The 112,651-nt window shown below is 42.3% G+C and overlaps 1 protein-coding gene across 1 annotated transcript; it reads left to right on the top strand.

Moving 5' to 3' along the window:
• The first annotated feature begins 46,551 nt into the window (after positions 1-46,551).
• LOC135551793 (calcitonin gene-related peptide type 1 receptor-like) lies at positions 46,552-106,013 on the top strand. Its single transcript, XM_064983019.1, has 14 exons — positions 46,552-46,935; positions 47,408-47,515; positions 62,067-62,170; positions 62,916-63,426; positions 64,650-64,760; positions 65,052-65,164; positions 73,066-73,157; positions 84,711-84,837; positions 90,416-90,569; positions 96,199-96,259; positions 96,406-96,472; positions 96,830-97,048; positions 98,285-98,326; positions 102,814-106,013. Exons 1-14 carry the CDS (start codon positions 46,749-46,751, stop codon positions 103,036-103,038), a joined length of 2,121 nt encoding a protein of 706 aa, XP_064839091.1. The 5' UTR covers positions 46,552-46,748; the 3' UTR covers positions 103,039-106,013.
• Positions 106,014-112,651: the final 6,638 nt, after the last annotated feature.

Raw genomic sequence — 112,651 nt, 5'->3', positions numbered from 1 at the left:
TTCATGTGATTTGAATGTTCAAAGGATGTAATCAAAAGGTTTTATAATTTAATCTGAATGCCTATGAAAAAAGTGAAACTCTCCTAAATTACATGGTCTGCATTCACTGAACACTGAGTTTGATGATTAATCTTTTATTTCAAATAATATGTGCTTATTCAGAGACTTTTGTATTATGATTGGCAGAAGCATATTACTTTAGTCTGTAGGTAGAATATTCCTTCTCCCTCTATAGATACAGTCAAGCTGCACACGTGCCTGAGTTGTATTCTATCAAAGTAAAAAAAAATAATAATACAAAAAATGACTCCAACAAATCCCCTGAACACAGACACACCAAAACATTTCTTTAACCTAATGCATTTTCCGAAACATTTCCATCTCAGCTCGTACCGTCTTCTGTGCACTCCACTTTATATCAGAAAGGAAGTTCAGCCATTCTCAGCAGACAGACTTGGCAGGTAAACACCTTGGAACTATTGGATTAGTGCATCTTAATAAAGTGATATTCCATACTGACTTTGTGGAAGGAGGCCGCTGTATAGCGCTCCACATCCTGAGAGCTGAACTTAGAACCCCCCCAATAAGCAAGGTGTATGCAGGTGAGAGGTGTGGAACCATCCTTCTGTGATTACCTCTGTAAATCAAACACAGGGTTATTCTGCCTCTGTAGCCAAGCTCAGAGGAATGGTCACAAAATGCTGGCCTGACATCATGGAAGAATGCCTCCAGCCTATGGGCATATACAGATGTAGGATCTTCTCCACCTGATGGGATGGAATTATTTTGATCTACAGAGTTCTTTGAAAAGGTTCTTGAAAGAAAGTTTAATTTCTTATATGACAGTGACATGCGATGTGCGACACAGTACTTACCTGGCTGTGAGTAGACCTGTGACTTTGTGCCATTTCAGAATCAAATACCTGTAAATTCAACACAATCAACAGTTATTTGTCATTACAAATGCAAAATTGCACCGATTTAACTATTCACATCAACCACATCAAAAGTTGTTTGAGTTGGGGAACTCTCCAGATATTGCCATAAGGATCCTCTCTGTGGAGATGTGATACCCATGACATTATCTACCGCCTGCTGTCATTACGTGCCTCTATTTTCACCCCTAGAGTCTGAAATGTAGCATCGCCTCATGAAACAGGTGTCTGACTGGCTCCCTTTCCTCTCTACCTGGCTCAAACAATGGAAATGATGGGCTTAAGCTGGCTGAAGATCTCTTCCCTGCTTGTGAAGGGCACTGGCCTCTCAGTGGCACTCTCATATCTTTTAGAACATGGAAACCAGTGGGCGGGTTTGGCTTTCTAAGAGGATGCTGTCTGATGAGGGGTCTAGTGAGGACAGCTTTGCTCTGTGTTTCACGCTGGGTCTAACCTTTATCCAGGAGCAATTGCCCTTTTAAAAACACCAACTCTCCCTGGACTCTAATAGCCAGATGAACTATATCTCCCTGTTCTCTAATTGGGGTAGTAGGTAGCCTAGTGGTTATAGCATTGGATTAGTAACCAAAAGGTTGCAAGATCAAATCCCCAAGCTGACAAGGTAAAAATGTGTCATTCTGCCCCTGAACAAGGCAGTTAACCCACTGTTCCTAGGCCGTCATTGAAAATAAGAACTTGTTCTTAACTGACTTGCCTTGTTAAATAAAGGTTAAATAAATAAAGAATAATAGTCAGACAAACCATATCTCCCTGGTCTTTAATGGCCAGAAAAACTATATCTCACTGGTCTCTAATGGTGAGACAAACCATATCTCCCTGGTCTTTAATGGCCAGAAAAACCATATCTCACTGGTCTCTAGTGGCCAGAAAAACTATATCTCCCTGGTCTCTAGTGGCCAGACAAACCATATCTCCCTGGTCTCTAGTGGCCAGACAAACCATATCTCACTGGTCTCTAGTGGCCAGACAAACCATATCTCCCTGGTCTCTAGTGGCCAGACAAACTATATCTCCCTGGTCTCTAGTGGCCAGACAAACCGTATCTCACTGGTCTCTAATGGCCAGACAAACCATATCTCCCTGGTCTCTAATGGCCAGACAAACCATATCTCCCTGGTCTCTAATGGCCAGACAAACCATATCTCACTGGTCTCTAATGGCCAGACAAACTATATCTCCCTGGTCTCTAATGTCCAGACAAACCTGGCCTTTAATAGTCAGATGAACTATATCTCCCTGGTCTCTGATAGTCAGATGAACTATATCTCACTTGTCTATGATAGTCAGATGAACTATATCTCACTGGTCTCTAATGGTCAGATGAACTAGTCTTGTCTTATCTTGATTATTGTCGTGTGATAGAGTGCTGCGGGGAACAGAGCGGCACGTCTTGCTCTTCGTTGTAATCAGAAGGCTGATATAAATACTATGCATTCCAGTCTCTTGGCTAAGAGTTGAGGAGAGACTGACTGCATCACTTCTTCTTTTTAGAAGAAACATAAATGTTTTGTAAATTCCAAATTGTTTTCATTGTCAACTTACACACAGCTCTGACCAACAAACTTACCCCACCAGACATGCCCCCACAGGTCTTTTCACAGTCCCCAAATCCAGAACAAAGTCAAGAAAGAGTACAGTATTATATAGAGCCATTATTGCATGGAACTCCCTTCCATTTCATGTTGCTCAAATGAACAGTAAACCTGAGAAGCTGGTGAGAAAGCACCCTAGTAGTATGGAATAGCCGCGGGAAGAAGGGGTGCTGAAGGTGATGCAGCAACCCCTGAAAAATCAGAATTACTGTAAAGGCTTCTAGGAGTAGTGGGTGGAGGAGTCAGGCGCAGAGAGCAGGGTAGTTCAAAACGTGGATCTTTATTCCAGGAACAGAGTAACGGTCACGCCACACATGAGGGCGCATAAAATACCAAGTCCAACAACCAGGACGAAAATGTCCGGAAAAACGGAATCCACAATAATCCACACACAACATGAACAGAAAAACAAGCCCGCACAAAAGCCGGCGGGCCTACCGGGTTTAAATAGCCCAAAACAAAACCCAAACCAGAAACAAGAAACTAATCAGACAAAACTAACTGAAACAGAAAAGGGGATTGGTGGCAGCTAATAGGCCGGTGACGATAACCGCCGAGCGCCGCCCGAACAGGAAGAGGCACCATCTTCGGCAGGATTTGTGACAGTACCCCCCCCCCCCTTCAGACTGTACCACTCCCAGTCCACGAGGTACTGCAGGCCCCTCACCCGGCGTCTCGAGTCCAGAATAGCTCGTACCGTGTAAGACGGGGACCTCTCGATATCCAGAGGGGGTGGAGGGACCTCCGGCACCTCACGTTCTTGTAGGGGACCAGCTACCACCGGCCTGAGGAGAGACACATGAAACGAGGGGTTAATGCGATAGTAAGAGGGGAGCTGTAATCTATAACACACCTCGTTTATCCTCCTCAGGACTTTAAAGGGCCCCACACACTGCGGCCCCAGCTTCCGGCAGGGCAGACAGAGAGGCAGGTTTCAGGTCGAGAGCCAGACCCTGTCCCTTGGTGTGCGAACACAGGGGCCTCACTGCGGTGACAGTCAGCACTCTTCTTCTGCCGTCCACCGGACTGCTTTGAGAGTGTCCTGGACTGCCCTCCAGGTCTCCCTAGAGCACTGCACCCACTCCTCCACCGAAGGAGATTCGGTCTGACTCTGATGCCACGGATCCAGGACCGGCTGGTAGCCCAGCACGCATTGGAATGGCGACATGTTTGTGGAGGAGAGACGGAGTGAGTTCTGGGCCAACTCCGCCCATGGGACGTACCTCGCCTATTCTCCTGTTCGGTCCTGGCAATACGACCGCAGAAACCTACCCACTTCCTAGTTCACTCTCTCCACCTGCCCATTACTCTCGGGGTGATAACCAGAGGTCAACCTGACCGAGACCCCCAGATGTTCCATAAACGCCCTCCAAACTCAGGACGTGAACTGGGGACCTCGATCAGATACGATGTCCTCCGGCACCCCGTAGCGCCAGAAGACGTGGGTAAATTGAGCCTCCGCAGTCTGTAGGGCCGTAGGGAGACCAGGCAATGAGAGGAGACGGCAGGACTTAGAGAACCGATCCACAACAACCAGAATGGTAGTGTTCCCCTGAGACGGGGGAAGATCAGTAAGAACGTCCACCGACAGATGAGACCAGGGCCGTTGTGGAACCGGGAGGGGCTGTAGTTTCCCTCTAGGCAGGTGCCTAGGAGCCTTACTCTGGGCTCACACCGAACAGGAGGAGACATAGAGCCTCACGTCCTTGGCTAAGGTGGGCCACCAGTATTTCCCCCTAAGACCCCGCACTGTCCTCACAAGCCCCGGATGACCTGAAGAGGGTAGTGTGTGAGCCCACCGAATCAATTGATCACGGACACCAAGCGGCACCTATCCGAGACCGGAAGGACACTGTGAAGGCGCAGGTTCTTACCGCAACGCCCGCTCGTGGTCCGCGTCCACCTCCCATACCACCGGTGCCACCAGCCTAGAAGCTGGACGGATGGGAGTAGGATCGATGGACCGGTCCTCAGTGTCATAGAGACGGGACAGCGCCTTAGTGTTGAGGAAACCTGGTCTATAAGAGATCGTGAATCTGAATCTGGTAAATAACATGGCCCACCTAGCTTGACAAGGATTCAGTCTCCACTATTACCTCCACTATGAACGCTAACAAGGGGTCCGGATGAGCCAACACGGGCGCGTTAGTAAACAGCGCCTTCAACCGGTTGAAAGCTCCGTCCACCTCGGCCTACCACTGTAAACGCACCGGCTCCCCCTTCAGCAGTGAGGTAATAGGAGCTGCCACTTGGCCAAAACCCAGGATAAACCTCCGGTAGTAATTGGCAAACACTAAAAACCGCTGCACCTCCTTTAGCATGGTCGGAGTCGGCCAATTACGCACGGCGTTAACACGGTCACACTCCATCACCACCCCCGAGGTGGAAATGCGATAACCCAGGAAGGAAACGGCTCGTTTGGAGAACACACATTTCTCAGCCTTGACGTATAGGTCATGCTCCAGCAGTCGCCCAAGTACCTTACGCACCAGGGAGACATGTGCGGCGCGTGTGGTGGAATAGATCAGGATGTCATCAATGTACACCACCACACCCTGCCCGTGCAGGTCCCTGAGAATCTCATCTACAAAGGATTGAAAGACGGCTGGAGCATTCTTTAACCCACACGGCATGACAAGGCCCGATGTGGTACTAAACACGGTTTCCACTCGTCTTCATTCCGAATACGCACCAGATTATACGTGCTCCTGAGGTCCAGTTTTGTGAAAAAACGCGTTCCGTGGAATGATTCCACCGCTGTAGCGATGGGAGGTAGTGGATAACTAAACCCCACTGTGATCGAATTGAGACCTCGATAATCAATGCATGAACGCAGTCCTCCCTCCTTTTTTTTCACAAAAAAGAAACTTGAGGAGACGGGTGACATGGAGGGCCGAATGTACCCCTGTCTCAGAGATTCCGTGACATATGTCTCCATAGCCAACGTCTCCTCCTGTGACAATGGGTACACGTGACTCCTGGGAAGTGCAGCGTTCTCCTGGAGGTTTATCACGCAATTCCCCCATCGATGGGGTGGTACTTTGGTCGCCTTTTTTTTAACATAAAGTGATAGCCAAATCGGCATATTCTGAGGGAATGCGCACAGTGGAAACCTGGTCTGGACTCTCCACCGACGTGGCACCAATAGAAACTCCTATACACCTACCTGAACACTCCTCTGACCAACCCTGAAGAGCCCCCTGTCTCCAGGAAATGAGGGGATTGTGAATAGCCAGCCAGGGAATCACCAACACCACTGGAAACGCAGGTGACTCGATAAGGAAGAAACTGATCCGCTCCCTATGATCCCCCTGCGTTACCATGTCCAGAGGAACCTTGGCCTCCCTGACCAGCCCTGACCCTAATGGTTGGCTATCTAAGGAGTGCACGGGGAAGGGTGGGTCTATCGGCACCAACAGAATCCCCAACCTACGGGCGAGTCCGCGATCCATAAAACTCCTGCGCCTGAATCGACTAGTGCCTTATGCTGGAGAGAGGGGAAAAACGCAGGGGAAAAATTAATAAAAACATGTGACCAACAGGGAGCTCTGGGTGAGTTTGGTGCTTACTCACCTGGGGTGGCCGTTAAGTGGTCCGCCGGCCATCTCGACTCCCAGACGGTCTCTTCCAGCACCGGTCTGAAGTGTGTGTTATCTCCGCCTGCAGTAGGTGCGTTGTCTGTGGAGGTATGCACTCACTAATGTAGGTTGCTCTGTATAAGAGCATCTACTGAAAAGGAATGAATAGACCAGTTCAGTTTTCATATAGAAATAAATTGCATTTGCAAAGTATTTGAAGAAACTGGCACACACATAGTGCACTACATACCTCCATGGCTCTGGTCAAATGAAGGGCACTATGTAGGGAACAGATTGCCATTTCAAGCGCATCCCAGAACATGATTTTCTTTACCGTGTTAAATGAACATTGTGGCATCACTAATGAGCAGTGTGTATTAAAATAATCACTGGGAGATGATGTGCGCTAGTTAAGGTTAATCTAATGATCTCTCAAAGACGTGAACCAACACTCCTCACATGCAGCAGAAAGGGCAAAGTTATTTTCAAAGTTGAAAGAAAAAACATCCATGAAAGATTGTTTGCCCACCCCGTTCTCCCAAGTGGATTAACTGTCTGAGCGTTTTGAAAGTATTGCTGTTGTTTGAGATTTAGAGATGAATCTTAGAGATGACAAGACAATCATGCATTTCAGTTTAAAAAATAAGTCATAAATATGCAGCTTCACACCCCCATAGCCCCCTCTGTGTGAAGAAAAAGAAGAAGAAAAGAAGAAAAGAGGATGAAGGAATTTTTTTTAAAGTTTTTTTGTACAAGAAAAAGAAGAACAAGAAAGATGGTGATGATGATGATGATTCCCAGGACAAAGAAAATCCTGAAGATGACTATAAAGATTATGTTTGTTTATGCAGCCCCTCCTTTTTGCCTTTTGCCATAGGTAGGAGGACCATTAATTAAGAATGCTGCTTGTGCTTTGTGCCTTGAAAATCACAAATGCTTCACCTCACTGAAAAAACATAGAATTGTATACTGAACAAGAATATAAACGCAACATGTAAAGTGTTGGTCCGGTGTTTCATGAAGTGAAATAAAAGGTCCCAGAAATGTTCCATATGAACATTCTCTCATTTTTTTGTGCACAAATGTGTTTATATCCCTGTTCGTTAGCATTTCTCCTTTGCCAAGATAATCCATCCACCTGACAGTTGTGGCATATCAAAAAGCTGATTAAACATCATGATCATTACACAGGTGTACCTTATGCTGGGGACAATAAAAGCCCACTTTAAAATATGCACACAACACAATGCCACAGATGTCTCAAGTTTTGAGGGAGCATGAAATTGGCATGCTAACTACAGGAATGTCCACCAGAGTGAATGCCAGATAATTGAATGTCAATTTCTCTACCATAAGCCGCCTCCAACGTCGTTTTAGATTGTCTGGGCCTGGCTCCCTAGTGGGTAGGATTGGCTCCAAAGTGGGTGTGCCTATGCACTGTTTAGTTACGAGAACCAAGCTATCATAAGTGCTTTATATAGGCCTATTATGCATTTTGTAGAAACAAATAGAATATTCTATAATTGTGGTACAACAAAGGTCAACTATTCTACGCCACCGGAGGAGGAGTGGGTTGCGTCGTCTGTGGCGACGCAACCCCTGCCTAGTTATGTGGAATCTATACATTTGGGCCTAATTAATTTATTTCATTTCACTGATTTCCTCATATGAACTGTAACTCAATAAAATTGTTGAAATTGTTGCATGTAGCGTTTATATTTTTGTTCAGTATAGAATAAAAATATTAATAATTAGTTCAACATTTTCTCAAGGAATCAATAGCCAATCAAAATGTTTTATAAGATAGCCTACCATATCTACTGAGGAGGAAGATGATAGCAACAGCAATAATCAACTGGTGGGAATCTTCATTTCCATTGGGTTACACGTTTATTACCTGGATTGTCCTTTTCAAGACTCGTTCCCAGATCAGAGCGCCAGTGAGAAGACGGAGCACAGTGAGATGCTCGCACCTCGTCATGCAGTGTGTTTAACAGAGTGCTGAAACCTACCGGGCAGTGACAATCCTAGGAGAAGCTCCGCCACATGCACCGTCTGCGAAACGGGAAGCGGCAGTTAGATGCACTTGGACTACCGGTTGGTGAACTGTCACAGAGTTAACGGCTACAGACGAGGCATTATCACAGCGAAAGCGTTAACCACGCGCCAGCCATAAAAAGTAGCCTTCATGACTGCAGTTCATTAAACAATGGCAATTGTCGCACTCGATTGATTTTATTATTATTATTATTATTATTATTATTATATCGAGTGGACAAATCTCCGTTTGAAAAAATATTGTAGATTGACATTTCGTTAAATAGGATCACGGACAATGGAAGACAGTTTCAGAACAAGCTTTTCGTCTACATAGGCTGCAACATCGGGCTCTTCTGAAATACTTCACTATTGGACCCCGATTACTGAATTTCAATCTTTCAACCAAACTTCACCAAGGTAATAGCTTTCAATTAACTTACTGCATTTATTTAATCACTTTTGGATTCGTATTCTTATTTGTCTGTCACTATCTCTCACTCCAGTAATAAATTAACATAGCCCGCTAATCAAGAGTTATTGATGATAGTTCAATTTTGCAATTTTTACATAAATAAATTGCCCCCTTGTTTTCAGTTGCGCAGCTTGTGCTGAGAGGATGGCAGTGACCCATCATTAACTCTGTGTATAATGTTGGGTGATATTTGGCAAGAATAAGATCATGGGAATAAAATATGTTATAAACACCAAAGAAACACAATGGGAAATATTTTATGATTTAGCCGTGACTATAAACGGGCATAGTGTAAGTGTATTTCAGAATCATATAGTCAATGGATGGCATATTTGCTTGACCATATCACGCAACCGGTCTCACACAATTTAACATGGTTTATAGGGCTGTGGCATGATTTATTTAATATAACAATAACACAAAACAAATAAAATGCTGTGGAATGTAAAATGCATCGAGTTTTAACATGTGTCATACCTTCAAAACCCATCCCTGCCAAATAGACTAATGCTGTTGACACATATTCTGGATTTTTCTTTGAGCATGATATGCTGATGTAGGACACTTTCTCAAAGCTTATGTACAAAACATTGCTTAGCCTACAATTTCCCCTTCCCATACTGTATATCCACAGTTCCTCTCAGTGGTTTGGGCAGATTTAAGGTTTCATCAGTTCTGTGTCCTAGCAGTGCCATTTAGAGGAACACAAGATTTTACAAGACAATTCAAGTTGAGCATTAATATTATTAATGTGCCTAATGCAGCACCACTTTTCCCTCATGAAGAGTGTGTGAATGAGATGTGGTAATTGTGTCTGGGGAGACAGTGGCTGTTATCAACGACAGAATGCTGGACCAAAAGATAAACATAGTGGACTACCAAGCTCTTGTGTAAATCAGAGTGTGGTATAGTCTTAATTGTACCATACTGTGTCCACTCTGACAACTTGATGTGGACTTCTTATGATGGGACTAAATCTACTGATAACTCAGTTGCACATGTCTGGTTGCTCTTTCTATCTGTGAGATTGGGGAGTAATACACATACTGTAATAATACAATACTGTGTGATCATTGATGAGTGGAGAGGCAGATATGCCCAAAGGACAGGACAGCAGATAGAAGAGAGTCTGGAGAGCAAGGAAGCAGATACAATTCAAATGAAAGTTAAACCTTGGTGCTGTCATGTCCCTGGGATGTGCCCTGGGAAAATGCCACATACACACGCGCACGTGCATGCGCGCACACACACACACTATCCCCCCTGCAGCCATTTCCATTCTTCTATATTGCTTTTAGAATCCCAAACTGTAGCTTTAAATGAATTGTGATTGAAATGTGTTAGTTGTTGTGTGGACATTTTGTCCTTGGGCCTTTTGTGTACTGTAGCTTTTGTGTAAGACATGCTTTCATGCAACTTCATCTTGAAGTGGTTTTCTAAAATATGTTTTCTCTTTTATCGACAGTAAAACATTTTACTGCGGGCTATGTCAAGACATTATCCAGCCAGAATGTGTTGAGTTTTCTTCCATTATAAAATACACAGTAGTGCATGAAGCTAGTGTGAGAGAATACAGCTCCCTTTTGGATACTTTTTCACACTGATGTGTGGATGCAGCTGCTCCCACAAACAATTAAGTCCCCATAACATATTAATGAAATGTATAGACACCGGGGGACCCTGAAGCATGCTTGGAGGACAACGCATAGAGCTAACGATGGCAGGATGTAAATATTACCTTACAAGTATAATTGTTGCAATATGTGTGCTGTCAGTTTGAAATTAGTGCATATCACTCATGTTCTTGAAGCAACATGATCAGCTGTCTTTGAACTACCGAAGACATTTTTAAGCTGCTGGAACACAAAGAGGAGCTGTTCTCTCTGAATCTATTTTGAATAGTGTTGGGTGGTGTGCCAGTTCTCCCCCCTCTAAGCTGTTAACCATTTCCAGTGATTGAGCCCTGCTGTGTCTACCTAACGTTCAGTCCTATATACTACACTCCGGGATCAACTTTCCCTTAGGTATGCCCCTAGGATCAGCTTCCCCTCCCTCATTCCTAAAAAAATGCTGAACTGACCCAAGATCAGTATCCCCCTGCTCTCCTATACACACTTACCTATACTATACTGAACACCCGTCTGCATCAGTAGGTGGAGCTGATGTACAGTATAGTTGTGTGAGAGTGCTTCGATCACACTTGATCCTATGCAGAGTGTATGAGAGTAGATGTAGAGATATAGGCTGATTCTATTATGAGAGTAGAGATATAGGCTCTGATTGTATTACGAGAGTAGAGATATAGGCTGATTCTATTGTGAGACTAGAGATATAGGCTCTGATTGTATTACGAGAGTAGAGATATAGGCTTTGATTGTATTACGAGAGTAGAGATATAGGCTCTGATTGTATTACGAGAGTAGAGATATAGGCTGATTCTATTATGAGAGTTGAGATATTAGCTCTGAAACAGATGTTATGTAGTCCAATGAGGGAGTGGCATCTGTCTTTGGAAAGATTTGTATGCATTATTGTGATTTTACTTTGTGGCAGTTGATATTTGTGTAAGGTGTACAATTAATAAAAATATAAATGTCAGTAATGAGTTTGTTTTCATCATGAAAAGACCATGGACAACCTCAGAACCCAGCCAAGCCATTCTTCTCAAAATGCCATTTCTCCCAACAGTCCTACTTGGAGGCAATTTGCTTTTACAGCTATTTTCCTACTGTTGTTTCATTATTGATACAATGCACCCTAATGTATCTGCCATGACTACTCCCACTCCCCCACTCTGGGGCTTGACATTTACTAACAACCAGTCCTGGCAACCCATCACTACGTACACCTGGCAACCCCCATTACGCACTCCTGGCAACCCTCATTACGCACACCTGGCAACCCTCATTACGCACATATGGCAACCATCATTACGCACATCTGGCAACCCTCATTACGTACACCTGGCAACCCTCATTACTCACACCTAGCAACCATCATTACGCACACCTGGACTTAATCATTACCCTGATTACTCATCCTTTATCTACTCCCTAGCATCACTCTTCAGGCAGTATTGGTTCTGTGTTCATGTCCAGACACGTGCTTGTTTTGTATCGCTCTACGTTTGTTATTATTAATCTCGTCACATGCTTCCTGACTCTCAGCATCATCGTTACGGTGTCCAATCTAAAATGGTTATGATCAGTGAGCAGAAGACGTGTAGATGAACGGAGATTACTCCTTCATATAAATTAACTAAGCCATACATATGCTTGTGGTTAAATTTATTTTTTATTTTTTTACATTTTATCTTCATTTGGGCCTTTGTGGAAATCTTTCTCTCTCGTTTATTAGGGATCGTCTCCCCTGCCCTTTCTAGACTATTACTTCCTCTCTATGTCAATGTCATATCTCCCTTGATAGCTTTCTCGTTCTCTCCTGAGTAAAGGGCTCTAACTCTGACCATATTTATCTGACATTGTTTGTGGATAGAGAGAAGGAAGAGGAGAGGGTTTCTGTTAATGGAACTGTTCATCTGGAGAGAGCAGAGGGGATATTTAATGGCAGTGGTTCTCCCAACAACATTGGTTTTACTTTTGGATTTGAGTTAGTTAATGCACCATACTATTGGTATGTAGATTTCACTTAGAAATGTGAGGATTCAATTCAGCAAATCAGGAGACCGCTGGAATACTGTTGAACCATGCATTGTTTCTCAGCCAGCCATGTTGTTACTCCTATGGCTATCTTACATTTTAGCCAGATTATAGGTTCAGATATGATCACTCTTTGATGATCACTGACATTCAGTAGCATTTGGCATTTTTTGTATTTAATTAGGATCCCCATTTATTTGTATTTTTTTAATTTAACCTTTATTTAACTAGACAAGTCAGTTACGAACAATTCTTATTTACAATGATGGCCTACTCTGTTCAAACCCCGACGACCCTGGGCCAATTGTGCGCCGGCCTATGGGACTCCTAATCACGACCAGATGTGATACAGCCCATTAGCTGTTGCATAAGCAGAGTCTACTCTTCCTGGGGTCCACATGAAACAGGACATAATATAGAACAATAATAGACAAGACCACTCAAGGACAGAACTACAACAATTTAAAAAAAGGCACATGTAGCCTACATATCAATACATACACACAAACTATCTAGGTCAAATAGGGGAGAGGCGTTGTGCTGTGAGGTGTTGCTTCCTGTTTTTTTAAACCGGGTTTCTGTTTTTTTGAGCAATATGAGAAGAAACAGAGTTCCATGCAATAATGGCTCTATATAATACTGTACTCTTTATTGATTTTGTTCTAGATTTGGGGACTATGAAAATACCCCTGGAGGCATGTCTGGTTGAGTAAGTGTGTGTGTCAGAGCTGTGTGTAAGTTGATAATGCAAACAATTTGGGATTTTCAAAACATTTATGTTTCTTATTAAAAGAAGTGATGCAGTCAGTCTCTCCTCAACTCTTAGCCAAGAGAGACTGGCAGCATAGTATTTATATCAGCCCTCTGATTACAATGAAGAGCAAGACGTGAGGCCTGACTGGTGCAGATGTTTCACACAGGGTAGAAGTCTGTCTGCAGATTGTTTGAGATCGTGGTCATGGGGATTTAAACCGTAGATACAATCTTGGTTAATGAGCAGATGCTCTATGTGTCATACATCTACACATATCATAAGGATTGGATGAAAAGGGCACAATGGAACAGCTTCTGCTAAAAACTGAGGAAAACACTGACAGCATTGAATGCTTAGTTTTCATTCCAGCCGGAAGAACCACAGACTTTGCCTAGCTAGCAAAAGGGCTTCACCCCTGTTTTACAGTCAAAATATCACACAAGCCTCTATCAGAGAGACTGGAATAACTGTCTGGTTGAAAATTATCATTCATACAGCTGTCATTTTCTTACGGACATTCCTTAACCATTGTGAGACATTTATCATTTTGACTGATTTATGCTTCCACTTCTCAAGGTTCTCGGTCAAGACAGTGTCTCAATGGGAATGAATTGTTCTACTCCTGATTGATTGTGTTTGGCCTGGCGACCTATATTTAACTGTAACTTTGGTACAAGCAGCCTGTTATGCTTAATTGTCATAAGGTACGCCAGGAACAATCAACCCCTCATTGGTTTGTTTTTCTTCTAGTGATTATGAACCCTGGGGCCTGTCTGGGTGACTTCAAAGGAAGTATGCATCCTAAAATGGCACCTTATTCTGGCAGGGTAGCCTAGTGGTTAGAGTGTTGGACTAGTAATTGCAAGGTTGCAAGTTCAAACCCCCGATCTGACAAGGTACAAATCTGTTGTTCTGCCCCTGAACAGGCAGTTAACCCACTGTTCCCAGGCCGTCATTGAAAATAAGAATCTGCTCTTAACTGACTTGCCTATTTAAATAAAATATTGTGTACTAATTTTGACAAAGACCGATTGGGTTCTGGTCAAAAGTAGTGCACTATATATGGAATAGGCTGCCATTTGGGAAGCAGCCGAAAAGGGTCGATGTTCTCCTCTGTTTGACCTTCGCAATCTCCTGAGAAGGTTACAAAACAAAGTGGATACAGGAGAATAGTACGGAATTTTTGAGAAATGTTGTCAAATTTACAAAAATATAATTAAAACATTAAATATACTTGCACAATTGTATTCTTATCTAGGCTAATGTTACGTGAACACTGTTTACACCGTGTAATTGTCTCCACACATTTTTTTTTTATAATACCAATTTCCCCTTCTGAGGGAGGGGGCTTAGGGTTATACTCTATACTTGATACATGTATTGGTTTTAAATTGGTTAAAAACAATTGATTACATAATGCTATTGATTTCTACATTGCTGCGCTAACATGCATAAACTCAGCCTTAGATAACGATCTGTTGGGAGCTACTAATCACGGTCAGTGGCGCACAGGCCCCCGGCTACCGTTAAAAACAAGCTTGTCAGAGCAGTATAACGGCTTGGCTTGAGTTCTCAGTCCCTGAACCAGAGCATGCTCCTCAGTGAACTATTTAACTAGAGACCGAGGACTCATGATGAAATAACTAGTGTCCTGCAGCCAATTGGCCATGTCTGAAATCTGTCTTGCCTACTACTTACTAAAACTACGTACTGTGTACTAATCGTACTACATACTATTTAGAACGTACTGTTTTGTACAAATGTATGCAGTAAGCAACAAATATCAACATACTACTCCCCCATACTGAGAATGTGTCATCTGAGGCATAATTGTGTTTATTCCCGCCATTCGTTAATTTCAGTAAAGCGTGTCACCTCATGCGATTATCAGCTATTGTCAAATACAAGTGGGTCTCGAAAGACAATTATTTTCTTCAATAGTATGCAGCAGATTCTACTCGATGAAAAGGCCAGTTAGTATGATATCCAGGCATTTAAAGCATACTAAGTTTTCAAAATTTCACATACTATAAAACGCTATATTTTCGCATACCCTAAATGCCTACTCTTTTGAACGCAAGTAAGTGTATTTGGGACATGGCCACTCCCCTTTCTGAAACGACCCCAGTACACTCTCTTTCTTTCTTTCCGTCTCACCTACACTGCATCTCAGCAACTTGATTTGTTCCTTTTTCGTTTCACAAAATGTTGGTCTGTTTGGTTCACATCACACATTTTTATATTTAAAACTCCAGTAATGCTATCTCATTAGCTACCAAAACTGTATCATTAAAGTTCTGCTGAAACGTTGAAAACTCTTTCAAAATGTCTGCCATGTCAGAGAGATAAAACCTTTGATTAAAATTAACTAGTTTACTCATGATGTTGATAGATAATGATACATCGGCTGCCTCTGCCTGTGTTTGACTTTCACTGCCAGGTTGGATGATGAGTGAGAGAAGAAAACCTTAGAAAAGCACATCACTCTGTCTTCGAGATGGAAAGGGAGGAAGGGAAAGAAGGGATTCTTGGGAAAGATATTTTCTTCTGGTGATAACTAAAAGCACACACTAAAAAGAATGTGAGCAAGTTTTTCTGGACTTAAAAAAAGGAGTTTATCAAGATTCATGAGTTATGAACCACAGATGGATTATCATATATAGAAAGGATTATTCTAAGCCACCTAGGTGTCAACATACAGGGTTCTGGGTTCTACTGGCTTCTTCTCTTTGTTCTTCTATCAGTTATTTTATAGATCTTGACATGTTTTCATTTATTTGGATCTGTTGTACTACACGGTACTTTTGAAAGGTTTTGGAATCTGTATGGGTAGCTGGACAGGTATGACTGACAATAGTGAAGGTGAACAGGTGGTCACAGGTCAGGTGACAGATAGAAATGGAGGAGACTGAGGCAGGAATTCCTTTAACCACAAAGTCATATATTTACTGGGTAGTTTGTCTGTGCATAACAAAGGAAACAGAATATCATGTATTAAATCAAGTCGGACTGCAGAGTGAAGGAAAAGCAGCCAACAAGTGCTCAGCATATGTGGGAACTCCTTTAAGACTGTTGGAAAAGCATTCCAGGTGAAGCTGGTTGACAGAATGCCAAGAGTGTGCAAATATGTCATCAAGGCAAAGGGTGGCTATTTGAAGAATCTCAAATATAAAATATTTTGATTTGTCGAAATATTTTTGGGTTACTACATGATTCCATATGTGTTATTTCATAGGTTGATGTCTTCACTATTATTCTACAATGTAGAAAATAGTTGTTTTTTTAAATCAAGAAAAACCATTGAATGAGTGGGTGTTCTAAAACTTTTGACTGGTATGTACATGTAATTTAGTTAAATTTGAACAATATATCAATCGGATAATTGGCCTGTGATGATTTGTAGGGCCGTGATCATTGTCCATTGACATAACACAGTAGGTTTGAAGCGTGCCCTCCAAGGCGAACTTCGCGGTAATAATTTATGGCCTGCTCTCCCGATAGCAACAGATGGTTCAGATGATTCAGTGGATTTACGTTGATTCGTGGACGCACAGAATGTCTGGATTAGACGGAGTTGGGGAAGAGAATTTAGCGAGGTCGGGCGCTGGCGATTTTCTCCTTTTAATGAGTTGAGATCTGTCGGACATTTCCACCTGACCTAAGTAAAGCGCCCTCGCCCGGCTGCACAAGTGGTCATGAATTAAACGGCGATTCCACCAACTACATGTGCCTTTTCTACAACTTTATCACAGGCAGTGAAATAATTTAAAATAATTGGGAGTACGCTGTTTGCCATAATAGATGGAATGGCCATAGTCCACTTTTTCATTAATCAGTTGTTATATGCCGTACTTTATATCAAAGACAGTCAAATCATTTGAAATAATTGGGATTACACTGCTTTTGATTTGCCATGGATTTTTTAAAAACAAATAGTTTTTTCTAAATCACAAAAACTAATTCTAAAGTAATAGATTGCACATTCCCTAAGAACTCCAGGCAGAAACTCTAGAGCAGTTTATTAAATATTATTGTCAGCATATAAAACTTGGCCAACTCAAAACAAATGTGAGGACCGGCCTCAACGTGTCTGTGATCTATGAAGAGTACAAAACTCGGGTCAAGTCTAGATTTACATTTTTCACTTGTGGCATGCTCACCCCAGATGCCTAGTTACATACTCAGGAACAGGGAAGTGCTTTCATGTGGTTATCAACATTTTCCTGGACCATCCGTCTAACAGTATATTTTAGAAAATGGAAGAATTAAAGGAGAACGTTTATTTACGATGTCTTAAAACGATAAGTGCTATTTTTACCAAGACAGTTGCAGAGTTGCATTATTACTATCTGAAATAAAGAAATACAAATGGGAGAGATAAAAAAAATGCACAGGTCTGATTATGAATACTTAAGAGCTTCTGGCTGAAAAGGACGCATTGCCTTCTCTTCTAATCATTACAACACAACGGATGGCCATTCTTCATCATTTGTTTGTCCACTGAAACTTCCCAAAAATGCTAAATAGTCCCAATTTGTTCTCATATACAGTATCATCAGAAACAAAAATGCTTTAAGACTGAATCAAATGAATAGCACCACAAAGGCACATCCTAAATGTAATGATTTCACAAACTTAGTTAAATCTGTGCAAAGTATCTCACATTAGACAGATCTGGGAAATTAGCTTACAATATCCACTGCAGATTGCTTTGCTACCCATAAAAAGCATTAGGCCATACCCCATTGTGTGATTAGTAAATAGTGGGGTAATTTAGACTTTACTTAGCTGTACAGACTCTTCCCTTCCTGCTCTCTAAATGGTTGCTATGAGGCCAGTTGTGGTAATGCTATCAGGTGGAGAGAGGGAGAGGGAGAGAGAGAAAGGGGGCAGAGGGAAGGAGAGAGGGGGGGGGGGCAGAGAGAGAAACAGACAGAGACAGAGAGAGAAAGAGACATAATATGCCATTTGAAATGTCTTTATTCTTTTGTAACTTTACTGTTCATTTTTTATTGTTTATTTCACTTTAGTTTATTATCTGTTTCCCATGCCAATAAAGACATTTTAATTGAATTGAAAGAGAGAGAGAGAGAGAGAGAGAGAGAGAGAGAGAGAGAGAGAGAGAGAGAGAGAGAGAGAGAGAGAGAGAAACCGAGAGAGAAACAGAGAGAGAAACAGAGAGAGAAACAGAGAGAGAAACAGAGAGAGAAACAGAGAGCGAAACAGAGAGAGAAACAGAGAGAGAAACAGAGAGAGAAACAGAGAGAGAGAGTGTAGTGGACTGGACTGAATGGCTCACTGCACATTTAAAGAAAATACCTAAGCCAGGCATTGATAGGAGAAGAGCTTCTGGTGAGATAAACCTTTGAGCCCACTGACTGTTCACATAGATTAACCACAACAGAGAAAATCATAAAAATACATCCCTTTAAAGATCATTAGTGTTTCCTTTTAACACTCGTTTGATAATGAAATAGGTTAAGACAGAATAGTGAGAGTAGACAGAAGTTAGGGTGGTTCCAGAAGTTAATCACCAGAGGTGGTTATTTTCCTAATTAGGGCTAGGCATGCAGTATTTCAAGAAAGAGAATTTTAAATGACCAAAGTGATGTTAATTACCTTTCATGTAAAGTCCCAGTGCTCATGGCTTAATTACAATCACATTTAATTATTAAAATACACCGGTATTTAACAATGTCTTGACTTACCCCCTACATTAAAGTTTTTTAACTTTCAAACTCACACCAGTGCCTGGATTTGTATTTTTTAATGCCACTTAGCACCCATTTGTGGTTATAATTTTTCCTTTTGCTTTTAAATGATGATTCCCCTCCAAGAGCACCCTCTCTCTTCTCTGTATCACACCAAAACATGTGCAAGCCATTTTTTATAAACGGAATACAATTCTGTTGATTGAATATTCCACGGCAACAACAACCTTTCTCATTGTGATGCGTTACTGTGAATGAGAACATGGTTCAGATGCCAGGATTAATCAGATTTCAGGTAAATAACCCTTGGGGATGTGCCAGAAGATGTTTCCCCCATGTAGTTCCTCTTACTTCATCAGTAGGGGTCGACATGACAGACTGCACTGCAGGGAATACAGCCACTAGCACCATAGAAATAAAATAGACACTCGAGTTGTGTTTCACAATCAAGTCAATGTGGATGCAGTGAAATTGCCATGGTCTGAGGGACATTTTTCCGTTCTAGTTATTATATTTCTATGGCTGGCACCATATTTTTCTTAATGATGGAATTAGATCCATTCAGGCACAATAAAACTGTGAAGAATGTCCTGCTGGTGCTGTTCATTCATGATTTGGGAAATATTTCAACGAGGCCATGTTCCAGGACTGGGAATGCCGTGTGACCGACGAATCTGCTATAGAAACTGGATCCTTTGTATTCTCAGCTAACAAAAACATTCCAAGAATCCTTATACGGCATACAGATCAGATGACTGGGGATTCCTTTAAATAATGTGGTGTTGACTGTTGACACAACATGTGATTGAACATGTGGCAGTTAGGTTCAATGTTTTATTTTATGGATGTGATTAATGATGAGGATTAGTTGGCAAGGGAGAGGGTTCCAGTGCTTCTATCGTGACTCTGTCCCAACGGTGCCAATTTAGTTGAACTGTCTGTGTTGCCTAACAATAAGCAGAGCTACAGAACCAGAACCTCCTAGAGGCAGGCTACATTAACCCTTGTGTGGGGTTCATGTTTTTGTTATTCACCCATGTTCGCGGGCCTGATGGACCCACAACATTATTGGGTTTCTAAAACAATATAGCCATAACAATTTACATAAAAATACTTAATTCTTAGATGTTGACTTATATCAATTACAAGCAATATAGACAGCATACATGGTGAATATTTGACATTTACCTCTGCTAGATCACATTCATCAATAAAAGCACTATTAATTTTTTTTTTTAATAAAATGTGATTTTTGTAAACAAAAATCAATTATAATCAAGGCATGGGTGGAATAAATCATGTTTATCTTGAATAAATATAAATTAAAAGGTATTCTTCACTATTGATGTTTATTGTTTTGAACTGAACAATTTGGAAAGACAAATTTTACATGCAGTATTTTATGGAAATGATAAATGAGCCCCATTGAACACAAATGAAGGCCGGTCTACACACCACATGACGGACAGAGTTTTACTGTGTGTGTTGCAAATGTATTTCTTACACTTGATGCATGTGTACTGTGTCTTCCTGTCCTCCTTGGGTCCACACACATCGCAGGGCTTCTTCTTGTTGCTACCGGCTGCAATCTAGAATGATGAAAACACTTAGTTTAGGAAATGTACTAACATCTTACTCACATATATAATTACAGCAGGCCAAGTTAGGAGAGTCAGACACACACGCAACAAAATCACTCACACTTACTTCCGGTATTGGAGTTGTTGGTTCTGGGGTCGGGCGGATGGGGCACCAGCATCCTCCTAACGATGGCTGCAGAAGCTGTGGTCCTTGGGATACGTTGCCTCCTCTGGATTTGAGGCCTTGCTCAGCTCCTCGAGAAAGAGCCATCTCCTCTGGAGTTCCCCTCTGTTCCAATCTGGGTTCAACGCCACCCAGGTGACAAACGTGTTGTACATTGGTTCTTCTCAGGGGCTCCTCCATCTGGCTTGCCCATATACACTCGCAAGTAACGTTGGGCCCAGGGTTATAAAACAGGGGTATGCTGTCCACCCACTTGTCCCACACTGACCTGATTGCAGCTACAGTAGCTAGTCTCTCTGCCACCGAGCTGGTCTGGTGTCTCGGTTATCAAAGCAGATAATCCTGGAAATAATGTGGAAGACATTGTTGCACGGAAAAGTTATCTGCCAGTTTCTGCATCCCACAGGTATTCGGTGGAATCCCCATTGGATCTGAAAACAACAGCAAGGATAAGAACCCCAAAGTATGCATATAAATGGGTTTGGTCCATCTCCTTCCATCTCTCTCCAAAAACACGTCTTCCCTTCAAATGAATGCAGTCCAGAATGATGTTCTGGATGGTGTTTGTGATGAACAGTTCAAAAGAAGACTTTATGTCCTGAACATGAGTAACATGAGTAACCACCATCCTCGTCAGCCCTGGTTGCATCCTCATCACATTGGCAGCCATGCAGGGTGGCTCATTCCTTGGGCAAGAAGACCATTACATTTCCAAATGTTTTGACATCCATATTTCTCCTCCTGCAGGCTGCTGATGAGCTGGTTGCTGACAGGCTGGTCCTGGGACTGGCTGCTGACAGGCTGGTCCTGGGGCTGGTTGCTGACGGGCTGGTCCTGGGGCTGGTTGCTGACGGGCTGGTCCTGGGGCTGGTTGCTGACAGGCTGGTCCTGGGGCTGGTTGCTGACGGGCTGGTCCTGGGACTGGCTGCTGACAGGCTGGTCCTGGGGCTGGTTGCTGACGGGCTGGTCCTGGGGCTGTTTGCTGACGGGCTGGTCCTGGGACTGGTTGCTGACGGGCTGGTCCTGGGGCTGGTTGCTGACGGGCTGGTCCTGGGGCTGGTTGCTGACAGGCTGGTCCTGGGACTGGCTGCTGACAGGCTGGTCCTGGGGCTGGTTGCTGACAGGCTGGTCCTGGGACTGGCTGCTGACGGGCTGGTCCTGGGGCTGGTTGCTGACAGGCTGGTCCTGGGACTGGTTGCTGACAGGCTGGTCCTGGGGCTGGTTGCTGACGGGCTGGTCCTGGGGCTGTTTGCTGACGGGCTGGTCCTGGGACTGGCTGCTGACAGGCTGGTCCTGGGGCTGGTTGCTGACAGGCTGGTCCTGGGACTGGCTGCTGACGGGCTGGTCCTGGGGCTGGCTGAGGGTCAAACTCATCCTCTTCTTCCAACTCACTGTCCGAATTGAAAGAGACATGATCCCCATATTCTGAAAATTCTTCATCTTCCAAAGTGGAAGACGTTCCTTCCACACTAGCTTCTCTCTCTGCAAAAAATATTTCTAAGGCCCTATGACCAGAGATCATTTTTGCCATACTGATTGATTATGGTAAGGAGCCACACCTGCAAAGCTTTTTTTATTTGTTGTCCCTCCCCCAATTTGCACCTGGCTGGGGTAGAGTATGGGAAAATACTGAATTTTTTACAATGTATCGGATCTATCAAATAATGTATTGTAATAACATTGTGCAGGTTTCCGTAAAACATTGTGTAGTTCCACACACTACAAAGGGTAAAGAGTGCAAGAAAAGCGGGAGACAGGCAGAAAGCCAGGGAGACAGACAGGTTATTAGTGCTGTGTTGAAACAGCAGGCCTAGGGAGGAGGAAGATGGAGATTAAGGAACACAGCAGACCTTTTTGTTTCATTTTTACTTGTTTTCACCTATACACACACACGTTTATTACCCTCGGGTCCAGTGTGAATTAAATGAAAATGTGTTCTTTTACATGTTCTTCACATCATTATTTTCTTTCAGTAAACATTGAAAATGGGTCCCACAGACCCAAACAAGGGTTAACAGTTTGGGACCATTTTCTCCCCAATTTTCAGTCTGATCGCTGCAACTCCCCAACAAGCTCGGGAGAGATGGAGTCATGTGTCCTCTGAAACATGACCTGCCTAACCACACTCCTTAACACCCGCCAGCTTAATCCGGAAGCGTTGGAGGAAACACTGTTCAACTGGAAACCAGGGTCAGCTCACAAGCAACTGGCCCGCCACAAGGAGTCGCTAGAGTTTGATGAGCCACGTAAAGCCTCCACTAACCCAGTTATTTTAATAGTTTTGATACATTTTCAGTGATATTCTCATTTTTAGTGCAATTTACTGTAATACTTTAAAATCTGCTAACAAAGCTATGATTTTTGCCATAAAAAAATTACACACAAAAAAAGTTAATATAAATGGTTTAATTTAGCTTTACATCTTTAAATTATTTTGCTAAATCAAAAAATGGTAGTAAAAAGAAAAGGAGATGGTCGACATCAGAATCACAGCTGAACTGTAGCTCCCTGCAATAGTAGCATCCTATACACCTTTCATGTCGCTGTCATTTCTGAAGGAAACTGGGTGTTGGTGTAACAGATGTGAAACGGCTAGCTTAGTTAGCGGTGGTACGCGCAAAATAGCGTTTCAATCGGTGACGTCACTTGCTCTGAGACCTTGAAGTAGTTCCCCTTGCTCTGCAAGGGCCGTGGCTTTTTTAGAGCGATTGGTAACAATGCTTTGTGCGTGACTGTTGTTGATGTATGCAGAGGGTCCCTAGTTCGCGCCCGGTATGGGCGAGGGGACAGTCTAAAGTTATACTGTTACATTAGGAATACGTTTATCACACTGAGTTAAGAATCCCTTCTCTGGCTGTCCCTGAAAATAATCAAAGCTGGAACAATCGTACAAAAATACTGTTGAAAAATAAATGGAAAGAGAAAAAGAGAGACATCTATAGAAAGAGTGAGAGAAAGAAAGACATAGACATCGATATGACGGTCAGGGAACCAACAAAACAATGAGATGATCACAATGAGATGATCACCTACACATTCATCTGTATTCCCTGCAACCCAACAGCTGCCTTTCGCTTCTTCGTCCATACCTAATTTCTGACTGCCATAATGTTCTAAGGTTCTTGTAGGGTGGCAGGTAGCCTTGTGGTGAGAGCGTTGGACTAGTAAATGAAAGGTTGCAGGATCGAATCCCTGAGCTGACAAGGTAGAAATCTCTCTTTCTGCCCCCTAACAAGGCAGTTAACCCACTGTTCCTAGGCTAGCATTGGAAATCAAAATGTGTCCTTAACTGGCTTGCCTAGTTAAATAATGGTATATATATTGCTGAGGCTGTTGGGTTTGTGAGGCATGATCACTCATTTGCATAACAAATCATCTTTGAATGTCTTCTGTTTTTTCTTTGTGATATTTATAATGTATGTGTTAAATATATTTGCATGGTATGGGACTTGAACAATTGTAGTTTTTTTATCGTACACAAACAATATTATGTGGGGTTAATCTTGTTTTCAGAGAGAAAAACTAATTGTTCTTTGTTACAGGAAATGCATTATTAAATCAACTTTTTTTCTCAGATGGAAGGCATGGGGGGGAAAGAAGGCCATAACAGTATTCCTCTTCCCCATTAAGGTTAGTCAGTGTGTAGCTTATCCCTTGGCTGCATTGTATCATGGAAGACTGATATCCCCCTGGAGTCCCCATTGACTTCACTGGGCTCTATGTCTGGGATGTGCTTTTCCTCTGTCTGCTTCTCTGCTCTCACAGAGCTTGTGTCCCAAATGGCACCCTATTCCCTATATAGTGCATTACTTGGTCAAAAGGAGTGCACTATCAAGGAAATAGGGTGCCATTTTGGATGTAAGCAGAGCTATTTCTGGCAGTTTATAGCCTCCTACCAGCTCTGATTTATCGGACTAATGTTGGTTCCATTCACCAAGCGCTGCACTTCCCAAAGCTCTTAGAAGCTCCCTTTGTGCACCTATAATTCTCCTAGAGTATATCTGTGCTCATTCTCTTTGATCTTTTGAACCTCTAGCACCAAAGAACCTCCCTAGATTGAGTTTTAGGATTTGAATAGTTAAACTTTTTGGCCTTCCACCTAGTCCACAGATCTATGATCTCTCCTAGATTCTCAGCTTTTGACCCTGAGGGTTTATCTTGATGCACCTTATAATTCAGTTCTAAGTTGTTTTTAAATACTGCAATATTTTGTGATATATAGGCATGAAAAATTGGTACACTTGTATATCTTTTTTTGAGCTGGACAATAATGAGGATTATTTCTGCTTGTGTTTTCCCCTTCACTACCTAGAGAGCCCAAAGCTCTGGTAGCAATATTCAATACGTCACTTTGGATCTGTCCTCCACTGTCTGCTTTAGGTGAATAGAGGAACAAATGTCACTCACTGACAGATGAGATATACGTTGGTGAAAAAGTCCAAGGAAATCAACAAACTCAGTATAAACAGAGCGAAGGTAGACTAGATGAAAGGACTTGTTATTCTCCCCCTTAAAATAGCCCTCAGCCCTCATTCAAACGTAGATATCCTCATAATTGACCTAAAATCAAGAACTTTTTAGTCCCTCCAAAATACCTATTAAACAATGGTAGAGAAGGGCCTGAAAGCAAGGGCTTTAAACAACACAACATCAGTCCAGGGATAAACAAAATGTCAGAACTGTCAGGAGAGAATCTGCTCATCGGAGAGAAAAGCACTGTTGTTCCTTTAATTTAATTACATTTTCTTTTTGTTTCCCTTTGTTGATATCAAAGAGCAGACAACTGTGAAAATAGCGAGTCAATTACTGGATATTTGACAGCAATCACCACCCCAGCAAAGCTGCATGCCTTCATTGCCTTGCATTAGAGCAAACAAACCAAGGATGTCCAGATCATGCTTCCAGCACCCACAGGGCTGGAAGCAGAGTGGATTTAGAAGAAGCGGAGTGTATGATTTAGAGATGGCTGACTGTCTGCAACAGCTCTTGGATTGAATCCTGATAGAAAAATGTGTATTGGTCCGAGACCATAGTTTAACAGTCTGGTCTTGCAGGTAGTTGGAGTTCATGAGTGAGGACTGTTATCCTGGTGAGATACTGTACACTAGAACTGGGTTTCAAATACTTTATCTGTGTCTGTTTGAGCTTGCCTGGCTTAATAAACAAACAGGAAAGTCCCAAAAACTGCAAACCCTTCCCATATGGCATATCAGGCAGACTCAAGCAAACGCTCAAAGTTTTTGAATACATTCTGTTGAAACATTTGAAACCCAGGTCTGTGATATACATGGTGTTTTCATCCATATTGTAACTCTCCATGTACTTCCGATGTTTTCAACATCACAGAAACATATGACTGTAGTTCTGTCTGACCTGTGAATGAACTAGCATGTTGGTTCCAGGTATTTGTTATTATGCCTTTCCTCTATATACTGGTGTTAGGATATTATATACAGTATACAGTTAAACAATAGAATGGTTTGAATCTCTGTGTAGCAGCACCGCTGTCTAATGAATTCCCAGTATGTCACATGACTTAGTTCCAGTACAAAGATAGATAGTGAGGAAAACATCCCCAAATAACTGTCAATCTTCCCCTTTATTCAAACATCTCCTCCACGTCCCAGGGGTCCCAATGACATTAGCATAGGATACAATGACACACATGTAAATCAGTCTACAGAGATGTTAGAGCAGCAATCTGCCAGATCGGTATCCCAAATGGCACCCTATTCCTAGCTTTGGTCAAAAGCAGTGCACTATAAAGGGAATAGGGTGCCATTTGGGATACATCCCAGATGTATCATTAACCTGGTGGATGCTGATACTTCATCCTTCCCTGTTAGTGAGTGTGTTAATGAATCATACCTTAAATATTCAGACTGTTACTAACAATAGGACATTGTTCACTGGCTAACAGACAGTACCAGTCAAACATTTGGACGCACAAACTCATTCAAGGATTTTTCTGAATTTTTATTATTTTCTACATTGTAGAATAATAGTGAAGACATCAAAACTTTGAAATAACACATGGAATCATGTAGTAACCAAAAAAGTGTTAAAACATACCAAAATCTATTTTAAATTTTAGATTTTTCAAAGCTGCCTTGATGACAGCTCTGGACACACTTGGCATTCTCTCAACCAGCTTCACCTGCTTTTCCAACAGTCTTGAAGGGGTTCCCACATATGTTGAGCACTTCTTGGCTGCTTTTCCTTCACTCTGCGGTCGACTCATCCCGAACAATCTCAATTGGGTTGAGGTTGGGTGATTGTGGAGGCCAGGTCCTCTGATGCAGCACTCAATCACTCTTCTTCTTGGTCAAATAGCCCTTAAACAACCTGGAGGTGTGTTGGCTCACTGTTCTGTTGAAAAACAAATGATAGTCCCACCAGGTGGGATGGCGTATCGCTGCAGAATGTTGTGGTAGCCATGCTGGTTAAGTGTGCCTTCAATTCTAAATAAATCAGAGACAGTGTCACCAGCAAAGCACCCCCACACCACCACACCTCCTCCTCCATGGTAGGAACTACACATGCGGAGATCATCAGTTCACCTACGGTTGGAACCAAAGATCTCAAACTTGGACTCATCAGACCAAAGAACAGATTTCCACCAGTCTAATGTCTAATGGTAATTTCTTGTGTTTCTTTCACCAAGCAAGTCTCTTCTTCTTAATGGTGTCCTTTAGTAGTGGTTTCTTTGTAGCAATTTGACCATGAAGATCTGATTCACACAGTCTCCTCTGAACAGTTGATGTTGAGATGTGTCTGTTACTTGAACATTTATTTGGATGTCTCGATGTTTGTAATAATGATGGTCGGACCAAGGTGCAGCGTACTTCGAGTTCCACATATGTTAATGAAAGTGAAACTTAAGCTAATACAAAACAAAATAAAGAATAAACAAACCGTGATGACAATGTAGTGCGAACTGGCAACTAAACATAAGCAATATTCCATAACCCACAGGTGGAAAAAAATCCAACTTAACCTCTTGAAACTCCCCATCCCGGATCCGGGATTGTGACTAAGCCTCAGGCTCATTAGCATAACGCAACGTTAACGATTTCTGAAAATCGCAAATAAAATTAAAATAATGCGTTTGCTCTCAAGCTTAGCCTTTTCTTAACAACACTGTCATCTCAGATTTTCAAAATATGCTTTTGAACCATAGAAATTGACTAATTTGTGTAAGAGTATGCAAAGCTAGCATAGCATTTTGTGTAGCATGTAGCACGCAACATTTTCACAAAAGCCAGATAACCAAATAAATAAAATCATTTACCTTTGAAGAGCTTCTGATGTTTTCAATGAGGAGACTCCCAGCCACATACGAAATGCGCAGTGTTTCCTGAAAGCGTCTGTGTGTAGGAGAAATCGTTCCGTTTTCTACATTGCGCCTGGCTACCGAAACGAACCGAAAATGCAGTCACCTACAACGTGAAACTTTTTCCGGATTAACTACATAATATCGACCGAAACATGGCAAACGTTGTTTGGAATCAATCCTCAAGGTGTTTTTTCACATATCTCTTCATTGACATGCAGTTCGTGGAAGCTTGCTTCTCTCTCTGTGCCCCATGGAAAAATACTGGCAGGTGACTTTTGCGCACCAATTTCGGCGCAGGACACCGGGCGGACACGTGGTAAATGTGGTCTCTTATGGTCAATCTTCCAACGATCTGCCTACAAATACGTCACAATGCTGCAGACACCTTGGGGAAATGACAGAAAGGGCAGACTCATTCCTCTTGCGTTCACAGCCATATAAGGAGATCATGAAAGACAGAGCCTCAAAAATCCTTGTCATTTCCTGGATGCCAAGTCATCTTGGTTTTGCCTGAAGCTCACGTTAAAGGGCACGCACAGAGAAGATATTTGTATTTCTGGACACGTCAGAGTGTTTTCTTTCGAACAGTAGCAATTATATGCATAGTCGAGCATCTTTTTGTGACAAAATATCTTGTTTAAAACGGGAACGTTTTTCTTCCAAAATTGAAATAGCGCCACCATAAGTGTAAGAGGTTAAGTATGATCCCCAATTAGAGACCCCTACTCACGCCCTGACCTACTCTACCATCGAAAATACAGGCTTTCTATGGTCAGGACGTGATATTGGACTGCAATTTCTGAGGCTGGTAACTCTAATGAATTTATCTTCTGCAGCAGAGGTAACTCTGGGTCTTACTCTCCTGTGGCGGTCCTCATGAGAGCCAGTTTCATCATAGCTCATGATGGTTTTTGTGACTGCACTTTCAAAGTTCTTGATATTTCCAGATTGACTGACCTTCATGTCTTAAAGTAATGATGGACTGTTGTTTCTCTTTGGTTATTTGAGCTGTTCTTGCCATAATATGGACTTGGTCTTTTACCAAATAGGGCTAACAGGTGGTATACCTGTACCTTGTCGCAACACAACTGATTGGCTTAAACACATTAAGAAGGAAAGAAATTCCACAAATGAACTTTTAACAAGACACACATGTTAATTGAAATGCATTACAGGTGACTACCTCATGAAGCTGGTTGAGAGAATGCCAAGTGTGTGAAAAGCTGTCATCAAGGCAAAGGGTGGCTACTTTGAAGAGGGTCAAATATAAAATATATTTTGATTTGTTTAACACTTTTTTTGGTTACTACATGATTCCATATGTGTTATTTCATAGTTTTGATGTCTTCACTATTATTCTACAGAAAATAGTAAAAATAAAGAAAAACCCTGGAATGAATAGGTGTGTCCAAAAATTTGACTGATACTGTAAATAAAAAACCTCAGTGTATTTCAGGACAGCTGTTAATGTCCAAATATTTTTTGAGAGGAGATGGAAAGATGGAAAAAGCTGGCAAATTTTAAGATATTGCCTCACTCTAAAACGGAGTGCTTAAAGGTTCTATCCGCAGAGCACACAGACAGGCGCGTAAGGAAGCTTATATGTGTGAGTTATGACAGGGTGGACTGGGAGTTTACGACACCCGACAGAATTCCATGTTGTCACATTCAAAGTGTTGAGGGAGGAAATACTGGACGATTCTCAGCAGGCGCCCCCACAAACATTAAACCTCCGTTATAAATAGTTCCACCTAATGCTGCCTAAGATGGGCCTCAGATCCAAAACACGGTCCAACATGGCCTTCTCCTGTTAAATTATCACTCAAACCTTTTTTGTATTATATCCATATTCACTTGTTCACTCCCCTTCCCGAGCTCTGATGTCCTGTATTTAAGAGGCTCACCAGATAGTGAAGGCTTAGTATTGAAGAGGCTCACCAGATAGTGAAGGCTTAGTATTGAAGAGGCTCACCAGATAGTGAAGACTTAGTATTGAAGAGGCTCACCAGATAGTGAAGACTTGTTTTGAAGAGGCTCACCAGATAGTAAAGGCTTACATTGTAGAGGCTCACCAGATAGTGAAGGCTTAGTATTGAAGAGGCTCACCAGATAGTGAAGGCTTAGTATTGAAGAGGCTCACCAGATAGTGAAGACTTGTTTTGAAGAGGCTCACCAGATAGTAAAGGCTTACATTGTAGAGGCTCACCAGATAGTGAAGGTTAGTATTGAAGAGGCTCACCAGATAGTGAAGACTTGTTTTGAAGAGGCTCACCAGATAGTAAAGGCTTACATTGTAGAGGCTCACCAGATAGTGAAGGCTTAGTATTGAAGAGGCTCACCAGATAGTGAAGGCTTAGTATTGAAGAGGCTCACCAGATAGTGAAGACTTGTTTTGAAGAGGCTCACCAGATAGTAAAGGCTTACATTGTAGAGGCTCACCAGATAGTGAAGGTTAGTATTGAAGAGGCTCACCAGATAGTGAAGGCTTGTATTGAAGAGGCTCACCAGATAGTGAAGGCTTGTTTTGTAGAGGCTCACCAGATAGTGAAGGCTTGTTTTGAAGAGGCTCACCAGATAGTGAAGGCTTGTATTGAAGAGGCTCACCAGATAGTGAAGGCTTGTATTGAAGAGGCTCACCAGATAGTGAAGGCTTGTATTGAAGAGGCTCACCAGATAGTGAAGGCTTGTTTTGAAGAGGCTCACCAGATAGTGAAGGCTTGTTTTGAAGAGGCTCACCAGATAGTGAAGGCTTACATTGTAGAGCCTCACCAGATAATAAAGGCTTACATTGTAGAGGCTCACCAGATAATAAAGGCTTACATTGTAGAGGCTCACCAGATAGTAAAGGCTTGTTTTGAAGAGGCTCACCAGATAGTGAAGGCTTGTTTTGAAGAGGCTCACCAGATAGTGAAGGCTTGTTTTGAAGAGGCCCACCAGATAATAAAGGCTTACATTGTAGAGGCTCACCAGATAGTGAAGGCTTACATTGTAGAGGTTCACCAGATAGTGAAGGCTTACATTGTAGAGGCTCACCAGATAGTGAAGGCTTACATTGTAGAGGCTCAACAGATAGTGAAGGCTTGTTTTGAAGAGGCCCACCAGAGCACTTGACGCTGCCTGCCTCTTCCTCCCTGTATTCCATTCCATTGTGTAGAGAATAAAAGCTGCTCTCACAGTAAAGGGTGCTCCTTCTCAAGAGCAGAATAGGAGAGGATAGAGCTGGCATACATCTCAAATGGCACCCTATTCCCTATTTCACAGAGCACTAGGTGGTAGGTAGCCTAGTGGTTAAGAGCGTTGGATCAGTAACCCGAAAGGTTGTGGGTTTGAATCCCTGTACTGACCAGGTGAAAATCTTTGCCATTGAGCAAGACACTTAACCCTAGATACTCTGGATAAGAGTTTCTGCTAAATGGTTTCCCATATGTAAATGATCAACTAGATTCATCTGCAGACTGTTTTTTAACTTTTATTGAGTGGATGATCGGTGGTCCAGAACATAATTACATATAATTTGTAAACTGCAAATTGACCGCAAGAAGCCCAAACAGATATGATATTTGAATAAAATAATAATTTCAAACCGTGCTTACATTTGTATACGATCACGTGTCTCTCTTTTATGCATGGGAATACTAGGGGGGAACAGATTTCTTAAACTAAAATCACAATCGCTGATTTCCCTGTGTTTTTACAGTTTACTGGTGGGCCACCAGTTGAGGAACCCTGCCCTATATAGGGTACAAGATTTGAATAGAGTAAAAAGTAGGGCACTATATAGGGTGCCATTTTGTACGCAGCTCTGGTGTGCTCATGCAGGGATTAACCTCCTGTGCTCTGTTAGAATAGCTATAGGAGAAGGTACTGGTAAATACACTGGGTTACAGCTCAATAGCTTTTATATGGAATTTGTATTTTTCATTGAAGAAAATTGGCTTAAAAACGTTATTGGACAAGATAAGTATTATTTCAAGGTTTGACCAATGGGATGAAACATGCTGTCTGTCTCTTTGGATGCCTGGATACATGTGTTAATCCATCGCTGATAGGATACGGGGTTACTGAGCTCTTTTATCCACGCTGGTCTTCACAATAACAACATTGGTGAAATAACTTTTTGTATTTATCTACTCAGGTGTAAAGCCCGCAGCTCAAGAGTTAAACAGTTAAACAATAAAAGTGTCTACATCCAACACAGGCAGGAGATTATGGCTGCGTATTAGCTAGAATGTTTAACTGAAACAGTAACAAAGATACTTCCCGCCCGTTTAGCTGAAAAGTTAAGGGATATGGTTGGAGAAATGTAACCACTCTAAAATTCATATTTACATGATATAACATCATGTATAGTTTTAACCATGTTTTGATGCTATACAGTATTTGTTTACATTAACAATGTTTACAAACAAGCTTATATTTTGGGTTCTGATGGGGTATGACTGTTGATCTAAGCTCATGAGGCATTTATAAGGTACATTATTCAAGAATCAATTGGTATATATCATTCATTTAGAAGTCCCAAAATGGATGTAGCAACAAAGGATTCTAGCTTTAATATCTGCACGAGGCCCAACATTTACAAATCCAATTTATCATTCTGAATGATACACCAGTAAATGAGCAAGAGAAACAGCATAGGCAGGCTGAGTTTCAATGTATAACCTCAGTAAAGAAAACTCTATCAGGCTCCCAGACAGAGACTTAGATTAAAGATCTCTCATCCAGGGAAAATGGCAGAACACCGTACACATTTGGTAGGCCTCCATGTGAATCACATCCAACAAGCTTCAGGCCCATAAAGCCACAGCTACACTACCATTGAAAAGTATGGGGTCACTGAGAAATGTCTTTGTTTTTGTCCATTAAAATAACATCAAATTGATCAGAAATGCAGTGTAGACATTGTTTAATGTTGTAAATTACTATTGTAGCTTGTCCTGTTGTACTTGTCCTCCCATGTATTTGTCCTCTCGCTCAGTTGTGCACCGGGGCCTCCCACTCCTCTTTCTATTCTGGTTAGGGCCAGTTTGCACTGTTCTGTGAAGGGAGTAGTACACAGCATTGTACGAGATCTTCAGTTTCTTGGCAATTTCTCACATGGAATAGCCTTCATTTCTCAGAACAAGAATAGACTGACGAGTTTCAGAAGAAAGTTCTTTGTTTCTGGCCATTTTGAGCCTGTAATCCAACCCACAAATGCTGATGCTCCAGATACTCAACTAGTATGTGCTTTTCTTTCAATAACAAGGACATTTCTAAGTGACCCCAAACCTTTGGACAGTAGTGTATATTAAAAAAAAGCCATTCTGTGGTTATTTGCTGACAGTTGCTGTTTTCCTTCAATTCATTTTGCTATTATTCCATCTTTTTGTGTACTATCAGGTCAGTCTCTGGGGGCTGTGTCATTAAATATATATCTTGTATGTTTCTGGGGGAATAGCACCAGCTGGATCACATGCGGAAATGAGGCGGAGAGGCGGAGAAACTTGAAATGGGATGTGTCACAATAGAGGAACTCTGTTTGGAGGAGGACTGGATATAAAGGTTCATGAATCAGGAGATCAGGTGGAGAGAAGGAAGGAGGAGAGAAGAGGAGGAGAGGAAAAGAGGACAGGAGAGGAGAAGAAATAGAAGAGGAGAGGAAAGAAAAGTGGAGAGGGTATGCGAAGGAGAGGAAAGGTTACTGTAGAGGTCCGTCAATCAGGGGATCAGGAGGAGAGAAAGAGAGGATAGGGGGACAAGTGAGGAGGAGAGGAGAGGGGGAAAAGTGAGGAGGAGAGGAGAGGAGTAGGAGAGGAAGAGAGGATAGGGGGAGAAGTGAGGAGGAGAGGAGCGGGGGGAAAAGTGAGGAGGAGAGGAGAGGAGTAGGAGAGGAAGAGAGGATAGGGGGAGAAGTGAGGAGGAGAGGAGCGGGGGGGGAGAGGATAGGGGGAGAAGTGAGGAGGAGAGGAGGAGAGGAGATGGGGAGAAGTGAGGAAGAGGAGAGGAGAGGGGGAGAATAGAGGATATAATGATTCAGGGGATCGGAGGAGGAGTCACTCAGTAATTAGGGACAGGATGGGAGTGGAGGGGAGGGGACAAGCGACTCCCTTACCTTCAGTGGGATCCCACACCTTGGAATAATAAGGCCAAAGGTCGATGGGAGCAGTGAGTGAGAGTGACTGTCGTCCAGATAGTGATAAAGGTTTCACTGGGGTAATTAACCTCTTTAACCTTCCTCCTGTGCCAGACTACCCCCCAACCTAACGTTGCAGGCAGAAAAGAAAACGCCTGAGTGGAGTTCCCACATCCAGTTTTCAGCGGAAAATGAAGCTACGTTGAATTACTACGTTGAATTAACTGTATCCCGGAACCTGGAAACATCCGCTTGTTGGCAACTCCACTAAGGGTGTATTACCCCTGACTTGACCTAAACAACTAACACATGTGAGCTGAGCTAAGTGGGGAATGAACGGGTCTTTCAGGCACTGTGTGGATTCTAGATAATGTGTAACCGCCGCTATTCAAGACGTCTTATTTACACACAATAAACATGTAACCCACAATACATATGCAACACTCCTATACTCTCTCCTATGAATGAACATGACATCGCTATCACCAAACATAATTTATACACTCCAATGTCAACCACGTTCTATGTAAACATACACGTTACTCATGCAGAACATGTGTTTTTATCTGCCCCATACACGCCTCCCTACGAGTACTGCTGCGTACACAGTTTCAGAGCCATATATTTAAGATCAATATAATAAATAACTATAATAGCATTTGAATAATATTTTAAATATATGGCTCTGCATACTTCCATACAGTCAGGTCTGGCTTGAGATTGAACTCCAGAACATTCCGGTGGATCGTGTTTCCATACCAGACTGAATAATGATGTCTGATACAATGTCATGTCAGGGCCAAAGTGGACCTCCATCACCCAGGCTTCAAGGCCACATATGTGTTACCATGGATCTGTCACTAGATCATACAGGCTGGGAATAATCACCCTGGAACCATCCAGACCCAGACGGAGAGGTGACATCATCACCCTGCTCCGAGAGGTGACAGACAGACTGATAACGGAACAGAGAGGGGGGAGGGAGGGATAGAGCAGGAGGCCAGGAGAGAGAGACCCAGCATGGAAAGGCCATGGTGTCCAAGCATTCCGTCACTCTGAGATATCTCTTTTCACTTCCATAATGAAAGCCCTTTTAGGGCTGGAGTTATTATTCTTTCATTGAGTTCACGGCTTGACCTTCGGTATGGATTAATGTTGGGTCTACTTTGAATTCTAAAATTATTTTTCGAGGTAGGACAAAAGAGCAAAGAGCTATGAACCACTTAAAATACAATAAATTGATTTGCAATATAATTTTTAAAAATCGCGTAATTTTTTACACATTTATTGGAAAACTTTGCTCTGGATCGCGGCTTCATTTTTCCCAAACCAAATAAATGTTTTGACATATCTTCACGATGTATCAACTTATTCTCTTTTACCATCGGTCTCTTACACTGCCGTGCTCTTCTCTCCTCATCTAGTCCTCACCTTTCTGCAACCAGTAGCCTAAGTGGCTCTGCTAATCTGTGTAAAGTTATATTGGAGAGGTCCCCACCCTCTAAATATAACCCTTATATCCCCACTTGATCCACATCACCATCCTGTCCCCAGCGATGGAAAGCACTGCTACTGCTGCTCTAAAGTGCCACCTCATTATAGATGCACTCTCCAGCTAGTGAGTGCCTTTCTCTGTCCACTGCATGGGAATTACACACACAGAGCCCCGTCTCCATAGTGGGTCCATATAGAGTACTGTAACTCCACATACCACATGTCATAGGTTCAGATAATGGCCCGTTGATGTTACGGTCTCCATACGTCTCTGTGTAGAAGTTGTTGAGCGACTGAGCTAATGGGTTATGCAGAGATACTGTCGCGCTGCGACTCCCCCAGTTGGAAGAGAAACATGCCTAGGGCGTCAATTATAGTCTGGGGTTTAGCCTACAAGGCTGGGGTTAACTAGCTAATGCGTTGCTAAGATGTTATGGCTCATGCAGAACGGAAAGCACATTCTTTTTTTATTAAGACAGAGTGGATAGTACCGTATAAACTCGGCTTGAGAAAAAACTATTCCGATGAGAGAGAAAGCAAAAGAAGCCTATATTGTTTCTCCTTTTGACACAGCTTAAACACTCCCTCAGTGTTGACTATAATAGCTCGTAATTCACTTATGTCACATTTTAGTAAACAGCCATCAGTATTGATGTTGAATGGGATGTCATTCATCTTGTTGAAACTCAACTTCTGTGATAGAGAGGCGTTCTCTCCCTATTGTGTCACACGTCTTATAGCAGGGATAGGCAACTCTTACAGTTTTTAATATGATATCTGAGTGAGATTGACTAACAAATCCAAGAGGGGCCCACCAGGCTCTAATTCCACCTTCATTACTACAGGTTTAGATAGCTGGCCTCTAGATTAAAACATGTCAGCTGACAGGGGCTAATTGAGTGACTGTCAGTCACTGACACAACAAGAGAAAAACTGTTGATGCACAGCCACATAAAACAATTGCACATTGTGTATTCTACTATTTTAATTTGCAACAGCTTTTGTTTTGTTGAGGGGGGGAATGATCCAAGGGCCTTCAAAAGGGGGGCCGCCAGTTGCCCATCCCTGTCTTAGAGGGATGTCTGAGGCAGGGAGGGTAAATAAAAATAAAAGAGAGCCGCACACTCTTGGAGCTCAGATGCAAAAACTTTAATACCAACGTTTCGACAGCCAAGCTGTCTTCATCAGGGTATATACCCTTATGAAGACAGCTTGGCTGTCGAAACGTTCATCAGGGTATATACCCTTATGAAGACAGCTTGGCTGTCGAAACGTTCATCAGGGTATATACCCTTATGAAGACAGCTTGGCTGTCGAAACGTTCATCAGGGTATATACCCTTATGAAGACAGCTTGGCTGTCGAAACGTTCATCAGGGTATATACCCTTATGAAGACAGCTTGGCTGTCGAAACGTTGGTATTAAATTTTTGCATCTGAGCTCCAAGAGTGTGCGGCTCTCTTTTATTTTTATTTTCAAGTTTCTACTCCGCTAGCCAGCACCTCATCTTTATAGGTGTGCGTTTCTCTTTCTTTTTCTTGAGGCAGGGAGGGGGACAGAAGATGTAACCCAAATGGCACCCTATTCCCTATATACAGTTTTCAGACCTCTTGACTTTTTCCACCTTTTGTTATGTTACAGCCTTATTCTAAAATGTATTAAATTGTTATCCCTCACCCCTTCATCAATCTACACACAATACCTCATAATGACGAAGAAAAAACAGGTTCTGAAATGTTTGCAAATGTATACAAAATAAAAAACTGGAATATCAAATTTACATAAGTATTCAGACCCTTTACTCAGTACTTTGTTGAAGCACCGTTGGAAGCGATTACAGCCTTAAGTCTTCTTGTGTAAGACACTACAAGCTTGGCACACCTGTAATTGGGGAGTTTCTCCCATTCTTCTCTGCACATCCTGTCAAGCTCTGTCAGGATGGATGGGGAGCGTCACTGCACAGCAATTTTCAGGTCTCTCCAGAGATGTTTGACCGGGTTCAAGTCCGGGCTCTGGCTGGGCCACTCAAGGACATTCAGAGACTTGTCCCAAAGCCACTCTTGCTTTGGGTTGTTAGGGCTTTGGGTTGTTATGGAAATGTGTTCGTTCTCTGGAGTGATGAATCACACTTCACCATCTGACAGTCTGACAGACGAATCTGGGTTTGGCGAGTGCCAGGAGAATGCTACCTGCCCGAATGCATAGTGCCAACAGTAAATTTTGGTGGAGGAGGAATAATGGTCTGGGCCTGTTTTTCATTTTCATTTCATCTTAACGCTACATCATACAATGACATTCTAGACGATTCTGTGCTTCCAACTTTGTGGCAGCAGTTTGGGGAAGGCCCTTACCTGTTTCAGCATGAAAATGCCCCTGTGCACAAAGCGAAGTCCATACAGAAATTGCTTGTCGAGATCGGTTTGGTAGCCAGGCCTAATCGTCCAACATCAGTGCCAGACCTCACTAATGCTCTGGTGGCTGAATGGAAGCAAGTACCAGCGGCAATATTCCAACATCTAGTGGAATGCCTTCCTAGAAGAGTGGAATCTGGTATAGCAGCAAATACCAACTTCATATTAATGCCCACGAATTTGGAATGAGATGTTTGACGAGCATGTGTCCACATACTTTTGGTCATGTAGTGTACCTCATGAGTATCACTCTGTTCCCACTGTTGGTGTTTTGACTTTGATTACAACTGTAAGGCTTATAAGCAGCATCAGAGGTGTTATTGTATTGTATTTATAACTCATAACAGTGTGTCATTAAAACTGTGTTTTTGGAAAAAAGACCCGACACGATAGCCTGAGGGACACTGCCTCACAGTAGTAAGACAAGATCAAGGTAAAAAGATAAAACTGGCACTCACATTACAATCTCCAATCCTCAGCCTTCTCTCCTTCTTTCCTTCCCATGGCTGGATACCACACAAATACACATTGGTATTTTTCTATAATATCCCCCATTCCCCATTTCTCTCTGAGCACCATTTCACAGGCGGGGGAGTAAGCCAAGCCAGCAATGGGTAAGAGTCTTGTTCTCTGTGTGGCACAGCCCTCAGCCATCTGGAAGGGTTAGGAGCTGGAGCTGGCATGCATAGATGAACAGGGGGTTTTACTGGCTGTGCACGGCTGGAGTTCAATGAAGTTCCACCTAGACACTGATCTGTGGTCAGTTTTACTGTTTCCCATCCTACTGGTTAAGGTTAGGATTCGGGGAGGTTATGCTGATCCAAGATCTACTGAAAGCTGTTCAGATGACCATGACAGTCATCTCCCTTGTCTTTGTTTTACTATAAGTTTTACTATAAGCCTGTTCTGAGGATGTTGTCAGGCTGTACGGTACAGAAGGAACTTGAATGGATATACTTCCCTTTCCTACACTGCTCCTTAGGCACCAGAGCAAGCCACTGCTCCTTAGGCACCAGAGCAAGCCACTGCTCCTTAGGCACCAGAGCAAGCCACTGCTCCTTAGGCACCAGAGCAAGCCACTGCTCCTTAGGCACCAGAGCAAGCCACTGCTCCTTAGGCACCAGAGCAAGCCACTGGCAAGCCACTGTTCCTTAGGCACCAGAGCAAGCCACTGCTCCTTAGGCACCAGAGCAAGCCACTGCTCCTTAGGCACCAGAGCAAGCCACTGCTCCTTAGGCACCAGAGCAAGCCACTGCTCCTTAGGCACCAGAGCAAGCCACTGCTCCTTAGGCACCAGAGCAAGCCACTGCTCCTTAGGCACCAGAGCAAGCCACTGCTCCTTAGGCACCAGAGCAAGCCACTTAGGCAAGCCACTGTTCCTTAGGCACCAGAGCAAGCCACTGCTCCTTAGGCACCAGAGCAAGCCCCTGCTCCTTAGGCACCAGAGCAAGCCACTGCTCCTTAGGCACCAGAGCAAGCCACTGCTCCTTTGGCACCAGAGCAAGCCACTGCTCCTTAGGCACCAGAGCAAGCCACTGCTCCTTAGGCACCAGAGCAAGCCACTGTTCCTTAGGCACCAGAGCAAGCCACTGCTCCTTAGGCACCTGAGCAAGCCACTGCTGCTTATGATGGCACATCAATAATGTTCATAAAGGGATTATAGTTTTTCAAGTAACACATTGAAATAATGATGTGCTTAATCAAAGAAACGTTATACCTCTCCAGACCGTTATCCTACCTAGACTGAACTCACACTCCCCCAGTCCCAGTCCAACCTCCAAAGTCAGTCATAATGACATGCTCACTGATGCAGAACCTGCTGTGGTGCCCCAGTGAGGTATGAAAATCTAACAGCTGCACACTGATTGGCGTAACACAGCAGATAACGGGCTTACAATGGGGATCTGCAGGTCCAAAGTAGAGACCTGAGGGGAATTCTAATCTAACTTTCATGGACTAGATTAGTGCAGTGGAGCAGTGTTCTAAGACACTGCATATCAGCTCAAGAGGTTTCACTGCAGTCCCTGGTTCAAATCCAGGCTGCAACACATCTCACTGTGATTGGGAGTCTCATAGGGCAGTGCACAGTTGTCCTAGTTTGGCCTGGGGTAGACTGTCATTGTAAGTAAGAAATTGCTCTTAACTGACTTGCCAAGTTAAATAAAGGTACAAAATAAATAAACAATTAAAATAGAATAAATATTACTCCCAGGCATGACAGTCCAGACACTCAACTTGAGAAAGAAGCACCTCTGCAGTATGCTGTTGGCAGTATAATCATTTTCTCTCTCCCTCCCTCCCCATGAATGCAACCCGGCACAGGAAAACGTATGGGAACCACTGTTGCAGTATATTTGCATTCAGGCATAATGAATGTTGTTCTGCAGTCCAAACTCAAGGCTGCCTTATTGTATTTCAAAACAACAACCCGGTTCTGTTCATATTTTTACCCAATTTTCTGTTAGAAAAACACATTTTGAGTTAACATAATTTTAAACAACAGTATGTTCTCTCCTCTGTCTCCACAGACTTGACTGGGACCAGACAGTATGGGGTTAAAAAGCTCCTACTGGCTTCTGACATCTTTCTTGGTGGTGAGTCCATCTTCAGCTTCTCATTAACACAAATAATTGTTGGTAGATTACTTTTGTGCAGTGTTCATTACTGTAATGCAGTTTATATATTACTGTCATTTTTTAAAACTAAATTGTACATGATTTGTGTACAGTGAATGTCCAAGATAAACTGCAATACGTTTTACTCGGCTAGTTTTTAACAAATAGAGAAAATCAGATAGATTAACGGATTAGTGAACTACATCAAGTCAATCACAAATTGGTTCCGTTTGGCAACTAGGAGCATCTCACTAGGCACATTACAGAATTTCAACGTGGAAATGTGGGTAATGTTTGGCTGAGACGTTGATTGTTGAGACGTTGATCGTTGAGATTTCAACCTTTATTCACCCACTCAAAGAAACAGACAGAATGTGTTGAATTCTCAATGTGTCTTGTCTTCTAACAATCTAAAAGCACAACCAAATTCCAATGAAAAAAATAATATCAGATTTTTGGTTTAGTTGTCATCTAAATGTTTTATCACTGTGTGCTTTCAAAGCACAACAAAGTTCAAATGAGAATACAATATCAGATCATTTGTATTTATACAAAACCACAAGGCTACGTGCTGGGGCGGCAGGTAGCCTAGTGGTTAGAGCATTGGACTAGTAACCGAAGAGGTTGCAAAATCGAATCCCCGAGCTGACAAGGTAAAAATCTGTTGTTCTGCCCCTGAGCAAGGCAGTTAACCCATCATTGAAAATAAGAATTTGTTCTTAACTGACTTGCCTAATTAAATACATGTCAAATACAACAACTTAATGTGTTATTACTGTGCTTTATTTAATAACACAACCAAATTAACTGGTGTGCAGTCAAGATGAAAATACCATACGTGGTCCAAGTAATCAATGTTGTTTGAGATTCTGCAAAGATTATTAAAGCAATTGTGAAGATCTCCACAGACCTGCAACCTTTGCATGCTTCCTGAACACAAACTGGAATCATAGCCAGACCAAGGCAGTGGCACAGATGGGACTATCTCCTTCAAATGTACATTTTTGGTTGTGTTGACAACCAAACACAATTCAATATCTAGTTTGTTACACAAATTAATAATATGTTGGATTCAAAGTTTAAAAAGTTAAAGAACAGGACTACATCAAATCAAACTTGGAATAATCTTCAAATAAAGTTTGATTTAGGCCTATTATTTAACTTAGATATTTGGCTGAGATAGAGATGTGAATCCAACATATTAATTATTAATTTGTAGATTCAATTTGAAATCAACCAAATCTTGAAACACTAGGCCTCTATATATTGTTGATTTTTAGTTGAACTCTGGGTTGAATTGAAACAAAAGCTGTTGATGACTTGGCAAATGCTACAGTATATATAGGCCTAAATGTATCATTCATGATATGACTCATAAAGTATTGTTACATTCCATTTTCTCTGTTAAACCTACTGTTTGGAATGAGTTTGATTGCAACAGTGAATCTATTTAGTTATTAAGTGTAAATCATTCTCACGACAGCACAGTGGTAGTAGTCAGGGCTTGGTTAAAGGGACTACACCTACCTACAATCTCTCTGAACTTCTCCCCGATGTGGAAGCGACAGCACAGTGGTAGTAGTCAGGGCTTGGTTAAAGATACTACACCTACCTACAATCTCTCTGAACTTCTCCCCGATGTGGAAGCGACAGCACAGTGGTAGTAGTCAGGGCTTGGTTAAAGGGACTACACCTACCTACAATCTCTCTGAACTTCTCCCCGATGTGGAAGCGACAGCACAGTGGTAGTAGTCAGGGCTTGGTTAAAGGGACTACACCTACCTACAATCTCTCTGAACTTCTCCCCGATGTGGAAGCAACAGCACAGTGGTAGTAGTCAGGGCTTGGTTAAAGGGACTACACCTACCTACAATCTCTCTGAACTTCTCCCCGATGTGGAAGCGACAGCACAGTGGTAGTAGTCAGGGCTTGGCTAAAGTGACTACACCTACCTACAATCTCTCTGAACTTCTCCCCGATGTGGAAGCGACAGCACAGTGGTAGTAGTCAGGGCTTGGTTAAAGGGACTACACCTACCTACAATCTCTGAACTTCTCCCCGATGTGGAAGCGACAGCACAGTGGTAGTAGTCAGGGCTTGGTTAAAGGGACTACACCTACCTACAATCTCTCTGAACTTCTCCCCGATGTGGAAGCGACAGCACAGTGGTAGTAGTCAGGGCTTGGTTAAAGGGACTACACCTACCTACAATCTCTCTGAACTTCTCCCCGATGTAGTAGTCAGGGCTTGGTTAAAGGGACTACACCTACCTACAATCTCTCTGAACAGCACAGTGGTAGTAGTCAGGGCTTGGTTAAAGGGACTACACCTACCTACAATCTCTCTGAACTTCTCCCCGATGTGGAAGCGACAGCACAGTGGTAGTAGTCAGGGCTTGGTTAAAGGGACTACACCTACCTACAATCTCTCTGAACTTCTCCCCGATGTGGAAGCGACAGCACAGTGGTAGTAGTCAGGGCTTGGTTAAAGGGACTACACCTACCTACAATCTCTCTGAACTTCTCCCCGATGTGGAAGCGACAGCACAGTGGTAGTAGTCAGGGCTTGGTTAAAGGGACTACACCTACCTACAATCTCTCTGAACTTCTCCCCGATGTGGAAGCGACAGCACTAGGCTGCTCCCCCTCATCCAATGTCCCCCTAACATGGCGGAAACTTGCATTTGAGCCTTTTACTTTCGGTTTTGGGCCACCATCTGTAAAAAAATAATATTTTTTGTTATTGAAAATATATTTCACAGCGATTTAGATGGTAGTGCAATGATTCCTTACACTATTAATTGCCTGTTTTCTCACAAACTGAAATTGAGCAAAGAGTGTAGAATTTTAACAATAAGGAAATTACCGAGCGTCATTGGCGCTTGGCCCGATTGGCCCGATTGGCCCGATGGCCCGATTTCCACTAGCTAATGTAACACAGCCGTAAAGTCAACACAGCCTTCCCATTTTGACAACCGATTTCGCTCTGGCGGGAGAAATCAATAGGTGAATATCACAGTCAAGACAGCACAGTGGTAGTAGTCAGGGCTTGGGCACTAGCGGGTGATTAATATTGTGAAATACTATCATTCCACTATTACTCCAGATATATTATGGACATCTTCGGAATTTACAATGCAAAAATTCAACAACAAGAAATCCTATGTGTAGCACCTTTAAAACCCTGGATGGGAAACCGAAGGACAGTTGTAGACAGATCAACTCTCCAGTAAGAGGTGCTACCTGGCCTATTGTTTTTCTGGTAGTAGATACTGTATAACGTTGAAGATCTGACATTGTTTCAAAAGTTCAAATTCAACATATTTTATGCAAGGTTTATGCAAGGTTGTCTATGTTGGAAATTGGTTACCATGATGTCATAATCCTATTGTTGAAATTTCACCCTCAAAACAAAAGTTTACGTTTATGACTTTTTGCAAATCCAATGTATTTTCCCCACAGATTCGATGTCACAATACGTTGACAAATTACATTGAAACAACGTTGATTCAACCAGTTTGTGCCCCGTGGGATGGATGACCTAAAAGCCTGGAGGTCGTTCAGCCATGATGTTAAATCTCTGCATGTACTGTCTATGAATGGCAGAGGCTGGTTTGTGTGTGTGCGTGTGCGTGCGTGCGTGTGTGTGTGTGCGTGTGTGAGTGTGAGTGTGCGTGTGCGTGTGCGTGTGCGTGTGTGTGTGTGTGTGTGTGTGTGTGTGTGTGTGTGTGTGTGTGTGTGTGTGTGTGTGTGGATGCTTCCCCACGTGTGTACCAACCCTCATCATCCTTTATTTCAACCCATAATGGTCAGCTGCCATAAAACAAATTACCTTCAGCACAAATGCCAGGGTCTTTGCTGTTTGTTTCTTTATGTCATTGAAACTCACTCACTCAAGTCAGAAGATATCAGCCTAATTAAATATTCATGAGATGCAAAGTGATATAATGGTGATGGTAATTTATTAGAGCGTTCATGTAGTTACAGTTTGTTATTGAACATGCCCAGGTAAGACATGTAGAAATGAGTTTTATTTGTCAACAAATTGGATTCATTGTTTCACATGTTCGCCTTTACTTGTATTGGTGAACTTCTCTTGATCAGTACAGCAACAGGTTGGATCAACTAGAAACCTTTGTACTGATAACAATACCTTTGCAGTCTTCTATTCATCTGTAAATTATGATAAATTGGCTGTCGATAAGTGTTCGTACCATGTAATTATATTAAATTAAATTTGCATGTCTGGCTGAGTGTAAGAAGGTAAATTCATACGGATCTCTTTAATCTCTCAGATGTTCATACACTTGTGTTTGTTTTCTTTGTTTCCAGAAAAGCTCTCAGTAACACTCTATTTCAGTAAAGCTCTATTTCTGTAAAGCTCTATTTCAGTAACACTCTTTTTCAGTAAAGCTCTATTTCAGTAAAGCTCTATTTCAGTAAAGGTCTATTTTAGTAACACTCTTTTTCAGTAAAGCTCTATTTCAGTTTATTTCAGTAAAGCTCTATTTCTATTTTTCAGTAAAGCTCTATTTCAGTAAAGCTCTATTTCAGTAAAGGTCTATTTTAGTAACACTCTTTTTCAGTAAAGCTCTATTTCAGTAAAGCTCTATTTCAGTAACGCTCCTATTTCAGTAACACTCTTTTTCAGTAAAGCTCTATTTCAGTAACGCTCCTATTTCAGTAAAGCTCTATTTCAGTAACGCTCCTATTTCAGTAACCCTCTTATTTCAGTAACCCTCTTATTTCAGCAGGATACGTGGAAGAAATGAAAGAGGAATGACCTTTATGGACATGTGAGGTTTACTCACTGTCTGAAAGGGATTTTTGATTTTTCCTTTAGCTTTAAAGCTGACATTGGTGGTGGCCTGGTGGTCGTATGTATGACGTCATTTACTTCAATGTTTGGAGTGACATCATATGTACGGCTGCTAAACTGCTACATGGGACATCATCATTATTCCGAAAACTCTCAGACGAAAATCTAAATCTCCCCCTCCTTCATTTTGTTTTAGTGTCTGTAGCTCAGTATGCTTTGAATTGTCAGGTAAGACTGATGTACATTTTCCTGGAAAAGGAAAAGAACGCTCTGAAAGTTAAACGAGAAGAGATGAAAGTAATAAAAAAGAGAAAGGAGAGATGAGGGAGGAGGGTAGGGCGGGTGGAGGGAGGAGGGAGGGGGGAGGAGGGTAGGGCGGGTGGAGGGAGGAGGGAGGAGGGTTGGGCGGGTGGAGGGAGGAGGGAGGAGGGAGGAGGGAGGAGGGAGCTGTTTTGCGAGCGAGTCTTTCCAAGCTATTGTGTTAATATTCATATAAATTAATTAAAGTATGCGAGAGAGCAAGAAAGAAAGAGAAACACAGAGAGAGAGAGAGCAATAAAGAAAGAGAAAGAGAGAAACACAGAGAGAGAGAGAAAGAGAGAGAGAGAGAGAACGAGAGAGAGAAACATATTTCCAAAGGCCCAAATGAACATACAATATACTCAAAATGAGTATAGCACACGTCTGGCTTAGTTAATTTATATGAAGGAGTAATACCCGTTCATGTACACATCTTCTGCTCACTGATCATAGAAAGAGAGAGGAAAAAATGGTGAAAATGAGAGAACGAGAGAGAGAGGACAAACCCTGGCACTTTGAGTGGATTTATTCTTTGTCAAAATATTAGGAGAGATGAGTCACACTCCCAACGACACGTTGTTGGACACAGCTGCTATTTGAATCTTGATTTCCTTCTCGTCTTTGTGCAGAGAAGCGTTATCTACAGTATATCAGCTTTGGAGACGAGATGAGCTCCCATGGTTTTCAAGCCTCTTTTCCAAACCACACAATAGGAGAACAGACAGGATCAGAGAGAGGCTCTCATTCTATTCATATAAGGGTTCTTGTATGCTAGTCATCTGTAACCACGCCAACACACATTTCAAGTACAGCATTGTGACACTCACTTGAGAAAAGCACAAGATGAGACTATTTGTCTATTGCTTTTAGCACGAATCAGCAATGCATGTGGGAGTATACAGTCAATAAATCACTCTCACAATACCAATACTAAACCATAGCAATAGAATTGCTCATTCTAGTACCAGACACTTACACATTGCCTGTTTAAAGACAAGCATGCCAATAGTCACAACACAACTTGATTAAGCTCAGGGCAAGTAGTTTCAGCGCAGCACAGCCTAAGTGCAACCTACACGTACAGTACATCACTAGCCAGTCACTTTGGTGTTCGATAGCTCTATTCTGGTAAGATGAAGTGGTTGTTATGTCTTTTGCAGAGCGGAACCTTTGCCAGGGAGACCAGCTCTGAGCCTGGTAGCCCAGACACATCTCTCAGGCCTGTCCTGACCATAATGGAGGACGAGAGGCAGACCATGACCGAGGGTCAATACAAATGTCTTGAACTGTTCAGCCGAGATCAGCAGCACAACAGAACAGGTAAAGCACAAATCAATCATTTCAAAGTCCAAAAACGGATGTACCAATACCAGATTACCCTTTTAATCTAATCACAATAGTTACTAGGAGACTGGGATCTGATTACTATGGCTCTTTGAGAAAGCACTTGTGTTGATGCTATGACCTTGATTGCGTAATGCTTAGTGGATGGATGTGTAATCAGTGCTTCATTGATGCTATAGGTAATAGAGATATTGTTACCAGGACCCAAGTGCAGTGATATAGGACTGTAAAAGTACCATAGCATATGCTAAATGCTAAATGGATATGCATCTCAGCTATTAGGGGTATGGAAAGTGTTAGAGGCACTGAGCTAAATGAGCTGAATGACTCAAATGTAAATAAAAGGTTTTCGACATGAATTGTTAACGCATGGTTTAGCAATAGGGAGGTAGCCTAAAGTTTTGTAAATATATAGGCATAGACATTAAAGTCATTCTCACTGATGCAGGTGTGTTCTGTAGCCGTATGTGGGATGGCTTGCTGTGTTGGGATGAGACTCCAGTGGGGACCTACGCCACACAGAACTGCCCAGACTACCCTGGCCTGGACATCTCTGGTAAGACTAAACACTGATAAATGATACAATCTCTGCAGAGGGAATTGGCCAGGCCACAGGTGATAGGGTAGTTTATAGAGATGATAGAGGTGATTATAGACTTGATTATAGAGATGATAGGGGTAACTATAGACTAGATTATAGAGATGATGGGGTGACTAGACGTTAGAGACTAGATTATAGAGATGATAGGCGTGACTAGAGACCAGATTATAGAGATGATAGGGGTGACTAGAGACTAGATTATAGAGATGATAGGCGTGACTAGAGACTAGATTATAGAGATGATAGGGGTGACTAGAGACTAGATTATAGAGATGATAGGCGTGACTAGAGACTAGATTATAGAGATGATAGGGGTGACAAGACGTTAGAGATTATATTATAGAGATGATAGGGGTGACTAGAGACTAGATTATAGAGATGATAAGGGTGTCTAGACTAGATTATAGAGATGATAAGGGTGACTGGAGACTATATTATAGAGATGATAAGGGTGACTAGAGACTAGATTATAGAGATGATAAGGGTGACTAGAGACTAGATTATAGAGATGATAAGGGTGACTAGAGACTAGATTATAGAGATGATAGGGGTGACTAGAGACTATATTATAAAGATGATAAGGGTGTCTAGAGACTATACTATAGAGATGATAGGGGTGACTAGAGACTAGATTATAGAGATGATAGGGGTGACTAGAGACTAGATTATAGCGATGATAGGGGTGACTGGAGACTATATTTTAGATATGATATGGGTGACAAGATTACAGAGATGTTAGGGGTTACTAGAAGTAAGGGTGACTAGAGACTCAATTATAAGGATGATAGGTGTGACAAGATTACAGAGATGTTAGGGGTGACTTGAGACTAGATTACAGAGATGATAGGGGTGACAAGATTACAGAGATGTTAGGGGTTACTAGATGTAAGGGTGACTAGAGACTCAATTATAAGGATGATAGGTGTGACAAGATTACAGAGATGATAGGGGTGACTTGAGACTAGATTACAGAGATGATAGGGGTGACAAGATTACAGAGATGTTAGGGGTTACTAGAAATTACATTTTAGAGATGATAGGGGTGACTAGATGTTAGATTATAGAGATGATATGGGTGACTAGATGTTAGATTATAGAGATGATAGAGGTGACTAGAGACTAGATTATAGAGATGATAGGGGTGACTAGAGACTAGATTATAGAGATGATAGGGGTGACTAGAGACTAGATTATAGAGATGATAGGGGTGACTAGAGACTAGATTATAGAGATGAGAAGGGTGACTAGATGTTAGATTATAGAGATGATAGGGGTGACTAGATGTTAGATTATAGAGATGATAGGGGTGACTAGATGTTAGATTATAGAGATGATAGGGGTGACTAGATGTTAGATTATAGAGATGATAGGGGTGACTAGAGACTAGATTATAGAGATGATAGGGGTGACTAGAGACAAGATTATAGAGATGATAGGGGTGACTAGATGTTAGATTATAGAGATGATAGGGGTGACTAGATGTTAGATTATAGAGATGATAGGGGTGACTAGAGACTAGATTATAGAGATGATAGGGGTGACTAGAGACAAGATTATAGAGATGATAGGGGTGACTAGATGTGATAGACAAGATTACAGAGATGTTAGAGATGATAGGGGTGACTAGATGATTACAGATTATACAGATGATAGAGATGATAGGGGTGACTAGATGTTAGATTATAGAGATGATAGGGGGTGACTAGATGTTAGATTATAGAGATGATAGGGGTGACTAGATGTAGATTATAGAGATGATAGGGGTGACTAGATGTTAGATTATAGAGATGATAGGGGTGACTAGAGACTAGATTATAGAGATGATAGGTGTGACTAGAGATGATAGGGGTGACTAGAGACTAGATTATGATAGAGAGATGATAGGGGTGACTAGATGTTAGATTATAGAGATGATAGGGGTGACTAGATGTTAGATTATAGAGATGATAGGGGACTAGATGTTAGATTATAGAGATGATAGGGGTGACTAGATGTTAGATTATAGAGATGATAGGGGTGACTAGAGACTAGATTATAGAGATGATAGGGGTGACTAGAGACTAGATTATAGAGATGATAAGGGTGACTAGAGATTCAATTATAGGGATGATAAGTGTGACAAGATTACAGAGATGTTAGGGGTTACTAGAAGTTAAATTATGATAGGGGTGACTAAAGGATAGATTACAGAGGTGATAGGGGTGACTAGAGGTTCTATTATAGAGATGATAGGGGTGACTAGATGTTAGATTACAGAGATGATAGGGGTTACTAGAGATTGGATTATAGAGATGTTAGGGGTGACTAGAGACAAGATTACATAGATGTTAGGGGTGATTAGAGACTCAATTTTAGAGATGATAGGGGTGACAAGATTACAGAGATGTCAGGGGTTACTAGAGGTTAAATTACATAGATGATAGTGGGGACTAGAATAGAGACTAGATTATAGAGATGATAGGGTTGACTAGAGGTTAGGTTATAGAGATGATAGGGGTGACTAGAGACTAGATTATAGAGATGATAGGGTTGACTAGAGTTTAGGTTATAGAGATGATAGGGGTGACTAGAGACTAGATTATAGAGATGATGACGTGACAAGAGACTAGATTATAGAGATAATGGGGTGACGAGAGGTGAAATTATATAGATGATAGGGGTGACTAGATATTAGATTACAGAGATGTTAGGGGTTATTGGAGATTGGATTCCAGAGATGTTAGGTGTGACTAGAGATTACAGAGATGTTAGGGGTGACTTGAGACTAGATTATAGAGATGATAGGGGTGACAAGATTACAGAGATGTTAGGGGTGACTAGAGGTTAGATTACAGAGATGATAGGGGTTACTAGAGATTGGATTATAGAGATGTTAGGGGTGACTAGAGGTGAGATTATAGAGATGATAGTAGTGATTAGAGACTAGATTATAGAGATGTTAGGGGTGACTAGAGGTTAAATTTTATTGATTATGGGGTGACAAGAGACTAGATTGTAGAGATTATAGGGGTTACTAGATACTAGATTATAGAGATGTTAGGGGTGATTAGAGACAAGATTATAGAGATGTTAGGGGTGACTAGGGACTCAATTATAGAGATGATAGGGGTGACTAGAGACTAGATTATAGAGATGATAAGGGTGACTAGAGACAAGATTATAGAGATGACAGGGGTTACTAGAGGTTAGATTCTAGAAATGTTAGTGGTGATTAGAGACTAGATTATAGAGATGTTAGGGGTGATTAGAGACAAGATTATAGAGATGTTAGTGGTGATTAGAGACTAGATTATAGAGATGTTAGGGGTGATTAGAGACAAGATTATAGAGATGTTAGGGGTGATTAGAGACTAGATTATAGAGATGTTAGTGGTGATTAGAGACTAGATTATAGAGATGTTAGGGGTGATTAGAGACAAGATTATAGAGATGTTAGTGGTGATTAGAGACTAGATTATGGAGATGTTAGGGGTGATTAGAGACAAGATTATAGAGATGTAAGGGGTGATTAGAGACTAGATTATAGAGATGTTAGTGGTGATTAGAGACTAGATTATAGAGATGTTAGGGGTGACTAGGGACTCAATTATCGAGATGATAGGGGTGACTAGAGACTAAATTATATAAAATCAAATCACATTTTATTGGTCACATAAACATGGTTAGCAGATGCTAATGCGACTGTAGAGAAATGCTTGTGCTTCTAGTTCCGACAGTGCAGTAATGTCTAACAAGTAGTATCTAACAAGAAATCTAACAATTCCCCAACAACTACCAAATACACACACATCTAAAGGGGTGAATGAGAATATGTACATATCAGTATATGGATGAGCGATGGCTGAGCGGCAGAGGCAAGGTGCAGTAGATATAATAAAATACAGTATATATCAGTATATATCAGTATATAATAAAATACAGTATATACATGTGATATGAGTAATGTATGATACAGTTGAAGTCGAAAGTTTACATACACTTTAGCCAAATACATTTAAACTCAGTTTTTCACAATTCCTGACATTTTATCCTAGTCAGTTGGGATCACCACTTTATTTTAAGAATGTGAAATGTCAGAATGATAGTAGAGAGTATGATTTATTTCAGCCTTTGTTTCTTTCATCACATTCCCAGTGGTTCAGAAGTTTACATACACTCAATTAGTATTTGGTAGCATTGCCTTAAGTTGTTTAACTTGGGTCAAACATTTTGGCTAGCCTTCCACAAGCTTCCCACAATAAGTTGGGTGAGTTTTGGCCCATTCCTCCTGACAGAACTGGTGTAACTGAGTCAGGTTTGTAAGCCTTCTTACTCGCACACGCTTTTTCAGTTCTGCCCACAAATTTTCTATAGGATTGAGGTCAAAGCTTTGTGATGGCCACTCCAATACCTTGACTTTGTTGTCCTTAAACCATTTTGCCACAACATTGGAAGTATGCTTGGGGTCATTGTCCATTTGGAAGACCCATTTGCGACCAAGCTTTAACTTCCTGACTGATGTCTTGAGATGTTGCTTCAATATATCCACATAAGTTTCCACCTCATGATGCTATCTATTTTGTGAAGTGCACCAGTCCTTCCTGCAGCAAAGCACCCTCACAACATGATGATGCCACCCCCGTGCTTCACGGTTGGGATGGTGTTCTTTGGCTTGCAATCCCCCCCCCTTTTCCTCCAAACATAACGATGGTCATGAAGGCCAAACAGTTATTTTTTTGTTTCATCAGACCAGAGGACATTTCTCCAAAAAGTATGATCTTTGTCCCCATGTGCAGTTGCAAACCATAGTATGGCTTTTTATAGCGGTTTTGGAGCAGTGGCTTCTTCCTTGCTAAGCGGCCTTTCAGGTTATGCCGATATAGAACTTGTTTTATTGTGGATATAGATACTTTTGTACCTGTTTCCTCCAGCATCTTCACAAGGTCCTTTGCTGTTATTCTGGGATTGATTTGCACTTTTCGCACAAAAGTACATTATTTTCTAGGAGACAGAGCTGTATGACAGCTGCATGGTCCCATGGTGTTTATACTTGCATACTATTATTTGTACAGATGAATGTGGTACCTTCAGGCATTTGGAAATTGCCCCCAAGGATGAACCAGACTTGTGGAGGTCTACAATTTCTTTCTGAGGTCTTGGCTGATATCTTTTGATTTTCCCATGATGACAAGCAAAGAGGCACTGAGTTTGAAGGTAGGCCTTGAAATACATCCATAGGTACACCAATTGAGTCAAACTATGTCAATTAGCCTATCAGAAGTTTCTAAAGCCATGACATCATTTTCTGGAATTTTCCAAGCTGTTTAAGGCACAGTCAACTTAGCGTATGTAAACTTCTGACCCACTGGAATTGTGATACAATGAATTATAAGTGAAATAATCTGTCTGTAAACAATTGTTGGAAAAATGACATGTGTCATGCACAAGGTAGATGTCCTAACTGACTTGCCAAAACTATAGTTTCTTAACAAGAAATTTGTGGAGTGGTTGAAAATTGTGTTTTAATGACTAGAACCTAAGTGTATGTAAACTTCCAACATCAACTGTATGTAAACATTATTAAAGTGGCATTTTTTAAAGTGGCATAGTTTAAAGTGACTAGTGAACCATTTATTAAAGTGGCCAGTGATTGGATCTCAATGTAGGCAGCAGCCTCTCTTAAGTTAGTGATTGCTGTTCAGCAGTCTGATGGCCTTGAGAGTTTCTCAGTCCCAGCTTTGATGCATCTGTACTGACCTCGCCTTCTTGATGGTAGCGGTGTGAACAGGCAGTGGCTCGGGTGGTTGTTGTCCTTGATTATCTTTTTGGCCTTCCTGTGACATTAGGTGCTGTAGTTGTCATGGAGGGCAGGTAGTTTGCCCCCAGTGATGCGTTGTGCAGACCGCACTACCCTCTGGAGAGCCTTGTGGTTGAGGGCGGTGCAGTTTCCGTACCATCCGACAGGATGCTCTCGATTGTGCATCTGTAAAAGTTTGTCAGGGTTTTGGGTAACAAGCCAAATTTCTTCAGCCTCCTGAGGTTGAAGTGGTGCTGTTGTCTGGGTGGTTGAACCATTTCAGTTTTTCTGTGATGTGTACGCCGAGGAACTTAACTTTCCACCTTCTCCACTGCTGTCCCTTCTATGTGGATAGGGGGGTGCTCCCTCTGCTGTTTCCTGAAGTCCACGACTTCAGGAAAGAGATGTTAGGGGTGACTAGAGACTAGATGATAGAGATGATAGGGGTGGTTAGAGACTAGATGATAGAGATGATAGGGATGTGTCATGGAGCGCATGTCCGTGATTTATAGACAATGAAACAAATGATTGGTTGGAGAAATACTCGTTATTGTATCTCTTCAAGGTATAGCCAAGAATCCTGAAACAAAATAGAATATGTTGGATAGAGTACGGCATTTAGTTTCCCAACAATACTTTGACGTAAGTCGAGTGTTTGTTATGCACGCCAGTTACTAAAGCAATATAACTTGTTAACCATGTTTCTACAGTGTATAAAGCTTCCAATTTAAAATGTACATGCTCTAGCAATGTGAAATTTATTAGAGGAATAACGATCTAATTGTTGGTAGAGACTAATCATATAATGTAACCTACCTGATGTGTTTGTTTCCTTGTTGAAGTGCCGGTGTGCATTACACAAAGTGCAAATTAGTCTACGAGTCATCAAGTAACATTTATTGGTTGGTGGGTGATGAAAAGTGATGAATTATCCCGGGGGTGAATTACTTCATGAATGTGTATTGTGAGACTTGTGTTGTGTGTTTATGTAAAACTGTTGTAAAACAGTTTATGTAAAACTGTTGTTTATGTAAATCTGTTGTTAATAATATACTGTATGTCCATGGGAAATGACACATTTATGGTAGAAATGTGTGATGGAACATTCCTAGCGGAAGGGAGTTCCTGTAATAAGTTGTTAGGTCCTCAGTTGACCTTTGCCTGGCTGGCAGGCTGGGCAGGCAACATGTTGGCTGGAGTAGAGTTATACCTGAGTTTGGTTATAAGCAAAGAGTTGTTGCCCGAATAGTTTAAACTGAGAATATCTTTGATTTATTCAAGTCTTTGTCAACGTCCTTTTTGTTACCTTCTGTACAAAGTTTATTGGTCAATTCGTCCTGCACCTATTGTCAATAAAAGTTCTAAGAGAAGTGAGCACCAGAACATCCTGTCTGTCTCCTCACTGTCTGATTCGCCGCCTCGGTTTCTGCTTCACAGGGTGACTAGATTATAGAGATGATAAGGGTAACTATAGATTATATTATAGAGATGATGGGGTGACCAGAGACTAGATTATAGAGATGGTAGGGGTGACTAGAGACTAGATTATAGAGATGATAAGGGTGACTCGAGACTAAATTATAGAGATGATAAGGGTGTCTAGAGACTATATTATAGAGATGATAAGGGTGACTAGAGACTAGATTATAGAGATGATAAGGGTAACTAGAAACTAGATTATAGAGATGATAAGGGTGTCTAGAGACTAGATTATAGAGATGATAAGGGTGTCTAGAGACTAGATTATAGAGATGATAAGGGTGTCTAGAGACTAGATTATAGAGATGATAGGGGTGTCTAGAGACTAGATTATAGAGATGATAAGGGTGTCTAGAGACTATATTATAGAGATGATAAGGGTGTCTAGAGACTAGATTATAGAGATGATAAGGGTGTCTAGAGACTAGATTATAGAGATGATAAGGGTGTCTAGAGACTAGATTATAGAGATGATAAGGGTGTCTAGAGACTAGATTATAGAGATGATAAGGGTGTCTAGAGACTATATTATAGAGATGATAAGGGTGTCTAGAGACTATATTATAGAGATGATAAGGGTGTCTAGAGACTAGATTATAGAGATGATAAGGGTGTCTAGAGACTAGATTATAGAGATGATAAGGGTGTCTAGAGACTAGATTATAGAGATGATAGGGGTGTCTAGAGACTAGATTATAGAGATGATAAGGGTGTCTAGAGACTAGATTATAGAGGTGATAATGGTGTCTAGAGACTAGATTATGGAGATGATAGGGGTGTCTAGAGACTAGATTATAGAGATGATAAGGGTGTCTGGAGACTAGATTATAGAGATGATAAGGGTGTCTAGAGACTAGATTATAGAGATGATAAGGGTGTCTGGAGACTAGATTATAGAGATGATAAGGGTGTCTAGAGATTATATTTAGAGGCCAGATTATGGAGATGATAGGGGTGTCTAGAGACTAGATTATAGAGATGATAGGGGTGTCTAGAGACTAGATTATAGAGATGATAAGGGAGTCTAGAGATTATATTATAGAGATGATAAGGGTGTCTAGAGACTAGATTATAGAGATGATAAGGGTGTCTAGAGACTAGATTATAGAGATGATAAGGGTGTCTGGAGACTAGATTATAGAGATGATAAGGGTGTCTAGAGACTAGATTATAGAGATGATAAGGGTGTCTAGAGACTAGATTATAGAGATGATAAGGGTGTCTGGAGACTAGATTATAGAGATGATAAGGGTGTCTGGAAACTTGATATATAGAGATGATAACGGTGTCTAGAGACTAGATTATAGAGATGATAAGGGTGTCTGGAGACTAGATTATAGAGATGATAAGGGTGTCTAGAGACTAGATTATAGAGATGATAAGGGTGTCTGGAGACTAGATTATAGAGATGATAAGGGTGTCTAGAGACTAGATTATAGAGATGATAAGGGTGTCTAGAGACTAGATTATAGAGATGATAAGGGTGTCTGGAGACTAGATTATAGAGATGATAAGGGTGTCTAGAGACTAGATTATAGAGATGATAAGGGTGTCTAGAGACTAGATTATAGAGATGATAAGGGTGTCTGGAGACTAGATTATAGAGATGATAAGGGTGTCTGGAAACTTGATATATAGAGATGATAACGGTGTCTAGAGACTAGATTATAGAGATGATAAGGGTGTCTAGAGACTAGATTATAGAGATGATAAGGGTGTCTAGAGACTAGATTATAGAGATGATAGGGGTGTCTGGAGACTAGATTATAGAGATGATAAGGGTGTCTGGAGACTAGATCATAGAGATGATAAGGGTGTCTGGAGACTATATTATAGAGATGATAAGGGTGTCTGGAGACTAGATTATAGAGATGATAGGGGTGTCTAGAGACTAGATTATAGAGATGATAAGGGTGTCTGGAGACTATATTATAGAGATGATAGGGGTGTCTGGATACTAGATTATAGAGATGATAAGGGTGTCTGGAGACTAGATTATAGAGATGATAGGGGTGTCTGGAGACTAGATTATAGAGATGATAAGGGTGTCTGGAGACTAGATTATAGAGATGATAGGGGTGTCTAGAGACTAGATTATAGAGATGATAGGGGTGTCTAGAGACTAGATTATAGAGATGATAAGGGTGTCTGGAGACTAGATTATAGAGATGATAAGGGTGTCTGGAGACTAGATTATAGAGATGATAAGGGTGTCTGGAGACTAGATTATAGAGATGATAAATGGGTGTCTGGAGACTATATTATAGAGATGATAAGGGTGTCTGGAGACTAGATTATAGAGATGATAAGGGTGTCTGCTAGATTATAGAGATGATAAGGGTGTCTGGAGACTATATTATAGAGATGATAAGGGTGTCTGGAGACTAGATTATAGAGATGATAAGGGTGTCTGGAGACTAGATTATAGAGATGATAAGGGTGACTAGAGACTAGATTATAGAGATGATAGGGGTGTCTGGAGACTAGATTATAGAGATGATAAGGGTGACTAGAGACTATATTATAGAGATGATAAGGGTGTCTGGAGACTAGATTATAGAGATGATAAGGGTGTCTGGAGACTATATTATAGAGATGATAAGGGTGTCTGGAGACTAGATTATAGAGATGATAAGAGTGTCTGGAGACTAGATTATAGAGATGATAAGGGTGTCTGGAGACTAGATTATAGAGATGATATAGGTGTCTAGAGACTAGATTATAGAGATGATAAGGGTGTCTGGAGACTAGATTATAGAGATGATAAGGGTGTCTAGAGACTAGATTATAGAGATGATAAGGGTGTCTGGAGACTAGATTATAGAGATGATAAGGGTGTCTAGAGACTAGATTATAGAGATGATAAGGGTGTCTAGAGACTAGATTATAGAGATGATAAGGGTGTCTGGAGACTAGATTATAGAGATGATAAGGGTGTCTAGAGACTAGATTATAGAGATGATAAGGGTGTCTAGAGACTAGATTATAGAGATGATAAGGGTGTCTGGAGACTAGATTATAGAGATGATAAGGGTGTCTGGAAACTTGATATATAGAGATGATAACGGTGTCTAGAGACTAGATTATAGAGATGATAAGGGTGTCTGGAGACTAGATTATAGAGATGATAAGGGTGTCTAGAGACTAGATTATAGAGATGATAAGGGTGTCTGGAGACTAGATTATAGAGATGATAAGGGTGTCTAGAGACTAGATTATAGAGATGATAAGGGTGTCTAGAGACTAGATTATAGAGATGATAATGGTGTCTGGAGACTAGATTATAGAGATGATAAGGGTGTCTAGAGACTAGATTATAGAGATGATAAGGGTGTCTAGAGACTAGATTATAGAGATGATAAGGGTGTCTGGAGACTAGATTATAGAGATGATAAGGGTGTCTGGAAACTTGATATATAGAGATGATAACGGTGTCTAGAGACTAGATTATAGAGATGATAAGGGTGTCTGGAGACTAGATTATAGAGATGATAATGGTGTCTAGAGACTAGATTATAGAGATGATAAGGGTGTCTAGAGACTAGATTATAGAGATGATAAGGGTGTCTGGAGACTAGATTATAGAGATGATAAGGGTGTCTGGAGACTAGATTATAGAGATGATAAGGGTGTCTGGAGACTATAATATAGAGATGATAAGGGTGCCTGGAGACTAGATTATAGAGATGATAAGGGTGTCTAGAGACTAGATTATAGAGATGATAAGGGTGTCTGGAGACTATATTATAGAGATGATAGGGGTGTCTGGAGACTAGATTATAGAGATGATAAGGGTGTCTGGAGACTAGATTATAGAGATGATAGGGGTGTCTAGAGACTAGATTATAGAGATGATAAGGGTGTCTGGAGACTAGATTATAGAGATGATATGGGTGTCTAGAGACTAGATTATAGAGATGATAGGGGTGTCTAGAGACTAGATTATAGAGATGATAAGGGTGTCTGGAGACTAGATTATAGAGATGATAAGGGTGTCTGGAGACTAGATTATAGAGATGATAAGGGTGTCTGGAGACTAGATTATAGAGATGATAAGGGTGTCTGGAGACTATATTATAGAGATGATAAGGGTGTCTGGAGACTAGATTATAGAGATGATAAGGGTGTCTGGAGACTAGATTATAGAGATGATAAGGGTGTCTGGAGACTATATTATAGAGATGATAAGGGTGTCTGGAGACTAGATTATAGAGATGATAAGGGTGTCTGGAGACTAGATTATAGAGATGATAAGGGTGACTAGAGACTAGATTATAGAGATGATAGGGGTGTCTGGAGACTAGATTATAGAGATGATAAGGGTGACTAGAGACTATATTATAGAGATGATAAGGGTGTCTGGAGACTAGATTATAGAGATGATAAGGGTGTCTGGAGACTATATTATAGAGATGATAAGGGTGTCTGGAGACTAGATTATAGAGATGATAAGGGTGTCTGGAGACTATATCTAGAGGCCAGATTATGGAGATGATATGGAATGATGGGTTGGGTTAAATGTGTTTGAAGCCATTCAGTTGTGCAACTGACAAGGTATCCCCCTTTACTTTCCCTTTCCCTTATCCTTTCTGCACCTGGGTTCACCTGAGTTTTGATCTTGGATCAATTAGACCTTTTAGATCATAATGAATATGATTATCTGGACAGGGGGGACCTGGTTCTAGATCTGCAGCCCAGTGGCCGTATGTATCAGACACATACATCTAGGATCAGGTTTTGTCATTTATGTGCATGTCATTTAAATCAGTGTGATCTAAAAGGCAAAACTAATCGTAGATCAGTACTCCTACTCTGAGATGTTTTTTTTGCAAATGGGACCTGATCTGACCAGTGACACTTTACAACTGCAATTAGATTATTATGGCTGTTGATGCAGCAAGCTTCCTAATGAGGTCATCCTTCATCGGCTCGGTTGAAGCCAGATGTCTGTGAAAGCTCTGCTGGGTTTTATGTAACCGTTGATTAGCTGCTGGGGCAGTACAGGTTGCTGGGTTAACGTACTCCCAGAGAGGGAACATCATGATCTCTGGCATTAATCAACAGGAGATTCAACTCACACTTTAAGGATTACAGCAGAAGAGAGTTCCCCTTAAGTCTGGTATAATATAAAAACGTATGTGATGCCCATGACTTACATCTGAAGTGTTTTTAGCTTTGGTGGTGAATTTGTTGAATGACAAGGAGCTGGCTCTCAGAACTGGTGGAACAAGTACTCAATTGTCATACTTGAGTAAAAGTTAAGATATCTTAATGGAAAATGACTCAAGTAAAAGTGAAAGTCACCCAGTAAAATACTACTTGAGGAAAAGTCTAAAAGTATTTGGTATCAAAAGTAAATGTAATTGCTAAAATGTACTTAAGTATCGAAAGTACAAGTCTAAATCATTTTAACTTCCTTATATTAAGCAAACCAGACATGACAATGTAAAAAAAAAAATCAGATAGCCTGGGGCACGCGACAACACTCAGAAATAATTGACAAATTAAGCATTATTGTTTAGTGAGTCCGCCAGATCAGAGGCAGTAGGGATGACCAGGGAAGTTCTCTTGATAAGTGTGTTAATTGGACCATTTTCCTGTCAAAATGTAACGAATACTTTTGAGTGTCAGGAGAAATGTATGGAGTAAAAAGTACATTCTTTTCTTTCGGAATGTAGTGAAGTAAATGTAAAAGTTGCCATGAATTGAAATAGTAACGTAAAGTACAAATACCCAAAAAGTACTTTTACTTAAGTACTTTACACCACTGGTTCTCGGTGTTATGGAATGGCAAGGAGCTGGCTCTTCGTGTTATGGAATGGCTAGGAGTTGGCTCTCAGTGTTATGGAATGGCAAGGAGCTGGCTCTTCGTGTTATGGAATGGCTAGTAGTTGGCTCTCAGTGTTATGGAATGGCAAGGAGCTGGCTCTCAGTGTTATGGAATGGCTAGGAGCTGGCTCTCGGTGTTATGGAATGGCTAGGAGCTGGCTCTCAGTGTTATGGAATGCAGTGATGCTCAATTGAGTAGTGAGGGGAAACAAAATAACACTTAAAAGGGCAATCTGCAGTGCAAACAACAGCAAAGCCGCCACCCCACCACTGTTTTGGTAAACCATACATTTGATATGATACTACAATATGAAAACATATATGTTATTGAAATGACAACATATGGGCCTCCAGAGTGGTGCAGCGGTCTACCATACAGTACCAGTGAAATGTTTGGACACACCTACAAATACTATTTTCTACATTGTAGAATAATAGTGAAGACATCAAAACAATGAAATAACACATATGGAATCCTGTACTAACCCGAAAAAGTGTTATTTTTGAGATTCTTCAATGTAACCACCCTTTGCCTTGATGACAGCTTTGGACAGACTTGGCATTCTCTCAACCAGCTTCATGAGATAGTCACCTGGAATGCATTCAAATTAATATGTGTGCCTTGTTAAAAGTTAATTTGTGAAATTTCATTCCTTTCCACTCTAATGTACTTGTCCTCTTGCTAATTTGTGCACCGGGGCTTCCCTCTCCTCTTTCTATTCTGGTTAGAGCCAGTTTGCTCTGTTCTGTGAAGGGATTCATATACAGCGTTGAACAAGATCTTCAGATTCTTGACAATTTCTCACATGGAATAGCCTTCATTTCCCAGAACAAGAATAGACTGACGAGCTTCAGAAGAAAGTTATTTGTTTCTGGCCATTTTGAGCCTGTAATCAAACCCACAAATGCTGATGCTCCAGATACTCAACTTGCTTATTTAATCAGAACAACAGTTTCCAGCTGTGCTAACATATTTGCAAAAGGGTGAGGAGTGATGGTTGCTGATAATGGGCCTCTGTACGCCTATGTAGATATTCCTCAAAAAATCTGCCGTTTCCAGCTACAATAGTCATTACAACATTAACAATGTCTACACTGTATTTCTGATCAATTTGATGTTATTGTAATGAACAATTGTTTTGCTTTTCTTTCAAAAATAAGGACATTTCTAAGTGACCCCAAACATTTGAACGGTATTGTATTTCTAAATAAATAAATAAAAGGTGTCTGACAGCAAAATTAGATGACACTAAAAGCCTAACTATTGACTCGACAGTTGATATTACAGCCCAGTCAGCAGAGCTATAGCAGCGGCTTCATGTCTTGCCCCTATCACACTGATGGATACAGCAGCTGCCAAGTTACCATTACTCATAGCTCAAATTACACCGCTAACAATTACCATTACGTTTTTTTTTGCAGGAAAAGTGTCAAAATATTGTGATGAATCTGGTAATTGGGTCCAAAGTCCCTCCAGTAATAGGACCTGGTCCAAATGTCTGACGCTCTCCAAGGACAAATTAAAGGTAATTGGAGATTGATTCGTTCTCTGTTGATTAATGGTCAAAAAAGTACAGGTCTGTCTGGGACTGGGAATAAGTCCCATATGGCACCCTATTCCCTATGACGTGCACTACTTTGGACCAGAACCCTATGGTCCCTGGTCAAAAGTAGTGCACTATTTAATGAATAGGGTGACATTTGGAACGCAGTCTGGGTGTGCAGGCAGGACTGTTCTTGTGTTGTCTGTTGTGTTTCCCTGTTATTATTCCTTTGATAGTTTAACGCCATAATTAGAGCCAGGAGTTTTTCTTTGTCTAGTCTCTAGATCCGGAACAACTCTGGGCCCACCTACCTATTCTGTATCTTGTCTGTATTATTTTGTGCTTGTTGTTCTTCTATTACTTATTTATCTACATTTTTATTGTCACTGATACTGTTCGCTGTTGACAAATAGAAATCCTCATGCTGTATTCTAGTCACTGCCACAGCCTTATTCTAAAATGGATTAAATAATTATGTTTTCTCATCAATCTTCACACAATAACCCATTATGGCAAAGTGAAAACAGGTTTTTAGAATTTTTTGCAAATGTATAAAAAATAAAAAAACTGTCTTTGTTTATATAGTCACTGATCCTCACGCTGTATTCTACCCATCTTTGTTTATATAGTCACTGATACTGTTCCCTGTTGACAAATAGAAATCCTCAAGCTGTATTCTGTGTGTTTCGTTATGGTGTCTGTCCCGTTACATGTTGTTCTTCCCCAGAATGTGACTCTCCATGGTCTGCTAGAGCCAGGGTCTGTGGAGCCCACTGTGGAGACGCCATTCAGACAGAATGTGACTCCCCATGGTCTGCTAGAGCCAGGGTCTGTGGAGCCCACTGTGGAGACTCCAATCAGACAGAATGTGACTCTCCATGGTCTGCTAGAGCCAGGGTCTGTGGAGCCCACTGTGGAGACGCCATTCAGACAGAATGTGACTCCCCATGGTCTGCTAGAGCCAGGGTCTGTGGAGCCCACTGTGGAGACGCCATTCAGACAGAATGTGACTCCCCATGGTCTGCTAGAGCCAGGGTCTGTGGAGCCCACTGTGGAGACTCCAGTCAGACAGAATGTGACTCCCCATGGTCTGCCAGATCCAGGGTCTGTGGAGCCCACTGTGGAGACTCCAGTCAGCCCCAGGGTCAGTCAGGAGGAGGAGGAGAGGAAGAAGATCATCGACGGTCAATACAAATGCTTTGAGAAGATGAACAGAGACCAGCCGTATAACAAATCAGGTAGTGATGATGTGCACTACTTTAATACTCAGTGTGTGGGATTATTCCAGATTATAAACTGGGTGGATTGAGCCCTGAATGCTGATTGGCTGAAAGTCATGGTATATCAGGCCGTATACCACGGATATGACAAAACGTTTATTTTTACTGCTCTAATTATGTTGTTAATCAGTTTATAATAGCAATCAGGCTCCTTGGGGGTTTGTGATAGAGTGCATTTGGAAAATATTCAGACCACTTGACTTTTTCCACATTTTGTTACGAAACAGCCTTTTTCTAAAAGGGATTCAATATTTTTTTTCCCATCAATTTACACACAACAACCCATAATGGCAAAGCGAAAACAGTTTACATTTACATTTACATTTAAGTCATTTGGCAGACGCTCTTATCCAGAGCGACTTACAAATTGGTGAATTCACCTTATGACATCCAGTTTCTTTAAAAAAAAAGCTCAGGTGCACCCTGCTTTCATTGATCATTCTTGAGATGTTTCTACAACTTGATTGGAGTCCACCTGTGGTAAATTTAATTGATTGGACATGATTTGAAAAGGCAAACATCTGCCTATATAAGGTCTCACAGTTGACAGTGCATATCAGAGCAAACACAAAACCATGAGGTCAAAGGTATTGTATGTAGAGCTCAAAGACAGGATTGTGTTTAGGCACAGATCAGGGGAAGGGTACCAAAAGATTTCTGCAGAATTAAAGTTCCCCAAGAACACAGTGGCATCCAGCATTATTAAATAAAAAAGGTTTGGAACCACCAAGACTCTTCCTAGAGCTGGCCGCCCAGCCAAACTGAGCAATCGGGGGAGAAGGGCCTTGGTCAGGGAGGTGACAAAGAACCCAATGGTCACTCTGACAGAGCTCCAGAGTTCTTTTGTGGAGATAAGAACAGCCCTTAGTTGTGGTATATTGGCCATATACCACACATCCTCTGGCCTTATTGCTTAAATATAATTTGAATATAATAAAATACTTTCAGTCATTTCAGGGTTACAGCACACAATCAGAAGAACCCATAAAGACAGGTACGATCACAAGTCACAGAGACAAACAATGACACTGTTCAGAATTTGGATATTAACATACTATACCAGTAGACAGACGACAGTGTGGCCAAATGGTTCATGTACAGTTGTTTTCACCCAGCAACATGTATTTACAATGAGTCTTCATTAGTTTGTTGTGTCTGGTTGTGTGTTGCTGGCGGAGCAGGGCTGTACTGTAACCGAACCTGGGATGGCTGGCTGTGCTGGGATGATACACCTGCTGGGACAGTCACCTGGCAGAACTGCCCAAACTATTTCCGTGACTTCGACTCCACAGGTAAGGCCTGGCTATAAGAGGCGTTGGTTAAACTGCAAGCAAGAATCAATAAAGTCAAAGTCGTGGTATGTCTGATTCTCCCATGCTGACTTGTTAACTCTTTGTGATAAATGCTTCACTGTGGAACTTGGGTTGAATTTGAAGTATTCATTGCGTTTAATTCATTATTCATGCTGTCAAGTGGTTGCAAAGCTTTACGGCCATGTACAGTTTAAGTGTTTCTGTTTAAGTGGCTAAGTGTTAAACATATTCAAAGTGTGTATTATTAATCCTACTTGATTGTTTCATCAGAAAAAGCTACAAAGACCTGTAGTGAATCAGGACAGTGGTTCCGCCACCCAGATTCCAATAGGACGTGGTCCAACTACACGCTGTGTAACTTCCACACGACTGGCAAGCTGAAGGTAAGTTTTGTCACTGAGTGATCCATCAAACCCATACATGTGCTATTTATAGCATATATTCTATCCTATTTTACAAATCACAACAAGGGGACATTTTCAAAAGGCGATAATACAGTTATTTTCAATGCAGAGGAGACCAGGGGGGAACAATTGGTCAAATTGAGCAAGATATGGGAAATACGGTGCAGAAAATGTACCTACGCTTACACACAATTACATTTTACAATCATGTTATGTAGGAAGTTATAGAGGAACAGGTTTCTATCTCTGAGCAATGCATAGTTAAACGTCAGACTCTAGTAATGCATAGTAAAACGTCTGACTCTAGTAATGCATAGTGAAACGTCTGACTCTAGTAATGCATAGTGAAACGTCTGACTCTAGTAATGCATAGTGAAACGTCTGACTCTAGTAATGCATAGTGAAACATCTGACTCTAGTAATGCATAGTGAAACGTCTGACTCTAGTAATGCATAGTGAAACGTCTGACTCTAGTAATGCATAGTGAAACGTCTGACTCTAGTAATGCATAGTGAAACGTCTGACTCTAGTAATGCATAGTGAAACGTCTGACTCTAGTAATGCATAGTGAAACGTCTGACTCTAGTAATGCATAGTGAAACGTCTGACTCTAGTAATGCATAGTGAAACGTCTGACTCTAGTAATGTATAGTGAAACGTCTGACTCTAGTAATGCATAGTGAAACGTCTGACTCTATCAATGCATAGTGAAACGTCTGACTCTAGTAATGCATAGTGAAACGTCAGACTCTAGTAATGCATAGTAAAACGTCTGACCCTATCAATGCATAGTGAAACGTCTGACCCTATCAATGCATAGTGAAACGTCTGACTCTAGTAATGCATAGTGAAACGTCTGACTCTAGTAATGCATAGTGAAACGTCTGACTCTAGTAATGCATAGTGAAACGTCTGACCCTATCAATGCATAGTGAAACGTCTGACCCTATCAATGCATAGTGAAACGTCTGACCCTATCAATGCATAGTAAAACGTCTGACTCTAGTAATGCATAGTGAAACGTCAGACTCTAGTAATGCATAGTGAAACGTCTGACCCTATCAATGCATAGTGAAACGTCTGACCCTATCAATGCATAGTGAAACGTCTGACCCTATCAATGCATAGTGAAACGTCTGACTCTAGTAATGCATAGTGAAACGTCTGACTCTAGTAATGCATAGTGAAACGTCTGACTCTAGTAATGCATAGTGAAACGTCTGACCCTATCAATGCATAGTGAAACGTCTGACCCTATCAATGCATAGTGAAACGTCTGACCCTATCAATGCATAGTGAAACATCTGACCCTATCAATGCATAGTGAAACGTCTGACTCTAGTAATGCATAGTGAAACGTCTGACTCTATCAATGCATAGTGAAACGTCTGACCCTATCAATGCACAGTGAAACGTCTGACCCTATCAATGCATAGTAAAACGTCTGACTCTAGTAATGCATAGTGAAACGTCTGACCCTATCAATGCACAGTGAAACGTCTGACTCTAGTAATGCATAGTGAAACGTCTGACCCTATCAATGCATAGTGAAACGTCTGACTCTAGTAATGCATAGTGAAACGTCTGACCCTATCAATGCATAGTAAAACGTCTGACTCTAGTAATGCATAGTGAAACGTCTGACTCTAGTAATGCATAGTGAAACGTCTGACTCTAGTAATGCATAGTGAAACGTCTGACTCTAGTAATGCATAGTGAAACGTCTGACCCTAGTAATGCATAGTGAAACGTCTGACCCTATCAATGCATAGTGAAACGTCTGACCCTATCAATGCATAGTGAAACGTCTGACTCTAGTAATGCATAGTGAAACGTCTGACTCTAGTAATGCATAGTGAAACGTCTGACCCTATCAATGCATAGTGAAACGTCTGACACTATCAATGCATAGTGAAACGTCTGACCCTAGTAATGCATAGTGAAACGTCTGACTCTAGTAATGCATAGTGAAACGTCTGACTCTAGTAATGCATAGTGAAACGTCTGACTCTAGTAATGCATAGTGAAACGTCTGACTCTAGTAATGCATAGTGAAACGTCTGACTCTAGTAATGCATAGTGAAACGTCTGACTCTAGTAATGCATAGTGAAACGTCAGACTCTAGTAATGCATAGTGAAACGTCTGACTCTAGTAATGCATAGTGAAACGTCTGACTCTATCAATGCATAGTGAAACGTCTGACTCTAGTAATGCATAGTGAAACGTCTGACTCTATCAATGCATAGTGAAACGTCTGACTCTAGTAATGCATAGTGAAACGTCTGACTCTAGTAATGCATAGTGAAACGTCTGACCCTATCAATGCATAGTGAAACGTCTGACTCTAGTAATGCATAGTGAAACGTCTGACTCTAGTAATGCATAGTGAAACGTCTGACTCTAGTAATGCATAGTGAAACGTCTGACTCTATCAATGCATAGTGAAACGTCTGACTCTAGTAATGCATAGTGAAACGTCTGACTCTAGTAATGCATAGTGAAACGTCTGACCCTATCAATGCATAGTGAAAAATCTGACTCTATGAATGCATAGTGAAACGTCTGACTCTAGTAATGCATAGTGAAACGTCAGATTCTAGTAATGCATAGTGAAACGTCTGACCCTATCAATGCATAGTGAAACGTCTGACCCTATCAATGCATAGTGAAACGTCTGACTCTAGTAATGCATAGTGAAACGTCAGACTCTAGTAATGCATAGTGAAACGTCTGACTCTAGTAATGCATAGTGAAACGTCTGACCCTATCAATGCACAGTGAAACGTCTGACCCTATCAATGCATAGTGAAACGTCTGACCCTAGTAATGCATAGTGAAACGTCTGACTCTAGTAATGCATAGTGAAACGTCAGACTCTAGTAATGCATAGTGAAACGTCAGACTCTAGTAATGCATAGTGAAACGTCAGACTCTAGTAATGCATAGTGAAACGTCTGACTCTAGTAATGCATAGTGAAACGTCTGACTCTAGTAATGCATAGTGAAACGTCTGACTCTAGTAATGCATAGTGAAACGTCTGACTCTAGTAATGCATAGTGAAACGTCTGACTCTAGTAATGCATAGTGAAACGTCTGACTCTAGTAATGCATAGTGAAACGTCTGACCCTATCAATGCATAGTGAAACGTCTGACCCTATCAATGCATAGTGAAACATCTGACCCTATCAATGCATAGTAAAACGTCTGACTCTAGTAATGCATAGTGAAACGTCTGACCCTATCAATGCATAGTGAAACGTCTGACCCTATCAATGCATAGTAAAACGTCTGACTCTAGTAATGCATAGTGAAACGTCAGACTCTAGTAATGCATAGTGAAACATCTGACCCTATCAATGCATAGTGAAACGTCTGACCCTATCAATGCATAGTGAAACGTCTGACTCTAGTAATGCATAGTGAAACGTCTGACTCTAGTAATGCATAGTGAAACGTCTGACTCTAGTAATGCATAGTGAAACGTCTGACTCTAGTAATGCATAGTGAAACGTCTGACTCTAGCAATGCATAGTGAAACGTCTGACTCTAGTAATGCATAGTGAAACGTCTGACCCTATCAATGCATAGTGAAACGTCTGACTCTAGTAATGCATAGTGAAACGTCTGACTCTAGTAATGCATAGTGAAACGTCTGACTCTAGTAATGCATAGTGAAACGTCTGACTCTAGTAATGCATAGTGAAACGTCTGACTCTAGTAATGCATAGTGAAACGTCTGACTCTAGTAATGCATAGTGAAACGTCTGACCCTATCAATGCATAGTGAAACGTCTGACCCTATCAATGCATAGTGAAACGTCTGACTCTAGTAATGCATAGTGAAACGTCTGACTCTAGTAATGCATAGTGAAACGTCTGACTCTAGTAATGCATAGTGAAACGTCTGACTCTAGTAATGCATAGTGAAACGTCTGACTCTATCAATGCATAGTGAAACGTCTGACTCTAGTAATGCATAGTGAAACGTCTGACCCTATCAATGCATAGTGAAACGTCTGACTCTAGTAATGCATAGTGAAACGTCTGACTCTAGTAATGCATAGTGAAACGCCTCACTCTAGTAATGCATATTGAAACGTCTGACTCTAGTAATGCATAGTGAAACATCTGACTCTAGTAATGCATAGTGAAACGTCTGACTCTAGTAATGCATAGTGAAACGTCTGACCCTATCAATGCATAGTGAAACGTCTGACACTATCAATGCATAGTGAAACGTCTGACTCTAGTAATGCATAGTGAAACGTCTGACTCTAGTAATGCATAGTGAAACGTCTGACTCTAGTAATGCATAGTGAAACGTCTGACTCTAGTAATGCATAGTGAAACGTCTGACTCTAGTAATGCATAGTGAAATGTCTGACTCTAGTAATGCATAGTGAAACGTCTGACTCTAGTAATGCATAGTGAAACGTCTGACTCTAGAAATGCATAGTGAAACGTCTGACTCTAGTAATGCATAGTGAAACGTCTGACTCTAGTAATGCATAGTGAAACGTCTGACTCTAGTAATGCATAGTGAAACGTCTGACTCTAGTAATGCATAGTGAAACGTCTGACTCTAGTAATGCATAGTGAAACGTCTGACTCTAGTAATGCATAGTGAAACGTCTGACTCTAGTAATGCATAGTGAAACGTCTGACTCTAGTAATGCATAGTGAAACGTCTGATCCTTTCAATGCATAGTGAAACGTCTGACTCTAGTAATGCATAGTGAAACGTCTGACTCTAGTAATGCATAGTGAAACGTCTGACTCTAGTAATGCATAGTGAAACATCTGACCCTAGTAATGCATAGTGAAACGTCTGACTCTAGTAATGCATAGTGAAACGTCTGACCCTAGTAATGCATAGTGAAACGTCTGACTCTAGTAATGCATAGTGAAACGTCTGACTCTAGTAATGCATAGTGAAACGTCTGACTCTAGTAATGCATAGTGAAACGTCTGACCCTATCAATGCATAGTGAAACGTCTGACTCTAGTAATGCATAGTGAAACGTCTGACTCTAGTAATGCATAGTGAAACGTCTGACTCTAGTAATGCATAGTGAAACGTCTCACTCTAGTAATGCATAGTGAAACGTCTGACTCTAGTAATGCATAGTGAAACATCTGACTCTTGTAATGCATAGTGAAACGTCTGACTCTAGTAATGCATAGTGAAACGTCTGACCCTATCAATGCATAGTGAAACGTCTGACACTAGTAATGCATAGTGAAACGTCTGACTCTAGTAATGCATAGTGAAACGTCTGACTCTAGTAATGCATAGTGAAACGTCTGACTCTAGTAATGCATAGTGAAACGTCTGACTCTAGTAATGCATAGTGAAACGTCTGACTCTAGTAATGCATAGTGAAATGTCTGACTCTAGTAATGCATAGTGAAACGTCTGACTCTAGTAATGCATAGTGAAACGCCTGACTCTAGAAATGCATAGTGAAACGCCTGACTCTAGTAATGCATAGTGAAACGTCTGACTCTAGTAATGCATAGTGAAACGTCTGACTCTAGTAATGCATAGTGAAACGTCTGACTCTAGTAATGCATAGTGAAACGTCTGACTCTAGTAATGCATAGTGAAACGTCTGACTCTAGTAATGCATAGTGAAACGTCTGACTCTAGTAATGCATAGTGAAACGCCTGACCCTAGTAATGCATAGTGAAACGTCTGACTCTAGTAATGCATAGTGAAACGTCTGACTCTAGTAATGCATAGTGAAACGTCTGACTCTAGTAATGCATAGTGAAACGATCTGACTCTCAGTAATGCATAGTGAAACGCCTGATCCTTTCAATGCATAGTGAAACGTCTGACTCTAGTAATGCATAGTGAAACGCCTGACTCTAGTAATGCATAGTGAAACGTCTGACCCTAGTAATGCATAGTGAAACGTCTGACTCTAGTAATGCATAGTGAAACGTCTGACTCTAGTAATGCATAGTGAAACGTCTGACTCTAGTAATGCATAGTGAAACGTCTGACTCTAGTAATGCATAGTGAAACGTCTGACTCTAGTAATGCATAGTGAAACGTCTGACTCTAGTAATGCATAGTGAAACGTCTGACTCTATCAATGCATAGTGAAACATCTGACTCTAGTAATGCATAGTGAAACGTCAGACTCTAGTAATGCATAGTGAAACGTCTGACCCTATCAATGCATAGTGAAACGTCTGACCCTATCAATGCATAGTGAAACGTCTGACTTTATCAATGCATAGTGAAACGTCTGATTCTACTAATGCATAGTGAAACGTCTGACCCTATCAATGCATAGTGAAACGTCTGTCTCTAGTAATGCATAGTGAAACGTCTGACTCTAGTAATGCATAGTGAAACGTCTGACTCTAGTAATGCATAGTGAAACGTCTGACTCTAGTAATGCATAGTGAAACGTCTGACTCTAGTAATGCATAGCGAAACGTCTGACTCTAGTAATGCATAGTGAAACGTCTGACTCTAGTAATGCATAGTAAAACGTCTGACTCTAGTAATGCATAGTGAAACGTCTGACTCTAGTAATGCATGGTGAAACGTCTGACTCTAGTAATGCATAGTGAAACGTCTGACTCTAGTAATGCATAGTAAAACGTCTGACTCTAGTAATGCATAGTGAAACGTCTGACCCTATCAATGCATAGTGAAACGTCTGACCCTATCAATGCATAGTGAAACGTCTGACCCTATCAATGCATAGTGAAACGTCTGACCCTATCAATGCATAGTGAAACGTCTGACCCTATCAATGCATAGTGAAACGTCTGTCTCTAGTAATGCATAGTGAAAAGTCTGACTCTAGTAATGCATAGTGAAACGTCTGACTCTAGTAATGCATAGTGAAACGTCTTACTCTAGTAATGCATAGTGAAACGTCTGACCCTATCAATGCATAGTGAAACGTCTGACTCTATCAATGCATAGTGAAACGTCTGACTCTAGTAATGCATAGTGAAACGTCTGACCCTATCAATGCATAGTAAAACGTCTGACTCTAGTAATGCATAGTGAAACGTCTGACTCTAGTAATGCATAGTGAAACTTCTGACTCAAGTAATGCATAGTGAAACGTCTGACTCTAGTAATGCATAGTGAAACGTCTGACTCTAGTAATGCATAGTGAAACGTCTGACTCTAGTAATGCATAGTGAAACGTCTGACTCTAGTAATGCATAGTGAAACGCCTGACCCTAGTAATGCATAGTGAAACGTCTGACCCTAGTAATGCATAGTGAAACGTCTGACTCTAGTAATGCATAGTGAAACGTCTGTCTCTAGTAATGCATAGTGAAACGTCTGACTCTAGTAATGCATAGTGAAACGTCTGACCCTATCAATGCATAGTGAAACGTCTGACTCTAGTAATGCATAGTGAAACGTCTGACTCTAGTAATGCATAGTGAAACGTCTGTCTCTAGTAATGCATAGTGAAACGTCTGACTCTAGTAATGCATAGTGAAACGTCTGACCCTATCAATGCATAGTGAAACATCTGACTCTAGTAATGTGACACAGACAGATAAATATGTGTTCCTCTTTATTGGAACAGACCAATAAAGAATACTGATCGTTGCATCTAGCGCCGGTTCCTTTAAAAGGCCTTTGTGAAGACACGAAGAATGCTTTGACTATTCGTTATTCAAGCGTGGCTCAGATGCACCTTGATTAGAGGATGGATTAAATTCATCTGTGCTTCAGACCTTAAAGCCTTGTCCTAGTCTCCCCTCTTTCACATTTTGTTTACATCAAGGTAGCAAATGGAAGTCAGGGTTAACGGTGAATGAATGTCCTTGATGCACTACTGTATAGTCTTATTTGTTTGAATATAGGGTGTATTTGTATTTTCCAGATGGCCTATATCCTGTACTACATGGCGATTGTGGGTCATGCCTTATCCATAGCCTCCCTCCTGATCTCTCTGGCTATATTCTTCTACTTCAGGTAAATATAGATGCTGCTGTTGCTTTCTTTATGAAACAAACTACTGGTTTGATCAGGGAGAGTAATCTGTCTTGGGTTGCTTTCTTCATGAAAAAACTACTGGTTTGATCAGGGAGAGTAATCTGTCTTGGGTTGCTTTCTTCTTGAAACAAACTATTGGTTTGATCAGGGAGAGTAATCTGTCTTGGGTTGATTTCTTTATGAAACAAACTACTGGTTTGATTAGGAAGAGTTATCTGTCTTGGGTTGCTTTCTTTATGAAACAAACTACTGGTTTGATTAGGGAGAGTAATCTGTCTTGGGTTGCTTTCTTTATGAAAAAAACTACTGGTTTGATTAGGGAGAGTAGTCTGTCTTGGGTTGCTTTCTTTATGAAACAAACTACTGGTTTGATCAGGGAGAGTAGTCTGTCTTGGGTCACTTAACACTTTTTTCCCACTTGAACAAGTGATGAAGATGATAATGGTGACGACGACGATGATGAAGATGAAGAAGATGATGACGCACCTAATCCTGAGGAAAATTAGGATGATGATAGTGGTGATAAATATGATGAAAACGATGGTGGTGATGACTGTGGTTGCTACAGTTCAGACGGCATTATATATTCCTCCTTGGCTGTGTGTTTCCTCTGAGATAACTGAATTGTAAAGATGACTGTGTGTTTCCTCTGAGATAACTGACTTGTAAAGATGACTGTGTGTTTCCTCTGAGATAACTGAATTGTAAAGATGACTGTGTGTTTCCTCTGAGATAATCGAATTGTAAAGATGACTGTGTGTTTCCTCTGAGATAACTGACTTGTAAAGGTGACTGTGTGTTTCCTCTGAGATAACTGAATTGTAAAGATGACTGTGTGTTTCCTCTGAGATAACTGAATTGTAAAGATGACTGTGTGTTTCCTCTGAGATAACTGAATTGTAAAGATGACTGTGTGTTTCCTCTGAGATAACTGAATTGTAAAGATGGCTGTGTGTTTCCTCTGAGATAACTGAATTGTAAAGATGGCTGTGTGTTTCCTCTGAGTTAACTGAATTGTAAAGATGGCTGTGTGTTTCCTCTGAGATATCTGAATTGTAAAGATGGCTGTGTGTTTCCTCTGAGATAACTGAATTGTAAAGATGGCTGTGTGTTTCCTCTGAGATAACACTGGCAGTGCAGACCTGTGAAAATGACATCTTCACATTAAGCCTAAATGCGTTTTCCACACATTTAGGGAAATCTATTCAACAGATTGTGTTTGTCATTTTCACACAACACTCTGGTTTCCAATTTGTCATTTTCTGTGATTGAATTGGGTAGCATTTGAAGGGAAGACATTTTGATTGGATAATATCGCTTTTTCCCCTCTTTGGGATTTCCTAATATATTGTAAATGGATAGATCACATATTCTTCAATAGTGTTGGAAAATGTTACAAAGATTACATTTCACAGTGACTATTTTAAAATTATTCAATTATTTACATTTTATAATTACTTTTCTGCCTTAGAATATTTGACATTATGATTATCATACACCATTTCAAGTTAAGATTTTTAGAAGCTGAATGTCCGCAAATAAGCTTGGTTTGTTACTGTAGCTGCATTGGATTATGGACCTTGACCTCCACGCTACCCTAGTGAAACTCATATTTAGGAGCAGTAATAGTGTCGCTGAATGTTTTACTCATTCTGATACTCGTGTCCTTTTAATTTCATGCTGGTTTATTTCTTTGTAACTACTTTAAAAGCAGACTCATTTCCTGTACATTTAAGAGTTCATGACCAAAGAAACATGAATTCAAGACAGTTTAAATAATGAGTCGGCTGTGCTCTTATTTAAGTGTAGAGCAACCTTAATGGTAATCCCTACTGATTTATCTTACTAAATATAGGATGCGAGTACACACTTAAGGAAGAACTGCATATTAAGGAAAACTCCTGGTGAATTTGAATGGAGTATAGGTCAGTAAAGGTGATTAAATCAAACCTAAGGAGAGAGTTATGATGACTGAGAAGGTCGGAAATCACCTCAGAGCAATAGATATGTGCAAGCAATTGACTCTACCATGATAATGTCAAATGCTGATTAGTCATAAAAAAAATCAGTTCTTCAAAAACAGATTGTAAAGAAAAGTTTGAGAAGTCAAGAGTCTGTCAATACTCAGAAAAAGAAGAAGAAAAACACTCCTGTATGACAATCAAATGATCCAAAGCAGATTGTGAAGGAACCTTCCATATGTATGAATATGTCCCTATAGCCCAATCTTTCGCAGTAGCAATGATCCTGGAAAAAGTGCTTAATTGTCATACTTGAGTAAAAGTAAATCAAATCAAATCAAATCAAATTTTATTTGTCACATACACATGGTTAGCAGATGTTAATGCGAGTGTAGCGAAATGCTTGTGCTTCTAGTTCCGACAATGCAGTAATAACCAACAAGTAATCTAACTAACAATTCCTAATCTACTGTCTTATACACAGTGTAAGGGGATAAAGAATATGTACATAAGGATATATGAGTGAGTGATGGTACAGAGCAGCATAGGCAAGATACAGTAGATGGTATCGAGTACAGTATATGCATGTGAGATGAGTATGTAAACAAAGTGGCATAGTTAAAGTGGCTAGTGATACGTGTATTACATAAGGATGCAGTCGATGATATAGAGTACAGTATATACGTATGCATATGAGATGAATAATGTAGGGTAAGTAACATTATATAAGGTAGCATTGTTTAAAGTGGCTAGTGATATATTTACAACATTTCCCGTCAATTCCCATTATTAAAGTGGCTGGAGTTGAGTCAGTGTCAGTGTGTAGGCAGCAGCCACTCAATGTTAGTGGTGGCTGTTTAACAGTCTGATGGCCTTGAGATATAAGCTGTTTTTCAGTCTCTCGGTCCCAGCTTTGATGCACCTGTACTGACCTCGCCTTCTGGATGATAATGGGGTGAACAGGCAGTGGCTCGGGTGGTAGATGTCCTTGATGATCTTTATGGCCTTCCTGTAACATCGGGTGGTGTAGGTGTCCTGGAGGGCAGGTAGTTTGCCCCCGATGATGCGTTGTGCAGACCTCACTACCCTCTGGAGAGCCTTACGGTTGAGGGCGGAGCAGTTGCCGTACCAGGCGGTGATACAGCCCGCCAGGATGCTCTCGATTGTGCCTCTGTAGAAGTTTGTGAGTGCTTTTGGTGACAAGCCGAATTTCTTCAGCCTCCTGAGGTTGAAGAGGCGCTGCTGCGCCTTCTTCACGATGCTGTCTGTGTGAGTGGACCAATTCAGTTTGTCTGTGATGTGTATGCCGAGGAACTTAAAACTTGCTACTCTCTCCACTACTGTTCCATCGATGTGGATAGGGGGTGTTCCCTCTGCTGTTTCCTGAAGTCCACAATCATCTCCTTAGTTTTGTTGACGTTGAGTGTGAGGTTATTTTCCTGACACCACACTCCGAGGGCCCTCACCTCCTCCCTGTAGGCCGTCTCGTCGTTGTTGGTAATCAAGCCTACCACTGTTGTGTCATCGGGCAAACTTGATGATTGAGTTGGAGGCGTGCGTGGCCACGCAGTCGTGGGTGAACAGGGAGTACAGGAGAGGGCTCAGAACGCACCCTTGTGGGGCCCCAGTGTTGAGGATCAGCGGGGAGGAGATGTTGTTACCTACCCTCACCACCTGGGGGCGGCCCGTCAGGAAGTCCAGTACCCAGTTGCACAGGGCGGGGTCGAGACCCAGGGTCTCGAGCTTGATGACGAGCTTGGAGGGTACTATGGTGTTGAATGCCGAGCTGTAGTTGATGAACAGCATTCTCACATAGGTATTCCTCTTGTCCAGATGGGTTAGGGCAGTGTGCAGTGTGGTTGAGATTGCATCGTCTGTGGACCTATTTGAGCGGTAAGCAAATTGGAGTGGGTCTAGGGAGTCAGGTAGGGTGGAGGTGATATGGTCCTTGACTAGTCTCTCAAAGCACTTCATGATGACGGAAGTGAGTGCTACGGGGCGGTAGTCGTTTAGCTCAGTTACCTTAGCTTTCTTGGGAACAGGAACGATGGTGGCCCTCTTGAAGCATGTGGGAACAGCAGACTGGTATAGGGATTGATTGAATATGTCCGTAAACACACCAGCCAGCTGGTCTGCGCATGCTCTGAGGGCGCGGCTGGGGATGCCGTCTGGGCCTGCAGCCTTGCGAGGGTTAACACGTTTAAATGTTTTACTCACCTCGGCTGCAGTGAAGGAGAGACCGCATTTTTCCGTTGCAGGCAGTGTCAGTGGCACTGTATTGTCCTCAAAGCGGGCAAAAAAGTTATTTAGTCTGCCTGGGAGCAAGACATCCTGGTTCGTGACTGGGCTGGATTTCTTCCTGTAGTCCGTGATTGACTGTAGACCCTGCCACATGCCTCTTGTGTCTGAGCCGTTGAATTGGGATTCTACTTTGTCTCTGTACTGACGCTTAGCTTGTTTGATAGCCTTACGGAGGGAATAGCTGCATTGTTTGTATTCAGTCATGTTACCAGACACCTTGCCCTGATTGAAAGCAGTGGTTCGTGCTTTCAGTTTCACACGAATGCTGCCATCAATCCAAGGTTTCTGGTTAGGGAATGTTTTAATCGTTGCTATGGGAATGACATCTTCAACGCACGTTCTAATGAACTCGCACACCGAATCAGCGTATTCGTCAATGTTGTTATTTGACGCAATACGAAACATGTCCCAGTCCACGTGATGGAAGCAGTCTTGGAGTGTGGAGTCAGCTTGGTCGGACCAGCGTTGGACAGACCTCAGCGTGGGAGCTTCTTTTTTTAGCTTTTGTCTGTAGGCAGGTATCAGCAAAATGGAGTTGTGGTCAGCTTTTCCGAAAGGGGGCGGGGCAGGGCCTTATATGCGTCGCGGAAGTTAGAGTAACAGTGATCCAAGGTTTTTCCGCCCCTGGTTGCGCAATCGATATGCTGATAAAATTTAGGGAGTCTTGCTTTCAGATTAGCCTTGTTAAAATCCCCAACAACGATGAATGCAGCCTCCGGATAAATGGTTTCCAGTTTGCAAAGAGTTAAATAAAGTTTGTTCAGAGCCATCGATGTGTCTGCTTGGGGGGGGGGTATATACGGCTGTGATTATAATCGAAGAGAATTCTCTTGGTAGGTAATGCGGTCTATATTTGATTGTGAGGAATTCTAAATCAGGTGAACAGAAGGATTTGAGTTCCTGTATGTTTCTTTCATCGCACCATGCCTCGTTAGCCATAAGGCATACACCCCCACCCCTCTTCTTACCAGAAAGGTGTTTGTTTCTGTCGGCGCGATGCGTGGAGAAACCCGTTGGCTGCACCGCATCGGATAGTGTCTCTCCAGTGAGCCATGTTTCCGTGAAGCACAGAACGTTACAGTCTCTGATGTCCCTCTGGAATGCTACCCTTGCTCGGATTTCATCAACCTTTTGTCAAGAGACTGGACATTGGCAAGAAGAATGCTAGGAAGTGGGGCACGATGTGCCCGTCTCCGTAGTCTAACCAGAAGACCGCTACGTTTCCCTCTTTTTCGGAGTCGTTTTTTTGGGTCGCTGCATGCGATCCATTCCGTTGTCCTGTTTGTAAGGCAGAACACAGGATCCGCGTCGCGAAAAACATATTCTTGGTCGTACTGATGGTGAGTTGACGCTGATCTTATATACAGTAGTTCTTCTCGGCTGTATGTAATGAAACCTAAGATGATCTGAGGTACTAATGTAAGAAATAACACATAAAAAACAAAAAACTGCATAGTTTCCTAGGAACGCGAAGCGAGGCGGCCATCTCTGTCGGCGCCGGAAGTAAAAGCTATACATAAAATTCCTGATATTAAGCCAACCAGCCGGCACAATGTTCTTAAAAACATATCAAATACAGACAGCTAAGCTAGGGGCACACTCCAACACTCAGATATAATTTACAAACACAGTATTTGTGTTTAGTGGGTTGGTCAGATCAGAGGCAGTAGTGGTGTCAACACGTTATATTGGTAGGTGTCTGAATTGGACCATGTTGCTGTCCTGCCTGAGCATTCCAAATGGAACGAGTACTATTGCGAATGAATTCCAATTCAATTCATGAATTGGCCACCCAGAAAAAGCAGAATTTGAATTTATTTTGACATCATGTATGGTTGCCAACACTATGTTTAACATGTCCTTGACACATTGCATTTCTAAAACTCAACCCCAGAAAAAATGTTTTAAAAAATAATTACAGTGGTCTGGAAATATTCTAGGATCATTTTGTAGGTTAACAATTCATAATCCACTTTCACTCTAGAATGGAAAGTACAACCTAACATCTCATAACCAAATTACAAACAAAATACTGTACATATTTGAGTTGTAATTAAAATCATATTTGAAATGGTATGTGTATTCTTTAGTAAGAAGATGCAGAAGATTTTAGCAAAATATTTGTCAAAGGAAGGAGACAAAATATGTTTAATGTCTCAGTTGAATTTATTTGAATTGGTTTAAATTACATTCTGCTTCCTTTAATTCAATTGAAATTCTGCTTCCTGTGTGGTATGGCCAACTCAAATTTCAATTCATGGGTTGAATTGAACTAGGCTAAATTTAGAAGTTCCGAATTGACACCAACCCTGTAAGACAGAGTGCAGGTGCACATAGTAATAGCAAAAAGTAAAATGCTCAAACTACTCTGTATCTGTGTCTTGACAAGAAGAGAATAGAATACATCCTTTCTTGGCATTGTAAAGCTCTAACGGAAGACCAACACGATCAGCTAATTATTATCTCTATGAAGTTTTATAGGTAGTAAGCAAAGCATTGATTTTAAGGGAGCATCACTTTTATAAGCATGGCAATGTATTTAAAGGCTGATCTCTTTCAACGTTAAAGTCGTAATGTTGCATTAGACTTTCCAGATGTGCAGTTTACAGTGGTATTTGATGCGGTACAGCTGCACTGTCTTCTTATTTATGGCCTCCACTTCAGCACTGCCAGGGCTCGCCAATAAAAATACTCTGACTAGCCGTGGAAAAATACAGTTTGGTTAGCTTTAAAAATACTGCATCACTTGGTTATCTGAGCCTGTCCTACATGATGCAGTTGTCAAAAATGGTTGTGTGTTTTGTCCAGAATTATTCGATCCCTAGATAAAGATGAATAAAAAAGCCTGTATAAAATAAATCATACAAATACTGAGCTATTCAATGCTCATTTTTTTAAATAAATAATATTATTTTATACTAATACTAATCATGATTTTTTAACAAGTAATACAAAAACAAAGATCTGGATCAAATTGATTGGATCCCCTGTTTTCAATACTCAAGCACCCTTCCCCTGTGAGGATAATGGCACAGAGACTTTTTCAAACATGTTTAATGAGTTGGAGAACACATTGGGAGGGATATTAGACCATTCCTCCATACAGAATCTTTCCAGATCCTTGATATCCTTAGTTTGTGCTTATGGACGGCCCTCTTCAATTCAAACCACAGGTTGTCAATGGGGTTCAAGATGTTGATTTCTTTGTGGAATTTGATGTGTGTTTGGGGTTATTGTCTTTCTGAAACAGTCACTTGCAGACAAGTTTTAGTGGCAGAGAAAACCATTTTTTTTTCACAAACATGACCTGGCACCTGACAGAGTTCATGATGTCGTTGCGCTGACCACAACAAGAGCCCCAGGTCCAGTGAAAGAAAAATAGCCGCAGAGCATCTAAGATGCACCACCATATTGTACAGTAGGGCTGAGGTACTTTCTGCATATGCATTGTTCTTGTGAAGGACAAAACTGCCATTGGTGTGCATGGTCAAAGACCTATATTTTCATGTCATCTGACAATCATGAACTTTACAGAGTACCAGGACATTTGAGCCTAAAAACCTGGTTTCCTCATGCCAGGAAGTTAAATGGCAGGAAGTTAAATGTTGTTGCTTGTTTAGGTGTGGCCAGAGAACATCCATATACACAAATATAACACCTTGGGATAAAGAAAGTGATTCTGTCCTATTTTCTACTCATCCTAGTTTGAAGATATTCTGTTAAGATACTTCCTTTGTCTTTTTACTTGTATTGGGTCATTTAATGGTAGTCTTGTTCTCCAACACACTACTAACCCAGAACCCTTACTAATGCTGCCATACTGAGATCTCCTTCTCCTTCTTCTATAAACAACACATTTACATTAAGACTGCAACATTAACTAATAACTGGAGACAGATAACAGGACATTGTTTCTGAAGTGTACCCACGTTAGACACAAAGTGTTTTCACTATTTCACTCCAGTAAACACCATTTCCTGCAGTCAAATGACCAAAACGCCCTCTAGTGGCCTCATGGGTGGAATGTTAATATTTTTCATAATTTCATAATTAAATAAACATAATTACAAAAAAACAGCCAAAAAAATCCAGTGTTTCTATGTCAAACAGTTTTGTTATATTTCAGTCTTCTCTGATGTATATAAAGTGTAATATTGGGATGCAGACTGGAATACATTTCAACTCTAAATCTGACTTGGTACAGGTGTCTTATCTTTTAAGCCCATAACCATGTGTGAGGTGGATACTTTTGTTTCAAGTAGATTTGTTTAAGACGACCAAGAAAGACTGTGTGGCCCTGATTTAGCCCACTGCAGTAAAATGTTATCAATTGCTTGTTTTAGAAAGCCCGGTTGATGAAAAATTGGAAACATTACTTTCCTAACCTTTGATAGAAAAGAGACTAATTTGATGTTTTGAGGCTTTGATGACTGCTGATCCGTGATAATCAAGAAGCTCCACAGACATTTCATTCTAATGACTCTCTGGTTGAACCTATTTCACAGACGACTGCAACATCTGACTAAGTCATTATGGGCCAGAGTTAGTTGTTCCAATGTTTTATGTTATTTATTGTCCTGTTTACTACATCAAAGGTCGGAATATTTTTGTTAGGATGAAATATGTTCATTTTACAGTTTTTATGGCAACATGCAGAATGGATGAAAACAAGTTTTATTATGGCTAATTGTAATAATAATAGACCTCCAGCTTTGTAGAAGACACTTTAATCTGTAAATATCAACTGTGAACAGATTTTTCATATTTCATATACTAACGGTTTTGTACACTAACGAGTGTACAAAACATTAGGAGCACCTGCTCTTTCCATGACATAGACTGACCAGGTGAAAGTTAAACTCCCTGTGTAGCTGAAGGGGATGAAACTGGTTAAAGACAGATTTGCAAGCCTTGAGACAATTGAGACATGCAGAGAATGTGAAATACAAAAGAGTGCCTTAAAATATGATTGTAGGTGCCAGGCGCACCAGTTTGTGTTAAGAACTGTTGCTGGGTTTTTCCATGCTCAACAGTTTCCTGTGTGTATCAAGAATGGTCCAACACCCAAAGGACATCCAGCCAACTGTGGGAAGGTTTAGAGTCAACATGGGCTAGCATCCCTATGGAACTCTTGACATTTGTAGTGTCCATGCCCCAATTAATTGAGGCTGTTCTGAGGGCAAAAGGGGGTGCAAATCAATATTAGGAAGGTGTTCTTAATGTTTTGTACACTATCAAAATGATATAGCCTATGTACTCCACAGTGTATTTTCCATTAATATTTTCACACTAGAAAACATGATAACCAGTTTCATCTTTTGGCTTCAATGCCTATATTATGGTTCTGTATGTTTTCTTAGTATTGTTTCACTACAGGACCTTTTTAATTTTGATGCTCTTATTGCAAGTGTATATACAGTTGAAGTTGGAAGTTTACATACACCTTAGACAAATACATTTAAATGCAGTTTTTCACAATTCCTGACATTTAATCTGAGTAAAGTAAAAAGAATCCCTGTCTTAGGTCAGTTAGGATCACCACTTTATTTTAAGAATGTGAAATGTCTGAATAATAGTAGAGAGAATTATTTATTTAAGCTTTTATTTCTTTCATCACATTCCCCGTGGGTCAGAAGTTTACATACACTCAATTAGTATTTGGTAGCATTGCAATTGTTTAACTTGGTTCAAACTTTTCGGGTTGCCTTCCACAAGCTTCCCACAATAAATTGGGTGAATTTTGGCCCATTCATCCTGACAGAGCTGGTGTAACTGAGTCAGGTTTCTAGGCCTCCTTGCTCGCACACGCTTTTTCAGTTTTGCCCACAAATTTTCTACAGGATTGAGGTCAGGGCTTTGTGATGGCCACTCCAACACCTTGACTTTGTTGTCCTTAAGCCATTTTGACACAACTTTGGAAGTATACTTGGTGTCATTGTCCATTTGGAAGACCCATTTATGACCAAGCTTTAACTTCTGATGTCTTGAGATGTTGCTTCAATATAACCACATAATTTTCCTACCTTTGTGAATTGCACCAATCCCTCCTGCAGCAAAGCACCCCCACAACATGATGCTGCCACCCCCTTGCTTCACAGTTGGGATGGTGTTCTTCGGCTTACAAGCCTCCTCCTTTTCCTCCAAACATAACGATGGTCATGATGACCAAACCGTTCTGTTTTTGTTTCATCAGACCAGAGGACATTTCTCCAAAAAGTACGATCTTTGTCCCCATGTGCAGTTGCAAACCGTAGTCTGGCTTTTCTGTGGCAGTTTTGGAGCAGTAGCTTCTTCCCTGCTGAGCGGCCTTTCAGGTTATGTCGATATAGGACTTGTTTAACTGTGGATATAGATACTTTTGTACCTGTTTCCTCCAGCATCTTCACAAGGTCCTTTGCTGTTGTTCTGGGATTGATTAGCACTTTTTGCACAAAAGTATGTTCATCTCTAGGAGACAGAACGCGTCTCCTTCCTGAGCGGTATGACAGCTGCATGTTCCCATGGTGTTTATACTTGCGCACTATTGTTTGTACAGATGAACATGGTACGTTCAGGCATTTGGAAATTGATGAACCAGACTTGTGGAGGTCTACAATTATTGAGGTCTTGGCTTATTTCTTATGATTTTCCCATGATGTCAAGCAGAGGCACTGAGCACTTTTTGCACTTTTTGAAATACATCCACAGGTACATCTCCAACTGACGCAAATTATGTGAATTAGCCTATCAGAAGCTTCTAAAGCCATGACATAATTTTCTCGAATTTTCCAAGCTGTTTAAAGGCAAAGTCACCTTAGTGTATGTAAACTTCAGACCCACTGGAATTGTGATACAATGAATTATAAGTGAAATAATCTGTCTGTAAACCGTTGTTGGAAAAATTACTTGTGTCATGCACAAAGTAGATGTCCTAACTGACTTGCCAAAACTATAGTGTGTTAACAAGAAATTTGTGGGGTGGTTTAAAAACAAGTTTTAACGACGCCAACCTAAGTGTATGTGAACTTCCAACTTCAACTGTAGTTCTGTCCTTGAGCTTTTCTTGTCTATTATTGTTCTGCATTATGTCATGTTTTATGTTCTGTGTGGATCCCAGGAAGAGTAGCTGCTGCTTTTGCAAAAGCTAATAGGTATCCTAATAAAATAAATAACAATCATTTTGTAGATGTTTATTGTAGTCCTCTCTGTGAATGTCTGCTTGGGTAACCACAGCCAGACACATATCATATGTTAACATTATTATTTATGCTGTATGTTTGTCTTCACTCAGGAACCTGAGCTGCCAAAGGATCACGCTTCATAAGAACCTCTTCGTTTCCTATGTCCTCAACTCCGCCCTTACCCTCATCTACCTCATAGCAGTGGTCAACAACACAGATGTAGTGGAGAGAAATCCAGTAAGTCTCACACATTTCATCTATAAATTCCAGTAAGTCTCACACATTATCTATAAATTCCAGTAAGTCTCACACATTTCATCTATAAAATCCAGTAAGTCTCACACATTTCATCTATAAAATGAAAACAATTTAAGGGGAAGAGGATAGATAAGTCTCAGGGTTTCACTGCATGATATTTTCAAAATAATATTTTTTTAAATTCTTAAAACATAACACAGCCTTCAAGCTCGGTTTTACTTCATTCAAATTAGTTTACTATCAGTTTCAATCAACCTGAGTGCAGCTGTTTTTTTAAGAGTGTTCGTTAGGACATGAGTATTTTTTGCATATCTTGTGTGCACAAACAGCCCAGAGTTATCCTTCTCTTAGCACTCAAAGACTTCTGTCCTCTGTCAGACTTTTGAACAGTTGCCACTCGTTGAGTTTAAGTCGGAGCTGAATTCTTTGAATCCCGAGGCCTGTTAAGGTGAACATGGTAAATCTGCCTCAATGGAATGTAGCGTTTCTGTATCTGGGATCATCCCTTTCTGGTGCTTTAAGTATTGTATTTTATGAGGCATTTTTATTGTCCACCTTTTGAGGAAATGATTTGATTATGGTATTGTGCAAGACAGAGCTGCTGAGTCTGTTCCCCACAAAGTGTTCATAGTAATTCAAAAACAAGCTAGAAAATGTCAGAGATCTTGATCCAGAGAAATGGCTACACTTGGGTAACCTTTGAGTAGATACATTCGTTTTTCCTGGTTAGGTCACATGGTTAGTAAAAACTCCTGGTTGAATGTACACAGTAAGGTCCTGTTATCATGCTCTCGATTGGATCATCACTTTAGAGATGTCCTTCAGTTTATCCAGTCAAAGAAAATAACTCCCGTCTGGGTTTGATTTCTAGCCTCTCTTCTTCTCTTCTCCCCGTACCATCATGTTCTTGCTGGAAAAACAGACTTCAAGCCTAATCCATCTGGCATATTCACAGTGGAAGGTTTTTTTGTTTCCTCAGATATACCAGCTGACCCTGGTGATACAACTGACAGGGAGGAAGGAATGACAGCTTTCACAATAAATATTGTGGGAATGTAATTGGAAAACGCTTAATTTGATACAGAATGCTGGGGCTCTGGTTTATAGAGCAGGGGTTGCTGGGATATCTCCTCAGTTTAGGGTCTGGTGCCATAGCAGGTGCCAGCTCTCTGTTCATATGATTTCTCCTTTTATTTGTCCACTGAAGATGTTTGGTTGCTCTGATTAAACCTTGAGTCATATCTGAAGTCGCAGTGTCCATGAATTATCATTATTTAACCCGACCTTATAATATGAATAGCTATGTTCTAGCAGCATTGGCTCAGAACCATCTTTCCAAATCTGTCCTAAATGTATTATAATCTGCTTGCTTTGAGAAGCGGGAGAACTAAATTGCAGTTTGTCTTTCACACCTCAGACAACATGGTCTTGATATCGAGGGGTGGAACAAAAAAAATCCCATCACAGTTGGTTGCACATACTGCACATGTTGAAATTCTGGAGCGCCAAATTTAGACTGGGTCGGTGTGATTTAGGGATGTGGTACTCTGTTGAGAGAATAGACTAGGTGCTCTCTGAACAAAAAGGAACAAGCGTTCTTTCTCTCTGGCGGATCACAGTAGAGACTCCAAGTCTGCCAGAAGCGGGAGGAGTGAGTCCTTAGTGCTCAGGCCAAACGAAGGACTAGGCCCAAAACATGAGACACACACTTTGTCAGACATTAGTAACTTAAACACACAGACTGTCCCGTTACATTAGGCTGGACCTCTCAGTTGGGCAGTCAAGTTGAGGTAAATGTGGTTATGAATTGGTGAGAAAAATGAAGTGTTTAGATCACACCAACAAATCTTAGTGATGAGTGAACTGTATTTCAGCATACTTGTAATGGCACATCTGGACTCCATGTAAGGGCCAGGAGTCATGAAGGGAGGGAGGGATGGGGGGAGGGAGGGAGGTGAAGAAGGAAAAGAAGGAGGAGGGTAGATGAGGGTAGAGGAGGAGGGTAAAGAAGGAGAAGGGTAGATGAGGGTAGAGGAGGAGGGTAAAGAAGGAGGGTAAAGAAGGAGGGTAGAGGAGGAGGGTAGATGAGGGTAGAGGAGGAGGGTAGATGAGGGTAGAGGAGGAGGGTAGATGAGGGTAGAGGAGGAGGGTAGATGAGGGTAGAGGAGGAGGGTAGAGGAGGAGGGTAGATGAGGGTAGAGGAGGAGGAGGGTAGATGAGGGTAGAGGAGGAGGGTAGATGAGGGTAGAGGAGGAGGGTAGATGAGGGTAGAGGAGGAGGGTAGAGGATGGGTAGAGGAGGAGGGTAGATGAGGGTAGAGGAGGAGGGTAGGTGAGGGTAGAGGAGGAGGGTAGATGAGGGTATAAGAGGAGGGTAGATGAGGGTAGAGGAGGAGGGTAGATGAGGGTAGAGGAGGAAGGTAGAGGAGGATTGTAAAGAAGGAAGGTAGAGGGGGGTAGAAGAGGAGGGTAGATGAGGGAAGAGGAGGAGGAGGGTAAAGGAGGGTAGATGAGGGTAGAGGAGGAGGAGGGTAAAGAAGGAGGGTAGATGAGGGTAGAGGAGGAGGAGGGTAAAGAAGGAGGAGGGTAGATGAGGCTAGAGGAGGAGGGTAAATAAGGAGGAGGGTAGATGAGGGTAGAGGAGGAGGGTAAAGAAGGAGGAGGGTAGATGAGGGTAGAGGAGGAGGGTAGAGGAGGAGGGTAAAGAAGGAGGGGGTAGATGAGGGTAGAGGAGGACGAGGGTAATTGAGGGTATAGGAGGAGGAGTGTAGAGAAGGAGGAGGGTAGATGAGGGTAAAGAAGGAGGGTAGATGAGGGTAGAGGAGGAGGAGGGTAGAGAAGGAGGAGGGTAGATTAGGGTAAAGAAGGAGGGTAGATGAGGGTAGAGGAGGAGGGTAGATGAGGGTAGAGGAGGAGGAGACATACGGTGCATTGGGAAAGTTTTCAGACCCCTTCACTTTTTCTACATTGTTACGTTACAGCGTTATTCTAAAATGTATTAAATTAAAATGTGTCCTCATCAATCTACACACAAAACCACATAATGGCAAAGTGAAAACAGGTTTTAAAGAGTATTTTATTTACTTAAGTATTCAGACCATTCACTCAGTACTTTGTTGAAGCACCATTGGCAGCGATTACAACCTTGAGGCTTCTTGGGTATGACACTACAAGCTTGGCACACCTGTATTTGGGGAGTTTCTCCCATTCTTCTCTGCAGATCCTCTCAAGCTCTGTCAGGTTGGATGGGGAGCATCACTGTAAAGCTATTTTCAGACCTCTCCAGAGATGTTTGATTGGGTTCAAGTCCGTGCTCTGGCTGGGCCACTCAAGGACATTCAGAGACTTGTCCCGAAGCCAATCCTGCATTGTCTTGGCTATGTGCTTAGGGTCATTGTTATGTTGGAAGGTGAACCTTCACCCCAGTCTGATGTCCTGAGTGCTCTGGAGCAAAGAATTTCTGCAACATTGAAGGCCCTCAAGAAAACAGTGGCCACTGTATGGCTAAGAGGTTCTGAAGGCTGCGTATGCTGCATATGCTGCATATACGGACCTCGGGGACAAGAGTCGAGAAGACATACAGTACCAGTCAAAAGTTTGGACACACCTACTCATTCCAGGGTTTTTCTTTATTTTTACTATTTTCTACATTGTAGAATAATAGTGAAGACATCAAAACAATGAAATAACACTTATGGAATCCTGTTGTAACCAAAAAAGTGTCAAACAAATCAAAATATATTTTATATTTGATTTTTCGAAGTAGCCACCCTTTGCCCTGATGACAGCTTTGCACACTCTCTCAACCAGCTTCATGAGGTAGTCATTGCATTCCAATTAACAGGTGTGCCTTGTTAAAAGTTAATTTGTGGAATTTCTTTCCTTCTTAATGCGTTTGAGCCAATCAGTTGTGTTGTGACAAGGTAGGGCTGGTATACAGAAGATAGCCCTATTTGGTCAAATACCAAGTCCATATTATAGCAAGAACAGTTCAAATAAGCAAAGAGAAACAACAGTCCATTATTACTTTAAGAGAAGAAGGTCAGTTAATCCGGAACATTTCAAGAACTTTGAAAGTTTCTTCAAGTGCAGTCGCGAAAACCATGGGTTAAGCTGTGATGAAACTGTCTCTCATGAGAACCGCCACAGGAAAGGAAGATCCAAAGTTACCTCTGCTACAGAGTTACCAGCCTCATAAATTGCAGCCCAAATAAATGCTTCAAAGAGTCCAAGTAACAGACACATCTCAACATCAACTGTTCAGAGGAGACTGTGTCAATCAGGCCTTCCTAATAAGAGTAAGAGACTTGCTTGGGCCAAGAAACACAAGCAATGGACATTAGACATTACACTGGTGGAAATCTGTCCTTTGGCCAAGTTTGAAATCTTTGGTTCCAACCGCCATGTCTTTGTGAGATGTGGAGTAGGTGAACGGATGATCTCCGCATGTGTAGTTCCCACCGTGAAGCATGGAGGAGGTGTGATGGTGTGGAGGTGCTTTGCTGGGGACACTGTCAGTGATTTATTTAGAATTGAAGGCACACTTAACCAGCATGGCTACCACAACATTCTGCAGCGATACGCCATCCCACCTGGTGGGACTATCATTTGTTTTTTAACAGTACAATGACCCAACACACCTCCAGGTTATTTAAGGGCTATTTGACCAAGAAGGAGTGTGATGGAGTGCTGCATCAGATGACCTGGCCTCCACAATCACCTGAACTCAACCCAAATTGAGATGGTTTGGGATGAGTTGGCCGCAGAACAATATGCCCTATAGACGGGTTGATTATTTAGCAACAAAACCGATGCGTGTGCAACTATGGGGCAAAACAGACTGGTTGGCTTAGATTGTTGACAACATGTAAACTATATATTTTTTCCAATATTCATTGGAAACATAAATAAATGTGCACAATGAGCACTTATTGTCTCAAATACATCGTTACAGTTGTTGGGTTAGCTAGCTAGCGAATTTGAGCCAGATTAGCATTGATCAGTCAAAACACCTCAAAACAAGACATTTTATCAACATCAAGATGAAACAAGTCACTTACGAAGTTTCTTGTAATTGTTGGTAACTATCTGGTCATCCAGACTCACAACAACACACAGACATCTGCCACATTGAAGCGTGCGTATCGTTTTTGTGACATTGTTAGCTAACCCATCTACTGTATATAGTGCACCACTTTTGACCAGGGCCCATATGTAGGCAATAGTGTGCCATTTGACAGAAAGAGACATGATAGCATAGTGATGACTGACAAGAATTTGTGGATATTATTGAACAGGATTTAGGCTACTTTGCAGTACATTTTTCTTGTAAAATAAATACAATGTGCTGCAGTTACAATAACCTAGAGAAAAGTGGAGCAAGGTATACGCTCCAGCAGTAGGGGGTAAAATGATGAACGTCCTCCTATTGGAAAATCATAATACCCCCACTAACAATTTTGTGTCAGGGCTGGTTGAGCATTGGGCTTTGTGTTGTTATTGTTATTTGGTGTTGTTATTATCTCTGTGTGACTCTCTGTGATCCTAATCCCCTGCAGGTTGGCTGTAAAGTGTTGCACTTCTTCCACATGTACATGCTGGGCTGTAACTACTTCTGGATGCTGTGTGAGGGGATCTATCTGCACACGCTCATTGTGGTGGCTGTGTTTGCCGAGGAGCAGCACCTACACTGGTACTACCTCCTAGGCTGGGGTGAGTCTTACTACCCGCCTTAACCACAGGGATCCCATTAGCTTGACCTAATTTCTACCAGCAAATTACATGTGCAACCACAGAGAGAAAAAAATAACTCTAGACCACCTTTACTCCACACACAGAGGCAGGTACAAAACTGACCATAATTCTACCCTCCTGATTCCTGCACACAAGCAAAAACTAAAGCAGGGAGTACCAGTGACTAAGCTACAGGACTGTTTTGCTAGCACAGACTGGAATACGTTTAGGGACTTATCTGATGGCATTGAGGAGTATACCACCTCAGTCACCGGCTCCATCAATAAGTGCATCAATGACGTTGTCCCCACAGTAACCGTGCATACATACCCCAACCAGAAGCCATGGATTACAGGCAACATCCACACTGAGCTAAAGGTAAGAGCTGTTGCTTTCAAAGAGCAGGACTCTAACCCAGACGCTAATAAGAAATCCCGCTATGCCTTCAGACGAACCATCAAACAGGCAAAGCATAAAACACAGGACTAAGATTGAATCCTACTACATCGGCTCCGACGATCGTCGGATGTGGCAGGGCTTACAAACTATTACGGACTACAACGGGAAGCCCAGCCGCAAGCTGCCCAGTGACACAAGCCTACCAGACGAGCTAAACGACTTCTATGTGCACTTCGAGGCAAGCAACACACGAAGCATGCATAAGCCAATGTGAGCAAGACCTTTAAACAGGTCAACATTCATAAGGCCGCAGGGCCAGATAGATTACCAGGGCATGTACTCCGAGCATGCGCTGACCAACTGGCAAGTGTCTTCACTGACATCTTCAAACTGTCCCTGACCCAGTCTGTACCAGCATGTTTCAAGCAGACAACCATAGTCCCTGTGCTGAAGAACACCAAGGTAACCTACCTAAATTACTACATCTATAGCCAAGAAGTGCTTTGAAAAGCTGGTCATGGCTCACATCAAATCAAATTTTATTTGTCACATACACATGGTTAGCAGATGTTAATGCGAGTGTAGTGAAATGCTTGTGCTTCTAGTTGCGACAATGCAGTAATAACCAACAAGTAATCTAACTAACAATTCCTAAACTACTGTCTTATACACAGTGTAAGGGGATAAAGAATATGTACATAAGGATATATGAATGAGTGATGGTACAGAGCAGCATAGGCAAGATACAGTAGATGGTATCGAGTACAGTATATACATATGAGATGAGTATGTAAACAAAGTGGCATAATTAAAGTGGCTAGTGATACATGTATTACATAAGGATGCAGTCGATGATATAGAGTACAGTATTTACGTATGCATATGAGATTAATAATGTAGGGTAAGTAACATTATATAAGGTAGCATTGTTTAAAGTGGCTCGTGATATATTTACATCATTTCCCATCAATTCCCATTATTAAAGTGGCTGGAGTTGAGTTAGTGTCAGTGTGTTGGCAGGAGCCACTCAATGTTAGTGGTGGCTGTTTAACAGTCTGATGGCCTTGAGATAGAAGCTGTTTTTCAGTCTCTCTGCCCCAGCTTTGATGCACCTGTACTGACCTCGCCTTCTGGATGATAGCGGGGTGAACAGGCAGTGGCTCGGGTGGTTGATGTCCTTGATGATCTTTATGGCCTTCCTGTAATATCGGGTGGTGTAGGTGTCCTGGAGGGCAGGTAGTTTGCCCCCGGTGATGCGTTGTGCAGACCTCACTACCCTCTGGAGAGCCTTACGGTTGAGGGCGGAGCAGTTGCCGTACCAGGCGGCGATACAGCCCGCCAGGATGCTCTTGATTGTGCATCTGTAGAAGTTTGTGTGTGCTTTTGGTGACAAGCCAAATTTCTTCAGCCTCCTGAGGTTGAAGGTCTTCACGATGCTGTCTGTGTGAGTGGACCAATTCAGTTTGTCTGTGATGTGTATGCCGAGGAACTTAAAACTTGCTACTCTCTCCACTACTGTTCCATCGATGTGGATAGGGGGGTGTTCCCTCTGCTGTTTCCTGAAGTCCACAATCATCTCCTTAGTTTTGTTGACGTTGAGTGTGAGGTTATTCCGAGGGCTCCGAGGGCCCTCACCTCCTCCTTGTAGGCCGTCTCGTCGTTGTTGGTAATCAAGCCTACCACTGTTGTGTCGTCCGCAAACTTCATGATTGAGTTGGAGGCGTGCATGGCCACGCAGTCATGGGTGAACAGGGAGTACAGGAGAGGGCTCAGAACGCACCTTTGTGGGGCCCCAGTGTTGAGGATCAGCGGGGAGGAGATGTTGTTACCTACCCTCAACACCTGGGGGCGGCCAGTCAGGAATTCCAGTACCCAGTTGCACAGGGCGGGGTCGAGACCCAGGGTCTCGAGCTTGATGATGAGCTTGGAGGGTACTATGGTGTTGAATGCCGAGCTGTAGTCGATGAACAGCATTCTCACATAGGTATTCCTCTTGTCCAGATGGGTTAGGGCAGTATGCAGTGTGGTTGAGATTGCATCGTCTGTGGACCTATTTGGGCGGTAAGCAAATTGGAGTGGGTCTAGGGTGTCAGGTAGGGTGGAGGTGATATGGTCCTTGACTAGTCTCTCAAAGCACTTCAACACTATCGTCACGGAAAACCTAGACCCACTCCAATTTGCATACTACCCCAACAGACCCACAGATGACGCAATCTCTATTGCACTCAACACTGCCCTTTCCCACCTGGACAAAAGGAACACCTACGTGAGAATGCTGTTCATTGACTACAGCTCAGCGTTCAACATAATAGTGCTCAAAGCCCATTTGTCACTTTGGTGTAAAGGGACCAGGAGACATGCGCAGGAATAGGTAATAGGGTTTTTTATTTAGCCGAATTAGGAGACAAAGGAGATGATAGTGGACTACAGGGACTACAGTGGACTACAGTGCCGAGCATGTCCACATTCTCATCGACAGGGCTGTAGTTGAGCAGGTTGAGAGCTTCATGTTCCTTGGTTTTCACATCACCATCATGGTCAATTTTGTAACCACTCCCTCTTCAAATTAGGGCTGATTGGAAAATCTGTTCAAAAGAGGACATTGTATTATTTCTTTGTTCTCCCTGACAAAGGCCATGCAACCGAAACGCATCAGATTTTTAAAACCTTGTTTCTATTGAACATGCCATACAAATACAGGCATTTGAATGAATTATATGAAGAGGCCCTTGGTCCTCCTTTCTTTTTTCTTTCATAGTTTTGATGACCAATTCACCCCTTTTACCAAAGAGCACCTTCTGTCTACCAAAATGTACTATTGTGTACCTTAGTAGAAAGAAGAGGAAGGGAAACGCTACTAAAATCTATTTTATATTTGAGATTCTTCAAATAGACACTTGATGACAGCTTTGCACACTCTTGGCATTCTCTCAACCAGCTTCATGAGGTAGTCACCTGGACTTTTGACCAGTAGTGTACATACTTCCTCTTCTCCCCATCTGCTTTTATGAAAACAAGTCACCAAAACAGCATTCTCAGACAGTAATGAAATGATTCACTTGATGGTCAGTCATGATAGTCAGTGATAATTATTCCCTTTTGTTAATGCTTTATTTTACGTTTGAACATGTTACATTATGTGTATTCTGCAGTTGTTTAGTTAAAATGGTTTCATTCAACGGACAAACCAGATGTCGGTTTTTCCCCTTTATGTTGTCCTTGCTGGAATTGAACTCATATCCTTGTCAACTTGCCCATCTGTTTTTGGGTCATGTATTTCACTATCTATTCTATCTATTCTAATGACGTCTGAGGTAACATGATACAGCAATAAGTCTTCATAGCAACCTGTTGCATGTTATAGTGTGTTCAAAACCATAAACTCACCTAGCCTCGGAGGCCTCTGCGCTCCTATATAATGATTCATAGCCGATCTTCATATTTCATCACCCTGTACTCACTCTAGAAATAAAATAACATTGTAAACAGCTCCCCCATCGCTGAATGACACATAGATCAGCTTGTGTGTCACACAACACAATGGGACACAATCTGTGTCGGGACACAGGATCAGAGACAACCCTGAGGTCACTGTTAACTGCGACACTCCCTGTGTGTCAACCCCACCAAACCCTGTATCATATTGACAGCTTTAGTAGCTCTTCCTATTGGCATAGCTGCTGTTAACGTGCTGTCTGTTCTGTTCTCCCCCCTCTTTAATGGAGGAGTGATGTGTTATAATATGAGCCTTGCCTGTCCGATAAGTGATACGATAACTATGAATGGTCAGCCATTATTAAAGATGCCGTGATATAACCTTGGGGCAGAAGCTACAGTGTCTTTCACACAGCCAACCAGAGGAATGGATGGAGGACATCCAGCTAGTCCATCTGTAGCCAATATGGCCGTAGAGCTTTGACAAATCACTTCTAAACGGACCCGCTGCTCGGAATCATCTGTTTAATCTGTTTATGGCCCAGCTAAAATGAAACCCCCAATAAACACTGGTATGGTTGTGTTGTTAATGGAGAAGGATTTAACAAGACTGGATTATTAGAGGAAATTGCTCAGTGTGGGTTTATTCTTGTTCAGCTTGCAGTGGACAGTATGATGAGGATGATCTTAATTTGATCACTTTTATTGCCAACAAATTTCTTACACCACAGGTATTGCAGATGAGCTTTGTGATTTACATAAATTCACTGAAAACCCACACTAACACATGGTTATATTACTGTAACAGTATTGTACTTTTCATGTCTCCTACTGTTGGCCAGCTAATAGCCTAACCACCGATCAAGCAACATTATGGTGTAACGGCGTTCTTCGTTTGTCAAAAGAGAGTCGGACCGAAATGCAGCGTGGTGGTTACTCATGATCTTTAATGAAGGATCGCGATACATAAAATAACTATTACAAAATAACAAACGGAACGTGAAATCTAATTACAGCCTATCTGGTGAAACTACACAGAGACAGGAACCATCACCCACGAAATACAAAGTGAAATCCAGGCTACCTAAATACGGTTCCCAATCAGAGACAACGAGAATCACCTGACTCTGATTGAGAACCGCCTCAGGCAGCCAAACCTATGCAACACCCCTACTCAGCCGCAATCCCAATAACTAAAAAACCCCACTACGAAATACAACAACATAAACCCATGTCACACCCTGGCCTGACCAACTAATTAACGAAAACACAAAATACTAAGACCAAGGCGTGACATATGGACTAAACGTTCAAATCCTGTTGCTCCAGGATTATTTTTGTTGTGACAATATAGGTCAAATTAAGATCCTACACCTGTAGGATAGTATAAGCTTGTTTTGAATTTAGGAAGGGCTTCCATTGGCTGTCTGCTCTGCCAGGTGTCTTCACCTTAAAGGGTATTTAAATTATGCTTAACAGCCTTAAAGGGATAGTTGACTCAAAATACAAATGAACATGATTTCTCCACTTACCTTGTCTGTGTTCATGTTCAGTTGTATTTTCAGTGAACTTCCCCTTTATCCTCTTCTATCGAAAAACAGAAGATATACAAGAAGTTACTCTTATAACTGAGGAATTACATGCTAATTACTGTAATAACCACATTGTAGATGTTTCCGTCATAACACACATAACATCATTCATTGATTGATTCACAAATTGATTAATTGACATTTTGCAGATGTCCTTACATAGTCTTTCTTCTGGTTTCCAGGGTTTCCCTTAGTGCCTGCATCCATTCATGCCGTGGCAAGGAAGAAGTATTTTGATGACAAGTGAGTGATGGTCCTCTGCACTAGTATTGTAAATAAACAGAGCAGCTGTGTGGTGGGCTGCAGTAAACAGATATAGAAGGAGAAGAAGAAGAATTCATTGTCTGTTTGTAGACTTGTGTGACGGAGAATGTTTCTCCTTCCTGTAGCTGCTGGATGAGTGTTGAGACCCACCTGCTCTATGTGGTCCACGGGCCCATCATGGCAGCACTGCTCGTAAGCTACATCCTACACTCTAGAACCTTAGAAAGTTATTTGGCTGTCCCCATAGCAGAATCCTTGGAAGAACTCTTTTTGGTGGCAGGTAGAACCCTTTTGGTTCCAGGTAGAACATAATGGTACATGGATGTTCTTCTAGATCAAAACTTAATACGTAGGTAGATCATTGGACCAAACATCATGTAGTGTTATACTGTTGAATGTGCAACACATCAATCAAATCTAATTGTGTCCTATGCTGGTGTTTAGACTTCCATTGTTTAGACAAAATCATTATAATCAGATTAGGTTGCAACCCTTTTAGACACAGCAACCATGTTCAGACGTTTATAAAATCCCTTCTTTCTTTCCCAGGTAAATCTGTTCTTCTTGCTGAACATCGTGAGGGTGCTGGTTACTAAGCTGAGGGACACCCACCGGGCAGAGTCTAACATGTACATGAAGGCAGTGAGGGCTACGCTGATCCTGGTCCCTCTCCTGGGCATCCAGTTTGTCATCTTCCCCTGGAGGCCAGAGAACCGTCTGGCAGGGGAGGTCTACGACTACATCATGCATATACTAATGCATTACCAGGTAATCGCTATGACTACATCATGCATATACTAATGCATTACCAGGTAATCGCTATGACTACATCATGCATATACTAATGCATTACCAGGTAATCTCTATGACTACATCATGCATATACTAATGCATTACCAAGTAATCGCTATGACTACATCATGCATATACTAATGCATTACCAGGTAATCGCTATGACTACATCATGCATATACTAATGCATTACCAGGTAATCTCTACGACTACATCATGCATATACTAATGCATTACCAGGTAATCGCTATGACTACATCATGCATATACTAATGCATTACCAGGTAATCGCTATGACTACATCATGCATATACTAATGCATTACCAGGTAATCTCTATGACTACATCATGCATATACTAATGCATTACCAGGTAATCGCTATGACTACATCATGCATATACTAATGCATTACCAGGTAATCGCTATGACTACATCATGCATATACTAATGCATTACCAGGTAATCTCTATGACTACATCATGCATATACTAATGCATTACCAGTTAATCGCTATGACTATATCATGCATATACTAATGCATTACCAGGTAATCGCTATGACTACATCATGCATATACTAATGCATTACCAGTTAATCGCTATGACTACATCATGCTTATACTAATGCATTACCAGGTAATGAAACTGATCACTACAACTACATCATGCTTATATTAATGCATTACCAGGTAATCACTATGACTACATCATGCTTATATTAATGCATTACAAGGTAATGCCTGTATTAATGCATTAGCAGGTAATGACTACATCATGGATATATTAATGCATTACCAGGTCATATTTATATTAATGTATTACCAGATAATGACTGTATTAATGCATTACCCGGTACTGACTTTATTAATGCATTACCAGGTAATGACTGCGTCATGCATATATTAATGCATTACCAGGTACGTAAGGCAATTGATTGTATGCTAGCAGAACAGTCCTTACCAAAGCTCTGATCTGACATAAGGTATACTCTTAAGGAAAAAAGGCTTCCAAAAGGGGTCTTCGGCTGTCCCCATAAAATAACCCTTTTTGGTTCCAGTTCGAATCATTTTTGGTTCCAGGTAGAACTCTCTTTACAGGGTTCTACATAGAACCAAAAATGTTTTTTTTTATGGGGACAGCCGAAGAACCCTTTTAGGCTCTAGATAGCAACATTTTTTCTAAGAGTGTGTGATTTTCTTGTTTTCCCTCCAGGGATTACTAGTGGCAACGATATTCTGCTTTTTCAATGGCGAGGTAAGCACTACTGTACTAACACAACACACAACACACAGAATATCTTTCTTCACTCTGTGGAAACCAGCAACTTCCCATTCAGTTGTACTCGTATATCATTTGTTTTTTGAGGTACAGTAGACAGTATACAGTAACAGTTTAACCTTGAACCTCTGAAGAACCCTTACTATTGGTATGGTACCGTTTTAACTGAACCTCTGAAGAACCCTTACTATTGGTATGGTACCGTTTTAACTGAACCTCTGAAGAACCCTTACTATTGGTATGGTACCGTTTTAACTGAACCTCTGAAGAACCCTTACTATTGGTATGGTACCGTTTTAACTGAACCTCTGAAGAACCCTTACTATTGGTATGGTACCGTTTTAACTGAACCTCTGAAGAACCCTTACTATTGGTATGGTACCGTTTTAACTGAACCTCTGAAGAACCCTTACTATTGGTATGGTACCGTTTTAACTGAACCTCTGAAGAACCCTTACTATTGGTATGGTACCGTTTTAACTGAACCTCTGAAGAACCCTTACTATTGGTATGGTACCGTTTTAACTGAACCTCTGAAGAACCCTTACTATTGGTATGGTACCGTTTTAACTGAACCTCTGAAGAACCCTTACTATTGGTATGGTACCGTTTTAACTGAACCTCTGAAGAACCCTTACTATTGGTATGGTACCGTTTTAACTGAACCTCTGAAGAACCCTTACTATTGGTATGGTACCGTTTTAACTGAACCTCTGAAGAACCCTTACTATTGGTATGGTACCGTTTTAACTGAACCTCTGAAGAACCCTTACCCTTTGGTATGGTACCATTTTAACTGAACCTCTGAAGAACCCTTACTATTGGTATGGTACCGTTTTAACTGAACCTCTGAAGAACCCTTACTATTGGTATGGTACCGTTTTAACTGAACCTCTGAAGAACCCTTACTATTGGTATGGTACCGTTTTAACTGAACCTCTGAAGAACCCTTACCCTTTGGTATGGTACCGTTTTAACTGAACCTCTGAAGAACCTGTACTATTGGTATGGTACCGTTTTAACTGAACCTCTGAAGAACCCTTACGCTTTGGTATGGTACCGTTTTAACTGAACCTCTGAAGAACCCTTACCCTTTGGTATGGTACCATTTTAACTGAACCTCTGAAGAACCCTTACTATTGGTATGGTACCGTTTTAACTGAACCTCTGAAGAACCCTTACCCTTTGGTATGGTACCGTTTTAACTGAACCTCTGAAGAACCCTTACTATTGGTATGGTACCGTTTTAACTGAACCTCTGAAGAACCCTTACCCTTTGGTATGGTACCGTTTTAACTGAACCTCTGAAGAACCCTTACCCTTTGGTATGGTACCGTTTTAACTGAACCTCTGAAGAACCCTTACCCTTTGGTATGGTACCGTTTTAACTGAACCTCTGAAGAACCCTTACTATTGGTATGGTACCGTTTTAACTGAACCTCTGAAGAACCCTTACCCTTTGGTAAAGTAAAGTTTTTTTTGTATATTACAGTTTTAATTGAACCTCTGAAGAACCCTTATACTATGGTACATTGTTTTTTGGTATAGTACAGTTTTAATTGAAATTCTGAAGAATCCTTACCTTTTGGTGAGGTACAGTTTTTATAGAATCTTTAAAATAACCTTTTGGTAAAGTACAGCTTTAATTGAACCTCTGAAGAACCCTTACCTTTTGGTAAAGTACAGCTTTAAATGAACCTCTGAAGAACCCTTACCTTTTGGTAAAGTACAGCTTTAATTGAACTTCTGGCAAAGTATAGTTTTAATTGAACCTCTGGCAAAGTATAGTTTTAATTGGCCATGTTGAGTCAGACCCCAATGAAACAGCTCATTGCTGCCTGGTGGCATTTCAGCTGTCAGGACTCGTCTGTCCCGTCATGCACACCATTTCAGCTGTCAGGACTCGTCTGTCCCATCATGCACACCATTTCAGCTGTCAGGACTCGTCTGTCCCGTCATGCACACCATTTCAGCTGTCAGGACTTATAGTCAGCTGACTTCTGTACAGTAGCAGAGGCAACAGCACTAGGACCATCTCAGATGAAGAGGAAGGAAGACAAGCCTTAGAAATGCCTCGGACACTTGAACATCTCTGGGGCGAATCATCCACCCTGTCCGTCTGTCTGTCTGTCTGTCTGTCTGTCTGTCTGTCTGTCTGTCTGTCTGTCTGTCTGTCTGTCTGTCTGTCTGTCTGTCTGTCTGTCTGTCTGTCTGTCTGTCTGTCTGTCTGTCTGTCTGTCTGTCTGTCGCTCACTCACCTCAGCCTGCAGTTGTTTGCTGTCTGACAGCGGATGTCCATAATCTAGAGTCACCAACACAAACTTGAACTTTTTAATTTTTAAGGAGACCATTCAGATTTGTTTTTAGGTCATATTGTAGATGCTATGATCCAGAACGGCCAGAGGTTTTAACATAGGCCCACCCACCCAGTCAGTTAATAAAATACATTGAGAGAATACATTTAATAGGTCAGGAGTTGCATCAGGTACTGCTTGGCCAGTCTGAGCCCAGACCAGGAGAAAGAGTGACTGAGCATTTTCTTCGCTTGAGAAAGTAGAAAGAAAAACAATGCACACACTCAGAAAAACAGAGACCTTATTTGAATACACAGCATGAGGTCGAATCTGGCATTGACAAAAACACAGCGAATTAACATGTTTGTTCATCATCAGGCGCCGTGTTTAGTAATATTTTATACGTAGGAAATGATTTCTGGGCCGGGAAAACAGGTCAATTATTAGCTCATGCGTGAGCAACCAGGCCCCATCAGCATCTCCATCGGCTCTCGGAAACCAAGTTTGACGTGTCCGAAGAACCGATTCAGCAGTGTCGGGGGGGATAAAAGATGCATTGACACAGTAAGGGAATGTTTGTTTGCTTTGCAGCATAATGGCTTTTACTGTCTCCTAATTTGGGCCATTCATTTTTGGAGATGAGTTCATTGCACAATTTGATTCTGGGGCCAAACTGCCTAGACCTCGGCTGTGTCCCAATTGACACCATATTCCATACATTCTCTATGGGCACCTTTTCCCATAAGGGTCATGGTCAAAAGTAGTGCAATATATAGGGAATAGCAGTGTCATTTGGGACTCGGCACTAGCTACACAGTCTGTTGAATAACTCTTTGTCAAGTTACGCCAATGAGGAAAAAAGTAATACTTATTGTTATGTTTTCTAGGATTGCGTCTGAAATTGCACCCTATTCCCTATATAGTGCACTACTTTGGACCAGAGTACAAGTAGTTTTTAAAGAGAAAAGTGAAATCCTGTGCACAGCAGTGTGTCTCTAGGTCCTGGTGCTGATTTTGGCAGGAACAACTAGTATTCAAAAGTATGATTAAAAACATTAGACTGAAAAAAAGACAGGCGAATGTCATTTTTACTCGATTTTCAATGCTAGTTGTTGACATGCTCTGCATCATTAGATCATGGGAGAGTGCAGTGTGTCCTGTCCTCATTTTCACTCAATAATTAGTGTGGCATTGTTCAGGAATTAGATGTTCCCTGTGCTGGCTCAGGCCATTCTTCTGAGAGAACTATGTCAAACACTGCTTTGCTTTCCATTTTTAGAGTGCACGCTCATTCATGCAGTATAAAGTTATCACACAAGATAATTCTCTGGTTTTCATTTTTTTCTTAATCAGATTTGTGCTGTGCTGAATAATTTCATACTCTCATAATGTATAATTTACTAACTTGGTGATAAGCGAGTGTAAATTCATCAATCTACTCTACCTGCACTAAACTCAGTAAGGAGAAGCTATTGTCCTTCAATTAATCACAGGAAATTGTGATTCAATTCTGTTTCTTCATGTCTAAAAACTGCCATTAACATTTATCATATGAATCCACATTTCCTGAGCTCAGTCACATTACATTGATTTAATGATCATGCGTATTGATGAAAATGTGTGGCTGTGCACTAAAACTCTGTGAGATGACATTGAGGTACTAAAATGCTGTGAGGTGACAGTGAGGTACTAAAATGCTGTGAGGTGACAGTGAGGTACTAAAATGCTATGAGGTGACAGTGAGGGGCTAAATTGCTGTGAGCTGACAGTGAGGTATAAACAGACCATGTGTCTTTTTGCTGTTCACCTGTCCGTCTCTAATGAGTCTCTCTGTGTGTCTGTAAAACCCTGATGAAGGCAACAGCTGAAATGCAGCGATTGTAATAATAAAGAATTTTTATGTACATCCATTGTCCTCCAAGAGTGGCTTAATATGGTTGTTCTCTCACTCTCTCACTCACTCTCACTGACTCTCACTCTCTCCCACTCTCACTCTCTCTCACTCACTCTCACTCTCTCCCACTCTCACTCTCTCCCACTCTCACTCTCTCTCACTCTCTCTCACTCTCTCACTCTCTCACTCTCTCACTCTGTGTGTGTTTATCCGTTTGTGTGTGTACTCACCCATTAGAGAATACAGTTTATAATATGAATATTCCTTTTTCTCAGGTGCAGGCAGCTCTGAAGCGACAATGGATTCAGTACAAGGCCCAGTGGGGTCAGAGACGGAGGGACCACTGCTCCATGCGCTCTACCTCCTACACCGCCACATCAATCACTGAGGTTCCCGCCTTCATGTACCACCACGACTGCAACAGCGAACACTTAAACGGCAGACACACCTGTGAGGACTCTGAGCTGGTGGCTCTTAAGACAGGGGACACGTATGCCTGACAAGCGGGAGGCAGTCTGAGTGTGGGAGGAGACAAGAGTTAGTAGAGGAATCAAGATGGAGACGTTTCTCTACTACCTAACATGAAACAACCCAGCGGTCCCGCCACGTTTCCACATCTCAGAGACAGAACGAGGGGGTAAGCCCCAGACTGTGAAGGAGAAGACCGTGTGTGTCTGGACAGTGATACAGTGACACAGTATCTCTCCCATGACTTGGCCAACGATGGCTGATGCTTCTTGACATGTCATTGCTGCTGCTGTGGCTGATTTTAAAAACATTATAAGATATACATGAAATGGGAGTCGAGTTTGAAATGTGGCACGTCCTAAAGCTGCTATTTGTGGCTGCTATTTGTGGAGCTCTTCCTACACATCATGGGGACATTGAGGATGATGTTGATGATGTATTGTTGCTTCATCTATACCAAAGGATGTGTGGGTTCGGCTGCCATAGGCATGCACTGCGTGAACTGAATCCAACACTGAAGCGACCGACAGTGTCCATGACACATGAGCTTAAAGGTTGACCACGGCTCCCTGTACCTAAGCTCTGGAATCCTGTACATATTTGTTTCACCAGTTTCACTTTAAAAGTGTCAAAGGGTGTTTTAGAAGATTCTATTTTTCGGACTTTTGTTCTTGTCAACGACTTGTTCTTTAAATACCTGCTATCTGTCCTGTGAAGCTAGTTAGCTCCGCCAGACTGCTTTGCTGTTCGTACAGCTGCTGACTGTTCTTGTGGTGTTTCTGTCACAAGGCCTGGATTTAAATAGTGCAGAGGATACAGAACGCCTTGATATGGACTCAAAAGAGAGAGTAAAAAGGATTGATTAACTTAAAATAAAAAGCAAGATATGGAATGACATAGGTAACACATTTAGAAGCCATTTTGAGTACCACATGGCTCTAGAGGGGAGACTATTTCAGTGAAATAGTCTGTTGTTTACCGTGTCCATTTGCCAAAAGGTCTAAAGTGAAGCTTGTTTGGCTACCGAAGAATCGTTATGTTTTGTGCTTAAATTAAGGCCATTTGAATTATGTTCAAATCGTTTATGAATCGAAATACAGGGAATAAGGAGAGAAAATTAGTAAATACATTAAGGCTACCTGCACAGTATTGCTATATCAACAATTATAATTTTCAATACAATTATCTAAATTGAAAACATGATTACCTCTAAGAAGCATTTTCCTTCCATTGTACAGAATCTGTTAAATCGTTATAACTGAGGTAACTATTTCAAACAAATCTCTTGTGGTGAATACTACAGAATATGTATTTTCATTCACCTACAGATGTAGGATCTTAATTTGAGCCAGTTTGCTACAACAGGATAATAATCCTGCAGCAACAGGAAATGTACATTTTTAAATGGATCATAATGAATAGACATTTTTTTGTCAGGGTTGATCCATTTTTTGCAAGGATAAATCAAGTCTGAAATTTCGAAGTTGAAATTACAAACATCAGAAGCATTGTGCCAAATACAATTTGATTTGATTTTAAACCCCATGAAAGTTCAAATCAAATTAAGATCATACATCTGTAATATATCATGCCCTTAAATTATAATGCTCTTGGATCCTGAATTAAAGTCTTTGAGGCATTTCAGAAAGTGTCATGTGGAATCCTTTGCTCTTAGCTAATCTGGTAGCGCAGGCTAATTTCTAGGAGTGTGATTTTGGTTTTGTGTCACAAAGGCTGTCTTAAGGAGTCAGGAATAGAAACGCAATCTCTTGTTTACCGTCACTGCTTGCAGGTGGTCTCCTCAACAAGCCCCCTCTGTTTCATAGAAATGTACATTTTAACCTTCAAATGTGTTCCTTTGTAAATTGCACAACCAAAATTGATTTCTAGAATGGACACTGAAAACCATTGAAATTGAACGAAATGGCTCAGCACACTGCTTTGTATTGAGTTAAAAGAGATATGTGTGTGCGTGTTCGCTCGTGCATGTGCGCGCGTGCGTGCATGTGTGTGTGTGTGTGTGTTTATAAGTGTGTAAAATGCAGATAGTGATCCATGAGCCTTGGGGCCTTCTGATGTCCAGATGAATTCCATCTTCACATGGTTTTTAAAGACAGACATCTGCAGGGATTTAAGTCCAGTGGCTCTCAGAAAGGAAGAGCGGCTCTGGAGCAGCCCTGATCTGGATATAACGTAGCAGTATGTTACTGTAGACAGGTACAGGTACTTCAGTACCGATGACAACCAGGGGCCTCATTTATATAAAGATTTGTACGCACAGATGTAATCCTAAATTGTGCATACAATGCCATTTATAAATGAGGCCCCAGGTGCCCAGAGTCATTGCAGACTAGTCTGGACCTGAATGCCGAAGACACATTTTCTTTTGGGGACAATACAGTTAATTGTGCCAATCTAATTTATTTTACATCTTCAAATTCTATTAGGCCAAGATAAAGTCAATCGTTACACTTACGCCAATGTTAATACTGCTTCCAATGTCTTTGCTGATGTCGGGCCAGCATGGAAGATTTGACACGGTGACAATCAGTTTGAAAAGTTAGAAGAAGGCCATTTGATGAGGTCTCGAACAGATAATTGTGTCTGTTTGATTCCAGAGAAGGATTTAACCACTGTGAAGTGGATTTAAAAAAGGTTTTGATCCATCCATCTTTTGAGCTTTATTTGTTCTGGATATGAATAACATGTTAAAGGTTTTTCTTTTAATTTGGAGGAATATGATCATTTCTGTATATTTAGTATGTTCATGGTCATGTTGTCCTGTGCTCATGTCAACATGACAGCAGAGTTTGTGTGTGTAATAGATGTGAAATATTTCAACCGCAGTTTTTGTTTCTTTTGTTTCGCTTGTGTTTGGCTCTCGACCTCTTAAGTGCTTTGTGTGGCTTTATTTCAAAGAAAACAAAAACAGTGTTTTGTAAAATGCACAAAGTGACCAGCTGTTTGTTTAAAAGCTATTTCAATCAGAAATATATTCCTAAAAGATTCCCTGTTGTGTCTGTTCTTTCTATCCTACAATACTATGCAACCTGTAGGACTTAGGAACAAACCTAATACACATTTCAAGTTTCAGAGGATTTGCATTGTGAGTATGTGATGGAAACGATGTATCGTGAGATTGACTTCATTTATATTCCTGCTCTCTCATTCATCAACCGTCATACAGTAATGCTTCTGACACCCATTATACAACACAAAGGCTGTATATTCCATATATAGTGCACTACTTTCGACCAGGGCCAATAGGGCTTTGGTCAAAAGTAATGCACTATGAAGGGAATAGGGTGACATTGGAGATACAGTTAAAGTCTGGGCACATCAGATCCCAGTTGTCCTCTGAAAAGGACAGTTCTTCTCATCAGTAGAATCTGGTTGTTATCATCCTAATAGGCCAAGCTTTTGCTTTTCTAAGAGCCTCCGCAACTATGCAGCGTCTATTACACTAAGGACAATTTCAAGGTCTGTTGGTTCTTTATAACACCACTATACCATAGTAAGTCAGTAAAAATGATGTTGGATTTCAAATAGCTGCTATTCAAATAGCTGTTTTACAATATCTTATATAGGAAAACCCCAACCCATGAAACTGAATCATTAAATGATAGTGTTCAACTTGAAAGTGGAGAGGCAAATGTTTAATTGTTAAACATTTTTGCTTATTTGTGACTTTGTCGCACTTTGCACTTTTTCCTTTGGCCTCTCTGCTCTCCTGCACCTGACTTCAACACCAGTAGAGCACAACTCTCTGCTCTCCTGCACCTGACTTCAACACCAGTAGAGCACAACTCTCTGCTCTCCTGCACCTGACTTCAACACCAGTAGAGCACAACTCTCTGCTCTCCTGCACCTGACTTCAACACCAGTAGAGCACAACTCTCTGCTCTCCTGCACCTGACTTCAACACCAGTAGAGCATACGCTGACATCACCAGAGATGTTAAATTCCCCACTTGATTATTCCAAGGCAGGATAAAAAGAGAAAATCATATCTGAATTCCAACATGGAAATAGGATGCACCCTAAATGGCACCTTATTCCCGAAATAGTGCACTAACTTTGACTAGAGCCCTATGGGACCTGATCAAAAGTAGTGCACTGTATAGAGAAAATGGTGCCATTTGGGGTGCATTCTATTTCCATAATGAATTCAGATATTATTTTATTTTTTGTATCCTACCTTGGAATAATCAGGTGGGGAATTTACCATGGGAGAAAGGGACTCCAAATCCCTTGTTGTTGTTGGAGAGCATTTTGTTTTCTTCCTATTGGTTGGGTATCTCTGTGTCCTCTAGTCTCCCACGCTGAGACGCCAGACCCCACCGTGTCTCCTCTAGTCTCCCACGCTGAGATGCCAGACCCCACCGTGTGTCATCTAGTCTCCCACGCTGAGATGTCAGACCCCACCGTGTCTCCCACGCTGAGACGTCAGACCCCACCGTGTCTCCCACGCTGCGATGTCAGACCCCACCGTGTCTCCTCAGTCTCCCACGCTGAGACGCCAGACCCCACCGTGTCCGCTGTAGTCTCCCACACTGAGATGTCAGACCCCACCGTGTCTCCTGTAGTCTCCCACTCTGAGATGTCAGACCCCACCGTGTCTCCTCTAGTCTCCCACGCTGAGATGTCAGACCCCACCGTGTCTCCTCCAGTCTCCTACGCTGAGATGTCAGACCCCACCGTGTCTCCTGTAGTCTCCCACACTGAGGTGTCAGACCCCACCGTGTCTCCTCTAGTCTCCCACGCTGAGATGCCAGACCCCACCGTGTCTCCTCTAGTCTCCCACGCTGAGATGCCAGACCCCACCGTGTCTCCTCTAGTCTCCCACGCTGAGATGTCAGACCCCACCGTGTCTCCTCTAGTCTCCCACGCTGAGATGTCAGACCCCACCGTGTCTCCTCTAGTCTCCCACGCTGAGATGCCAGACCCCACCGTGTCTCCTCTAGTCTCCCACGCTGAGATGTCAGACCCCACCGTGTCTCCTCTAGTCTCCCACGCTGAGATGCCAGACCCCACCGTGTCTCCTCTAGTCTCCCACGCTGAGATGTCAGACCCCACCGTGTCTCCTCTAGTCTCCCACGCTGAGATGTCAGACCCCACCGTGTCTCCTCTAGTCTCCCACTCTGAGATGTCAGACCCCACCGTGTCTCCTCTAGTCTCCCACGCTGAGATGCCATACCCCACCGTGTCTCCTCTAGTCTCCCACGCTGAGATGCCAGACCCCACCGTGTCTCCTCTAGTCTCCCACGCTGAGATGCCAGACCCCACCGTGTGTCATCTAGTCTCCCACGCTGAGATGTCAGACCCCACCGTGTCTCCCACGCTGAGACGTCAGACCCCACCGTGTCTCCCACGCTGCGATGTCAGACCCCACCGTGTCTCCTCAGTCTCCCACGCTGAGACGCCAGACCCCACCGTGTCCGCTGTAGTCTCCCACACTGAGATGTCAGACCCCACCGTGTCTCCTGTAGTCTCCCACACTGAGATGTCAGACCCCACCGTGTCTCCTCTAGTCTCCCACGCTGAGATGTCAGACCCCACCGTGTCTCCTCCAGTCTCCTACGCTGAGATGTCAGACCCCACCGTGTCTCCTGTAGTCTCCCACACTGAGGTGTCAGACCCCACCGTGTCTCCTCTAGTCTCCCACGCTGAGATGCCAGACCCCACCGTGTCTCCTCTAGTCTCCCACGCTGAGATGCCAGACCCCACCGTGTCTCCTCTAGTCTCCCACGCTGAGATGTCAGACCCCACCGTGTCTCCTCTAGTCTCCCACGCTGAGATGTCAGACCCCACCGTGTCTCCTCTAGTCTCCCACGCTGAGACGCCAGACCCCACCGTGTCTCCTCTAGTCTCCCACGCTGAGATGTCAGACCCCACCGTGTCTCCTCTAGTCTCCCACACTGAGATGCCAGACCCCACCGTGTCTCCTCTAGTCTCCCACGCTGAGATGTCAGACCCCACCGTGTCTCCTCTAGTCTCCCACGCTGAGATGTCAGACCCCACCGTGTCTCCTCTAGTCTCCCACTCTGAGATGTCAGACCCCACCGTGTCTCCTCTAGTCTCCCACGCTGAGATGCCATACCCCACCGTGTCTCCTCTAGTCTCCCACGCTGAGATGCCAGACCTCACCGTGTCTCCTCTAGTCTCCCACGCTGAGATGTTAGACCCCACGTGTCTCCTCTAGTCTCCCACGCTGAGATGTCAGACCCCAACGTGTCTCCTGTAGTCTCCCACACTGAGATGTCAGACCCCACCGTGTCTCCTCTAGTCTCCCACGCTGAGATGCCAGACCCCACCGTGTCTCCTCTAGTCTCCCACGCTGAGATGTCAGACCCCACCGTGTCTCCTCTAGTCTCCCACGCTGAGATGTCAGACCCCACCGTGTCTCCTCTAGTCTCCCACGCTGAGATGTCAGACCCCACCGTGTCTCCTCTAGTCTCCTACACTGAGATGTCAGACCCCACCGTGTCTCCTCTAGTCTCCCACGCTGAGATGTCAGACCCCACCGTGTCTCCTCTAGTCTCCCACGCTGAGATGTCAGACCCCACCGTGTCTCCTCTAGTCTCCCACGCTGAGATGTCAGACCCCACCGTGTCTCCTCTAGTCTCCCACACTGAGATGTCAGACCCCACCGTGTCTCCTCTAGTCTCCCACGCTGAGATGTCAGACCCCACCGTTTCTCCTCTAGTCTCCCACGCTGAGATGTCAGACCCCACCGTGTCTCCTGTAGTCTCCCACGCTGAGATGTCAGACCCCACCGTGTCTCCTCTAGTCTCCCACGCTGAGATGCCAGACCCCACCGTGTCTCCTGTAGTCTCCCACACTGAGATGTCAGACCCCACCGTGTCTCCTCTAGTCTCCCACGCTGAGATGTCAGACCCCACCGTGTCTCCTCTAGTCTCCCACGCTGAGATGTCAGACCCCACCGTGTCTCCTCTAGTCTCCCACGCTGAGATGTCAGACCCCACCGTGTCTCCTCTAGTCTCCCACGCTGAGATGCCAGACCCCACCGTGTCTCCTTTAGTCTCCCACACTGAGATGTCAGACCCCACCGTGTCTCCTCTAGTCTCCCACGCTGAGATGTCAGACCCCACCATGTCTCCTCTAGTCTCCCACGCTGAGATGTCAGACCCCACCGTGTCTCCTGTAGTCTCCCACACTGAGATGTCAGACCCCACCGTGTCTCCTCTAGTCTCCCACTCTGAGATGTCAGACCCCACCCTGTCTCCTCTAGTCTCCCACACTGAGATGTCAGACCCCACCGTGTCTCCTCTAGTCTCCCACGCTGAGATGTCAGACCCCACCGTGTCTCCTCTAGTCTCCCACGCTGAGATGTCAGACCCCACCGTGTCTCCTCTAGTCTCCCACACTGAGATGTCAGACCCCACCGTGTCTCCTCTAGTCTCCCACGCTGAGACGTCAGACCCCACCGTGTCTCCTCTAGTCTCCCACGCTGAGATGTCAGACCCCATCGTGTCTCCTCTAGTCTCCCACACTGAGATGTCAGACCCCACCGTGTCTCCTCTAGTCTCCCACGCTGAGATGTCAGACCCCATCGTGTCTCCTCGTCTCCCACACTGAGATGTCAGACCCCACCGTGTCTCCTCTAGTCTCCCACGCTGAGACACCAGACCCCATCGTGTCTCCTCTAGTCTCCCACGCTGAGATGCCAGACCCCACCGTGTCTCCTCTAGTCTCCCACGCTGAGATGTTAGACCCCACCGTGTCTCCTCTAGTCTCCCACGCTGAGATGTCAGACCCCACCGTGTCTCCTTTTAGTCTCCCACGCTGAGACGCCAGACCCCACCGTGTCTCCTCTAGTCTCCCACGCTGAGACGTCAGACACCACCGTGTCTCCTGTAGTCTCAAACGCTGAGACGCCAGACCCCACCGTGTCTCCTCCAGTCTCCCACGCTGAGATGTCAGACCCCACCGTGTCTCCTCTAGTCTCCCACGCTGAGATGTCAGACAACATTGTGTCTCCTCTAGTCTCCCACGCTGAGACGCCAGACCCCACCGTGTCTCCTCTAGTCTCTCACGCTGATATGTTAGACCCCACCGTGTCTCCTCTAGTCTCCCACACTGAGACGCCAGACCCAGCCACGTCTCCTCTCGTTCCCTCCCAAGCTGAGACGGCAGACCCAGCCACGTCTCCTCTCGTTCCCTCCCAAGCTGAGACGCCAGACCCAGCCACGTCTCCTCTCGTTCCCTCCCAAGCTGAGACGCCAGACCCAGCCACGTCTACGCTTGTTCCCCCCAAGCTGAGACGCCAGACCCTGGCACGTCTCCTCTCATTCCCCCCAAGCTGAGACGCCAGACCCTGGCACGTCTCCTCTCGTTCCCCCCAAGCTGAGACGCCAGACCCTGGCACGTCTCCTCTCGTTCCCCCCAAGCTGAGACGCCAGACCCAACCACGTCTACTCTCGTTCCCTCCCAAGCTGAGACGCCAGACCCAGCCACGTGTCCTCTCGTTCCCCCCAAGCTGAGGCGCCAGACCCTGGCACGTCTCCTCTCGTTCCCCCCAAGCTGAGACGCCAGACCCTGGCACATGGTACATTGTATGTCTCCTCTCGTTCCCCCAAACTGAGACGCCAGACCCAGCCACGTCTCCTCTCCTTCCCTCCCAAGCTGAGACGCCAGACCCAGCCACGTCTCCTCTCGTTCCCCCCAAGCTGAGACGCCAGATCCTGGCACGTCTCCTCTCGTTCCCCCCAAGCTGAGACGCCAGACCCTGGCACGTCTCCTCTCGTTCCCCCCAAGCTGAGACGCCAGACCCTGGCACGTCTCCTCTCCTTCCCTCCCAAGCTGAGACGCCAGACCCAGCCACGTCTCCTCTCGTTCCCCCCAAGCTGAGACGCCAGATCCTGGCACGTCTCCTCTCCTTCCCTCCCAAGCTGAGATGCCTGACCCAGCCACGTCTCCTCTCGTTCCCCCCAAGCTGAGACGCCAGATCCTGGCACGTCTCCTCTCGTTCCCCCCAAGCTGAGACGCCAGACCCTGGAACGTCTCCTCTCGTTCCCCCCAAGCTGAGACACCAGACCCTGGCACGTCTCCTCTCCTTCCCTCCCAAGCTGAGACGCCTGACCCAGCCACGTCTCCTCTCGTTCCCCCCAAGCTGAGACGCCAGACCCTGGCACGTCTCCTCTCCTTCCCTCCCAAGCTGAGACGCCTGACCCAGCCACGTCTCCTCTCGTTCCCCCCAAGCTGAGACGCCAGAACCTGGCACGTCTCCTCTCGTTCCCCCCAAGCTGAGACGCCAGACCCTGGTACGTCTCCTCTCGTTCCCCCCAAGCTGAGACACCAGACCCTGGCACGTCTCCTCTCGTTCCCCCCAAGCTGAGACGCCAGACCCTGGAATGTCTCCTCTCGTTCCCTCTTCCTTCCTTCCTTTTTCCCTTCCAACTTCCTAAGGCTCATTTAATGGATTTACAGACCTTCTCCAGATTTGTTTATGGAGCAGTTTTATTTTGGTATTCCTCCATATCCTGGTGTTGTTCGCTCCCTGCTGAGATAGCGGATCTCCTGCCAAAGACACCACAAAGATGTGGTCAATCTGGTCGCCACTATCTGGTGATGCTAGAAATTATGCCTTTCTGACCAGAAATGACAAATCTTGACTTTCACCCTT

This window comes from Oncorhynchus masou, chromosome 13 (assembly GCF_036934945.1).
Source record: "Oncorhynchus masou masou isolate Uvic2021 chromosome 13, UVic_Omas_1.1, whole genome shotgun sequence".
In the NCBI taxonomy this organism is placed as follows: domain Eukaryota; kingdom Metazoa; phylum Chordata; class Actinopteri; order Salmoniformes; family Salmonidae; genus Oncorhynchus; species Oncorhynchus masou.
Note: the sequence above shows the minus strand (reverse complement) of the source record. Positions and strands in the feature narration are given on the sequence as shown.

Bases quoted from the DNA above. Each gene is read 5' to 3' on its own strand.
- LOC135551793 (XM_064983019.1), top strand. From the start codon at position 46,749: ATGAAGTGGTTGTTATGTCTTTTGCAGAGCGGAACCTTTGCCAGGGAG. The intron at 84,838-90,415 runs GTAAGTCTCACA...AATCCCCTGCAG, and splicing joins ATGTAGTGGAGAGAAATCCA to GTTGGCTGTAAAGTGTTGCA. The intron at 98,327-102,813 runs GTAAGCACTACT...CCTTTTTCTCAG, and splicing joins TCTGCTTTTTCAATGGCGAG to GTGCAGGCAGCTCTGAAGCG.